We start from the raw sequence: 144179 nt of genomic DNA, 5'->3' as shown, positions 1-144179 counted from the left end.
TTCCACTCTGGTTTTCACCAGAGTGGAAAGGCTGGAAGGGTTGCCGCCGCTGTCGCTCCTGGAGGAATTTCTCTAGGCGTCGTCCTAGAAGTAGTCCTCGAGGTTGTCCCAGAAGTCGTCCTTAAGGTTGTCCTCAAGGTCATCCTAGAAGTCATCCTTGAGGTCGTCCAATGGGTCGACCTCAAGGAACAACCTTGAGGTTGTTCACCGTAGTACAGCTTCGCTGGTCTTTCTTCTTCACCAGGGTGGAAACGCCTAAAAGTTTTTTTTATTATCCGAAACAGGTGAAAATGATGCCTGGACATTACCTTCAAAATTCGAAACTTGGGAACTCAATATTTGTGAAGTAAAAAAAACAATTTCCAAAAGTCGAGTCTGAAGTTCCCGCGCGATCCACGCCAGTGTAGAGACGTCAAAGATTGCGTCGTCCTGCAACTGCAGTTTCTCTCGCGTCTCCGAGCTGTCCCGACCCTGTGTCATGTTTGCCCCCGTCCCGTTGGTCAACCGCTCTTCTCTGTGTGTGCCGCCTATCGCTGTGAGCAGGTGACGCTTGACTTCCGTGTTGCAAGTTCTTTTAGGGCCCTTTCAGCGATCTCAAGTTCTTTGAAACGGTACGAGAGACCAAAGAGAATGCGCAATGGACTTGTGTGAGGGGCCATGTTGTGCTGGTTGTGCATGAAAGGCTGCCCCGGCGAAGTCATAAACGAAACTACTGTACACAGATCACAAACCCAGCTGTTTTGACTGTTCGACGATTTTCTTTTCGAAATCTGAGAAGTCACCGGGCATTTAAAAAAGAGAACTTTGCTTTATTCCCTAACTCACCGATCATTCTCAGTGCTACGTGCACAGAGTGTCACCACACCGCCATGTTGTCCAAAAAAGGATAAAAAGCTAGGAGGCAACATCACTCTGCACTCCGATTTTCGGTATTTTAGAAAGAAGGGCTGTAGTGCATTTGCATTTGTGTTAAGAACATGTTTTACAAATGCCGTTATTAAATATGATAGGAATGTTGTCTACAAAGCTCCTGTATTTCATAATCGATTACATCACAAATAAAAAGAAGCGAGGAGAAAGGAAAAACAGCAAAGATTCTTTTGCGTTGTAGTATTTTTTTTTTATGCCTGTGACTACAACTTGCATCGTTTCAGAAAAAAAAAAAAAACCTTTGGGGTGTCAGTTAATTAATTTAAACTTTTTTAGACGAGTCTGGTAAACCCGGGGACCAGATCAACGTGTCGTGTGTGCAATGCATCAGAAACCACTTGAGGCTCCCCTGACCTAACATGAAAAAAAGCACAATGCATGCACAACACTTTTTGTAATCCCCAGGTTGTTCAGAACGATCGAGATGCAATTTTTTTCTTATTATTCGCGACTCCAGCAAAACGGACGCCGCCAAGCGGGAAAGTTGGGAACCAGCCGGTCCAGGTCGCTCTGCGCCTCTTCGCGTCCCTGGTGGCTTTCGCAGACACGTGTTGTCGGCGCGGTAGCGAGCAATGTAAATTAACGAAAATCCAATTTTTTCTTCTTTTTTTTTCTTTTTACGGTTTCATGAGTGTTTATTAGTGTGGTGAAGCCTCAGTAGTTTGCTTCCTTCCATCACGTGTTTGAAAGCCCGTTTACTCCACAACCCACGGTCGCATGCTTTCGATTTCTTGGGTGGAAAGGAATCACGGAAAAACGTTTTGATTTCTTGTCTGTCTTGAATCACATTCCAAGTGACGACTACCTGGTAATTGATAAGTGTTTTTTACAAGGATGTAGAACAGTGGACTAAGGACGACAGACGAGGTGTTTCACTGGAGGGGAACTCCAATGTTGCAGTCAATTGAATGGGAAGGTTCGATAGCTGCTTTTCTTAAGTTTGGTTGGGCTCGATTAGCTTCAAGTTTAAGCCACCCACGCCGGCCGGTGCGTTGGCTATTTATCTTGGCTGCTTTTTGCCGAAAAAGCCTCTGGACCACACTGAAGGAGTTGGGCGAATTTCGCAATTACTTTATTTAGGAAAACCTGCTTGGTGCATATGATTAGGGTGTGCATTTTCCGGTTTTAACCGAAAAACACCGATAAACATCCGTCGGTGACGAAAATATAAAATCGGTTAAAACCGAAAAACACCGGTGGTTGGATATTTTTGCCCTGGTTAAAACCGAAAAACACCGGTCATTGCTAGTTTCCGACCTAGCGAAACCCTTTCCCCGTAGAGGTTCGTGAAACGTGTTATCTCGTGGATCCTGCATTCTTCCAGTGTTTATACGTGGCTTGCAGGTGGCGTCAGTCCGCTCCCCTTTCTGGGGGTCAAAAGCGTCTGGTGAACGCAGTGGAAGCTAAGCTCTCAAACGCCTTTCCCCCATTGTGTCTCCCATGGCCCCTTTTGGGGAAAAATTAACGCAGTGGAGGGTAAACTCTCACGTGCCTTTTTCTCATATTGTCTGGCCAAGTGATGTCGGTGCAAGCCATGTATTCAGAGGTTGCTGTGGTTCCTGGAAGAGAATGCCAACGTCCGTGTCGTACAAGAGCGTGCGTTTTCATAATTGCGGGTTGCGAACCGCAAGGAACGTGCTGCCATGATGGCAGCACGTTCCTTGCGTGTAGATGCAAGCATGAAAGTATGCTTGCATCTACTATAATATCCAAGTGTGAGAAATAGTTGCTTCCTAGAGAAGAAGTGTATGAACTATGTGAATAAAATTGGAACTCTGTTGGTGATCAATCGCTTTTTTTCACCGATAATCACCGATTTTAGCCTCGTCATGAGACGTTCCACCGAAATACACCTGTGTTTTGAAAATAAATAAACACCGAAAAACGTCCGCCGATTTTTCTCACAAATAAACACCGGAAAGTAAACACCCTACATATGATTAATGAGGAAATTATCTGCTTTCAAAAGGTGGGGGACGCGTCTCGCAAAGTTAGTAGCTGCCACGGCATTAGGATCTGCGCGCCTCCAATATTTATATTATACCCCCTTCGAAGCCACAGCAATATACGTCTACGTTGCTCAGGTTGGCCAACCACAAAAAAAAACAAAAAACATTTTATTTGTTCAGGATTTGAAGTCAAGTTCAATGCAGAGAGGTTCTGAGTGAATCTCTGATGAAGACTCTCCTCAGTGTGTCCGCAATCGCCTCCGTGCTACCGGCTAGAACCATTTGGCGAAGTTTAAGCATAGTATCTCCCTGTCTGTCAAATATACTTTTATTCAGCAGGTCACCTGATAGCTAGTCAACTAAGTTCATATTTCAGTCCGAAGAATATGCTAATATCGCTTTAGTGGGACATAGTATGTAATAAAATACATAACCCACTCGTCAAAATGACTTCTCGATTGCTACTAAAACCTGAATTGAAATACGAGTATCAGCTGCTTAGTGAAGTGCCAGTGGGTTAACATGCTCCTTGGCCCAAGAAGTGCGTGCTTAATTTTCGTAATTTTCCTGCAGCCTGTGTCGTTGACCGAGCAGGCGACTGGAGCTGTTTCTTAAACGCGGATACGCACAAAAGCTCGATTTCACGGACAGATAAGTCGCAAGGTCGAGGCATGCGAGTTAGCTAAAAATTACTCTCGGTGGAACAATTCTGTAGCCATAGCCGCTGTCCTTACATGATCAAAACTAATTAAGAGTCTATTACCGTTTCTCCGGAGCCCATAGTTTCGGTTTTGAACGAAGTCTCCGAAACGAAAGTTTGACATGAAAAGAACAAAAAAACACCAGCAAAACAAAACTATGCTCGGCAAGTTTATGTGCACCGGCTACACTTTAACCGCCTCAGTTCAAATGCCCATAAAATGGGGCATTAAACAAAAATATGTTAAATTGAGTGCGCCACCCGTTCAGGCGGCCCGGCCGAGCCGACGCGACCTGGACCCAGCCGCCATGTTTGTTTGGTGGTGGCGCCCCCTATAGGTCGCTGGAGTCGCGAATTCTGACATGTATGAATGTCTGTGTTTAAAGTTGCTAGTATTCTGCGATGTTTGCATGTAAGGCATCAACTTAAGTGGTTAAAATTTTGTTAGATGCTGAATGAGCAACTTAATGAAGTTAGTAACATGAAACAACATGCCAATGTCATGTTTTCACTAGCTGTGCTGTGCAGCAAACTGTCTCAACTCTTATTTTATCGCCTTGTAATACCTACCAGGCCTGCCGTTCCATTTGGTGTGAACTCTGTCGACACTGCAAAATGACCTAATAGTAGCTGCATGGTTTGAGTGAAAGGAGCAAAGTGGATTGTGTGAGTTGACTGAAGCACCTTGTTCCTGCAGTGCCTTTGATGAAGAAGTGAAGGCCAAGATGGGAGTCCTGGAGTGTGTCAACCACAAGTTGCTCGACCCATTTCAAGTGCTCTACGAGAAAGAAGGTGGGGGGGGGGGGTGGAACTGACCACTTGTTTTCTTACATGTTTTATATGGGCATTATAAGTTTAGAGGCTCGACCTAAAATCACCTGGAAAAATCGGTAGATGCATGTATGAGCTCAGTCTTTCACCACCGGTTTATTTTAGTACTGGGCTTCGTCTTGTGAAATTTCTACTTATCGCCTGTGAAAAAATAGATTAACTCTTGCCACTTTTAACAGCAGATGCTGGCACAGACGACTGAGTTAACTGACGTTAATGCTTGTGGTGCCATTCTCCGATAGGCTCAACAAGCAGAAGACCACTCGGTTGAAAGCGGACGCTGCCGTCATGTGCAGGCTGCAACCTCTGTTAACTCGATTTTTGCCGTCCATCATTGAACAAAACTGGTAGTCTCATTTTTCGCAGGAAGGGAGCTACGTTTTGATATTTCAAAAGTAAAATGCGTCTCTACTATACAGCTTTGGTGAAAGTTTGAGCTCATTATGTGCGGGCACCGATTTTTCCAGCTGATATTACAGTGAACCCCTCAATTCACAACACCGTGTGTTGTGATACCTTACAAGGCGGCTGTTTACCATTCACTTTTTAGACTTCAGCACTTTGACAGTTTCTCTTATTCCCGTCTCCCTTTTGTTCGGCATTTCTGCGCTGTTGTGATGAGTGGGCCTTGCTTGCCTCCCTGTCTTCGCAGGAGAATTCGTGGCGCAGTTCAAGTACACGGTGCTGCTGATGCCGTCGGGGTCGCATCGCATCACGGGTGGCGTGTTGGACTTGGATGTGTTTGAGTCGGAGTACAAGGTGGAGGACGAGACACTCAGTGTGAGCCTTCTGTTCATTTGCTTAGTTTAAAGTACAAAATTTTCTAGATTTAGCAACGTGTTCTGATGTCAAAGGCCCGCCTATCGACTTCAATTAGCCCGCAAATGCCAGTCACTAAGGTTTACAGAAGGACCCTAACAAATGACTGCGTAGTCGGAGATAAGCTGTCCTGTTGCCGCACAGCACTGCACTGGTCCAGCATTTCATATCCAAATATTGCACAAGGCAACTCTCCTTCCTGCTGACGGCATAGCAGCAGCTCATGCACAAACGGTGCTCATTGCACCCGCACGTGCACTGCTGTGCCTCTCTCACAAGCGTTATCCGCTAGCTGCATTTTTACAAAAGGTGCTAATCGCTGCTCGTGTTATAAAAAGGTTTCATTACAAGCTAACTGTTGCGCATTTAGTATGAGCTCGTTGGGGGAGGAAAACACGGCGACCATTTTTTAACAAACGTCGTGTTTTGACTGACTAAAATAGGCTCTCTTCAGAGCAAACAGTTCCTCTCCCATTTCCCCCCACATACCATCCCTCCTTCACGAGGGAGGTGGTCTCGGCGTCCTTGGGCATCCCTAGTCCAGCCCGTGAAACACGCAAAAGACACAGCAAGTGGAGCCACCATAACCAAGGTCGCATTACAGGTAGCGATGGGTAGACGGTCTCAATTTCCAACACTAGCCAAATGTTGCACGCAACAAGTTGAAGAAGCTTCCAGGTCATCGGAGCTCAGGTGCAAATGCCTGGCAAAGAAGTTTGCAGTGTAGGGAAACAGGCACAATATACCCTGCTCCCACCATTTTGGTCACTCTAGGCAAAGGATTGGCATTTTGTGCCTCATTAGTATTTGTCAGAATTTTCTGTCAATGACAGTTTCCAGTTGACGAAATTTTGGCCAAAGTGTCCACAGTATGACGGATGTGGCACCACAACAAAGAATCAAATGGCGTAAATTATTTTTTAGTTTGTCGCTGAGGCATGCCAGAAGCCTCAAAGATTAGGCATCAAAATTTACTTATAATCCATTGAAAGCAGTGCTTGGTTATCTGTATGCTCTGGAGGAAAGCAGACTTGCGGGTCTCATTCATTAATGATGGGGCATCATATGCCAATAACTGGCCGTGGCAGAATATTCTAAAAACTCCGAGACAAAAAAATTCACTAAAGAGCGGCGGCTTTTTATACAACAATTTTTGGGACAGATGCGTCGTCATTTTGACACAGTGTTTCGTATACTGTCATACCTTGAATGTAGCCCAGATTTAATGTATTCGGCCAAGGTGGTAAATTTACGTTCCCTGTCGACGCATGCAATGTGCAGGAGTAATTCTTGCAACGAAAATGCACAATATACTGTAAACTACGCTGTCTAACAGCCAGGCATTAGTGTTCCATTAGAGCTCCCTCGATTCCGAGACGTGTTGCGCGAGCGAAGCACGCGGCCCAGAGGGGATTGTCCTTCGAGCTCTTGCCCCGTGCGTGCCCAGGCCCTGCTGAACCGCTCGGTTATTGCCAAGTCGGCCAAGAAGAAAAAGAAGAAGGCGGAGAAAGCCGTGCTGAATGCGGGCGACGGTGTGGGAGAGTCTCCGGCCGAGGCGGATCAGCTGGCGGCCGAGGACTGAGGAGCACGGTGCCAGCCCAGGAACCCCTTGGCCCAAGTAGGTGCCACCGCCCGCCCGGCTGCGGAGGAGCCACCAGCGTCTAGTAGAGCCTCTTGTTTCACCTTTTTGCCAGTCACCGATTTGCCTGAAAATAGACTCAACAGATCAATGGACACATCTGAACTTGAAGCCCAAATTACGAGTCGCAGTAATCCTTGTGTCCGAAATTCTATTTAATTTAAAATTTGGGTGAGATGCCAAGAGCCTCTATCAGCAACACTGGGAATGCAATGTCAAATGTCACAATATGGGGGCAGTACAGCTTGTTCCGGATGGTTACAAGAAGTCTGATGGTGTCAAATGATTGTTGGGAAAGCTCACACCAGCAATACTAAACAAAAGTGCAAGATACTGTTTCTTAGACTGCTCGTGCGACAGCAGCACCACTCGATAGCCCATGTTGGTTCTAGAAGACCTTTCTTTGGAGCCGACGTAATGTGGCAAAGCCCCCGTAACAAAGACAAGCTAACTCAGTTAAAAGAAATAAAAGATGGAGTTCTTTAAATATTGATGTGCAATTTTGCCACATTTAGGGAAATCGGCCGTGTTTCTGAATTACTAATGCAACTACAATAATGGTTTAGCATATCTTTTTTATACAGGGTGTTTCAGAAAACGCAGGCCAAATCACTCCTGCGAAAACTACTCATCGCAACGAAAAAAGGCTTGTGGCATTTTGGTTCGGGATAATTAAGTTGTTAATTAGTTTTGCATAATTCACTTTTTTAATATTGTATTTAAGGGCATAGTTTAAATTTCTCAGCATTATCGAAAAATACTATATCAACAAATTGCAGAACGATAGAAGGCACGCGAAATATTTTACGGGTTTTGAAGTTTCGGTTTGCTATCAGAGCGCATCTCAGCCCCGGCGGCACCGCGCCCCGTGGAAAGATGGTGTAACCAGCCTCTGCTGCGTCGCGCGATGACGGCGCAGCAGAGGTTGGTTGCACTATCTCTCCCCGGGGCGCGGTGCCGCCCCGTGGAGAGATAGTGCAACCAACCTCTGCCCGTAAATTTTGTGCGGTTTTTCAGAAACCCGTAAAATGCTTCGCGTGCCTTCTATCTTTCTGCAATTTTATTGATATAGTATTTTTCGATAATGCTGAGCAATTTCCTAATTTAAACTATGCCCTTAAACACAATATTAAAAAAGTTAATATGCAAAAATAATTTACAACTTAATTATCCCAAACTTTAATCATTTTCCTAAATGCCCAGGACCAAAACGCCACAAGCCTTTTTTTTTGTTGCGATGAGCAGTTTTTGCAGGAGCGATTCCGCCTGCATTCTCTGAAACACCCTGTATATTCATAAAATGCATTTAGAGATGCTCATTTTAATATAGTTTGCACCATTTTATATAAAGTAGTTGTTGGTAAATAATTTGTAATGTGTCTCTAAAACATGTTTCTTTGACATGTTTTGTAGCTTTGTTTGCACAAAAAAAATACATTTTATTGCAATTTTTAATATTCTGCGTATCTGTCGTAAAACTTTTATCAAATAAGTAGGAAATATTATTCTGTGTATGCTTTGGTGTAAAATTGATGGCGGTGCAAAGTACCATCGTGAAACCTTGGCGATCTCCACGCCTCAAGCGTAGAAATTTCACATTTAGAAAATTTTATGCAGTGTTCGTGCATATAAATATATAGGGTGACCCAAGTCACCAGGCTCGATCAAAAATGGACTGTAAAAATTGACGCCTGCATGTAGCAATCTAAACTTTTCATCAAAGATGTATTTCACAGCTCGGTTTTTTCTTGTAAAATTGCAAAGTGTAGCTCTCTTTCTGTAAAAGATAGGGCCAAGAAACTTGCCAGGGTCTACGGCGGGCGGCGACGCAGACTACCAAGTCATGTAGCAGGGCGTGCTTGGCGTTCATATTGATACATGGCGCTACCTCCTTATCACAGTGGCTCTCGACCACCGTCTTTTATTAAAATGAACATAATCTTTTTGAAATTTACCTTTGGTTAAAAAATAAATGCAAACAATAAAAGCAAAACTTAAAGTAAAAAAAAACGCGTCTGCATAACGGCGGCGCTTTTGCTGTTAACGGATTTCGTCTGCGTGTCGTCTGCTTTCTTTCGCTGGTCAGCTGCACTTTTGGTTGCTGCTCCCGACGCCATATATCAATACGGACGCCAAACACACCCCGCTACTGGACTTGGTTGTCTAAGTTGCCGCCTGCCGTAGACCGCGGCCAATTTCTTGGTCCTATATTTTACAGAAAGAGCAGTGCTACGTAATTTTACAAGAAAAAACCGACCTGTAAAATACACCTTTTACCAAAAGTTTAGATTGCTATGTGCAGGCATTGATTTTTACAGTCCATTTTAGATTGAGCCAGGTTACTTAGATCACCCTATATATATTATAAATATTTTTACATAAATATAAAAAGTATGACCTGGATCATCATTGTATGATCTAACGTGAAAACCCTGCTCTACGTCTGAACACTTGATATTTTCCCCCATTGAGAGTAACATGGGCACTGGTGTCCAATAAATCAGAAGGTGAGCTCTGCGTCAGCGTTTGGCTGGCGGTCGGTCTGTCGACTTCCGTTGCTGGCACCTAACCGTGCCAGCCATGTATCACATTCTGCCTTAAAGGACACATGCAAAGGAAAAAAACATTTTTTTTTAAACGGCTTAGATGGAAAAAGGACACCATAAAACGATTTTACAACGAAGAAAAAAAATTTGTAGAGCTATATTTACGGCGCAAAACGAATTTGTAGTTGGCGCCCGCGGGCACCGCGGAAAAGTGGTCTGTATTTATCACGTGACTGGTCTTTATTTATCACGTGGTGCTTGCGTTCTTTCGGAAGCTTCCTATGGCCTCTAACAGTAACTTATTCATCTTTGTTTGAAGTAAAACAAAAAACTAAGATGAATAAGTAACTTTTAGAGCCCAAAGGAAACTCCTGAAAAAGCGCAAGCAGACGTGATAGACCTGTGCGCCGGTCAGACGACGGCGGCGGCGCCCCGAAGCAGACGAACTTGTGCGGCGGCGGCGACGGCGGCGTGGAGAAACGCGTTGAAGCGGCATTCGCACAACGCTCAGCGTGCGGCGGCGACGCAGCGCGGCGGCGCGCGGGCCTACCACGTGACCAGTGGCGGCTCCCGCGAGCGCCAACTACAAATTCGTATAGCGCCGTGAATATAGCTCTAAAAATTTTTTTTCTTCGTTGTAAAATCGTTTTATGACATCCTTTTTCCATCTAAGCTGTCTAAAAAAAAATTTTTTTTCCTTTGCATGTGTCCTTTAAAAAGGAAAGACAGGTGGGTTGGTAGAATAGGGCCAGAAGTCAAGAACTCCAGAAGTACATCTGGGAGAAGATGCAATGCTTTGTTCCATCTCGTGCACCATGGTATACTAGTGTTGCTCAAATATTTATAATTTTTGAATGGTTGTTCCAAGTAATACGCTATTTAATATTTGCTTCGAGATGAACAAATGTTCGTACTGCTCAAAATGTTGATCGTGGCAGAAGAACCCCACTGAGTGAGCTTCTCACCGAGCACCCGTGCACTGCAGGGAAGCAATACCTGCACAGCTTGCGGGCTCCGCTGGTATTGCTTCCCCGCAATACACAAGTGCTCAGTGAGAAGCGCACTCAATGGGGCTAACCCGCCGCAAATATGCGAAATATATATGTTATGCAGCAATGTCTTGTCAACCCGCGTTCATCGTTCATGCTTTTTTTGTTTGTGAAATTTGAAATTGGTAAAAAGTTGCATGCAGCAAGCAGATTTATAAATTACCTTGATTGAAATAACTATGGCCAATTTGTCGATGACATGCCACATTTCATAAATATAGTGATATTAAAATTAACTGGGCTTAGAGGGGCAGGTGGAAGGCTGGGAACAACCTTCACAAGCTCAGGGGAACCTTTATTTAAACATGGTACATGGTAATGAAAGGCTGGGGAATAGGGACGATTGGCCCCATCCCCCATTGACAGAACCAGCTTGTGCCCTCCCTCACGAGTTGGAGACACTCTGGTGGTCGTGTTTAGAATAATTTTGTGCCGAATTTCGAACTCATTATCACTGTTCTGTTCAACCTTTTTAAATGGCTACCACCCCGTTTTGTTGCTCACGCTGCCGTAGGGTGTCGCACGGTCGTTACAGACGGTCCGAAAAACACAATTTTTAAACGTGGTTTTTAAAACGTCGACGCAATACTTCGACATAATACTTGGTAATCGACGTCTTCACGGTATAACGAACGGAAAAAAAACAAAATTTTAAATCTGACAGATACTTTTTTATGACCTTTTTAATGATTGTGGAGCACTCGGTGGCAGCGTTTGGCCCCATACCACACTCTGGCCGAACTTTCATGATCCCAGCGTATTTGGTACCGTCGTAAACTTTGATATACCAGTTGTTCCGCAGAACAGATGAAGATAACTGAGAAGTTTTCGGGGCTTCCCCTTTGCAGGTGGAGTGGATGAGCACGGGCACCCCGGGCGACCAGCCTTCCCTTCATCCTTTTAGTTTTGTCTCGACGGTGTTTTATAAGAAAAGCAAGGCGCAAGGACCATCACCATGTCGTGGGCAGGCTGCCGTCGTCCCAGTACCCCGGCCTCGTCACGTTCCGGCCAGCGGCCACACCCGGACGAAATAAAGCGACGTCTCTCGAGATTCCTTCCTGCGCACTCGACCGTCTCGCCCTTTACACGGTTTCGCCACTTCGAGGCTCATTGGCATTGTTGCTCGACGGCACGAAGGTGGGGAATTGCAGCCATTCCGAAAACGCGGCAAATGAAGTCGGAAAGGTCGGTGCCATGGAGGTAGGAAACTTCCGAAGACGACATGACGCCACCAGAGGTGAAGCCAAAAGTGCGGAGGGACACACCCCCACGACCACCAAAACCAAAAGACCCAAGGGTGACCGAAACAGCTGTTGAGCCGGTTCTCCTTTTTGTCCAATGGCGTCTCTTGGTTTTGGTTGGGGGGGCGTGTGTCTCTCCTAACTTCCGGCTTCACCCCTGGTGGCATCATGTCGCTTCCAGAAGCTTCCTACCTTTACGGTTAATGCCATGCTCCGTCCCAGTGAGTCGTTAGGTGCGTCAGAGGATGCAGCGCCGTAAGAGTCACCGGTGGGGGAGAGAGGAAAGCCGCTTTTGTGCATATTTTGAACGAACGGCTAATCTAGAAGGAGTAAAGCAACGTCTGGGACACGGCAAGGACAGTACGGGTAAGCGGAGGACTTGCTCCTTCCCCTCTTTTTTTCAACTCCTCGGGGTGCTCCTTTGCACCTCCACCCGCGGCAAGAACTGTCATGTACTTCGCCTATGTCGGTCCGATTGGCTCGAGGGGGCCACGGCGTTCACTTCTTGCGAAGTTATGGTGAAACAAAGTATAGCAAGCTCGCACGCTCCCCATCTTCGACGACGCTTCAATGTTTCATGCACCTCAAGCGTGCGCATGCAGCCAAGGTGCGGCGGAAGGCATGGAGCATCTGCCAAAGGCTGGCCGTTCAAAAGATGCGCTTTGCTATCCTCATTCTGCGAGTAACTAGAGCACGAAAATATCATTCTGAGACCGGTTTCCAAGCCGTGAGGCACTGCCCCTCGGCGGTTGGCAGGCAGCTGAGGAGGTCATGGAGGTCTTTAAAGTGTTTGTGCACTCGGAATTTCAGTGGAAATTAGGGGGACCAATATCGCAGTCTGGTAAAGGCAAAATGGAATGTGCAGCGTGCTACCAAACGAGGTGTCTGATTTCGTGGTTGGGCGACCCAGGAGATTCCTGGCGCTCCGTCACTCGCCTCGTGACCCGCGCAGAATTTCATGGATTTGCCCGTTGCTATGGAGGTGCAACGTTAGCGTAACCTAAGCTGGGGATTTTCGGGGCCAAGCCGCTTAGCAGCTAGACCCGCTAAAAAGCTTGAAACTAAATTAGGGTTCCACGTTTTCAGAGTTTATTTTTTTGTAAAATTCAAAGCATGTTGCAAATTTATTTTTTATTATATTTTAAGGCACGAACATGCCTTGTATGTCCCATTACAAGAAAAGGCGTCGGCGGTGTGTCCGAAAGATGGCCAACAATACGTCGTCAACTAAGCATCGCTCAAGGTCAAAGTGGACGCGCCTTGGAAATAAAACGCAAAGAAAAGCACAGCAATGCAGATGCTTTGTCACGGCAGCCGTGAGGCTGGCGGGGACACCGCGCCTGCTTAGGGGGGGAGCATGATGCAACTGTCAAAGCGCAATGCAAATACTTGTCACAAAAGTCATAAGACCGGTGGGGGCGCCACGCCTGTACAAAAAAGATGCGGTGCGCTGCTTGTAGGAATACTTTTGCATTCCTACAGATAAGCAGTCTTAAATGTCTTCTGCATGTTTTTTTTTTTTTTTTTTTTTTTTTAGAGCACAGCTTTTAGGCGCCCGTTTCCGGCTTGAGCGGCGTCGCCGTCGGCGTTATCAAGGTCACGTGGTCCCCTCCCCAAGGTCACGCCTCCCCGAGGTCACGTGACCCTCCCCCCTCCCCGAAGTCACGTGACAACTCCCCCTCCCCCCCTCCCGGAGCATATCAAAGAATGGGGAGGAGAAGGAGGGGTTTACCCTCCCCTCAGTACCCTTCACTCCTCCTCCTCAAGGGCTGTGCTCCAATTTGGCGTTACAGGGAGTTGTAAACGGCTTTCACTTTTTTTTCTGATGTAGGATTGATTGGAGCTTATTTTTGTAGATTCCAAATTCCCCAAAATTTGGTTTAATTTGTGTTCTCAATTTTTCAGAATTCTGGTTAAATATAAATGATATCTAGACACAAACATACGCAAATTATTAAGAGCACGCTTGTATTGAATGATATTTCTTTAGCTAGATTTGGCATTGCAGGCACCCTTGCAATTGGCAAGGGTGCTTTCATCCTACGACAGAACTTGCAGACATGAGATAGTGCAGTAAATGTTGATACTTTAAAATCTCTTGATGCAGTCGCATGGAAGCTCATTTTCTTCCCATTCTATTCCATCACTCCACCTCACAGCTGTGCAGAATGGACTGGTCCCCCACACCCTCCTATGAAATCTACAGGTTCATAACTTTCCCTGTTAGAAAAACAAACCCTTTCCTTCCTGTAAGAAACAAGATTAGTATGGTCCAAACTGGAATGAAGGCTGTGGGGACATGAAGCTACAATGACCCGTGAGCAAAACTTGACGAGATAAACGCTAAGCCTCCTTTTGTCGATTTTAAAAGTGGAGCAACTTCTCTGGACCTTTTAAGTCTTTCTTCTTTGCCATCAGGACAACAAAGTTCAGGGTTTTATGAATAAATCCGAAATGACTAAACATTTTACCAGCAAGCATTTTCTGGATTTATTCAAAAACATAAAATTCATGTTTTCAAATAACAAATAGTAATCGATAAAAACTGGAAATATGCTTTCCATATTCATATACAGGCTGTTTCACGAAAAGTGGACAAATTCGATATTGTTACTCGTCGCAACGAAAAAAGGCTTGTGTTGTTTTGGTCCTGGGCCAGGGGCCTATTTAGGAAAATTGTTGAAGTCTGAGATAATTAGATTGTTAATTTCTTTTTTTAATATTGAGTTTAAGTGCATGGTTTCAATTAGAATCTTGCTGAGTATTATCGAAAAACACGAAATAAACATATTGTAGACAAAAGAAAGCATGCGAAGCATTTTTATGGCTTTCTGAAAAACAACAAAAATTAGACGGGTTTTTAAGTTTCAGTTTGCAATTGGAGCGCATCTCGGCCCTGACGGCACTGCGCCCCGTGAAGAAATAGTGCAACCAGCCTCTGCTGCGCTGTCCTCGCACAACGCAGCAGAGGCTGGTTGCACTATTTCTCCACGGGGCGCGGTGCTGTTGGGGCAGAGATGCGCTCCGATTACAAACCGAAACTTAAAAACCCGTCGATTTTGTGCGGTTTTTTAGAAAACTTTAAAATGCCCCGCGTGCCTTTTATTGTCCTGCAATTTGTTGATTTAGTGTTTTTCGATGATATTGAGCAATTTGGCTATTGAAACAATGCCCTTAAACACAATATTAAAAAAGGTAATTATACAAAAATGATTAACAATCTAATTATCCGGACTTTAATCATTTTCTTAAATAGGCCCCTGGCCCAGGACCAAAACGAAACAAGCCTTCTTTCGTTGCGATGAGTAGTTTCCATTCTACCGCAAGGCCAGGACTCTCTGGAATCGGCTAAAGCACAACACGTGTTGATCAGTTTCAGTTTCGCAGCGGAGAGCAGTTCATCAACATCGTGCCACAGCTCTGTCTTATTAAAGCAGCAAATTCTGTCGGAGAACCTGAGCCAGTGTGATTATTCTTAATCTTTTAAAGGGCGAGGTCTGTGCCATTATTCTAACCAATAAATGTGCTCTTCAACTAATTTTATCTCTGAAATACAGGACTCTAGTATAACTGTAATATTTGTTTATTTTGCAGTGCCTGCTCTGACATTTTACACCAGAGAGAACTGATAAAAAAAAATTGTAAAGCCCTTCCACTTCACGTGAAGATGGAGGATCAGCAAAGCTTTTATTTATACGACGTCTAGGACAGTGCCTAGAGGACTGCCTCGAGGACAATTTCTAGGACGACCTCTTGGACGACTTTGAGGATGATGCCTAGAGATGATAACAAGGGATCAGGACATCACTATTTAATAATGCCACGGAAGGCTGACTCACGCTGGTTACCCCCTCTTTATTTTTATTTATTTGTACTTGCCATGACCAATGGGCAGTTTTCTGTCAACAGCTGCGGGCACATTTTTTCCCAGATCCTAGCGCATAACAGCTTCGCTGTAAAATCAGTGATGACTAGCTTGTTTCAAGCCTTTGTGACCATATCTCTGGCCATGACGCTGTTGGAGTGTGCTCTTCTACTAAACTTAAACCAAAAACTTAAGAGTGTTCTGGCCCGGTTAAGCCTCGAGTGAGTGTCCTCTCCCCGAAGCAAAATAAAATTGCCTGAAGCGTGCGCTGCACCCCTGCCCGCCTCCGTCTCGGCCACACGCTCCCAGTGGGTCTTTCATATTGCAGGAGACTGTACATTTGACAGTGATAATGAGGAATGCTTGTGTTCTTTTTGCCTCATCCTTTCTTGCCTAATTCTTTAAAATCAAGATGGACAGCTCCAAAGAGCACCCAAGAATATTAGGCACCACCATTTGATTTACTGTGGTTGTTTGGTATTGTTCACTTGGCACACATGGCAGGGTCAAACATACTTGACCAGGCACCTTTTCATGTCCTTCCACCATAACGTTCTCAGTTTTCAATAGGTTCCCCAAACTCCATCGTGCCCAGATTCCGGGCTATCGAGGTAGAGTTGCAAGATTGTGGGTAAGCAGGCTCAAGCACATCCAATTGTTTATTTCAAAGCGCCAATTAGTGCCACTAAATAAGCTACGCTTCAGAGTAACGACACTTGGCCATATTGTGTCTTAAAATCATGGTTGCCAGTTATCTGAAGCTTTATTTGAAATCACAGTAAATGTTTTTCCGCCCTCCACAAATGTTTAAACCGTTCGCAACAGAGCAAAGCAATATTACACGAGCTTTCTAACACCGAATCTAATGCTGAGGAAGTCACACTTTTGAATCGTGACGATCGGCAGTTGCGTCTGCTCTGCATACGAGCCAAAATGGCGGTGCCCACAACAATGTCAGGGGACGGAGTGCCGATACTCTAAGCGCAGCTTATTTAGTGGCTCTAGCGCCAATGTCTTAAGTGTCTTCCCAAATATCTAGATGAGTGATGCCTTCCTCGAGGGTTTCTTTGATATGTGAAGTCTTGATGGGGCATGTGCATTTGGAAGTTCCTTCCCCGTCATTGGGTCACGTCAAATGTATATTGTACATTAATGATCCACCCGGCGAGGCACCCCTATAATGACTACTACACTATTTTTTTTTTGTAGAGAGTATAGGTTTTTTGTGTTAATAAAATTTGTAGGAGCAGTATCCAAGGGCATTCGGATGGTAATGCAGGAGTTCTGTTATTCACTCGTGGTAGAGAATGGCACCAGAGTTATACAGTGCGGCATGCATATGGAATTAAAACGGCAAGTTGTGGTCTGGAACAACACCAGGATTAATTCTGGGAGATGGCCTTGACCTACTTTGTATGCTCATTCACATTCATTGAACTACAGTGCAATCCACTTATAACGATACCACATAGAACAATATATCGCTTATAACAATGTGCCACTTATAATGATCGGTTTCTAGAGGACCATGCATTTTTGCGTGGGGTGTCCAAAACTCCAGATACACCTCTAATCGGCTGTAACAATAGCATTTTCAGGTTTTCTTATTGTTGTTATAAGTGGATTGCACTGTAGACAAATAACGCTTTGACCCTTTATGGATATATGTTGTGAAATAACGACATACCCCTGACGTGCACTTGATCCTTCATCTATGCTCCCAGCGCTGACTGTCGCAAATTCACAACACATTTTCCGAAGTGCCACAGTCAGTATGTTTGTGCCATCTGTCGGCGGCCGGGTGTACTTCACGCAGTAAACAACCTTAGCCGGTGGACAACAGATTTCACAGCACATGGTCCTCCTATTCCCAGCTTGGCTTCTACTAAATTAACTGGTAAGTTGTTGTTTTAAAATTGTTCCTAGTTTGTATGTGGTTCGAACTAACTGTAGAAACCACATGTGTCCTTAATATTGAGGCCCTCGACATAATAAGGAAGGTGCTCGCTTTGTCTCGAATTTGCAACACTCAGCATTCAGTGATTTGCATGTTGCATTTTGGCTCATCTCAAAGAAATATTTCTAGCTTGTCACTTATATTTAATAATAATTTTTATATTTTGTAGGTCATGGAAGCTCGCTTCTATGGGAAGAAGACAATGCCGTGCAGGACACGTATACCTACCGAAGATAGAAGCGATGACGGTTGTCTAGGCGACGAGTACGCGGACTACAATCCTCCCAGCAAACTCCCCTCCCGATCATGACACGAGTGAAAAAGAAGAATTAGTTCCAGCTCCCTCTAAAAGAGTGAATCTGTCTGTGCAATGGTCAAAAACGTCGGCCTTTTTCGGTAAGGACGTCTTTCAATGGAAAGGCCCTGCGCCTAAGAGGGAGGCAGTCAGATTCTCAATTGAATACTTCCAGGGATTTTTCGACGACCACGTGCTTACTTTATTCCTGCAGCAGAGTAATCTGTCACCAAGCAGAAAAACCCAAAGAAGACTCTTGCCTTGTCTGCGGCTCTGGCTTGTCCGCAGTTGAACTTGAGCAGTTTTAGGCTGTACACTCTACATGTCGGTGTTCCGGCTACCAAGATCTCGTTTGTATGGTCAGCTGAATGCCGATTGCCCTAGTTGTTGCCGGCATCATGGCACAGGACAGGGGGGAGATCAAATTCTCGCTGCACTTCAATGACAACCTCAGCATGCCACCAGCCGACACCCTGAAGGGCAGGCTGCTCAAGGTGCGCCAGCTGCTGGAGTCGCTGCTCCAAAAATTCGAGCAGATTCCCCTGGAACAATGTCCCTTTCTGGACGAGCAGATGATTCCCTTTGAAGGACACTCCAGTATCAAACGATACCTCCCCAAGAAGCCTCCCAAGTGGGGCTACGATATATTTATACTTTGTGACACCAGGAGTGTACACTCTTTTGATGTGTACTTAGAACAGGTGCCAGGGTTTCCCGACATCGGAACCAGTGGCAACATTGTCATAGAGCTGACTCAGTGTGTGCAGCCTCAACTTAACTATCTTCTGTTCCGTGATAATTAGTTCACATCCCTGAAGCTTCTTGTGATTTTGGCACAACGTGGCATGAATGGTATGCCCTTGGTAATGTGAGTGCGAATCGACCACAGGGTTGTAATATGGCCTCGGGTACAGATCTCCGGAAGGGGGGATGGGGAAGTTCAGGAGAGTATGAGGCAGTGGTGGACAGCCAGAAGGTGGCTGTTGTCAAGTGGTATGACAACTGTTCAGTGACAATGGCAAGTATCTTTGCCGGTGCACAACCCGTCTTCAATGTCAAGAGGTGGGATAGGTGTGAAAAGAAGTCTGTCCAGGTTGAGTGCCCTAGTGCAGTTGTGACACACAACAAGTATATGGGAGGGGTTGATCTCCTTGATGCACTGATCGCTTACTACTGTGTTCAGGTGAGGTAAAAAAAAATTACCTCAAGCTTTTTTTTTTTTACTTTTTGGACATGGTGATTGTGGTAAGCTGGCTCCTCTACTGACGAGACTGTCAGTCACTTGGCATACCTAAAGATAAGCAGAAAGACCTGCCAAAATTCTGGCTTGCAATTGCGAAAGCCATCTGCATGCAAGGAAAGGATCTCTCAAACAAAGGGGGACAACCCTCGACTTCTCTTCAAGCTCAACTCGAAATAAAGAAGTGACAAGCATCCACAAGCCACATTCTGCACAGATAGCACAGGACACTAGCCAGTTGTGGAGAGCACAAAGTAGCGATGTAATAAAGCCGGCTGCAAGGGGCACACCAACCAGTGGCAAATTCAGAGGGGGGGGGGGGGGGGGGGGGGGCGGCGGCGACGGGCGGGGCGGGATGTCCTGACACCCCTCTTGGTTTCTGCATATGTAATGATTTAGGCTGTTGAAACGGGGGAGTGAGGGGGGGGGGGGGGGGGGGGTTGAAACATATGATACACTGGCCAACACCTAACCCCCCCCCCTTGGAAATTCCTGCATCCACCCCTCCGACGCCAACACAATGTGCAGCAAATGCAAGGCAGATCTTTGCCTGAACAAAAACTCCAACTGCTTCTTTGAACTCTATCAGCCATAAAGTAGAAGCCTTGATGCTTTCTGCACTGTGCTTGTTAGTTTTTAGCACACAATGAGCAAAATTCGGTTTCACCCCTTTCGATACTTTTTACAGCACATGTAATTTCGCGAAAAAAATCAATTTTATGCACATGACGTTCATAAAATGAGGGACGTTTTGGCCTTTTGTCGCGAATTTGCGACATGGTAGCTCTTTTAGCTAAACGGGATATCCCATACAATTCACAATGCTTCTATATTTTCGGGGACACTTTAAGTACCACATTTCTGCAAAAACATTTTTTAGCCGACTGAAAAAAACTTTTGGTGTTAAAGGGGCCCTGCAATCATATATAAGCGTCTACCTTTTTTGCGGTTTCCACATCTCTTGGGGTTCGGGCAAGCCAGCGGGCACAGAGGGAATAACTAAATATCAGTGCATCATATTTTAATCGGACAACGCGGAAACCTCCACCTACGGGGGCGACCCGCGGTGCCGAAAGCGCACGATATGTGACATCTTTGGTCCTGGCCTTGCTACTGGTCAGAGCCGCTAAAGGCTTTTTTTTAGTCGAAATACAAAATATAAGTGGCGCAGACCGTTTCAATGTAGTTTTTGTTCAGTATTTTAGATCGGAAAAGAAACGAATGCAGTTTATAGAGTACGGAAACAAGAAATGACCCGTTGACGTACCCGTCACCAAGCGGTGGAAAAGGCGGCGCATACTGGAAAAGTCCCGGATCTATGAGGCGGCGCTGCGGTCGGAGGATTCGACCGGTTCCGAGCGTTCCGAAGGCCTTCGGAGCAGGTTTGGCGGTGTGGCGGTATGGCAGTGCGAAGTGGCTCCAGCTTTGAACTGATCTTTACCCCGTGTTTGCTGTCGTTTGTGGCCACTGAAGTGCCATGCCGAATTAGTGTTTAATCGTGCAGAAATGTAACGCGAGCCGCCCTGGCCGCTCGCTTCATACAGCTTATCCGGAACGTGCTTTAGTGGCGCCCTCTTGAGTTGTCGACACAAAGTGCAGCAGCTGTGAGAGCTCGCTGAGCTCACTACCCCTCCTTTAGTTCACGCCCACTCAAGCAGCCAAGGACGTCGTGAATGAGGTTACTTTTTTTTATTGTTTTTGTAATTTTAATTTGCCTATAACTTTTAAAATAAATCGGAATTCGAGAAAAGAAAAGTTTCATTAAAAAGCAAGCTAAAAGCAAGTATAGGCAAACTAAAAACAAGTAAGAAAGTCCTTGCCGGCCCCTTTCAAGGGTTAAGGCGGTTAAGCATTTTCTGTTAGCATAATTTTTTTATGAAAGCCCGGAACTGTCCAGTCAGTTCCAAAACAATGTACAGAGTAGAAGTCGCACGGTTTTAGCAATTGTGAGATTGAGAACTTGAGACTCATGGTCGGCATGCGGCTCCCTTTTCCGAGAACAGATAATGATGTGATCCACCTACATGTTACCAAATTGACCCGTGAAGTCTTCTAGAACACTGTTTTCGAACCGGGTTTCAAAATATTTTTTTTTCCATCAAAATGACAGCCTGTTATTCTGGCACACATCAAAAGGTGTTATGAAGGCTGTGAAACGTTTTCTTTCTTCTTTTATAGAACCCTACCAGCCACCCTTGCAAAGGTCTATTTTTAAAAACCACGAGCATCCTCCAGTTTCTATGATTATGTCTTTCACATGTGACGATAGGAGGGAGAAATGGGGGCAAAGTCAGAATGTTCCAATCTTCGGTGCAATTGTGATTAGAGATTGAATGTTGACTGTGTAAGGTCAGGCGATTAACATAGCTTGAAGTTCGTGTCTTAGCCACAGCTTCTTTTCATGTAACATGCTGTATGATTTCTTTTGGACCACCTTGATGCCAAAGGAGTTCAAAAGAAACTTTGACAGTTGCGACTGCTGGTAGATAATGTTCAATACATATCGCCTCTAGGTATAGACTTTAGATATTCCTTCGGTCAAAAAACCATCAATTTTTTGTTGTCTCGGTGAAAAGTAATTTCATCCTTCAAGATATGATCGATAAGAGATGCTTCATGTCTGATCGTGCACCTGTATGACCCATTGGGATCCGGACAAAATGGTCCCAGACAATATGGGCCTGGACTAAATGTTCCCAGTCAAAATGGCCCCAAACAAAAAGGTTCCAGGTAATTTTCGCGGCATAGATCGCTTGCTCTTCGGAGGCGAGTCAATTGTTTGCACTTGATGCAAATTGAACATTGAAGCTTTACTACATACTTAAGTTATAAAACTTTAACCGTTTTAAAGATTATGTATTGAATTTAGAGTACACTCCATGCCAAAGCTTAGCCAAGGTTTAGTTGACCCTATAATACACACATAGCATTTTGACCCCCCCCCTCCCCTCTCCATACCCCAAGTCATGGACATCCCAGCCACCACAGACCCTTCGAAAAAAAATTCCTGGCTATGCCACTGCCCCAATAAAATGTCGAGGTGACTATACTCGTTTTCACCTAAAAAAAAAAGTAAGTTTTTCACATTGTTCATGCACCGTCGCGCAAAGTCTTACAAGGAAGAAGCAATGCTTTTGGCACTTGAGGCATGTATGGCTCGATAGGATAACATATATCTACTCTAAAATGCACTCAAGATATATCCCAACTCTCCAGACAAATGCTCCGCGACGAGCCGGTCTTTTCTTACTAAGATTGTTGAGGTGAAATTGAGCATAATATAGGCAAACACATTAATTATTTATGTGCAATCATGCCACCATCATATAAAAGTTTGCTATCTCCATTAATACAATGCAAAAATTGCATCACTTATGAGGGAAATACACTGGCTTGTTCCAGTGGTGTTGTAACAGAGGAGCGGCAGGGATACAGCCCCCTACACAATCAAACAAAAACTTGCCCGACATTGTACTGGTGCTTGCAATGGTCTCTAGCTTGTCCCAGTCTTTATTCCTGAAGACCAGCAAGTGCTACGAGGTAACAAAGTTCACTTTTTAGTCATTTGTGGGGCCTCCTTCAAATGTCCGTGTCTTCCGACTCTTTTCGTTTTGCAAGAGTTCACAAGTTCACATACTTTCGTATAAAAGTATAGAGTAAAATTATCTTGCTCTATTGCATATGGGTTCAGTTGACCAATATCAAATATTTGCATGCAGGGAGGCCTTAAGTTCATGAATCAATCCCTTATAGATTCAGCCTATGTCATACTATCCATCAAACGGTTGGTCAAATTTATTATTTCTCAATGGTTTCTAATACTTGACTACTTTTGTAATTCACTTGACAATAAAACCCGCTTACTATACTTAAAATTTTGATGCCTTGGTGCTATTCTTTGGTATTGCAGAAGACCACATACAAAAATCCAGAGCTTCAAATGCCAGAGTAGTGCAGCTCGTGACATCATGTGCCTATTTCAGACGTGGATAAATTAACCTACTAGTAGTACTATGCGGTATGAATTTTATAATAAAAATGTTTTCAAAACATTTCACTCATAAAACGCTTCTAATCATGCTGATTTAATAAGATCAATTTGAAACAAAAATGACAGCACAATAGTTAAAATTTTCTGTGAAACATTCAGACTGGCTGTTTCAGAGAAACTGTGCATGCAAAAATACTAAAAAATACTAAATGTTAGCAAAAAAAAAAAAAATTTGTTTCACTTTCAAAATTAAACACAGTACTACTGATATGACAGCCATGTGTGCACATACGTAATTTTGGATAAATCATTTTAGAAAGCTCTCTGCTCTAGCTACCTTAATATATTATATCCCGAGAGATGACCGATCCAGCCGATTTCTAGTAATTGCAGAGTCCTGACTTTGGAAGAAATTATGTTACTTAGCCACGGCTGGAGATAAGCAAACATTGCTGACTGGGAAGAACAGTCGTTTTTGGTTCATCACCCCTTACTGCAATCGCAAGTTTTGCTGGTCACAAAATCTAAAACATTTTCTTTACTTTTTCTTTATTGCACTTCATAACTTAGCCCACTTTTTATTTTCCCCCGATTTGAATTCGATTTTGGGTGGGCTATCCCTCGGGGTATTTCAGTAAGGCTAGAACAATCAAGCTAGTCTGCATGATGAAGCTGCTTCCATGATTACCTGCTGTTCTTTGTCACTACATATGTGCATGCACTGGAAAAAACAATCATGTTCATGTAAATTTCCCAGCCCTAGTAGGAGATAGTTCCTATTACATGAGTGTGTTGGGAAATTTCCTGCCACTGATAAATATCTTGCACCGGAACAATTTTATATTCAAAACCTGTATAACAAAACTGTTTTCCTCTTAGCTGGGAACACTTCTCCACTTGAAAGGACCTCCTTGTAGCGAAAATGCCAATTTTTGTTGCTGAATAGAAACTGGAATTTAGGTAATGTTGGCCACGCCTGCTAAAATGCTTCACTTTATCAACCACAGGCATCAATTCTACAGTGAAAAAGACAGGCTTTAAATTTTTAAAAACTCTGGCCACAAAGTTATGGTTTAATGCAAAATGAAAACTATGAACTCTGCGTGAGAGGGCAACATCCTTTAACTGTTTAACCAAGCCACACATGCTGCGCAACTGATGTCCAGCATGCGCATATTGTGCGCACATTCGATTGACAATGTTGGTCTTGCACAGTGGTGGCACAACACCCAATGATGCCAAGCCACGGTGTTGAAGTGATAATTTTTAAGACCTTTAATTAAAATTGTGGCATCATTTTGATGTCAATTTTATTTGTGATCATGTCATGTCACACTGATGTCAAATTAAATGTATCTGCATACATAATATTGGGGGATCGTGCATTTAAACAAAGATGCGCACACACTGCACGCCATCACTGGATGATGCTATACCTCAATTTGGCTATCGAAATGGCACAGCAAAAGACCTACAAACGTTATGTAGGCATATATATATAATATAGTATATACACACACACAAAAATTGTGGCAATACGGCCAATAAATGAAAAGTAATCGTAGCACAAGATTGACTACTTAAATTACGGCTGCATTCATTCACCAAGCAGAGCGTCTGAAAACTCTATAAAACACGATATAATCCTGAAACTGATTGCATTTGCACCTGCACTGAAAACCTATAACTCAAATGAAAAAAAAAAAAAAAAAAAAAAAAAAAAAAGATTGCTTGGCAGCATGAGAGCATAATAGTGTATACTGAATAACAAACTAAAACTGCCATCAACCATTCAAAACCTAGACCCACTCGCAACAAGTGGGTGAGTATGTTCTTATTTAGGATCAAATTTGTTGACGATAATGCTCGGAGCGACCCTTACCAGTTCTGCTCTACGACAAAAAATGAGCAGTCCCGCGTGATTCCACAGTGCAGTCGCAGCGATAGCCACGACGAGACATGTCGAAATCATTGGGCATCAGTGTCGCATTCACGCATCGTGCATACTTGACGGCAAAGTTTCTTGACGACGTCATCGTTGTGGATTGCCGACTTGCCCTAAATTGTAACTTTCGATTCTGGAGAATGGTAGATGAATGTTTGTGCTTAGCAGCAGTACGAGATTCTTTGCCCTTCTCAATTAAATCGGAATTTACTCGGAGATCAGTTAACTGTTAGAAATAAAAGCTTTGGCTAGGTGGCGCAAGTCGCAGCTCAATACACGGGTTCAGCCACATCCATCCATCCGGTGATGACCTTTGGGGAAAGGAGAGGGGGCACAGGTTTTGTTTTCTAGGTGGTACGGAGTCAGTTGGCGTAATGTAATGTCACAGGCGGAGTAATACGACGTGACAAGTGACGTAATGCATGGAGATAGAAAGAAGAGGAGGAGACATACCGGCTCGAGCCAGCCAAACAAAAAATCCTGAGTGAAGCCGGAAGTAGAGGTTGCGGTTGGTGGGAACTCCTCATAGGGTGACCGGAGCAGCTGTTGGCGCCAAATCAGCTGTTGTTTCCGTCCAATAGCGTCGTTTGGTTTCCTTCGCTTTTGGTCTTCGTTGGGGGTGTGTCCCTCCAAACCAAAAGTCTGCCCCGGCTTCGCCTCTGGTGGCGTCGTGTGCCTCCAGAGGCCTCCTACCTCCATGGCGCAACGCAACGATAGATGGAGGGATGGATGGTTAGGGCTGAACTCTTTTGATTGGACAGCAACTAGCACCACCCAGCCGAAGCCTATGTTTCAACAGTTAACTCCGATTAAAATTGGAATTAACTACAAATAAAGAAATTTATATCGCAACGTCACAGCAACTGTGGCCGTCTAGCGGCACTGCACGGGAATCATACACACGTGTGTGCTCATCAAATGCCGATAAAGCAGATTGTTACAGTAGTGGCGTAGCTCAGTGGTAACGCGTCCGCTTCACACACAGCAGGCCCAGGACGGAATCCCGAGCACGCCGCAGTGACGTCAATCTTTTTCGAGCATTTGGCAATGTCGGTTGCAGACGTCATTTCCAGTGGTGGGAAGAGCCCGTAACAGCCATCACCGTAAAACATGCTTACCGCGGGTGGGTGCTCTTTTTGTATCTGTTTCTTTGAAAACATGGCACAGTCGGGCACATGCAGCCCCAAACGAGAGAAGAGCATTCGACAGGTTCAGAACACAAATGTGACCTTACGCTTGCGAAAGAAAAAGCCTAAAGTGCGTGGTTGTTCCTTCTGCATGGGGCTCCATTGCAGCCAGTCGCACGAGGACAAATGTAAACACACAGAGAGTGCTGCTGGCAGCGTCTCCGAGACGGCCCACAGTGGGGCATGTAAAAAAACAATGTATATGGAGTATTCCACAGTGCTATATACACGTCATGAACTTTGCTCCGGTGAGTGTGGCAAACTCGAGTCCTTTAGCCTGAAGCTTGTCCAAGTCAAAGTAGACTGGAGGGGTGGCAGTGGGCTTCTCCCAAACTGCTGCTGTGTCGACCGTTTTTGCTTTAGCAATGTCCGTTGTGGGTGGCACTGTTCGTGGTTGGGTCCTTAGAGGTGAGCTTTATCCACAGTTCAACACGAGCACCTAGGGCACTCCAGAGACACAGGTCTGTTCCTGGGGGTCCTAGCACTCAAACTCCGATGCTGTTATTGCATTCAGGTCCTTCATCAGCCCTTCTAAGTTGGCCATTTCTTGGGTGAGTTCTTCGTTGTTGAAGGGAGACTGAAAACAAAGCGACAATTGAAATGACTGTTAGGCACTATTTCGGTATTTTAAAGACTAGCAAATTGAGCATGCTTTCCATTTTGAGTACAGTAATACCTCGTTAACTCGAAGTCATAAAAATCGTGAAAAAATTAGAGATAAGCAAAGTACCGAAACTTTTACCTCCGATCCTGCGATGTGCTAAATAAAGCTTCTAACAATCGCGGCAGCAGCACAGGTTCTATTAAAGAAAGGAAAAATAGAACCTGTTTGGGCTGTGCCATGTTCACGGTCAATCGAGTCACGAGCCAACGTCGGAAAATTCACAACTGACGACCGAATTGAACACTTGACTCTTGCTCGTATGGCGCCCCTAGATGATCAAAACACCCAGAAAAAAAAAATGGAGGAACAAGGGACAAGCAATAAAGAGCAGCAACACTCTTGAAACAAACTAGACACCTCCGACATTTCTGCGAAACACAAGACTGAGGAGACGACGACCAGACCCGGAAGGGAAGGGAAACGGAAAGACCCAGAAGCAAAGAGAAAACGAAAGACTGAGTGCCACAAAACTATCAAGGGAGAGGCGGCACCGAACGCCATTGGCTTGTCCAAGTGGGGTAGAGGAAAAAAAGATATTATTAAGAAAACAAAAGTTTTTGAGGCGCATGTCTCATCACGTCTCCGCGTACCGCACCCGCGGTTCTTTTTTTTTTTTTTTCTAGAGCTTGCTTATATATTTTTTTTTTTGGCCTGAAAACTTTTTTTTTTTTTTTTTGGCATGCACATTTTTTTAGCCAGTTCTTGTCGTTTATTGTGGTTTTCTTTTTTTTTTTGCGATTTTCGCTGACGGGATTTCGAGATATTTAAAGTCCATCCTGAAAACCTTTCAAGACAAACAAGGACAAAATGCATTGTGCCTATGGCAGCTCATTCCATGTCAAGGAAATTTTATGAGTTAACCACTATTTCAAGATAACGAGGTATTACTGCATCACATCCTCCCGTCGCTGCAGTTAATGTGGTGTTATTCTTCAGTCAAGCCCCAAATATAGGTGACACAAAACTGAAGCAGAATAGCATATTAGATTGCCCTACAACTAGCCCACTCAGAGGATGATAACTGAACGACAGCATTTCAACACTGCTCACACTGTCCTCTTGAATTTCTTCAATTATTGTAGGCACATGCTACATGCACAGAAACAAAATTTAAAATCGTACTTCTGAAAAAAAAAAGAAAAAAAGAAACTGAACAAAAGATGCTGCTTGACATAGGTACAGGGCGTTTTTTAGACTGAAAATATTAAGAAAAAGCAGACACCTGAAATAAATAAACAATGCGGAGCGCAAGTTCGTCTGATTCTTGTACAGGGGTGTGATGATGTCAGAACGACGAGCTCTTATTGGTCGACTGGAAAAAAATTGTAGCGCCCTTCCACTTCACGTGAAGATGGAGGAACAGTGAAGCTGTTATTTTTATACGATGTCTAGGATAATGCCCAGAGGACGACGTGTAGAAGACCTCCAGGACGACTTCTAGGATGATGCCTAGAGGATAACATCCAGGATGACTTCAAGGACAACCTCAAAGACGACTTCTAGGACAACCTTGAGAATGACGCCTAGAGGACGACCTCAAAAAGGACTTCTAGGACAACCTCAAGGATGACTTCTAGGATGACCTTGAGGACTGCTCCTAGAATGATCTCGAGGACGTCTAGGCTGATTTCAAGAATGACTTCTAGGACAACTTCGAGGACGACCTCTCGGAGGACTTCTAGGACAACCTCAAGGTTTTTCCCAGATCCTAGGGCACAACAGCTTCGCTGTAAAATTGTGGGTAGATTGCAAGGCATCTAGCATTGAGGCCTACCCACTATCAGTGATGTGATTGGCCTAAGCCATTTTGGCGCACGTTCCGGAGCAACCAAAACAGTGTTTTGGAGCAGCAAATGTGGCATTTGGAGCAACCAAAACAGTGCTTTGGAGCAGCAAAAAGCGGCTTTTGGAGAAGCCAAGACAGTGTTTTGGAGCAGCAAAAGTGGATTTTAGAGCAGATATTCTTAGGAAAAAATAAATAAATATTTGTTTTAAGTGCTGTACAAACAAAGGGCACTTTGTGTTGTGTTGTGTTCTGATGTGACGTGTTGTGATGGAACTCGCTGCTTCCGTTTTTACTGCTCAGACATCCCACAAGTGTACAGTGCTGTAGGCACTGCCAAGCAATTTCAATTATGTTCGCATGCATGTGAGGCAAACTTCGGCAGGCTTGCTGTTGGGCATGCTTCGACGCGCGAGCGCAGAAAACAGCTGTCTGATCGAAACGGAAACCATGCCCCTCAGTTCCGTCGCTAACTTATCCCCAAAATTGTACACAAAATGTAACTTTCGAGCATGCGACAAAAACAGTCCAGTGGCGCGTGCTTGCAGGCCAGCAAACAAAGTACAAGGTAAAATAAAGAACCTGAGTGCATCGATGCAAGACATTGCGAGCCAGCCTCAAAACGTTCTTGGAGTGCTTTGTGCAACGACTGAACTCGAGACAAACACAAGCGCGCTATGCGGGGTCAGCGTGCAGACAATGCCTTCTTTGCTTCAGCTCACTTCCCTTCACCAACTTTCTTTCACGGCAGATTTTTCACGTACCGAGGTCCCTCTCGAAAGAAGGCCCACCGAGAGGAATCTAGATAATCAATACTTTGACACAACAGTCTTTGAATTAAAGATGGATTTTTGTAGTAACGTATAATTTAAACAAGAACAGGAATGTTGATGAACATGCGGTGGTCCTTACGTTACAGTTTAGAAAGTACCATATCTGCAGTGATGTGGGGACGGCAACATTCCACGTCGCGCGACCACGGTGACTGAAAGGTAGTGACCAAATATAGTTTTCCCATGGCCGTTGCTTCAGCTAACAAAGTAACTCCTGCCATGCCGAAACGTGGTTTCGTTTCACAGCATGACAGCATGGCTGGTACCCGGCACGCTAGCGTCAGAGTGTCTGCACACTCCGACGCTAGCGTGCGTCGGAGTGTGCAGCATCTTATATTTTTAGCGTCTATCGCTAAAAATATAAAAAAAAAAGAGACGAGAGACGAGACCCACAAGACCAGAGCGCGAGACGCGAGACGCCGGGAAAACCATGCAAGACCGAGTGGACAATTGATGCACGGTACTTTGTGTCAGGCGGCCGTTTGTGCCACATAACACACGCCTGCTCAATTACAGTACTCAGTTTAGTTTCTGTTCTGAAAGGCGACCTAAATTGGTCCTTTGGCGCAGGCTTGGCGCAGATTACCCATATTTCGGCGAAATGTAGCAGGGTTAGCCCCTTGGCGCAGTTTGGCGCAATTGGCGCAGCAATCACATCACTGCACTATCCTTTCAATCAAAGCCAGTCTGAGCTCAATGTTGCTTTCACGTAACTGCGACTCCCGCACAAGAAGCAGGCGACTGGCTCTCCGTATTCCTTTGGAAGAACGCCGTAGGCCGTAGCAGACATTGGGCTAATTATCTCAAGTTCAACGGAGACGCACGAGCCCTGTCCACAAAAAGGCCGCACTAGTGTGTTATGTGCTTAGGAATACGTGCCACTTACGGCAAGGTCTTCCTCTTTCTTGGGAGTGTGAGCAGTGGAGGAGTCCTTGGAGACGTTGCGTGGCGAAGCGACCGCTCGTGACTTGAGCGCGGACTGTCGCCCAGGGCTCTGCTTGTTCGACGACCCGGCCCCCGCAGAAGTAGATGTCGCAACAGATGCCTTCTTGTGGGGACTGGACACTTGCTGAGGCCTCACTACTGTGCCAGCCGCAGACAAAAAAAAATGAAAAGAGACGAAAAGTTCTCGTTACGAGCGTTTGCCAACTAAATTCAGATGGCCAGTTGTGTTCGCGACTGTCCTCTCCATTCTATCTGTCACATTGTTATTTGTTTGGTAGAAAGAATGACTGAAAAGTGGTACAACCATGTCTCATTACTATGGGCCCCTGTTAATAAGGACACCCTACAAGAAAGAAAATGTTTTGGGACCGATCCTGTCCTTGTTAAAGGGCAACTCCGCTTTATTTTTGATATTTAGAAAACTATGTAGCCCTCTTCAGTATCATATAGGAAGACCCCATGTCAAATATTACGACCTAATTCCGTTTATGTATTTAATAAACTGGTCAGCAAACCTTCAAGTGAGCCAAATCGCCGAAATCTGCCAACTCTAGCGTGCGGCACGAGGCGCAATCATCAGCGAAGTCCCACGGAGTTGGAGCAGCCGACATTGAGCCACTACGTCAGAGGCATGACTACGTCATTCTCACGTTTTGTTTGTTTTTACTTCTCGGAGCGAAATTGAACAATGACGTCATGAGTTTCTCCTCCCGGTGTTGGCTGACCGGGCGTCCATGTGATCACCGTAACGTGGATGCGCTAGTTTGCTCTGCCCTGCGCGCTTATCGGTCTGTTCTGCGCGTGTCCGATTGATGTCTGGTTGTAGTAAACCGTGCTTCCCTGTTCATGCTCTCGAATCAGCGCTTTAAAAAGTTTTGCACTACAATTGCTCTTTGGCACCAGTTCGTATAAGCTTGAGGTACCTGGTGCCCACATAATTTTGCAGCAAGCCTGTGTTTCCATCCTCATCTATGCGCATAAAACTCGCGTCCGCCTCTTCCGTTTTTGTTTTTTTTCTTTTATAATTTATCTGGGTCCGTATCGGAGCTGATGACTTATTGGAACCAGGGTGGACAAAAATAATGATTAAAAAAGAAAAATCTGATTTATGTGATGTATATCAAATGTTTTATTATTTAAATTGCTGATAAGCTGCTCTAACATTTTCTGCTCCTAATCTGCTCCAAACTGTAGACTTTTGTGCTTCGAAGTTGCTCCAAAATGCATTAAACTGCTGCTCCAAAGCGAGAATTTTGTGCTCCTAAGCTGCTCCAAAATCCAGATTTTTCTGCTCCGAAAATTGCTCCAAAACCTGTTTCACCTGTCTCACCCCTGGATGGAAACGATGTGAATCCTACAAGCATTCCATCAACTTCGGTGTCTACACGTCAGTGGGACTCAGATAAGAAGTCCTGATTTAGAGTAAGATATGACACCTGGAAGTCGAGGAAATATTTCTGTCTTATTTTAATGCAAATTGCCTGTTTAAAATAAGATTTTGCGGTACATTCCTTGAAGAAAAAAATAAGTAGGCAAGGAGTTAACGCATACCATGTGTACACTTGATGGCTGTTCCTTGAATGAAGCGATACTACCACTAGTTGGGCCTATAAACCTGGCAATCGTCCAGAGCTTTACATACTCTTGAGCTCCTCTCCCTCAGTGCACGCACAAATGCTCAAGCTCCCCCTCTAATCACATGACCTTCCCATTAACCAATCAGCGTCGAGCACCTCGCTCCTCCTCTCCCACCTGTCAACCAATCAGTGTCAAGCCTCACAGCCACACTTTTATCTGGGCTTCACGAAATGCCAACGAATGTTTCATGTCAAAATATCCGACTCCAAAGTAAAAAATGTTTTAGGTGCAATCTTGACACCATAATCTAAAACTTAGCGAGGGGGAAAAAAAATTCTGAGGATACCTAAGCACTTCTCATGAGTTGTGAATGTGAAAGTATGAATGTTGTTCTTCCACTCCCTTAGCTCATCTGCGGTGTACTGGCGTGGAACACCACGTTTCGCTACTCCAGAGGCCGAGGCTGCCGACGATATACCGTAATATCCCGAGTCATCGCCCATCCCCGAGCCATTGCCCACCTCATTTTTTGGGCCCATATCGATTTCCGAAAAAACATCGAGTCATCGCCCACCCCTTCAAATACCCCAGCGCGGACTCTGCGATCCGCGAACACTCATCCTACCCGAAGGACGCGGCCGCGGACCTTACAGTTGGAGGACGTCCGTGACAAAGTAAAACGAAGGAGGGAAAGACACTTCTTTTTGTTTACGCATTTCCTCCGTGAGCGACCCCAAGGTGGTCGTGTATCCGTGCGAAAAGAAAACGATGGAGATAACAAAATAAGAGTTTGTTAATGTAACCGCGGAGTGTAAGGTCAAAGTCTGTCTCCGCCGAAGTAAGGTCACCGCGAACCCGCTGCTTCTTCCCGCCCGTCGCGACCGCGGTTGTGCAATATTTTAGGCTAAGCCAACGCGTAAATAAAGCTTTGCTGGAATGCCCTACACAAGACGTTTGCAGAGCGTCCCAACCGTGCATTGATAGCCCGGTGTGCACAGACGCACGTCTGTACGCACTAAACAAGAAAGTTGCGCAAGAGCTTGCAATGGACGTTTTGTAGAAACATCGGTTCGAGAGTAAATGTTTCCAGTACCCTCTCTCTCTTCCTTCTGGCCGAGCAGAGAGGGAAGATGGTTTCGTTGTGTCGACTTCGGTGCGGGAGATTACGCACGATGGGTACAAAGGCGAGTTTGGGGGAGCCGTATTTAGGTCACAGCGCCTCAATGGGTAAACAGGATGTAGCTAACGTTTTGGGTGTGGAACGGGTGGGAGAGGCCTTGCGCGCGCGTTGTTTTCTAGCCGCTTAGCCTCGAACCCAGTTGCGTGTCTAGGTGGCAGCACATATTCGCCAAGAGGTCCACTGACAAGGCGCCCGACTTGGCCTGACGCCAAAGTATTTGCCAACGCGACCGCCGGCTTTCCAGCTTTCCCTGCATTGCTCTTGGTCGCTTCTTTGGTCCGCTCGTTCGCTCGCTCGTTGCGCCTGGTCGGTTTTTCTATTTTCTTGTAGACTTTTCTTTCTTTCTTTTTTTTTTCACTAACTAGGAGAACATAGTGGTGACATTCTTTCACGGAACAAACGTTCGCGCTATATGCAGATCGGCGGTGTTTCTAGCGCGTATGCAAGCAACGGATTTCGCTATAGTAAAATATTCTTTCGTGAGCATTTTTTTCTATAAAACAATAAAACTAAATGGAGTTTTGAGTTTGATGTATCTCTTGTGCATCAGCGCTAGGTACGCAGAAAAAAATAGGCGGATTTTTCCGCTTTTTTTCAAGTGTTTGTGCTCACCCACTGAGACATGGCCCACCCCACTTTTTTAATGAATTTCAGGTGCTAGGGGGGTGGGCGATGAATCGGGATATTACGGTAGATGCCTCAAGCGCCGCCATGTTCCTCGGCGAGCAGAAGCGGCCGCAGCCCTGCCCCTCCTTGCCCTCTCTCCCCTTCCTTCCTTCCCCCTTTCCCCCTTCCCTTGGCGATGCCTCTGACACGAGAGAGGCAGCCGAGCGTGTGGCATCCTCGGCGCCGCGGCAGTTTCTGCTCCTCTCGGCAGGGGCCGCAACGCCATGGAGAGGGAATTCCCATTGGCTGCCGTGCGTACGTCAACAACAATGCGCGGCAGCCAGAGTTCCCCCCATCGTTGTTGATGCGCGGCAGCCATGGGAATTTATTTATCAATTTGCTGCTACAGACTACAGGCTTCGCTCCATGGGACAGGGAAATTTAGATGCCGTTTGGCACGGCTTCAAAAGATGATAATGTTGATTCGCTCCATGGGGTAGAGTTAATGCTTTCGCATTAAAAAGTATTTTTTGGAGGTGTGGGGTCAGAGATGTTCGGAGGCAACTCACTCATGTGCTTGGGTTGGGGCGTGGAAGGGGCGCTCTGAGGGGGAGGGGCCGGCACGCTGAAGCTTTTGAGGGGGTTCCCGGAGTGAGCTCTCTTGGTGAGCGTGCCGGACTCTGCGGGGCCTGGCACGGAGCCCCCGGGTCCCGGGCCAGGGGGCACGGGGGGTCCCCCTACCAGGGCATTGCTGTAGGCCGGCAGCTGGCCCATGGCACCCCCCCCGTGGCACATGCCCGGGTTCAGGATGGGCTCATACGTCGGGTTCAGGCCCCCCGGCTTCTGGGGGCTGGCCATCATTCCGTCGTGACCTTGGAGGAGGGGAGATAAAATAGTAGTTTGATCGAGAAGATGGAACAACGAAATGCTGAGCGTCTTATTTCAACAAACTACAAAAATAAGTGTTTTACGCTGTGATGCCAATATGCTGTGTGTGGCTATAGTCACCAAAAGAATGGCAGGGTGTGTCTTTCAAATGCCCGGCCTCCGGTGGGCGCTCCGTGCCTTTCGCCACACTTTGGTCAGCTGTGTGCGTGTGCTCAAGGTGCACGAGACGCCGAAGCGTTGTTGAAGGTAGGACGCTTGTGCCGGGGGCGACTACGGGTGGCGAAACTTTTTTTTAAAATGTGTTAAATTGAAGGATTAAGTCGAGAATTAGAACCCGCTTGAAACTAGATTTTACAGAATCTGCTGTACACTTTATTGCCTTAGATAAGGGATCGGCTAAAGGGATACGGGCAATTTGAACCTTAAAGGACAAGCCAATTATTTGGAACTGTTGTTTCTATTTGTAGCCGCAGCCATGATGTGCATGGCTTCACATGGATTCGAATGTGCACAACAAGTGCGCTCCACGAGCCGAGTGCTTGCGGATGCAATAACGGCGACAAAGGTGAGACAGTATTTTAAGCGTTCCAAATGCGGAACCACGCTGGAGGCAACAAGGCGCAGAAGTGGAAGACATCAAGCGACGGGCCCGAGCTCTCCTGACTTCCCCCTGGCCTGGCCTTCGGCGCCAACCGAGCCCCACTCCTCCGCCGAGGGCTGGTGCGCATGTTCCCGGGAGCCTCTCAAGCATATGCCACCCCAGACGCCGACGCTGCCGTACCTTAATGCGGGCCCTCATCCCATCGTCACCATCACCACAGCACCCAGAGCGCCCCCCCCAAGATAATGAAGCAGCGGGTGCCTCTGCTCTGTCGTCGCAACCCTGCAATGTACACAGCGTGTGCGATCAGCAAGAGGTGCATGTATAGACGTGCGCACGCATACACGCTGGTCTGCGTGTCTGGCGTGTGTGATAAAAGATTTAATCAGCCGCTGCGCAGTGATTTTATCACACACGCCGAACATGCGGACTGGCATGTGCGCATGCGCCCATCTGGACACACGCTACTTGCTGATAGCGCATGCCACGCGCGTGGCAAGGTTGCGATGACCATAGCAAGCAGTCTCAGCAAACTATCAAGTCATTCTATGATTGCCTTCGAAATTGTGTAGTGTTATGCAATGCTCTTGCCTGTTCAGACACTTAGCTTTTGTACCATTTCCAAGTGCCTGTTGCTTTGCAATCTGAATGTTTTAAAAGAGTTTTTGTATGTGTGTGCAAATGGCCTCGTCTATACAGGAATTATGACCCCAAAGTATTCACCCTAAAAGCAAACCTTTAATCATTACACTAGCTATGCACATCACATGTTCGCCACCGAGAAGAAACCCATTTTCAAGCTGCATTTTGTTAGTACCATACTTTGTGCAACTCCTTTAAAAAAATTACATGCACATTCATTCAACCAACCGCGATGAAATGTGGTAGCTTCATGAGAACATTGTTAGTGAAAACAATTAGGGAAGGAAATGGTACGGTGACGAAATGATTGTAATATACCGAACACACATCAAGGACGACGTTGAGGATGACCTCCAGGATAACATCAAGGACGACGTAAGAATGGCATCCAGGAAGACCTCTAGGATGACTTCAAGAATGATGTCTGGGACGACCTCAAGGAAAACTTCAAGGACGGCGTCGAGGATGACGTCGAGGATGGCGTCTAAAACAACAAGAGCTGCACTCGTGTATGAGCTGCACCCCTAAATTTAAAGCAAAATATCTCGAAAAAAAAATTTTTTTAATCTATTTGTGTAAGAGCTGCTCCCCTTCCTTTTGACACGGGGTGCCAGCGTAGCCTGCCGTGCTGGCCGAGCTGCCGTGTTTTAACATGTCTCCGCGACATGGAGCCCCTTCGCAACAACCAAAACCACGAGATAGCACCGCTGTTTGCGGAAGTATTTCTTGGCGAAGTTTAGTCTCCACCAGTTTGTAACTTGAGTGCAATGGGCAAGCGCTTCGACCACAACAGGGCTGGGTTTAAACTGAAAGTTGGGGGTTTCACCCTGAAGCACAGCAAGTGTGCAGCAGGACGACAGTATGACATTGACGAGAAGTAGTATGTGCGGCGCTGGTGCGACCAAAAGGATGCTTTCACCAGCGCAAACAAAACAAGCCTCGCATTCTGCGGCAAGTCCTGCAAGTTCCCCGAGCTGGAGAATGAGCTCTTCAGCTATGTGAAAGAAGTGCGCAATAATGGGTATGCTCTCTCGACGGACAATGAAAGCACCGGAACTGGCGCATGCAAAGGACGTGCCTTCAGGAGATTTCAAAGCGAGCGCCGGATGGAACCAAAGATTTATGAAGCAAAAAGATCTTTCCATTCAACGAAGGATGACGATGGATGTGCCAGCTGCTTCTCAAAAAATACGAGGACAAGCTCCTCAGCTTTCAAAAATATGTTCTCGTGCTGCGGAAGGAACATCCAATACATGCTGTCCCAAGCTGGGAATGCCAATCAGACTTGCCGGAGAACTGTGCAGTAAATGCCAAGGGCGAAAAGAGAGTGCTCGTGCGTACCTCGGGAGCGAAACGCCAGCGTTACACTGTCATGCTCAGTATCACCGCGGATGGGTGGAAACTGCCGCCGTACGTGATGTCTAAAAGGAAACGGGTTCCTGCCGAGGAGTTTCCCCATGGAATCATTGTCTGTGCACAGGAAAAGGGCTGGATGAATGAGGAACTGGTAGTGGACTGGCTGAAAACCGTTTAAGGAAATCGCCCCAAGGCTATGCTAGAGAAGAAGACCCTACTTCTGCTGGTGCTGGATAGCTTTCGCGGCCATCTGACTGAAAAAGTGAGGGCGGAGCTATGCGAAAAGCACACAAACTTGGCCGTCATACCGGGTGGGCTTACAGGCATGCTGCAGTCCCTTGATGCTAGTATCAATCGGCCCTTCACAGTGGAGTTCCGTCGATACTACACCAAATGGATGGCCAGCGAGAACCATCAGAAAACGTCCACTGAACGGCTCAAGAGAGCATCTTTGTCGACTGTGGCTGGGTGAATTGTGACCGCATGGGACGCCATCTCGCTTGACATCTTTGCAAAGAGCTTCAAGGTGACCGGAATCTCGAACAACCTCGATGGCACCGAGGATGACGTCGTGTGGCAGTGCGTCTTTGAAGTGTCAGACTCCAGCACCGAGGACAGCACAAGTGACGAGGAGTGAGGCCCAATAAAAGATGTTTGGAACTAGCGCATCCGACCGGAAGTATGTCCATTTTTACATGCACATATATATCAATATTTTTTTTCATTTGTGTATGGGCCGCACCTTAAAAGTGGGCCTTCAATTTTAAAAAAAATTTGCAGCCCTTATTTGAGTTTTCACGGTATAACATCACATCCATTGTGCTTCACGCCTTAGTTCCCATGGCCGAAACCCCGCGGCTGCAACACAAAATATTTCCATTTCTTTCTTCACTATTATGCCACAAATTAACAATATTTCGAAAGAATGAGGCAGTTTCTCCATTCTTTTTAGTAAGACAGGCAATGTAAAAATTTAAAACTGCAAATTCTTTCGAAGTTAAAATTGTTGCATCGTCCCTTTAATATTCATCAGCTCGTTCGTGCCTTCACATTCAGTTACTTTACATGTTGTCCGCCACCATTGTTTTAAACAGTTTCCAGGGCAAAATCACCGATATCTGTATGAACTCTTGAAACGTCAACTGGACCAAGAGAGTGCAAAAACCCAAGTGTGTCACTGAAAAAAATTAGCATTCCTGTGTGAATCTACAGTACAGTCACAGCAATATCTGTGACAGCTTATCTGACCCTAACGTATCCCTTATGCAGAACTTGTGCTCGTGCTTGTGAGAACAAAGTTTCTTGCCTTGGCTTCGTTCTCACGAGCACACACCTTACAATTCTCCCGGTTACGACGGCAAGCTGTTGCTTAAAATGCTCTTTGGTCTGATGAGCCTTGGTGTTCCCTTGCTGCAGCGGCAAGTCTGGCTTTGTCTTCTGCTTCTTCTTTCCACAAACGGCACATTATCTTGAGGAGCCATAGCCAATGTCCGCTCGGAAAGTTATGCACTCATTTCATAGACTCTGTAACAAATGCAGCATGAGACTCGGGTGGTGCGATGTGACATTACCGCAAATGCGGCCATCTAGAGTGCACTGTGCGAGACCCATATTTGCAGGTGTCCTCAACACGTGCAATCATTAGGCGATGCACTGCAGAAACCGGCGCAGCTCTGTGGTAGCACACTCGCTTCACACTTAAAGGGACACTGACAGGGTATTTATGCTCGCCAAGGTTTTTAGTTGTACGTGACATATGAGAGCTCCACTACCCAGAACAGAATTTGCGGCTCGAAATTCGGTTTCTTTCCGCCCGAAAACCGCCGATCAAGAACTGGCCGGTTCGAGTCTCGCTCACTCTCTTTTTCGCGGTCACGGGCCGTTTTCTAAGGTATCGATGCGACCACCAAATTTAATCAAAGTCGTGGGTCACTGAAGGCACACACTCAATATTAAAAATAGAAAAAAAAATATGAAACCCATTTTTGTGGCTTTTAAAAGCTGTAAATACGTTGATTGAAAAAAAAAGTTCCACAGACAACCGGAAGCATTCTGTGCGTTCGTCGTTTCGCGTATCGTGGGACTCGCAGGGACGGCGATGGCACCGGACGACGGGCGTGGGACCTCTATTTCAGAACTGTTGTTCGCGGTACCGGCGAATTCTGTCTACCGTTAAAAGACAAATTTGGGACTGATCAAAAGAATTGGTATTCATCCCGTACGACACGCCAGGCCACCAAGCCGATTTGCACGAAGACGTCGCCGAGCCGTCGCTCCCTTCTCGTGGCTGAAGACATCGCTCGCGCAAACGTCAAGCACGACGTGTCTACTTCGAGTTGAATATGCACGCGTACGATTTCTTTACTAGGAGCGAATGTTCCCAAAGCGTGGTGCTTCCCGACTTCGACTCGGGAGTGCTTTTGCTAGAGAAAAATCGGCAGCAAACTTTCCAACTTACAGTTTACCGGCTGAATTATTACTAAGGAAAGAGATCCACCAGAAGAGAGATGACATGATTATGTTGTTAGCTTTGTGCAGCATTTGGAGATCACGTATGGCTGTTCGACATGCTGACCTCGATGCAAAAGAAGTGCGGATATATTTCTTCAACCTTGTAAAACAAGTACAGAGTGTGCATTTGAACTGTGAACCTGAACCGGAGTGGACTAGTATTTTAAAATCACTCCTCGAAATGCGTGAATTTTAATACGCTGTGCAAAAGAGCTGTGCAGTGCTGTTAGAACGACATGAATGTTGCTGTAACTACCATGCAATAAAGAAAAAAAAAAAAATGCCCCAGGAGCTCAGTGGGAAAGACGTCCGCTTCTCACGCGGCAGGACCGGGCTCGATCCCCCGTGAGACTTCATTTTTTTTTTTTCAAACATTTTCCAATATTTACATATCTTTTTCTTTTTTTTCACAATCATCACTGAAGAAACAAACAAAAAAATAACAAACAAATGTTGTGGACGATACTTTGCTGAATTAAATGGTATGGGATTTCCGTTTTGACACCTGCGAACTCAATGTAATCACTTTCCATAAAATGCAAGGAGCATATAAATCAGGTAGCGTCCGCTTTCCGATGTGCCCGTAAATGTTCTACAGGAATTGCAGCCAGCCATTAGTCCCGATCCCGTTGATCTTTCGGAAACTCTGTCGCACAATGCCACTTTTTTTCGGATGCAGGACATGTGAGCCACCTCTTCACGCAACATCTTGGGTGTATTCTTTTCGGAGCCGATCATGAAAATTCACCACGGGCACTCACTACTCATCTCCGACTCCTGAATGTGCAAAACAACTCATCTTGGAGTACAGAACAACGAGCGGAACAAACATAACTGCAAAAGAATCGCACGGCGAGCAGTTCCCGTACGCCGCATGTCGTGTCGTCTGCTAGGGAGAGGAGAAAAAAAAACAAAAAACCGCACGGTCGGGTGTAGCCACGTGACTTCCGCCACTCACTCTCTTCTCTCCACTTCTCCGACCTCCGTCGGGTTTCGGTTTCGGTTTCGAGCAGTTGCGTCTTTTGGCTTTATTAAAAAAAATACGCTACTCTGTTGCAAAATATTAATTGGGTAGTCCTCCGACACCATAATAAAGCACCTGGCAAAAAATAAAAAAAAATTTTTGGGGGGTGTCAGTGTCCCTTTAACAAACTCAGAACTGAATCCTGACAGCGGCAGCGGTTTTTGGGGATTTTCAAGCATGGGGTAATAGTGATGACGAAAGCCCTACAATGCTGTATATTGTCCTACATCATTTCGAGTGGAAAGAAGAGCCCATAACAGCCATTGCTAAAAAAAAAAAGACAGGTGCAGTTTTTGTGTGCATGCATATAATTTCCAGCTCATTTACCTGGGTGCAGTGAGTCAATGGTCACGTGGGCTCTGGGGATATTGTACTGCGTCCTGGGATAAATGGGCCGCCCCATGTTGACCGAACTCCCTTCTAAACCGGGGTTCATGTTGCCATTGGAAACGGCCGCCGGTCCCATGGCTGAAACAAAGAAGCCGGCAAGGTTGGAGCAAGCCGATGACCTGAATTGCGGCAGTAACACCGATTGCACAGTAAACGCAGTGTGGGTTGTGCAGAACACTGTCTCACGAGGCGAGTACTCACATGCTTTACTGGAATCAGGCAGTGACTTGCGAGAGTCAAGGGGCAACATCACAGGCTTAGACCGAGACGACCTTGGCAACAAGGGCCTATCTGTTTTGCCGCTGTCATCGCTGCTTAACTGGTCTGTGTGTAGGGCAAAAGAAACAAAGGGAGAACCGAAAGAAATGCTCATGCATCGACACAAAACATAACTTTGGTGAACAAACACGTGAGACGGAAACGGGAGTGTGCAACGTCAAAGGATAGGCTCACGTATGTGCGGGAACAAAATGGCAATCCAAGGTGAGCAGGAATGTGAATAAAACAAAGCATGCGGAAGTGCGACGTCCAGAGCTCATGGTGAGAGGCAGTCAATGGTGAATGTTTAACCTGGCAAAATATGCAAATACAAGCTGAGGTAGACATTCAGATTGAATCATCCATAGACTTGAGCATCCAGTATTGGTGCTAGATGTGTTCAGGAGAAAATAATACAAGCAGGTGATATACATCTGCACCAAAAACACTCGATAAAAAGTGGTAAATGTCGGCCCTCATCATAAATCAAGGCAGGGGGTAGCAGCAAAGGATGCAAGTTGGCACTTGAGCAGAAAACAATGGGGAATCCTGTATGCTGAGCATGCACCTGCTCTTGCGTCCTGTCTGCTACCTTTAAGTATTAGATTTGGCCAGAGAGCAACATAAACAGTGTTTTCATCTTCTGAATAGTGTGAACAAGGAAAAAGATTGGAGCCGCAGCAGCTTTCCCTCGCGGGAATCAGCTGCACAGTGCACTCTGACCATCGCCACATACTGGGGGCAGTTGGTGCAGCATGGCCTTTCATTCCTGCTCACAAAATAAAAAGTGAAACATACTCTGTGCACCTAGAAGATATATGTAGCATATAAAACTCACAAGTTTGTTTAAAAAATTACCATCAATGGCATAGCCGAAGCAGTTGCTTGATAAGGGAAAACAGTACTTATATACTTTCTCAGTGGTCAGTGATATCCTCACATTAAAGTTAGAATTAAAATTCTCAAAATGTTTCACTTCATTGCATTCATTGTGTAAAGCTAGCATGATTTAACAAGACCATTCATGAAAGAAAAGACTCCCATTTATTTTATTTTCTGCCGTGCAGCAGTGTCTACAAAAAAGACACTCCTCTCAGGCATGAAACCATTGCAACCACTCTGTCACAGTTACCTCCTATACTTTGTATAGTAGTCTACATACAGCAACCACATTGTAACCCTGAAAGCAAAATGGCACGTCCACTCCTGACTTTTCCCATCTTTGACAAGAGGTGCACAGACAAAGGTAGGCATGCATATCATATATGGTGCGGGCAGAAGGCCATAATGAACATAAATAGCGCGAAGAACAGACAAGGACGTGAAGACGGGACTAGAGCTTTGCACGGGGCTGGGCACGGCCAAAAACCCGGCGGCCTGCGGGCCGGGATTGGGCCAGGTGACAAGGATTGTTTCCAGGTCAGGGCCGGGCCCAGGTAGGCGAGCACGGATTGTTTCTGGGTTTCTGGGCAATAGTGTAGCACACTTTCTACAACGTTGAGAAGAAAATGCTAACGCATTGATCGTACAGATTTAAAAGAAACGAAAAAGCCAAAGTGCAAAATCGCTGCGACTGCACTAAAAAAATTTTAGAAATAAAAAAAGCTGTATTGGACTAAGAAAGCCCACAAGAATAGATAGAAAAGAATCCTGGAGAATCCATCAGCATAGTGGTGCAACTGCCAACAGGCAAGAAAACGAGGGCAATCCGCCTACAAGGGACAGTACAACTGTCTTTCTCAAATTTCCTCTTTAAACCCTTAGAGAAAAAAAAAAAAGCCCTCTGGCTACCAAAGACAATCTACATTTTCTATATTTCTGTAAGCTTTCGAAGGTTCACCACGTGACAACGATATGACAGCGTTTTTCATGCAACTTAGTAAACAAATCAAATGAACCAGCACCTTTCCAGGGCAGCTTTCAATTTAAGAGGGCCAGGCCCGGGCCAGGTCCAATCAGGCAGGCATCCCATCGGGCCGGGTCCGGGTCAAGTAGACTAAGAGTCGGCGGGCCTCAAAATGTAGGCCCGTGCAGTGTTCTAGACAGGACTACTGCTAACACACAACTGTATTTTTTGAGAGGATGAAAATGGCAGGGGGGAATTACAGTTGCATTGCCCAGAGAGCTCCCTACCTTCGATGGGACTCGGCAATTAAAAACAGTGCATAGACATGGACAAGAACGAGAAGGACAGCACTGGCTTAAAACTGAAGTTTATTTGTGCAAACATTGAGTGTAAATACTGCAATGCCAAACAAACAAACCAAGAGAAAAAACATTAAAAAACTGTCTGCAGAAACCACTATTGTTGGTTGTCTATGAATTGCGATAGCATTCGTCATGTTTATTTTCGTTTTGTTACGAGGCCATGGATGACGTCAAGGACGGCGCCTAGGACGGCGCCTAGGACGACTTTGAGGACAACGTCGAGGACGACATCCTAGAGGACGACATTAAAAGTGCACTAAAGAAGTTTCCGAGATCGTCTGTTCTTGGTGATAGCTTCTTTCTACGGGACCTTAGCATTCCAGAAATCGAAAGGTTACACTCGTGCGGCGTCTATTTCCTTAATAAATATGTGATCAAAGTTTTGCCACGCTCCTTTCTGAGCGGAAAAATCTGGAGCACGAAATTCAGCGAAGGCGCCGGCGGCGTGACGAAGGGCACACGTCAGCCAATTGCAAGCGGAGGCGCCGGCAGCGTAGGGGCCGCCGACGCCTCTGCTGAATTCTGTGCTCTAGAATTTTCTACCCAAAAAGTGGCGTGGCACAAACTTCTATCACATTTTTAGTAGGAAAATAGACATCGCACAAGAATAATTTTTGGATTTCTAGGATGCTGGGAGCCCATAAGATAAGTTATCCTCAAGAACAGACAATCTCAGAAACGTCTTTAGTGCACCTTTAAGAACAACGTCCAGGATGACCTCTAGGTCAACCTTATTTTTATTCAATTATTTGACGATATGACAATAACCGATTGACACTGCACTGATCGTGCGTCATACGGTGAGCTGATATTGAAATGACACTGCATTGATTTAGCGTCAATAATTTGTTTATGAATAAGTGATTTTAAAGGCATGATATTTTTTCCGCCAAATTTGGAGGGGAAACTGAATTGGCACCATACCGTGTTTGCACGATTCTAATGCGCCCCCGATTCTTACACGCAGGCAAATTTAGCTCCCAGATATTGAAAAATTTAATTGCTGCCGATTCTACCGCGCAGGTAAAATAATGGACTTTGAACACATACATCATAGAACCGATTTTATGAAACGCACGCCAATACACAAAAATAAATACCGCGCACAAGTCACCGTTGTTGGAATCTGGCAATAATTCTTCGCTGTCCACAGACTGCAGAAGATGATCCTTGCTTTCGTCTAAAGCATCTGAGGTGCCGTGCTTCTTGCGCTTGTACAAGTGTGCGACCATCGCCTATTAGAGGGACGTCTTCCAAACAACACTTCGCGAGCTCGTCGGGTTGCTGGGATTGCGAGGCCACACAGTGTCGCTCCGCTGTTATTGTTTCCCGCCAGCGTGATGACGTTTCGTTCAAATAAAGCCTTCTAGTGGAATTTATTTCGTTTTTCCATCTTGAAACGGCAGACACGAGTCCGTAAAGGCGAAAGAATGCGCGATACGGATACCAAAATGCCGAATGTAAAGAACCGGTCACAAAAACAGTTGGGCTAGCTGCCTTATACCGAGTATTGCATTTTTCTTTTGAGTTTTGGTTTTCGGTTTCGATTGTAACACGCATCTAATTTTAGGCACCAATTTTGGTGAAAAAAAGTGCGCGTTAGAATCGTGAAAACACGACAGGCCACATAATGTCAATTTTTTTGCTAAATTTAGCGGGGAACTAAATTGGTGCATATCTCACGTGACGTAAATTCTTCTGCTCAATTTTGCGGGGAACCGAAATTTGTCTGTACGTTTCGTGACGTTATATCACGCGATATCAATTTTACCGACAAATTTAGCGGGGAGACTGAATTGGTGCATAGGTCACGTGACGTCCATTTTTCCGCTAAATTTAGCAGAGAAACTGAATTGGTCCATAGGTCATGTGAAATCTATTTTTCCGCTAAGCAAGGAACCTGAATTTGTCTGTAGGTCCCATGACGTAAGGTCACGTGACTTCAATTTTCCCGCTAAATTTAGTGGGGAAACTGTAACTGAACTTGTTTGTAGGTCTCGTAACGTCAGGTCACGTGACATCAATTTTTCTGCTAAAATTAGCAGGGAAACTGAATTGGAGCACAGGACATGTGAGGTAAATTTTTCCGCTAAATTTTAGCACAGGAGGCCAAAAAGGTCCATGAAATCTGGGGCAAGGGGGGAGGGGGGTGGGTGGTAAAGAATGCGAGTGCATTTAAAAAGGCTTGAGGTACACCTAAGCACTTCTTAATAGTTGTGAATGTGAAAGCATGCAAGCCGCTCGTCCACTCCCTTATTTCGTCTGCTGCGTACTTTCCGTCGCCGGTCAGCGCATGTGCCCTTCTGGGAGTGCTGGCCTTGGATGCTCCGTGTTAATGGTGCGTCGATGGACACGCGGTTGCTGAAACTGATGCGCAGTGGCCAATGGGAGCCTCATCGATACGCGCCAGCAAATAGTATTGAAGCCAAAAATCCATCAGCTTTACTCCGCTCCTTTGGGATTGGGGAATTTAGGTGCCGTTGGCTAGCTTATTGCATGGTTTCATAGTTGGAAGCTGGCTTCACTTGAAGAAAGGATTTAAGGTGCCGTTTGGCACGGCTCACTCTATAAGACAGTTAATGCTTTCACATTAAAAAGAGTGCCACGTGCTCCTTAATTAAGCCACAGTCACACACTGCTCCAGTGCATCTAAAGAGCAATATTCTTTATATGGCAGAAATAGTGATGGTACGCTGACACAGTTTGGCCCTAATCTCCCAATCTCTTGCGCTTCTGTAATTTCTCAAGTGAGTTTGTTATGGTGCTTTTTAATTGCTCCACACTTGCCAAAGTTGGGAGAGCACTGACAGTTATGGCAATGCAAGCCCAGATGTCCTGACACAACCTTAAACATGCTGTACTTACGTTCTCTTAAGTGATCACTTAGGCATCACCCCGTCTGCCCGACGTACCTCCAATCGCACGACAGCGGAACGGAGTACATAATCCCCTGTATGCAAGTTACAAATCGGTCATGGTGTTTCTTTGTGCATCCCTGTTCTTCTTTAGCAATGGAATTGACCTTCATACACAGCCTAGGCAGCTCTGCCGGAGCTGAGAAATTGACATCACCCACATTTTTTTCTCTTGGCTTGTTTGTCTGTTTGGCGTTGCAGTATTTATACTCAATATTAGCACAAATAGACTTCAGTTGTGAATCAGCGCTGTTGTTCATCCGCCTTCTCATTCTCGTTTGCGTCTTAGCATCATTTTTATCTTTTAACCATGAAACACCAACTAGCCCAAATGTCAGGCTTCAACGTCTCATGAGCCTCGAGCATGCGCACGTAGCCAAAGAACGGTAAAAGGCAACAAGTGTCTGCTGAGGGCCCGGCGTTCGAGAGATATGCCCTGCCATTCTCACCTTGTCAGTTACCATAGTTGTCCCATCTTTGTGTCCTAGTCTGTCCTTCATGCTATTCCACTTAGCCGACTAGCCCACCTTAATATATTAGTAGAGGAGGGCCACATCCTGCACGGGCACCCTCTGTGCCCCCGACTCACCCATGTAACCGCCCGAGTTCTTCTTCTTCTCCAAGGTACCCACGATGTGGTCCTCGGACAGGTCCTGGGAGTTCCTCGAGATGGGGGTCACAGTCATGGCTGCCTCCGGGTTGCTGCTTTTGTCCATGGCCTTGAGTTCCATCTGATCGTGGTGGATCCAAAGGTCGGGTGGCTTCAGGTCCTTGGTCGCTCCTTTGCCCTTGGCGATGCCCTTACTGCTGGCATACCTGCAACGTGCATACTCCATGTGAGGAAACTGGCCCGTCACGTACCCCAGCAACCAGGCTGCAAAGTGAATATCTCCAAACCAAGTCTGGGGGGCAAGCCAAATTGAAAACAAATTTTACCGGTCATTTATAGGACATAATTAGGCTAGAGACTTTCCGGTTTAAACCGAAAACATATATGATAAACACCTGTTGATGTCCAAAATGCAAAATCAGGTCAGATTGAAAAACACAAATTTCTTGAAATGCTTGGTTCAGCTAGGACTGTTCCTGTCGAAAAAATCCCTTTATAGGCTAGAATTTTTAGTTTTTCATGCAATTCTTACCGATGATCATTTGTTTTTAACGTCCGTCTAAAGCAGATTACCGAAATACACCCATACCTTAAAAATAAACACAGAAAACCATTCACCCATTTCCCTTACCGTAAAATTCCATAAGGATGCCCTCCCCTGAAAGATCGCCCATCCTGTTTTTCTGGCTAAATATCCGCAACATAAAAATTCCGAAACATTGCCCACCCCTTCGATTCCAGTTGGATGTTATGTGATGTCCGACGGGAATCGCATCAACCGTGTGATCTGCGGTACCGGTATGTCTGGCAAGCGAGTTCATATCAGGTTCCCGAGTATTTGTCCACGATCTGCGAGCGTGATATCGACTCCCGTAACAAGCGACCTGTAAAATAGCAGCATCCGTGATGTGTGGCATTTGTTTCCGTGACATGCGAGTTTGTAGCGGATTCTTGCGTTTTTTTCTACGATCTGCGAACGCGATATCAGTTCCCGTGACAGTAGCTTGTTCCCGGATGTTCATTGCACCATGAAACTTGAATCTGCTGCGTCCTTAATATCCGTTCCCGAGAGATGCGAGTTCTTAACAGGTTTCCGTGGGTCCTTTGCACTGTGAAACGCGAATCTGCTGCGTCCGCATCCTGCAGTATCCTTTCCCGTGACGCAGGAGTTTGTAGCGAATTCCCACGTATTTATCGCACCATAAAACGCGAATTTGCCGTGTCCGCAATCTGCGGTATCAGCTCCCGCGTCACGTGGCTTGTAGCAAGAAAGGGTACTTTGTGGACCCTAACCAATTTCTTCAATGTGCCCGAAGCCAGCTCAGCTCCTTGTTCACGGGTGAGTGTGTGTGAACCCAAAGGTAGCAATCTGTTGTTGTTTTCTTCTTCTTTCTCTCAATATTGTTTTCTTCTGTTTTTCTGTGTGGCGCATTGTAGCCCGTGTATATAGCTGCTTGGCAGTGTTCTGGTGTATCGGTTCAGATTTGTAGCAGGTATCCCAGCGTTTATCAATAACGTTTAAGAAAGTTTTGCTCTCGGTCTTCCCCAAAGATAGGCCACCCCATATTTTTTCACCTTTTATCTCTTAATTTTGGGTGGGCGTTCTCGAAATTTTACGGTATATACATGCACACCACAAACTCTATGGCCTAAACATAACCTCAGGGACACAGAAAACACAAATTATGCCTCTAAGATTAGCCAAAGAATGATAGTTTTCAATTCACTCTCTCGACATTGTTTCCTACCTATTGGGATTGCCAGAAAAATCTTACATTACTTACAATCAAATACAGTGGAATCTCGTTAATTCAAACTCGAGGGGGACCGAAAATTTGTTTGAATAAAGCAAAGTTTGAATTACCGGGAATTCCCTCCCGTATAGACGCTTGGGATGGGACCTGCATGCTAGTTTGAATTATCCGCAAGTTTGAATTATCCACATTTTCTAAGCAATATAATAGTTGTTTTCTTAAATAAGCTAATCTTCCATTATGCCTTTCTGAAATGTTTTTATTTTTTCAAAGCTATGATGCCTGTTGAGGTCTACTTTACCCAACACTGCATGTGACTGATAAAAAACAGATTAAATGAAAGATCAGTCAGTAAAGCACCATTTAAGAAGCTGTTTCAATTAGTTACAGAACATAAATTAAAGTACACAAGCGGTGGCGGGTCGGCAGGCCACAATTGAAAGTCAAAGATAGCGTCACACAGCTGCACAGACTTGGTGCAAAATCTTTTTACGCGGAGGAATGCAACCACGTGAATGAAAACGGAAGTACACAAGAGGAGGTGGGTCGGCAAGCCACAGCAAAGTTCGAGATTGTGCGGTGACGCCGCACACAGCCACTCTGAATTCGCTCCATCTCTTTCCGTGTGCAATATTTGTGTTGATAGAGGGCACAACAAGCTAGCAATAAATTAAGAATAAATTGTTGTTGTTTTTTAGGCGGAGGGAGCAAGTCTCACTTTTACCAGTTAAAACGGGCAGAAATAACTAACAAAAGGAATACTGGCAAACTGATGAACCGGAAAATCAAGGGGGAAAATAACATGAGCCAGATATCGCCGATAGCTGAGGTCAGCCATAAATCCATGTCCGAATCCATAGGACCTCTGCTAGTGAGTGTGGTCCGTCGCGTTTGTGCTCACAATGATGCACGTGGCACTGCAAATTGTAGTCCTTCACGAAATCTGTCGCAGCATTTGCGCTACGACCACTTCGCCAACTCCACAATCCAGACATCATGATAAGCAAAGGACAGATTGCGCTGCCGCGTGCAAGTAACTTTCCAGTGCTTCATATAAAAAAAAAAAAAAGGAACTTAGGTTGGCTTTTTGGATTCGCCAAGCTCAAAACCATACCGTGGAGTCCAAAAACAAAACAGGAAACTCGATTGCAAGTTGACACTAATCAACGAGTTCTGCGTTATTCGTAGTTTTCGAAGTATTCGGAGAACTCGAATATTTCGAACAGCAAAAGTGCGAAGTGAATGGAATCGAATAGCAAGTATTATTCGCGAAGTATTCGAATATTCGCACACCCCTACCTAATAGGTTAATTGAGACATCTGCAAGATAACCGCCGTATGACTGTTCAATAAATAAATATCTGTAGCGGCCTGGTCCCGTCGGTACGACACTTTAAATAGTCTCCCGACACTCCATAAACTGCAGTTTTTTTCCACAGGCTAACTTCAAAAAGACCGTATAACATATTCCAATATGAAAGCTCAAAATTGTCCACTCTGAAAGTGGGAATCTCTGATCCAAAACCCGTTTTTCCTTGCTACAGGAGCTGCTCTAAATCACCACGTGCCAGTTCCACTAGTGAGAACAAGTGGACAAGGTTAAAGGAAAAGATGTATAATAATTACATGCCAATATCCCAACTGAAACATAAAATAAAGTGACAAAAATGTGGCAACTTGAGCACTATATACTAACGCAGTAAGATGAAGTGGCACACGCTACAAAAACAACACCAAGAAATGGCCCCACTCAGCGTGAATTTTCTCGTCCGTTATGGAGCTGGCACGAGTTCATGATTCATCCCATAAAATGGGTGAAAAATTTTTCTCACCCTTTACTGTTAACCGGTCCTATGTAGCCTTGACGACGACGGCACATCATGTAGCAGATGATGACTAGTATTAGAAGGATCACTGTAAACCCAGAGGTTATGGCAATGTACAGGGTATTGTTTGTGAAGCTTCCACCTGGAACAGAATGGAACACAAAATTTGTAACAACACTGATTTAGAAAGAATAGCCCTTCTAGAGAGGTCTTACCATTCCTTCAGTTACATCTATACTCGTTTTCACCTCAAGAACCGTAGTAAAAAAAGTATGGTTTCTCGCAGGGTATTACTAATTTCCCTCTTCATGGTGAGAATTAAGACATATGTAGGTGCATTTTAGATCAGATATATGTTATCTTATCAAGACGTACACGTTTCAAACGCCAAAAGCATCGCTTCTGCTTCCGGCAAACAAATATTGTAGGAATTACTTCGTGCGGCGTAGGAACACGGAGCAAAACTTCCTTTTTTCTTGTGGTGAAAACGGGTATAGATGAGGTACTTAAAAACAGGTGCTTCTAAAAGTTGCAATGTACGACAGTGAAATGTAACAATCTCTATTTAGGACAAACAATTGCTGCAGCCAACACTTTGGGAACTAGTGTCATCAAATTCTCTAAAGTGTTTAAACTGTATAAGAGGTTGCTTAAAATAAAAATAATTGCACCTGCAATTGTTCTTAAGCAGATTGTTTTAACTGAATTCTAAAGAAAGGAGGACAATATCTTTGTGTGTTAAAGTTGTCATAGCAGTTGCGGTGGCATCTCATTCCAAGTCCCAAATTTTATGCAAACATTTTCACTTCATAATTGTAGAAGATGTAATACTGTGACCAAATTATCACTGAGTCACTATATGTGCAGACTGCAAAACAGCACACTATAATATTTTATGTGAATTGTATTGAGAAAGCATATTGCATTTCACTGTGGTATATGGAACCAGTAAGTATAAACTCCTGAGTCACTAAACCAAACTTGATTTGTGATTACAAAGTAGAGCACCAGTGAATAAGAATAAATTATGTGAGCACTTATAAATAACAGTCGCTATTGGTTTTTCTGCTCCATACAATTATTTCTAAAACCCAGAACAGACTGTTCCTCAGTACTCCAACAACAACAGCTCTTTATCTACTAAAATGGAAAATCAGAACACAAAAAAAAAATGGTATGAATAATAATAGCAGACACATGATTAATCTTGAGAAAGGTAATCCAAAATGGCAATGAAACTGAAGCTAAAATGGTAATTTAATTTTTAACTGCTTTCTGAAAAAGTGGGAAGACGACTATTACAGAAATATAGCAATCGGAGAAGCAGCTACATAGATAACAAGAACATGACACCTGTGCACTTTTGCATTTTATTCAAAGAGATTATTATCAAATGCCAATGTTCTCTTAGGCAACCACCTGTGCGTTGTTGTTTTGCACTCCGCACATTAGTAAATTAGTGATCATATGGTCGCAGTATTACATCTTCTACAATTATTTCTTTTTATTATCCACATATATTTAGCACACAATGTCTATTCTGTTTTAGGCAACCCAAACTATCTCACCATTGCTCGATCCTCCAGAGGCAAGTTCTAAACCTATATTTCAGCAACAAAGCAACAAAACATAAATCAGGATCAAAATTAAAACGAATATTCAAACATACATGCACACACTATAATATTTGCAGCATGCAAGAACAAACCTTAAAAACTCAATAGAATTCTTAATCCTCGTGCTTTTATCAAAAGATAAATATTTCACTCATCAGCACTTACTAAAAGAATAAACAAACATTGGGGATGCAATAGTCTTGTAACATCAGAGTTTACCAGTATAAAACGTGCGATGGGAATCATATAATGCATATATTAATTTGAAGGCCTTCAGATATTTCTAATTGTCTATCAATTCAGGATACAGGCTACTCAAAAACAATATAGCATACCTAGGAAAATGTTGCTCCATATTTTGTATTAATGCAATTAGGCTGTATTTCTTTAGAGATACATAATACCTAGCAATGCTATGTTATGTTCTGTCAATTTCCATGCATCTATCAGTGCCTGTCCATTTTATCCTTTCCATCAGGAGAAGCTATGTCCCATTAACCGCTCGCAACTTACTTTTAATGACATGTCCACTAATTATGGGGATACTTTTGTTAATTACAAGCATTTTAAGCATGAAGTTTAGTCACCCTTGTACACACAGCTACCATATCGTTTTTAAACCTTTTCTTTAAGATTGTATGCATGGATGTAAGCATGTTTCTATGAACGTATAACTGTGAGCATGCTATATTTTGTACTTGAGTGTCTCATACAAAGACTTTGGTCATTTTGAGGCATGAGGAAGCAAATAAATACATAAAGAAAGAAATAAGATAGCTTCACAGTTTTTTAATAATAATAATAATGTAAACAGTTTTTCTCTTAACAAAAATTAAGGTCACTATAGATTACCATTAACATTATCACCCTAGGTAAGCTTTACAGGCACTTGTGGCACAGGCCACATGCCTTCATCTGGTGCCTGCACTCACAGGTGACCTAGTAATACCAACCTAACAACCAAGCTCTCTACAATATAACTTCACAAACATAAACAAATCACCACAAATTAAATTTTAACATGCCAATGATGCAAAATAAGGCCATACAATCAACACATAAAGTCTAAAATAGTCATACTAAAAATATGTAAAAATGAAAAAAAAAAAACATTGCACACATAGTATAGGTTTGTGCTCATTGGTAATACAGTGAGATGAGAAAACAGCAAAAGGAACACATGTTAGACTAGACAAGAGAGGCGATATACATGCAATTAAGCTTCAAGCTTACGGGGAAATAAAATGAATCATGTGCCCACACGCCCTCAAGCCCCATCTCCCTTCCCTGTAAATTAGAAGTTTTCCCAATGCTCCTACATTCAACTTTGAGCAAATTCCTATTCCTAAAGCTGCTGCGAATATCTTCCAATCAGAAGCGAGGACGTCCCAGGTATTTTAAGGTAGCGAGTCATATTGCCAGCTCTTGTCCCCTTACAAGGTACTTCCTCACGCCGTTTCCTCATCCTAAATAAAGGTTCGTTCACACACTTTCCGAGCGCATTACAACCTCTTGTGGTCTCTTATGACGAAAAAACACACTAGCGCCACCTATCGGGCAGTCGTGGAACGCTTGCGATTTCCATATATATAAGGGGTGGCCAAGCTGCGGATCTTTGCATGTTAAAGTGCAGCTCGCGGCTCCCTCCCCTCCCCTACCCTACCCTACCCCTACCCCTACACCCTCCCCTCCCCTACCCTACCCCTACCCCTACACCCCCCCCCCCCCCACACACACACATGCACACACACACACACGCACACACACACACACACACACACACACACACACACACACACACACACACACGCACACACTCCCCCACCTCCGTCCCCATCACACGAGCACTTCCCCAAAAATATAAATGGAAGGCGTTTTAAATTGAAAGACAGATTGCAGTTTGGTAGTCTTGTGCTACTGCTATGGCTTACATACAGTTGGACTGCTTTTGACTTAAATAGATTGAAAGTATAGTTTGAGTTTCGTGTATTGCTCTGAACAAAAGTTTCCCCCCCCCCCCCCCCGGTGGCTCTTCAAAGTTTCGTGGTTTTGTTAGCGGCTCTTAGGCCAGGTCAGCTTGGCCACCCCTGATATATGGTATTATTTTCTTTTCTTTCCACATCATTCTTTCACTATTGTTTAAAAATACTTTTGCCAACATTATAGACAACAATTCCTCGTAGATAGCATGCATGTCTCATCTCACAAATACCAGGAAACCTTCGCTTCAGGGAAATGCAGTTCCAGGGCCAGCTCATAGATGGCACCGGCATAGTTCTCTCATTGTAAGAAATTGCAAAAGGTCGTAAAGAACTCGGTCGTAAGCAGTCGTAATTGCGTGAAGCAGCCTTTAGTCTCTAGAGCTTTTCCAGGCAAAGCGCCGCAACGGATAGGAAACGATTAAGTCAAGCGACCCAACCGTAGACCTACTTTTCCCCGTGAGATACATGACCTCCTGGGAGAGGGGTCCATAGCCCATCTTGTTCCTGGCCTGGATCTTGAAGTAGTAGGTGGTGTCCGGGGTGAGGCCTTTGATGACTGTGGTCATCCTGTCCCCCACTACGCCCTCTACCGCCCAGTCCCGGTCCTGCTGGCTGTTGTCCGTCGTGTAGTAAATCATGTAGCCTGCGAACCGAGAGGTAATGAGTAACTGGGACCCTATTTGCAGAGATGTTTGTGCAGACTGAAACTGAAATCAACTGCAGAGGGGCAATTTGACCAGTGGAGTATTACTGAAAATTTAGATTCCTCCTAATTAACTGCAAAGCCAGCGAGGGATATACAGTAGACTCGCGATAATTCAAATTCAGATATTTCGTACCTCTAAATAATTTTAACAAATTTTAAATCTTCTGTTGTCCTGCTACGTTTTTAATGTATTTGTAAGCCGCTTTATTTCAAACGGCGTTTTTGTGTAATTCATGCTTTTTGTTCTCGCGACCCCATTGGGTGTGTTTCTTACCGAGCACTGGTGCACTGCAGAGATGCGACACCCAAGGAGCTTGCTTCCGCGGATGCTGTTTCTCCGCAGTGCAACAATGCTCGGTGAGAAGCGCCCTCAACGGGGCCGAAGTTAGGCACCATGAGCTATGAAAACGGGCACCACGCGAAAATTTCCACAGCAACTTGCGCAGACGCTGTGACATGGCAGCATGGCATAGGTCTATGCCACAGCGTCCGTACAAGTTGCTATAAAAACAGCCACGCGGTGTCCCTTTTCATTACTCCTGTGCCCCCAGTTCATATATTAGACAACTTATTGGTCTGATGAACAAACTTTATTTTGTCTTGAGTTGTCATGCGCTGTCTAAACAGTCCACGGTAAACAACATTTTTGAGGGATAGATAAACTTACGTCATACATTTCACAAATGTCCCTTGTGTGGTAACAAGCTTATGATCAGTAGGCTTATGCAGAAGAAATCATCAAACATCTGCTTTGTACGCATGTGTAGCCATTCATAGAGCAAATCATAATTTTATCTTGCATCATATTTAGATGAATTTCTGATAATTCAAACTTCCGATAATTCAAACAAAATTCGTGGCTTCCTGGAGTTTGAATTAATGAGAGCGTACCTTAACACTTCGAGAAAGCATAATATTGAGAAATTGCAGCTCTCTTTGCAGCTAGCCTATGGTCTGCAGAATTAACCTTGTTTTTCTAGGAAACAAAAGTTCATCCCTCTTTCTGAATGAATTTACAAGCTACTACCATAAAATCCTGAGCAATTGTCCACTAATATTTAGAGATAATCATGTAAAACTGGGGGATGGTCAACAATACAGCACAGCCCACTTATAACAAATACAGAAATAGCGAAATAACAGATATAACGAGCGGATTGCAATTTTTCGTCACCTTTAGTGTACCTGCAACGCGATATGAGCCCGCCTTTAACAAAAAAAACTTTGGGAGGCCCGCCACGAATACAGAGAAAAAGAAGCTACAAAAAGGGACTCAGATTAAATGCAGAAAAAGCTATTTACGATATATTTCTAAAAACTACGGACAAAAACAAGTAGCCGCATACCGATAATGCAACTAAAGTGCCCGAAACATTTCATTCGATCGAGAGAAAATTGCGCTACTCGGCAAATTTGCCTTGTCCACAGTATGCATGACGCGCACTGCTGCGCACGCCATGCAGGGCATTTCGAGTTTTCGAGTTCTCCGAGTTTCCGTTCCACGTTTTCCTGTCTTTCGGGCTCGGGCCCACCATCTTGACTACAATGTAGGCAAGATGGTGGGTTGGAACGCTTTCAATCTTGTCGATCTTGCTACATTACTTAGTCCCCTAGTCTTGCGATGTGGGCACGTCTCGGCACATCCGCGACCACATTCCTCTTCTGCTCCTCGCTGTCCACAGACTCCTGTCAAATCGCTCACTGCATCTTCCGAACTTGACGTCACCTCGCGTGTTTCTCTCTCTGGCTACAAACCTACGCGAAAGTTTCTCTCGGCAAGACACGGACCTCCCACCACGCACAAGGAGTATGGAACTCTCCCCGACTGAATCTATCGCTGCCGACCTTGACTGTCCCTGGATTTTGTGAATGATGTCGTATTTCAAACTACCAGGACGCGGAGGCAGCTACCGAAAGCGATGAGGATGACGAAGACTACGTGAAAGAGCCAGTGTCCGCCGGAATGACCCTCTCCCCGGTGGATACCCTCCGAGAGTACTTTGCTAGTGCCAAGTGGGTCCGGACTCGGACAAAGCCTTTTCCTGCACTTTGACGAAATTCAGCAGGTAATCGTGAAGGCTGAAGGCATCTCTCAAACGCTGCGTACAGTCAAGGGTCGACGGCTACTTTGGAGTGCATTAAGGTCTCATGCTACAGCAGCTGATCGATTTTCTTTTTTTTCTTTTTTTAAGTCCACGTCCACATATAGCAAACTGATTTTAGACTCCCGTGGCGTTCGTTATAGGTGGGCTGTACTGTATGCAAAGATACATCCTTTGTGTACTTTCCGAATGTTACAAATTGAGAGGTGGGTGCTTATTGTGGAATGGGCGGACGATCGGTAGTTTGTGGCAGTACAATGTTGATAGTGCAGAAACAGGTAAGACGATCTGGTGTTTGTAAAAGATGCATACTGAGATTGAATAGTCTACTGCCCAGTACATTTAACTGTGCTCTAATTTTACCTTTCTTGTCAGAAAATATAGTGGGTAGTATAAAAAGACTATGATATAACGCCAACAATGCTAATGATGGCCCATGGTCATCTAGAAGAGCACTGTATATAACTATTCCATGAAACTAACATTTTTGATGGGAGGAAACCCGTAGCTGCATGCTCCCCCTTCAAAACATAGCGCAAATAAATGTGAAAACTGCAAATGTCAAAGCCGCCGTCAGGCCACAAAGAACTAAAAAAAAGTTGGGGCTCCAATTCCACGCTGTGAAAGTGGTTGGTCAGCGAAGATGTCGTATCACCTGCAGCAATTGCCTACTGCACTATACCAAATGCCGTCGCTGGTCGCAGCACGCCCCCACTGGTCGTATTGCCGTTTCTTTTCCCTTTGCCGCTCCTAGTATTCACGCCGCTCCTAAGGAGTCCTAACTATGCATGGACTGTTCATTGCGGTGCTGCAGCAACAATGAAATCAGTTGCTATACTCCGTTTCATCTTACGTTTAAGCGCAGCGGATGTTACGAGCCATCGGAGCCAATCAGAGGCCGTGTGAGTGTCACAAGACCATAGAGCGACACGCGGAAAGCGTATCACGGGCCACGTCCACAGAACAGGATTGGCTAAGACAGCTCGTAGCATCCACTGCGTCTGAACGTAAGGTGAAACGACGTATAGGCGGGTTCTTCTTTTATATATGAAAGGCTAGTGACATCACACCCCATGTCGCAAGCTGCCGTTGCAGCGGCAGCTTGGGCAACAGTAATCTTCACCAAAACATGCGGTGAGTGCTACATGCTTCGCATTGCTTTCAGGAGCTCCTTATCATTCACTATACTGTTAGGATGCTTGTTTTGTGCTTTTTATTTATTGAAACGAATGTTGTGCTGTATGTTGTATGTGTGGTGTTTGTACTTTTCGCTTCAATCTTCTGAAGTCTTTTTTTTCCATGAGAACGCCGACACGAAGCGGGGAGAAGGAACGTGCTTCAGATTGTTCGCAGCTGCCGTTATCATCCATTATGCGGTTTGCACTTCACACGAGGGCTTCGAATGACGTCAACCCCTTTCAAAACAGCTGCAAGCCTAATCTTTACCAGAACGCGTGCAAGGGTGTTCCTATTATTCAGACGCGCCTTATCATCCATCAAGTGATTTTGATGCTTGTTTTGCGGTTTTCTTCATTGAAACGGAAACTGAGCTGTATGCTGCATGCCTGATTTCAAAGGAGATAAGCTCTTTTGCCTTCAATTGTTTGCCGGGAGCTTTTGCTTACAACGCCAACGACACGGAAATTTCCTTGGCTGGTAGAGGTATACAGCTTCACTGTAAAAGGATGTGCTGCACAACTTACCAGTGATCATTCCATTCTGCTGCTTGGGAGGTTGCCAGTGAAGGTTGATCATCATTGGAGAGTCATCGCTGGGCACAATTGTCAGATCCCTTGGAGGAGAAGAGGGTGCTGCAACCAACGACCAAGTGTGGTCAGCATTGCAAGCCGGAAACATCATGTCAGGTTGTTTCAACTTAAAACGAATTAAGCTCCAATTCAAGTGAATATTCACTTGGTAGTCCTCCAAGTTTTCTACAACACCAGCCAAAACAAAAACAAAAAAATTGTAGAGCCCTTCCACTTCCCATGAAGATGGAGGACCAGCAAAGCTGTTACTTTTACGACGTCTAGGACAATGCCTAGAGGACGACATCTAGGATTACGCCTAGAGGACGACGTCTAGGAAGACGTCTAGGACGACCTCGAGGACGGCGCCTAGAGGACGACGCCTAGGATGACCTCTCGGACGACCTCAAGGATGACTTCTAGGGCGACCTCAAGGACGACTTCTAGGGCGACCTTGAGGACGATGCCTAAGACGACCTAAAACGCGACTTCAAAGACGACCTTCAGGGCAACGCCTAGGACGATTTCGAGGACGACGCCTAGAGGACGACGCCTAGGATGACCTCTCGGACGACCTCAAGGACGACTTTTAAGACGACCTCGAGGACGGCACCTAGAGGACGACGCCTAGGATGACCTCTCGGATGACTTCAAAAACAACAACTAGGGCGACCTTGAGGACGATGCCTGGAGGGTGACGCCTAGCACGACCTTGAGGACGATGCATAGATATGGTAAGGGATCAGGATCGACTTACTGTCTAATAATGCCAAGGAAGGCTGACTCACGCAGGTTGCCCCCTTTTTATTTTTATTTATTCATACTTGTCACGACCAATGGGGAGTTTTCTGTCAATATCTGCGGACACATTTTTTAGGGGCGAAGTTCCTTAGGTGCTAGCCATGTCCGTATGTCCGTCCTCCGTCAGGTGCACGTGCTCCTGCTCATAAGCTCACGTGCTCACGAGCACGTGAGCACGTGCTCCCGTGCTCGTGTAGGGAAAAAAAAAAAAAAAAAGCATCTCCACGTGGTGAATGATGTTGATTGGGGCTAAGCTCTGGTAGTGCTTGTCTGCGTAGACGGTGAGCCGCAGCATGCCGAGCCTTTCATTCGTTTTCATCCATGTCAGAAAGAGAATGTGTGGTACGGAACGTGGTTATATACGCATTTGAGCATTTGACCGCAGCGTGACATGGATGAAAACAAACGAAAGGCTCAGCATGCTGCGGCTCAGCGTCTGCGCAGACAAGCACCGACCAGAGCTTCGCCCCAATCAACATCAGTCACCACGTGGAGATGCGGTTGTTTTTTTTCCCAGATCCTAGCACATAACAGCTTCGCGGTAAAAAACTGATGGTTAAACTAGGAATATTGGGACAACTTTTGAAAGCACAATAATCAAGGTGACATAGAGACATATCCAAAGCGGTAGAAATTTGACATGTACAACTGCTGTCACATTAACTGCTTGGAGAGAGGCTAGATCCATTGACGTGAATTCATGCAGTCAAACTCATTTTCTGGAAGTTCAAGCAACAGTAGTGACAGATGTGGTATTCTCACAACTCTAACTGCTAGTGTATTGTGACTTTAAACTTTTTTTGTCAACAGCAATCCACTAGATCAGGGGTTCTCAAACTTTTCAACCTCGAAGGACACCCATTTCTCTCAAATGATAGCCGAGGAAACCCTCCCAGCGTCAGCACTGATCCAGTAAAACGGTGCAAAAGCCAACAGACCTTGTAAACAATAATGTACATAGTAGGAGGTGTCTGGCACTTCGCTATGCAGCACTCGATGGCTGAGATCCTCTAAAATGATGCTTAAACTGGAAGAGCATTTCAGTCAGGTGCAGAGACAGCAAAAGAAATTTGGGAGCTGAGGGACCCCTGAGGGTGCTTTGAGAAATCCGGGCATTCCTCAGAGCACCCTCGAGGAATTCACCGAGCTCCTAAATTTCCTCCACCATCCCTGCCCCTAAGTAAAGTGTTCTTCTAGTTTAAGCACTACCGTATTTATTTGAATATAAGGCGAGGTTTTTTTCCAAAATCCGTAGTCCCGAAGTCATACCCCGCCTTATATTCGAAGCTCAGTATAGCAATATGACGATTTTTTTTTCTTTTTCTTGGGTCCTCCAACTGCCCCCTCGCCTTATAATCGTGACCGCCTTATATTCGAATAAATACGGTATTTTAGAAGATCTGAGCCCTTCATTTATGCATAACTACTGCGTGGCAGATGCTCCCTATTACTATGTGCATTATTGTTTACAAGGTCTGTAGGCTTCTGTACTGCTCCACGGCACCAAAGCGGAGACTGGGAGAAGTTCCTAGGCTATCGGTAAAAGAACATGCATTGCTTAATTGAGACAGAAAGGGAGTACATTTCAATCTTTTTCCTCCTGCATTTTTTTTTAGCTGTAGTCTGTTTGCAGTGTGGTGTAAGAAAGAGAACAGGTGACCGACCGCTCTCCTGGGTGGTGTTGAGCACGTCCATGCTGTAGGTGCTCTCCCTGCGGCCCTTGACCACCTTGACGGCAAACTCGTACTGGGTGTTGGGCCGCAGGTCGTCGATCATGCAGTTCAGGTTGGTCGAGTTGAAGTACTTGTACTTCGGCGAGCCCTGGCTCTTGTAGCGCACTGTGTACAACCGGCTGTCTGTGATCACCTGGCTGCTCGACAGCGTGCTGTCGCTCCAGAACAGCACCACCGTCGTTGGCGACAGCACGATGGCCTTCAGCCCCACAGGGGGCAGCATGGGCAGCAACGGCTCAGGAGCTATGGGGAGAGGGACAGAAACGACCCCAGTTTCGTTGTTCACAATTGATTAGATTCCCCTGACTATTCCTATTTTCTACCATAAACAACACTAAGAAAAATTTCTTTTTGAACATGAAGCTGTTGGCAACGTGCGCGTACAAACAGCGTAGCTGCGGTCGACCTTCCACGATTGGTCAGACGCTCGCTGTGACATCTTTAGTAGAAATAATTCTGACTTTAATCGTCAGAAATAAGAGTGGTGTGGTTTTATACACACCATTAGTGGTGTAAAAAAAGGGAAGCCCCCCCCCCTTCCTTTACATGCAGCCGACCCTATACAGTGTAGACCGCATACAACGTATGTCGCGGGAGTCGCGAAAATCAGCACTATAAGCGGTACCGCGCTATAACCAAAACATCAATTTTTCAGGCCAAAATACATGCCATGAGACAACTTACCTTTGTAAATCAATTTTTTTTTTATGTTAGATGAAAAATAAAGCTTAGTTTGAGGAAAGTCTTTATTTCACCAGACTAGTACTGCTAGTACACTTCTCTCTCAAGTGTGTCACACATTTTGAAAGAAATGAGCGACTTTTGCCTGGCGCAGCCTTCTAGCGGCGCCGCGGGTTGCGGACGGACGTTGCGAGCGTTCAGGATTGCTACCCCCAATGACTTTTCTCCGGTGATGAAAACGCGTGAAAATTCGCATCCTTTCTATGGTACGCGCCAGTAATACCTTCAACTTGAGCACAGGCATGAAATGCTCCAAATAAAAAATCCGGGCGATGTTCGAAAACACAAATGCTTAGAAAGCACCACTGTGGTCAAAGTAAACAAAACACGACGACACGGGCGTTTCTGCAGTCTTGAGAGTGCCGCCACGACATCGCCGCACGAGTATGTGGATCTTCCCTTCTGGTACATATGTGCTGGGTTATCATAGCAACACACAACGAAAATTCACATTCAAGGATAGCGCTGTTACGCGGAACGAAGAGATCCAATGAGATCCACCACGCCGTCTACGTCGACGATCACAACCAATGTCATGTTTCCGGATAGAAGAAGCAAGAAGCTGCCCCGCGACCAGCATGCAACGCGCGCGAACACTTCTCCTCGACCTGCGATTGGTCTGCCGTTGCGGTTGTTTCCTACGCCGCGGAGGGACGCACGCACGTGAACGACACATGCGTGCGTCCCTCTGTCGCTATGGCAACTGAAGCTTCTTTCTTCCTCTTCTCCCCGCTCCTTCAAGCAACCTACTTGCCCCGCGAGTGCCGCTTGCGGCTCGCGCCGTTATCTTGGTCATCTAGTGCCGCACAGGGAAGCTTGCTCGCTGCGTCGGTCGGCGCAGTCGGCTCGGCGGGCTGTTTTAGAAACCGCACTATAACCGGTATTTCCCTTCGCGCGCCTGCATTTTAAGCGGTATGTAATTACATGAAGTTCTATGGGAGGTGAACCGGTGGTTTAAAAAAGCCGCGTTATACCCGGTCCTGCACTATAAGCGGTTACATTGTAAGTGGTCTATACTGTACCGTACACATGCATAACATCGCCAACTCCCACTCCCCAAGTCATAGAAATCTCAGCCATCCTGGCTGAGATTCCTCTGATAATCCCAATTGAGTCGTGGCGATATCTTCAGCAACCTCCGCACTAATAATACGGTGTCACTGTATATTCTAGAATGTACAGCCCCCTGAAACTTAGAGGGCAATAGCACTAGCTAAATTTCATGTAGGAACTTCAGACAACGAACGAACTTGCATTAGATCACAGTCACAACTGGGGAGGATGCACGTTTCTGAGTGAGTGCCGAAGAGAAAAATATTGGCTTCCTAATTTGAGTAAAGCAAACTGAGCTATTTTTCTCCAAACATCTGCACAAATTTCAAAATTAAGGGTAATTTTCCACACTTGGGTTGCAGCTCCCACTTATGGGTAAGCGAACTGTCTTCGCACTCACTTGATTCAATCGTTGTCTTGACAGTTTCATAGATTGGCTGGCCATCACCAATTTGATTGAATGCCCGCACGCTGATGACATACTCATTTGAAGGCTCTGAAATTGAGAGGAAGCAAGGTAAGCGTGACAAACGAGACATTCTCAGCTGGTGCACAACAATGCCGAAGAGAAATTTTACATAATGTCTGCCTCTGCGACACTCGCATCCGAACAAAGACATCCGAGTTTGCAGAGTACAGCAGAGTTATGATTATGTCCTCCAAGATAAATACCAGAGTAACAGGTCATATATTTTCCTATGTTATTTCTCGTTGAAAGTCAATAATGTTAGAAATTTGACAAAGAACATGCAGGTGAGCTGGTGAACTTTCAACATATTGAAAACCCGAGACCAAGGAACAAAAAAGAGATGACACATACACAGGCCTGTGTTTGTGTCGTCACATTCTTGTTCCTTGGTTTCAGGCATTCAAGCTGCTCGTTCCAAGATTATATGTTTAAATGAATTCCTTGAGGTTGATGCAAAAATCAATGACTATCAGGTAATGCAGGGGTTCTCAAACTGGGTTCCGGGGAACACAGGGGTTCCATGAGCATAGGTTCCGCGAATACCCAAATTGCGACCCCCCCCCCCCCCCATGCCGCAGGCTGCGCGGCAGGACCATGTAAAGCGCCTTCATCTCACTTTGTACTGACATTGCGATTGATATGGTGGGGATATATGAGAAGCAACACAAGCGAAATTGCCTACAATTGTGCATCTGTTGCTTCTCGGTCGGCAAATATGGAGGGGGGGGGGGGAGGGTTCCGCGGCAGTCTTTGAGGATTCCTGGGGTTCCGTGAGACCAAAAAGTTTGAGAACCCCTGATGTAAAAGAATGTAAAGGGATGCCGACACTTTATTTACGAGCCAGAGCATACATATATCATATAAAAAACTAATTAGCCATATAGTAATATTGTGGTCAAAAGTAAAAAATGGCAGACCTTCTGCAGAGCAATGTCATTTAGATGTGACAATGCATCTGCAACACCTCAAATGACTGGGCAGTCAGGCACCGTTTGAAGGAACTGGCGATGAAACGTTACTCACGCAAGTTTTCGATGGTGTAGTAACGCTGCTTCCCATTGAGGACCTTGGTGTAAACATCGGGCAGCCCAATGCCCCATCCAATCGTGTAGCCCCGAATCATGATGTCCAGATTCCGGGGAGGACCCCAGCTGACAAAGATGCTGGTCGAGGTCGGTTTGGCACGCAGCGAGCTTGGCTGGTCTGGCACTCGAGACTCTGCGGCAGGGAAGGGAACCCTTAGTAGCAATACCGTTTTCTTAGCTCCTCAAGTACAAGGGAAGGCATATTGACACATTTCCAACAGATTGTATGAGGAAGGTTAAATTACCATATTTTTGGGACTACCGTAACATCCTGAGAGATAGCCCACCCATAATTGAAAGCAAATCGGATGAAAATAAGGCGGAAACTAACTTTCGATGTGCAATCAAAACAAGTTGAAAAAATGCTAGTTTTAGATTCTGTGACCTGCGAAACTTGTAACTGCAGGGAGGGGCAATGAATCAAAGACGACTGTCCTTCCCAGTCAGCAATGTTCACTTATCTCCCGTCATGGCCAAGTAACACCATTTTTTCCGAGGTCACCATTGGCCAGGACCCGGCAATTACTGGGAGTAGGCTCCCTTTCGATGATATTAATTGGGGGTGGGTTATCTTTCGGGAGTGGGACACCTTTTGGGATATTATTATACAATTTAAATGTTGAAGTTTCTTGCAGTGTGTTTGTTTTTTGTTTGATTGTTTGATACAAGACACAATGAATTGTTTTTATGACAGTGTATGCTATTGATAATTTATGCTTGATACAAGTTTTCCTGTTAGCTAATAATGCAGGCATTTGTCAAGGTGTGTGTTGTTGTGTCGTATGAGGATATTTTATGTACATATCAGGCACAAGGTGCAGACTATCAAAGGAAAAACTTCCCTTTAATGTAAAACATTCTTTGGATAGTTGTTCAGCATTTTGTGGAACCTGATAAGTAAAGCCTGATAAGCGTGGCCACAAAGCTTGATGCTGGTTGGTAGCAGAGGGGTAGGCAAGGAGTGAGGTATGCAAGGAAGAGCTCGACCAACTGTGCGCACTGAGGAAAGAAGCTCAAGAGTATGGAAGGCTCTGGAAGATCGCCATGTTTATCAGCCCGATTAGCGGTAGTATCGCTTCATTCTATCAAGTGTATATGTGGTACGCGCTAAGCTATCTCTGATGAAGAGCGCCGTGAATGTAGGTGTCTGCAGTCTGGAAATTCAAAGTATCGCTAAAGGTCTGTGATGCTAGAAAGTTTCACGTATGCAACATAATTGCCTAGCAATTTGCCATACATTGTTTTCAGCCAAAATTTCCCCCTGCAGACTATACACCGGGTGTGGACTATAGTTTGGAAACTATGGCATCCTGAGACAGTAGGGCTTTTCAGTCAGTTTTGCAAAGTGTGGCACTCTTAGCATCCTTAAAGTGCATTGCTAGCAGACCATTTATGCTCCATGCAAAGCATAAAGAATTAAATAAAAATTTTGGTACAAAATACAAAATGAACATAACTTTTTCTGCATCTAAGCTACACTACGAATTTCATATTTAAAATGTTGAACAATCTGCTTCGTTATCTCAGAAGCGTGTCGGTGGGAGCAGAGGTGGTACTTTGCTGAGATAACGACGAGCTGCCCGTCACGGCCACATCACTCTTATATGGTTTATTGTGAGCAGTACTTGAGGTGCTGCACTTGTATTCAGTTTCAAAATCAAGCAACAGCTGACTGATGAATTTCTCAAAGCCCGCTGCCTTTTTGCAAGTCTTTTCGATCAGTTTAGTCTCTAATGACGACTCTCTTAGAAAACTAAAATTCCACCATGATCCATAAAACTATGTACTAGTAATTTGAAGGTTATAAAAACATATGATGGTTACTTCTGTGCAAAATGTCCACCGAGCCCGATAAATATACGGTGAAGAAGGTAGCCAAGTAAAGGGCACCTTTTCTTTTTAAAAAGCTTTTATTGATTTAAGATATACACCCTGTACTGCTCTGTACATCCTGTAGTGGTAGGATGCACCAGAACATACAGCAGTAAGAACCAGAAAATCCCACTGTAGATACCTGGTCCAAGAACATGGCTTTTCAATTCTTGGTTGCCACAGAAAAACCGTGCAAAGATGGAAAGGACTGTCTACAGAATGTAGTCAGCAAATCTCAAAGGCCGGGAGGAACGAGCATTATTTGAGCCTCACCATCCAGGTCATTCTGGTAGGTCTCCACAGTCATCCAGTCCGTGGCCGGACCCGTGCCGTTTACCGAGAGGGCCGCAATCTTGACGCTGTACTGCGCCCCTTTTTCAAGACCTGCAGCATGAAAGAAACAGAACATGACACCCACAGCAAGCTTCCACTATGTTTTCTCGTTACCCAGTAGTAGTAAGAGTAATTACATCTATAGGTGGGAAAGAAGTGACTTTTCCCAATTAATAAATGGAAAAAGTATCCCCCACTGCTAGCATCACTTCAATAAAATCTACTCCACCACTGCCACATTTATTCCTGCTCTGGAAAACAATGCTTTTTCCTTATTTGTTTTCACATTTACCTCAGATTAAAAGATGAATGTTTTGTTCTTTCCATAAAATTCATTTTCATAATTCTATTCTAAACAACAAATTATTAATATGCCTTTTATGTCGTCTTTATTGTCATCAGAAGTTTGGCATTCTAAGTTCTATCACAACAACATTTCATTCCTTGTACATTTCTGGGCTGGAAACAATTTCCCAGATGAGCTGAAATCATCACCACAGATGCTGAGTCCTTTCAGACTGTCCTTTAAGGGACACTGACACCCCAAAGGTCATATTTGATCTTGTCAAAAACGAAACAAATTGTAGTCATGGACATGCAGAAAAATACCAGAATGCGAAAAAAAAATTTCCTACATGCGCACACATTTTTTTTTTATTTTTGTTGCTTTTCTCTTTTACTCCTCACCTTCTTGCTTCTTTTTATTTGTGATGTAATCGACTATGAAGTTTAGAGGCTTTGTATGCAACATATCTATAATACAGTAAACTTTTGTTAGTTCGATCGCGGTTAATTCGACTTTTCATTTAATTCAATTGCGTTCAAAAGTCCCAGCAAGCGCCCATACATTTTAATGGGAGGAAAAGTTTAATATTTCGAACTCGGGAAGACTCCACATCGGATAATTCGTCCTGAGCGAATGTGCGCGGGCTCATATTGCGCAGCAGCACGGCAGAAAAACCGCCAACGTAAGGGGAAACACGGACCCTTCGCTGCAAAGCCGAATGTGCGCAAATATGCGCCCGCTCCTCTTTGCCGTTGAGATAGACTGTAGCGAATGGCACGAGCCAGCACAACCAGTCTGGCGTGGAGTAGCGCGGAGAACATAGCACGTGGTCGGGCGCAAAGACAGCGCGCGCTCCCAAAGTGCTTGTCTGTAGCATCGTGTGTGGTCCATCTTGCGCACCAGAAAGCGCAGGTTTTCTTTTCCTTTTTGTTTGCTATTTTTCTCGGTCGCCGACGGACTGACTGCCCAGCGCCAAAATCAACTCGTAAAGCTTTCTTTTTTTTTTTTTTGTGCGCGATTTTTTGGGGACGTGACGTTTAGTTACACTGCTCTCCGGAGCATGTTTTGGACATGTGTTTTTAGCGCAGACAGCAGCAGACCGTCCGTGAGTCCTTTGGACCACAAAAGAAAGTTTAATTTCAACCGTTTTTCTGCCCTTTTTTTAATTCAATCATTCGGATAATTCGACCATATTTCAAGGTCCCGTCGAGGTCAAATCAACGGAAGTTCACTGTATTTAATAACGTCATTCGTTAAACAAGTTTTTTAATGCAATTGCGAACACACTACGGCTTTTATTTTCGAAATACCAAAAATCAAAGTCCGGAGCGATGTCACCTCCTGGCTTTTTATCTTCCATCGGAAAACATAACGGTGCTCGACGCATGTAGCACTGAGGATGGTCAGTGGGTCGGGAAATCAGGCGCTTCGAAAAGGAAATCATTGAACGATTCAAAACAATTAGGTTTGGTGTCTGTGTACCTCAGTTTTGGTTGTGACTCCCCACGGCGGCCTTTCACGCAGAACCAGTGTGATGTGGCCCTTCACGTCGTTCACTAAAGTCCACTGTGCAATCTCTTCAACCTCACACCATTTAAAAAAATTTGAGATCGCCGAAAGACCCTTGAAAGAACTTCAAACTCGAGAGTGAAGTGTAGTCTGCTCACAACGATAGGCAACACGCACCTGGCGGTTGATCGTGGGACACAGCAGACACGACACGGAGGCGAGAAAGAAATTCGAGTTGCAGGATGACTCGGACGACTCAACCTTTGACGTCACTGCACTAGCGCGGATAGTGCAGGAACTTCAAATTCGGCTTTTGGAAATTGTTTTTTTACTTCACAAATACCGAGTTCCCAAGATTCGAATTTTGAGAGGAATGTCCACGCATCATTTCCAATCGTTTCGTATAATTAAAAAAAAAATGATTATAACCTGTCAGGGCCTCTTTAATAGTGAATTCCTGGTAGAACTAATGAAACCTAACACCTACTTCATATTTTTTGTGTTGTTAGCTTCATTATTACGAATATTACATATATTCATGTTGTTTCCTCTGGTGCTGTGGGGAGGCAGAGGCTTATCAAGGAACATCCAATTTTTTTTTCTTCTTTCTATGCTTCCCTTTTTTAAATGAAGAAAAATTTTTAATATATTCTTGCTTCTGGATACATGTTTTCTTATGTTTATAACTTTGACTCATCATGTTGCCCCTCTGCAATGAATACGAATCCTTGAGGAAATAATACATAAAATATAAATGTGATGCACAAGAATGAGACATGAACAATGACAGAGCATGCAACAACATTAAGCAATACCTGTAGTATGCTTACCAGACAGAGCAAAAAGCCTTCTGTTTCCGTCAGTTGTGAAGGTGTCCCCTCTCCGACTTCCTTTCAATTTGTACCTAATCTTGTACCCAGTAATTATTCCATTCTGCGATTCCTTGGGAGGTGGCTCCCACCTAATTATTATGCTCTGAAAATAAAATTTAGAGCTATGAGAACTTTGTATACAAAAAAAAAAAAACAGACAGATATGACAAGATGTCAAAAGGTATGATGGCCCAGGTATTAAGGGTCTCTCTATATGTTAGCCATCTCTAAATTGTACAGTCATGAAAGAATGGCCACACCAAGTGAAGAGGAGATAAAGTGGAGAGGAAACAAAGTGGGAAATCTTTTGGAGGGCAGTAGAAAAAATGATAAAACTCGGTCATCAATGTACAGGCACTTGCTACAAAATCATGCGATGCATTGTAGATCATGGAGAAGGGAGACTTGCGCTTCGTGATGCTGTTCCTCATTTTATCAACTGAAGCCCAAAAAAATTAAAAGAGGCCATTTAAGACTGCTTACGTAAGGAAAGCGGAAGCATTCCGACATGCATCGCATTCCTACAGGCAGCGCGCTACATCTTCCTATTGCACACGGCGCTCCGGCGGTGACATCAAACTCCCCCACTGCGCAGGCACGGCGAACCCAGCCAGCTCCACGCCTTCCATGACGATGCATCTGCGTTGCTGTGCTTTTCTTTGCATTTTATTTCTGAGGCGCATCCGCTTTGACCTTGAGCACCCCGCCGACTTCCGTGACAAAGCATCTGCATTGCTGTGCTTTTGGCCAATGGGAATTTAACTGCCGTTTCTCTGCTACAGACGATTAAAGACAATGCCGGCTTCGCTCCATGAAACAGTTAATATTTTTGCATTAATAATTTTCAATGTACCCGAAAAAAAAAAAAAATGCAACTGCTTTGTGAGTAGCTCCGGCAGCATCGGCTTGGTGGTATTGCAACCAACCTTAGCCAGCACACTACTGCCATTGGCTAGCTTATACAAGCTGATGCCCAATTGAATAGTGAATGCAATTACGTGTGTCTGCTCATCGAAATAAGCAAAGCTGTCATTTCTTTATTTCTACTTTTTCAAATTTCTGATTCCCTCATTGAACACAACACAAGTTCTCACTTTTGTTTTAGTACTGTTACGAAGGAATATGAAGGCATGAATCATAAGCTCATCTTGTGCTGTTCTTGGCACATGCTTGACTGCCGTGTGCACCAAGCGGCCGTGCAGCGCACATCTTTTATTTTTACCAAGCCATATTGGCAAAAATGATGCTATCCATTGTACATTCATACCTGTGCAACATTTGTGCTTCGATTGGTGTCATGGCATCGCCCTTCACCTTTCACTAACCTATGCGGTATGGGGTACCTTGTTTTTTAGCTGGTAATAGTATATAGCGCTTAAAATCGAAAGAATAAAACACGGAGGAGCACAGGACAACCAACATTTGTAAAGATTCCCAGTGGGCATTGCAATACTTGATGTAGTGGGCCCCCTTAGGAAATGGCATTTGTTCGGAAGTTTAAGGTAGGCAAATTACTGTCCATCAACATGGAGTTTACACAAACAACAAAAGAGCAAACACTTACTGTAGAACTTGCTGCTTCCAGGGTGACATTTTGTGGAATTTCTGAGGGAGCTGCAAGAACATCACGTTGAAGGTTAGCCCTAAACAGACCATTGCATATGCGCAACAATTGTTGATCACAGCGATGGCATTAACCAGAATCTCCCGCAACATGTCCAACTTGATTGCCGGAAGCATTTGGTTAATAAAAAATTACGGCTTTGAAAATTTCACATATGGACGTTCTACTTGTAGATGTCTGGCAAATACAAATATTAAAGCAGCGTGAAAAAAAAAAGACGCGTATCTGAATCATCTTAGAATGTAGGCACATTCTGTAAATTACTTCATTTTTGCAAAAGTCTATTTTCACAAACTTTCTATATTAACAAAATGTTGAAAAAGCTTGTCACATGAATGCGGCAGACCATGGTAACGAACACATGGCATTCCACCCCAATCACAAAATCTTGTACCTGCTAAATATTTTTGAAAGGTGCTCTTAGCAAAATTTATTAAAATATCAAACCCAAACAAAGTTGTTTACAGCAGTGATAACAACAAAAGTGGGGGGAAAAGTAGTGAGAAATCAATGTGTAATTTGTAAAGGTTTAGTGCATTATTATATTCTGACATGATATATTAGATTATTAGAGTACAAATTTACTAGACCATAGAATCCCAAACTCGGACCTCAGCTCCCAAATTTTCTCGGCAGCCCCTGCCCAAAAATAAAGAGTTCTTCTATGTATTTTTCAGGGGTAATTTTAAAATATGCTATTAGCTTTCATCTAGATGTACTAGATTCTGACTTATCGATAAATCTGTTATTTTAAGTAGGCCTACCTTACAGGTCATTGGCATAAAATTTTTCAGAATATATCAAGAAATTTTACAGGTTTGCATTCACCAAGACATGCTTTGTGCAGTGATACTATTCTTGTTGCTTTTTATGTTATACAATAATTTTAATTAATTAGTCTTCAAAAGTTGTTGCAAATTGGTCACAAATATTTTTAGCAATATAATATTATTTATTTCTTATTTATTTACTAATATTACTGGCTCCGCTCAAGGAGCCTTAGGAGGAGTGGGCACACCATACAACAAAATTTACAGTCATAAATAGAAACAGAAACAGAAAAAGGAAAAACTCAGCTAAGTAAAATTTTCACAGAAGTAATGAAATTTTCAACAGGTGTTAAGATGACAACATTGTTTGGTAGCTCATTCCAATCTTGAATTGCCTGAGGAAAGAAAGAATATCTAAAACAGTCATTCTTAAACCTATATTGTTTTCACGCTCTAGTATGGTTTAGGCGTCCTGTCGATAATGGTTCTAAGTAGCCAGAGCTTTCGATTTGAATAAGGCCGTTAAGAACATTATACAGTACTTTTAATCTATCAAGTTTTGCTCTTATTTGCAATGGCAGAAGCTCCACCCTGAGAAGCAATTCTGTAGATGAGGTTCCTGTACGAAAATTATTAAAAATAAATCGAGCAGCTATTTTCTGAATACTTTCAAGCCTGAGAATACCATTTTGTGTTTAAAGGTGCCACATTGAGCTGTCGTATTCTAACAGAGGTCTAACAAAACTTTTATGGGCAATAAGTTTAGTATCTGAATCAGCAAATTTTAATTTCCTTCTCAACACAAACAAAATCCCCCTCGCTTTATTAACAGTTGCTTTCAAGTGCTGGTTCCAGATGAGTTTACTACTAAAAACAAGTCCTAAATCCTTGACTCATCTGAAAGGTTGTCCTTCAAGTAATTAAATTGGATTGGCTCTTTTTTAGACAAGACTGTCATGACGGCTGTCATATCATAGTTTAGCTTCATTTGCCACATTTTAGACCAATTCAATATTGCCCCCAAAGCTTCCTGTTGTCGTCGTGGTTCCTTAATTTTGTTATTACAATACAATCATCTGCAAATTAACGTTCTAAGTGGGACATTCATGTTCAATTATATGTCGTTAATGAAAACCAAAAGCAAAAGTGGCTCAAGCACGGAGCCCTGGGGGTACTCCTGAAGTAGTCGATAGCTTATCGGAGTCAATTTTATTATAGTGAACATATTGGCTTCTGTCTCTTAAATAAGCAGTTATCCAATTTAAAATTTGCGAGTTTTTGAAAATGTTGGAAAGCTTTGCCAGCAATTTTGAACGAACTACCCTGTCAAACGCCTTAGAAAAGTCTAAGTAAATTATATCAGTCTGTCCCCTTCCATTAATTGTCTCCTGTCCCCTTCCATTAATTGTCTCACCTAAGTCATGTCTAAATTTAATGAGCTGGGTTGTGGTCGACATTGGCTTTCTAAAACCGTGCCGAGTTTTATAAATGAGATTATGTTTTTTTCTAGGTGACATAAAATATGCGTAATAACTTTTCCCTCTAACGATTTACATGTTGCACTAGTTAAAGAAATAGGCCTGAAATTTGATGCTGTATTCAGGTCACCGTCCTTACGTAGAACAATTTTTGCTGTTCTCTAAGCCCAATATAAAAACTTTTCAGCCTTTCCACTCTGGTGAAGAAGGAAGATCAGCAAAGCTGTACTATGCTGGGAATGAAGTAATGGCCGGCCGCAAGTCGGCAAGCCAGAGTGGAAAGGCTGGAAAGGTTGCCACCGTCGCTTATAGATGGTGGCAGCTATCCAGAGTTTTGTGTCATCATTCGTCTGCTGGCGGACACGATACTGGGGAAACTAGCCCTTAACAGTTCTGCTGTAATAAATTACACTTAAAATAGCATCACCGCACAAAGATTGTCATGGTAAATGTAAATCAATAAAAATTTAGGATCTAGTGTGTTGATTTTTACGCTAAAAGTAGGGCAAAAGCGGTGAGGATATATTAGATCAGTGGTTCTCAACCATTGATGTTTCGCAGGCTCCTTGTCAATCAGCAAGATGATGGGGGGAACCCCTTCGTGGTAAGGGGAACTGAAAAGGTTAATTATGATAATGATGTAATAAATAGATATAACTAAATGCTAGTGTGAAGTAGCCTTCTCTCTTTGACATAGCACAAGAAACCCCATAAAAAATTGGAATGTTTTCTCAATCTAAAAAAAAGATAACTTTTAGTTGTGTTTTCTCATGGATTCCTAGAATATCTTTGTGAACCCCAAAGGGTCCGCGAACCTCCATTTGAGAACCACTGTATTAGATTATTAAAGTACAAAACATAACAAAATATATTACAGAGTGCGAAACATTACAAACACAAACAAAAGATAATAAAAGTACAAAACAAAAAGCAGTATTTTAGAAAATGAGTCGTCCACTGATGCATAACCATGAGTCAAACACTATTGTAGGAATTGCTGACAAAGCTTGTAGGCTTCTGCACTTCTACATCAATGCCGAGATCGGGAGGAGCTCCTCGGCAATATTGATCAAGAATGACTGGCATTTTTTCAGAGAGAAATGCTTGAGAACATTGTTCTAAACGATAAGACAACCTTTTAACAAACACGTCCTGCCCACCAACTTCTCCGTACGGCATATGGCCAGCCAACCATAATGAATTGCCAACGGGGGCCAGAAAACAAGCAGGCACAGAACACATTTAGACTCAAAACGTTAGTCAAATAGAAATAAAAAAAATGTTTCCTTTACCATGAAGTTCCGGCACCTTTTCTAACCCTTTATTTTCTCTTACAGCGGCCACTAATTGCTCCAAAAGATTGTTGTACGTACGCAGAGTTTCAGTTCCCTTACAATAAAGGTTCCGGAGGACAGAAGGCTCACCGTCGGAGAAAGTGCGTGCCAGGGTCTCCTCGGAGCTGATGCCAGAGCCATTCTGGTTGACGGCCGTGATCCAGATGTTGTACTCGGTGTACTTCTTGAGGTTCTTGAGGTGGTACCAGGTTTCCGCGGTGGTCACCCTGCGCTCCTCCTCCTCCGTGGTGCCTGCCTCCTGGTAGGAGAGCTGGTAGTGCTGGGCTGTCTCCTTGCTGCGGCCCTCAGGGGCCTCCCAGAACACCCGGATGGCCGTTGGGGATGTCGGCACCGCCTTCAGGTTGTGGGGTGGCCCCGGGATGCTCACTGGGAAACGGGCCAGTCAGGGTCACTCCTGGGCTCTCGTTCCACATTTATTTATTTATTCACAATACCTTGAAGGTCCATTTTTGGACATTACACATCGAAAGGGAGACGTTATATGTCAGACGCACCATAGCTTGCTGTGTAGAGGGTGCAGAAGGATGAAGAACAGTACAGTAGATCAGGGGTTCTCAAACTTTTTGGTCTCACGGAACCCCAGGAAGCCTCAGAAACTGCCGCGGAACACTCCCCCCCCCCCCCCCCCTCCATATTTGCCGACCAAGAAGCAACAGATGCACAATTTTAGGCAATTTTGCTTGTGTTGCTTCCCATATATTCCCACCATATGAATCGCGATGTCAGTATAAAGTGAGATCAAGGCGCTTTGCATGGTCCTGCCGCGTAGCCTGCAGCGTGGGGGGGGGGGGTTGCAAAATGGGTGTTCGCGGAACGCATGAGACCAGCTCGTGGAACCCCTGTGTTCCCCGAAATCCAGTTTGAGAACCCCTGCAGTAGATCATTAGTAGTTTTAGTATTACAGTGTAACCCACTTATAACGATAAGGAGAAGACCCGAAATTTCAATCGTTATAACCGATTATCGTTGTATCTGGACTAGAAACTGATCATTTCCAGTCTAGAAACTCTAGAAACTGATCGTTATAGGCGGTACAATGTTATATGTGGTATCGCTGTAAGTGGTTTGCACTGCAATTACAGATACTGCTTGTAGAAGTGGTACGCGCGTAAGAATCAAGAATAAAAAAATGCCATCGCACAAGTTCGAAAGTCATGGCAGTGCTCCGTAGCACTGTTATGTAGACAAAATATGTTCACTGTGAAAAGAAAAAGAAGAGAGAGAGAGAGAAATGTGGATGACCAAAGGATGAAGTACATATCAGCATTTAGAAAAGCAAAAGAATCTCGGCTAGTTGCGTCATCTCTGAAAGGTTAATAAGTTGACTTGAAAGGATTTCACCTGTCGGAACGACAAATCCAACTCGGTCAGATTGAATGGCAAAAGCATTGTAACTTTCCATTTCTTATACTGTAAGTAGTTCAATTTTCGCAGAGTGACAGTTGGGTAAATTTAACCCAGTCCTGAGGTATTGTGCAAACACAGTGGATATTCGCAGAGTATCATACAGAATTCAGTATGTATTTTACCTTAAACATCCATATACTAAAAATTCATATAGAATATTAAAGGAGCTGTGCAACAATTTTGGCGTTGAAAGAATTGGCATCTTCTATTTTTTAAATTGTTCACCTTGTCACAAAAGACAGAAAACATACCTCCTTCCATCGAAATGTTGCAATTCCACCACGTAACCGCGAGGCAAAAGTTAGAATATTCCCCAACCTGCAGCCGCGAGAAAAACGTGGCATGATGTCAACGGGGGTGTTGTAGAAAGATAGCAAGTTGTGCGAATACCTGCTCGATAAAAGGTAACTTTTCTATAAATCTTGCCGTTCCAACATAAATATAAATGCGTCAAAAACCTGGTATCATCGACAAAACTTTTATTATACGGAGATTTAGTGGCGCCATCTATCCTAGGTCCACAAAACCGTCAGCTCTATCTGCTACCGCGAACAGCCGCCAGAAGCCGGAGGGGGAGGGGGACAGGGCCGGACGGGTATGGCCAGACCCGGATGAGACTTTCCTCCTTTCACCACAGCACCCGCCAGCACGTGGTCACGCGGTCGCGAGCGGATGAATTCTCGCTGCTCACCGATGGCTCTAGAGAGAGACCTTCACCGGAACCCCGCGCCGCCCCCATTGATGTCACAGCGCACTTGACTCGGAAGATGATGAAAAAGTTGAGAAGCGCCGAAAACCTCAATCTTTGCCCATTTTTAAAATAAAAACTAGGACATGCAGGCAAAAGTGTTTTTTTGTTCTTTACTTCAGAAAGGTCGAAACACCAAGTCCCAAATTATTTAAGCAAAGCACTGAAACTGTAGCACAGCTCCTTCAAGAAAGAATATAACCAGGCATGGTTTTTCAAACATGCTATATAGCTGAAGTAGGTAACGATGACACTTCTTTTGTCCCCAACTTTCGGCGCTTCCTTCCAGTCATGAACAACCAACTAGCCCATTTTAACATTCTGATGCTATATAGTTATATTATATGACATTACGAAGCAAGAAGAATTAATTACCCTGCAGTTCTGCTTCTTGGATCATTTATTAATTTATTGTGCAACTAAAGTAACTGCCTTTGCATTGAGGATTGTTAGCATGCACCGTTAAACTAGCAAGAAGGAACGTGCACAGTACCTTCCGGGCTTGTTTCCACTTCCAGTTCTGGGGAACTGTTTCCCGGACCCTGTTCGTTGTAGGCGACAACTCGAAAAAAATACTTGGTGGCTGGCCTCAGTCCCGGGATGATGATCTCTTCCAAGCTTTGCCTCGTCGTGTTGAGCACACGCTCACTGAAAGGAAATGAGGTGTAATATATGAAGACTTCTGAAATCCTTCATGCAACTACTAACTGCAAACAATAAATAGCTAGAAAGCAAAAACAGAACCATAAAAATGTGAAATCAATGTATGTGCTGTCTGGTGCAAGAAACCATTTCTAGTAGACTATTTTCTGTGGAACTATGGTACTAATACTTAATGCGTACAATGAGATATATGCAGATTAGTGTCTCACACCTGAGATATGAAATAAAAATAAATCAATATTTTCCAAGCATGCTTTAGCTATCAAACTCAAAAGAAATATGTCAGTAGCTTTAACAGTAAAGGCTCGTTCACACTCTTGCGACCTCGTAAAACTGGGTTCCTTAAAACCTCTTACAACGCGAGGACACACTGGCGCTATCTATTGGGTAGCAGTGTAAACTTGGCAGTCCGGCATAATTTCTTTTCCTCTCGCGCATTCTCTTTTCTTTCTTGGCTCAAGAAAACTTTTGTCAACATTATAAAAGAGCCTTTCTCATAGGTATTACGCACATTTGATCTCGGAAATACCGCAAAACCTTCGCTCTTGTGAAATGCAGTTCCAGGGTCACCGCACAGATGGCGCCAGCGTGCCAGTGTGTTCTCTCGCCCTAAGAAATTTTAAGAGGTTTTAACAAGTCTCGTCTCTCTCAGTCGTACTCGGTTGCAAGAGTGTGAACGGGCCTTGACTCCATCAGACTGACCTTATCCCACGAGCCAATTCATTAGTAACTGCCACTTCCAGATGAACTAAACACATCCACAAAGCACCTTGCAGGCAACTCTCCATCATCACCTCTCCAATTGCTTCTCTTTCCTCCTCTTTTTACCTATCTTTGATCAACCACCTGTCAGGTAGCTGTTTACAGCCCAACCACTTGTCAAGAATAAAGCGTACTGTCAATGGCTTAATTTTTGTAGAAATATAATTTCTGCAACTCTAGCAAAAAAAAAAAGAATTGTGAGAAATTTATTACACACGAGAATTACCCCATGGTTACAAATACATAGCATGCCACTCGCAATTGCGAAATATTTTGTCTGCAAAATGTTCCCCGAATCCACACTTTGGAAAATTTGTGAAACGTTGTGCAAGCTAAAGTGGTTTGCAGTATTCAATTCATTGCACATTTATGATCGCAATGTACAGAGCTAACCACTGACCATCCTGAAAAAGGAATATGTGTGATGAGAAGATAAAGAGACAACAGGAACCGAACAACATATGCATATCTTTCAACTAGCAGTAGCCTTTAGTACATTTCCAAAAGTGTATCAATGGGAACCAAACTCAGATATTGGAAAGGGGTGGGGAAGAAAACACCAGAGAAAAAGTATATGATTCTCCTTTTACCCTTCTCCCTTTTGACACCTGGGCTAGGGAATGAAAAATGTGCAAATGCTGACTCATTTGCTTCATATATGTATTTTGCAGCAATAGCTGTCAGTGCCCCTTCTCAGCAAAGAATGCTCATCATGTACGAATGCAAAACCCCTACTCTACAGCAAAAGTACTGCTCTCCATCTCCCCGTCATTCCTCACACATGGTAAGCCTCTCTCTCGCTCCCCTCTCCCTTTCCCTCTGTAGGCCACTGCTGTTCTTACTCCTGCACCGCTTTCCCCTTGTAACCTTTTAGCTCCTCCTCCTCACCCCTTGGCAGCCGTTGTTGAGAAATACCCACATGGTCTCGCTGTGCGAACGCACTCCCTTGCCTCCCCACTCCACCCAGGTTTCATCCTCATGCACCCTCCGTGCCTCTACAGGCTCTGTGTCCTTCTTCAACACATGCAACATCTCGCACAATCGTTCCACCAAAGCATACATTTCACGTAGTACATCTCCTACATCAATTCCACTGAAAGCAAAGAACCCATTGCAAACATTGTACAGCACACTGGCTGAAGGCAAATCTCCTTCAACGTGCCTTTCTGCAATGCAGCAACTATCGCTGTCAATCGCAGCACACTTTGTGTGGTTGTTTGCAATTTTTCATAAAACCATTACTGCCACCAACATCCCTTTCAGTACATGATGGAAGCAGTTCATAAAGGAAGGATGCTATGGTGCCTCCAAATGAAAAGAAATTCTCTGCACACTCAATTAGGTATAATTTCATTCAGACACAAATATAAACCGAGAGGAACCAGCATCATTATGTGTGAAACGCGAAGAGAAATGAACCTTCCAGGGCTGCACCGCCACCCTACAGCATGACGACCATCCTCATCGATCAAGGTTCAAGGACCACCACTGACCGGCTGGAGCCTTCCTCCTTGTAGTAGACGGAGTAGGCGAGGATGCTTCCGTCCACTTTCTCGGGCACCGTCCACGAGAGCGTGGCAAAGCGAGTGGACACGAGCCGTGCCATGACCTCCCGAGGGGCGGAGGGGACGTTCTTGCCCCTGTGCAGCTCCCCTGAGTATTCCAGGTAGGGAGTAGTAAAGGAAGCACGGGTGCCAGGGTGGGGAGAGTCTGGGTTAGCATCGCCAGGGATCGGTCAAAGCAGAGGGCGACAGGTAGTTTGCATTTAGTGGCACAGAGATGGGGTTAATTTTTGAGAGAATGCAATTTGGTCAGTCAATGAGAGAAGTGAAAGAGTAGGTGAAGTTCAGAAAAGGTGAAGAATGGGGCGTTGCGCCGCACGCAGGAAGTTTAGTTTTGTTATCGATAGAGAGAGAAGGAGCAGTGACAAAGGGGGAAAAAAAAAAGGAATGCACAATTAATATTTAAGTAACTCTCAAGAAAAGTTACATGCAGTTATAACCACAGACAACTAAAAAACCCAGGGCATGGCTTATTATGCCCTCGCTTCTCGTTTCATAATTCATTCTTTGCCATTCTTATTCGACTAATGCCCCAAGTTCATTGGCTACAAAGCGATAATGAGATGCTCGAAACCCAGCCTGCCCTATGTTTATTAAGCTGCCAGTGGTTAAAGGATCAGCTTATTTTAAATTTGTGTCAGTTTTGGAGCGAAGGTATACCTGGGTCGAGAACCACGAGTTGGGCCGATGTCTGGACATTACCGGCCGGGTTGGAGCCGAAGCACTGGTACATTCCTCGGTCGGAGTCCACGAGACCCAGTATCCTCAAGCTGTTGCCGTTGACGATTTGGAAGTATTCACTCTGGATGATGGCTTCCCCGTTACGGAACCACTGCACCGAGGGCTCCGGCTTTCCGTACACCTCGCACTCAAACTCAACGTCTTCCTTCTCGTATGCAAACTTGTTCTTCGGTTTCTTTCTGAACCTTGGAGGAACTGGAAGGTGAGGAGAAGAAAAAGAAGTTTGCAATTTCATTCGCGGAACCAAGGTGATTTTGCTTATAACGGGCTTGAAACTAAACCAACCAGGTTTGTCATTATGAAATTTCTGGCAAAAAATATATGGTTAACAAATTAAACCTGCCACAGCTCGCACCATTCATCGAATTAAGACAGTGCCCACATGAAGGTTCTCAGTTTTTTTCCAAATCTGGCAACAAAAACATTCTTTTAAATGGTGAGGTGTGTATTATATATCTAAAGCTCTCTATACAAAGGTGCCAAAACTTTAAATAGAAACAATCTAAAAAGCTTTCCGGTAAAATCATATTTGTAAGGTATTTATAAAATTTATTTTCAAATAAGTTAACAAACTGAATAGAGAGCAATAAGGACGTTTAAACCATGTTTGTAGTTTCACGGAAGAAAATATTAAAACGGACCACGTAAAACACGACACACCCAAAAGGGTAGGAGAAAGTGCTCTCTTTTAGTATATAATGTAGAATACCGTGCATCCGCCCGTTCCACACTAAGCGCCCATTCCCAAATTTGTAAGATGTGAGAAAATATAAACATTACATTGATATGTAAAGGCCCGTTCACACTCTTGCGACCGAGTACGACTGAGAAAGACGAGATCTCTTAAAACTTCTTAAATGTTTTTAAAATGAGAGAACACATTGGCATTGTGGCGCCATCTATGCGGTGACCCTGGAACTACATTTCACAAGAGCGAAGGTTTTGCGGGATTTCCGAGGTCAAATGTGCGTAATACCCATAGAAAGGCTCGTTTATAACATTGACAAAAGTTTTTCGAGCGAAGAAAGGATAATGCGCGAGAAATAAAAAAAATATGCCCGACCGCCGAGTTTACAGTGCTTCCCAATAGATGGTGCCAGTGTATTCTCTGGTTTAAGAAGTTTTAAGAAACCCAGGTTTAAAAGGTCGCAAGAGTGTGAACGGGCCTTAAAAGTGATCACCAGACAAGCGCCCATCCCCCATTTTTTTGTGATTATCTCTAAATTTTGAGTGGGCACTTTCCCGGTATTTTACGGTAGCTATAGTCACTGACGAGGTGATAATGGCGGAGAGAAGGTTCAGTTGGGGGTCCTGCCTGCAATGTGAGCTCCTACCTTCAACAACGCTCCAAAGTCTCGTGCACCTCCAGCACGTGTAAATAGCCAGCGCACGACGGAAGACATGGAGCGCGCGTTGAAGGCCTGGTGCTCCAAAGACACGCCTTGCCGTTCTCATTTTGCCGGTGACTACAGCTGTGCTACAAATATATTGCTCTTGCTGGTCGGTGGGTTACACTTTTAAGCTCATCCTGGGCAATGCCATAACAACTGCCCCGAATACGGACAGCTCTGAAACGTATTCAAGACGAAGATCCTGCACAACTGCAAGATTGCTAGTGCCACATTCTCAAGAACCATTTTATTATGTGACTAAGTATGCCGTATGTGGACACACTGAAATAGAGCAACAGTTAAAATGTCCGGAGTGCAGTGTCCTGTATAAGTTAAGAAATTTATAGGAAAAAGACTTCCATTGTTCTCCAACGTTGACATACCTTGAATTTCAATGGTGGCACTGGCATCCACAGAGTCTTCGTGATTTTCTGCTCTGCACATGTAGGTTCCTTCGTCCGCTTCCTGGATATTTTCAATTTGCAGACTTCCTACTCCGACTTTTCTAAACCTGCTATCAAGAAGCCTACACAAATGCAAAAAAACAACCCAACATTAGTCAAGCAATACATTTCAAATACTCATAGGCAAATTTCTTTAGAGTATCCTGCGCCCTGTTTCCTCTGTACGTTTCATTTCCATTATCCGTCTTCACCCGAGTCATCTTGAACGCCTTTTAACACTGTTCTGTCTTTTCTATATACTCTCGAATATTGAAGTTTTGTAACCATGTAAGGACACCCAGAGGGACCAATAAAGGAGAGTTTGATTCAATCCCATTCATAAACTAAGTTTGATATTAATCACTACTGAAACAATAAACAGGGTTTAACTTACAAAACTTGAAAGTATAAAAACAGCGAGGACGAGGTATTTATTAACCAACACGATCGTTTTCAATTGTAATTGTGGGTTTAACTTATTTGTTACACAAACAAAGCATCCTTACTTCATGAGCTGGCAAATGCAAAGGATGCCAGTTGTGCACGGTACTTCTAGTAAGGTAATTGAAACAAGACTTACGACATGTCGATGGTTACACCATCCTTGAGCCACGTCAGGTTCGGACGAGGGTTTCCATTTGCAGCACAGTCGAGAGTCATGTTTGTTCCTTTCACGACTACTATATTCCGTGGGGCTGCCACAAAAATTGGAGCAGATATCTTATTGGCATCATCTACAAAGAGGAGAAAAACTGGAGTTGTTTACATGAACCTCATACTAGCTACTGTAGAAACACCAGGTTATGAGTGTTTTGGAAAAACAATCTTGGACCATAACTCTAACTCTAATAAAAAGAAAAATGGGGATCTGGTCATTAGAATTACCTGACATACGGGACAAAGATAAAATATCCTGCAAAGAAAAAAGTTCCTGCAGCTCCAACCTCAAAGTGCCGTGTCAAGGTAGAGAGGAAAGCACGAGTGACAGCAAGAGCCTGGGAGAGACACTTCATTTAGTAACTTGTGCAGGAGTTTGAATATAGGACTTATTTACAAAGCACTTTACTATTTTTAACGAGGTTTCATAGAGCACACGAGTCTAATGTGTACATTAATAAATCACATAATTGAAATGTTGAAATGAGAAAATTATGAAAAACAAACTGCCAGCATTGGGATCCAGTGGTTAGAGCTCTTTAGCAGTAGTAAAGAGGCTGTGGGCTCTCAATTACCGTTTATAAATTACTATCAATAAATCATTCATCCACACATCTTAAAGGTAGCATACTTTCAGAAACCTAAGCTCACCAAAAAATTATTTAAGAGCCAAACCCAAAAAACTTCCATCAAACGAAGAAAATGCTTTTGTTAGTGTTTTGGACTTGCCCATTCTGAGCCACCCGCATGTACAGACTGGTTAAAGGCAAAGACTAAGGAGGTATGCATTTGTACAATGCAGCTGTGATGTGCAGAAAACCCAGTACAATAGCTCGTAATTATACCATGTCATCCTGGCATCTCTAGCCACACAGCTTGGCGACATATGGCATCCCCAGTTCCCTCACTCAAGCATACCTTCTCTCTTCAATCCAGCCTACTTTTCCGAGGTAGAATTCTCAGCAATGCACATGCTCCATTCAAAACCGCAACCAATTCTGCACATTCCCTCAGAACCATTCATCCCCCAGTTGCAAGACAGTTGCAACTGAAATTTGGAAGACACGCTTCAATGGTCACCGACAGCCTAAGAAACGCACGGCTCAACGAGTCCCGAGCATCTTATTACCACTCCGCAGCCAATGAGATTGCGGTATTCACTGATAGGAATGTCAGAGAATGAATCACGAAGCAAGAAATGTGAGCATAATAGTTGCTACATCCCGCGTTTGTCAAGCAGTCGGTGACCATGGAAACAGGAGCCACCATAGAACTGGACAAATATGCTTGCGCAGAGAGTGCACATGAAGAGAGAACCTCTGACCCCTCACCGTAGGACAAGCTGACGAAGAGGTTCCCCGCAGAGCTGATCCGGTTCTTGTCGGCATTGTAGGCGGTGCACTGGTAGGCCCCCTCATCGGTGGTCTGCACCCCGTCAATCTCGAGGGCCCCGCTGGGCAGCACCAGCATCCGGGAGGGGTCCAGCTGCAGGGGCTGCTGGTCCTTGAGCCACACCACGCTGGCCGAAGGGACCGCAAAGGCCGAGCAGGGGAAGTATGCCGTCTGCCCCGGGAACAGCCGCATGTCCCTCGGCTGCTCTTCAAACCTTGGCAGAGCTGTGCCAGAGTGACAGGGAAGCAATAAGGCCCGCTTCAGACAGGACAATTTCTACCAGAAACTTGATGTAGTAACACCAGCAACATGGGCTGCCCGCGTTCACACGCAGCAGCCAAATTGCTACGATTTGCCATCGCCAATCACTAAATTTGATTTTTCTTGCACTATTTAGAAGTGCAGTTACGCTCTATATTAAACATGTTTTGATATCTTTAAATGACGTTGAGAATACTTTCTGAAATGGTTCATTTCCAAAAACGATTAATTTCAAACCAAAACCAAGTCTTTAGTCATCATCACCACCATGGTCACATGAAAATATTGCATCCCTAATTGGTTCCTGCCGTTTCAAACGTCTCCAAGTTGTCCGAGTTGCTCGTCCGTTTTGAGCCAGACGCGATCCGAGCAATTCGTGTCGCAGCACCAGGGTCTAGGGAAAGTCAGGGAACAACTCGCCAGCAACACCAAAGTTGCTGGGAAAGTTGCCCCGTCTGAAGCCTTCAGACGGGACAAGTTTCACACTCCATTCTCAACGCTCCAACTCTCAACATTCTATTCATTGACTTGAAACTCTTCCTTTCGTTGCCAGCGACTTTTTCTAGAATATGAAATGAGCTCAGCACTTCAAAATTTAGAAATATTAACCCCAAAGGAATTTACATACTCACCCTATGATGAGAATGTAAATTAACAAAATAAAAAATTCCACTAATGAAACTTGGACTATTTGTGATCAAAATTTCATAGCATTATGCAAATATTTTAATTTTAGAATAGCAATTTCGAATAATACGCTATTCGATATTAGCTTCGACCTGCACTGCAATGTTAGTTGTTTTTTCTCGAGGTGTTGATCGCAGCAGTTTAGCCTCGTTGAGTGCTCTTCTTACCAAGCACCAGTGCATTGCGGAGAAGCAACACCTGCGAAAATGAGCTCCACGGGTGTTGCTTCTTCGCGGTGCACCGGCGCTCGGAAAGAAGCGGACTCAAGTAGGCTAACTCGTCGTGAACGACGCTTCAAAAAGTAAGAATACCATAGTCGCAGGCTTCCCCCGGTATTATTAAACAATGACAACTTCGAGGACGTTGATAACTACATTGCAGTAAATTTTTCAATATCGAACAGGTATTATGCAAAAGTATATGATAGGCAGAGATGCCCTGACAACCTGCATTCATTATTCCTTATTGTCTTCTTTTTTTTCGAATTCGAAATTGAAGAAAGGATATATACATTTAGCAATAAGATGCATAAATCCCCTCGATTAGGTATACAGTGCAACCCAGTTGTAACGATACAGCATGTAATGATGTACAGTATGGACCACTTACAGCGTAACTGCTTATAGTGCAAAACCAGGTATAATGCGGCTTTTTTAAACCACCAGTTCACCTCCCATAGAACTCCACGTAATTACATACCGCTTAAAATACAGGCACGCGAAGGGAAATAATGGTTATAGTGCGGTTTCTAGAACAGCCCGCCGACCGCGCCGACTGACCGGCGCAGCGAGCACGCTTCCCTGTGCGACACTAGATACAAGATAACGGTGCTAGCCGCAAGCGGCACTCGCGGGTCAAGGAGGTTGCCCGAAGAAGCGGGAAGAAGCGAAGAGGGAGGCTTCAGTTGGCTTAGCGACGGAGGGACGCATGCACGTGTGGTTCACGTGCGTGCGTGGTGCGTCCCTCCACTGCTTTGGTTGGAAACAACCACAACGACAGACCAATCACAGGTCGAGGAGAAGTGTTCACGCGCGTTAGATGCCTGTCGCGGGCCGGCTTCTTCTATTCGCGAACATGGCATTGGTTGTGATTGTCGACGTAGACGGCGTGGGGGAAGCTCATCGTTCCGCGTAAAAGCGCTATCCTTGACTGTGAATTTTCGTTGTGTGTCGCTATGACAACCCAGCACATACTAGAAGGGAAGATCCACCTACTCGTGCGGCGATGTCGTGGCGGTACTCTCAAGACGGCAGAAACGCCCGTGTCGTTCTGTTTGTTTACTTTGACTACAGTTGTGCCTTTACTGGCGCGTACCGTATAAAGGATGCGAATTTTCACGCGTTTTCATCACCGGAGAAAGTGATTAGGGTTAGCAATCCTGAACGCTCGCAACGTCCGTCCAACATCCGTCCGCAACCTGCGACGCCGTTTAAAGGCTGCGCCAAGCAAAAGTCGCTCATTTCTTTCAAAATATGTGACACACTTGAGAGAGAAGTGCACTAGTCTGGTGAAATAAAGGCTTTCCTCAAACTAAGCTTTATTTTTCATCTAACGTAAAATAAATTTTTTTACAAAGGTAAGTTGTCTCATGGCATGTATTTTGGCCTGAAAAATTTATGTTTTGGTTATAATGCGGTACCGCTTATAGTGCGGATTTTCGCGACTCCCCCGACATACGTTATATGCGGTACCGCTTATAACAATCAGTTTCTAAAGTTTCTAGACTGGAAATGATCAGTTTCTAGCCCAGATACAACAATAATCGGTTATGACGAGGAAATTCGGGGTTTCCACATTATCGTTACAAGAGGTTTACACTGTAGTGAGCAATTCTATAGGTTTAACTTTATATTAAATCTGTCATCTACTTGCCATAGGATAGTTGTGTATAGCAACATTTAAAAATCCCTTCCAATTAGGTATAGCTAGGCATCTGTATAGGTTTAATTTTATGTCAAATTCGTCATTTACTTTCCGCCCCAATGTAGGCATTGGCCTTTTGAGGCCACGGTATATAAGTATCATTAAATTAAAATTAACCTTGCATAGAAGTGGAAAATGGAAGCTTTGGAACAACCTTCAAAAGGTCCGGTAGTTTTTTGCTTAATTTTTGTGCAAAAGTAGGTAGTAAAAGGTTTGGAGAAACTTCAATATTCAATGCAAAAATATTCGGCCAAAACAGCTATTCTCTTAAAATTCTCTTCAGACTCAAATTCCACTATTCACACATGTCGAGAACTTCATTAGCGAATTCTTTTTTGGGGAGTTTGTAGCTTTTTTTAAGAGAAGTGATGCAATACAGGTAAACTGAGCAAACAAGCAAACAAAAATAAATGCTAGGGAGGCCCAGGGCAATGACCAACATTTCAGAAACTCAGCAACTAAGCCTCTTCAACAAAGTATAGACCTTAGACTTTTGCAGAGCTTCCTTTCTTTCAACTTTCTAGCAATGTCATATGGTTACAGTAAAACCTTGTTAATTCAACCCCCGCTAATTCGGAAATTCGGATAATTTGAACTGCCGATCCGGTCCCGTCAAACGTATGTATTAGTCAATGGCAGCAAACGCTCATTAATTCGGAGGGAACGCGGCGCACTATGGTAAATTCGAACAATTCGGCAGGTGGCGCTAGCTACCGTCTGTTCCAAAGGGTATGACCGCTATCCATCCGAAGTGCGCAAGTGATTTTTCCGGTTTTCCCATGGTTCTTTGCTCTTTCGGTTCTCCGTGTTTTGCACCAGTTTTGCTCTGGATCGCCGTGCTTCAGCGCGTTACTCTCCTGGCGCGGAAGCGGCAGAAGCATTGCTGCAACGGAAAAAGGTAGCACAAGTTCCATAAAACAAAACTTTTTTCAAGCCCCTTCTTCTCTTAAACTAACCTTATACAAGTCCTTAGTTCGTCCTAAATTAGAATATGCGTCATCCATATGGGACCCTGGTCACCAAGGCCTTATCAGCAGATTAGAAGCTACACAAAACCGAGCCGTTCGTTTCATCTTATCTAACTATCCTCGTACAGCCAGTGTAACATCAATGAAATTAACTTTGTCACTTCCCAGTTTGTCGTCTCGGCGCAAAACAGCTCGTTTATGCCTGCCTGTTTCACAAAATTTATCATCACATCCCATCTCTCCGTTTGAAACTAATGCTCGAGCCCTCTTACCGTTCATCCCGTCTCGACCATATTCACAAGGTAGGCATACCTAATTTTAACACCTTCAAATTCAGCACCTCGTTCATACCTCGCACATCGACTGACTGGAACCACCTTCCCGCTTCTATTGCAGATATTAATGATATTTCACTCTTTAAGCAATCACTTATTAACAGCACCCTTGGTTGATTAATTACGTTTATTTATTGTTTGCTCACTCCCCTCTAAAATGTACTCTGTACCTTGAGGGTAAATAAATAAATAAATAAATAAATAAAAGTGACAGACGACCGGAATGGCAAAATCGTGACACGCGGGGCTATTCTTCCCGAGCGTGCCAATAGCGAGAGTGACAGTCACGTTTTATGCCTCAACGCGGGGACCCTAAAGCCCGCCATTTTAACAAATATCCTATCCCTCAATTTTTCGTCGGCCACCTCCGCATTGAAAAATGCAACATGACTGGCACTCTCGCTATCGGCGTTCGGTAAAAATAGCGCCGGGTGTCGCGATTTCACTGCTCCGGTTACTGGTCAGTTGTGCTACTCGTTTTCCGTTGCAGCTGTACTAGGCTAAGAATTTAGCGACGAAAGTGGAAATACTGAGGGCCTTGGAGGGCGGCGTCTCTCGACAAGCGATGGAAAGTTGCGACGTCAAGAGAAGCACTTTGGCCACGTACGTAAAAATTGTGGTCGATATCCTACGGGCTTTCGAAAGCGAGAAGTTCAACGCGAAAAGAAAGCGGCCTTGGAAGGTGGTGCACCCGATACTAGAAGGCATTGCTGTGCTACATTGTCAGCGCAAAGGATGCGTAGCTCCGACAGTGCGAGTGCGGTGGAGCACTCAACCGCGCTAAGGAAAGTTGCTGTCTCTGCCCAAGTGCCGTCCAGAAAGCAGGCGGTAATAACAGATTTCTTCTCAAAATAAAGGTATGTCACAGGGAAATGTTTTCGCGCAACTTTCTTTGTCCTTTCGATATTTCGACTTTCGGATAATTCGGACATTTTTGCCGGTCCCATGAGATCCGAATTAACGAGATTTTACTGTATTGAGAAAATGTGACCTGTGCATTCAAAACCAGCATGCAGTTTATGCAAAAAAAATTTTTTGTCTCTGTCGTTTCCCAAAAGGCATTCAAATCCATAGCATTTATAGAGACTCTCCACACTACTTCTTTTGCGAGCACAGTAAGAAGGCCATCGAAGGGCATACTGCAAGAGTTTTATAAATACTATATCAACCGGTCCCAAGGACCTGGCCAGAATCATACTCTGATATGCATAGCATTAACTGCAGTTGATTCACTTTTGATTGAGAGTGGCCACATGGCACGTTTAAACAACTGGCTTAAGTCTCTTTTTTTTTTAAATAACAACTTTATACAGCATAAAAAAAAATTATGACTGACCAGCCACTTGGAGCTTTGCAGAGCGACTCAGGATGGTGCCAACATTTGGAATGGTGGCCAAGCACTGGTAGACTCCCTCGTCGGGTCTCTCTGTTCTTGTGTGGTGCACACTCCGCAAGAAGAGGGAGCCATTGGAGAGGATCGACCTGCAAAGAGGGTGGTGCAGCAAGCAAATGTGCTTTTACAAATCAACACATCACCAATCAACCTGAAAGGAGATTTGATTACATTTAAACAATACAATGATTTTTATCCCAATCATACTTTGTTCATAACTTTCCATGTTTGTTTCTAAGGAAGATCTTAACAGTGATAGTCGGAGTGTAGAGTATGTTAAACTCAGGCACTTACATACTTGGTTTAGCATGAACAAAGGTTCTCGGGCCCCCCTCATGCTTTTTACAAACTTGATAAGACATCCTAACAGCGTGACACCGGCCTTGATAGCTACCTTAGTGATTTTAAGGTAAGCTCCCAGACTAGGGATCTCCAATCAGTGTGTTCAGATCTAAGCTGAGGCACATGCAACCTGATAGGGTCTTGCAATGTGGGAGTTGTGTTACTAAACTTTGGATCACTGAGGGGTCTCTTGGTGATCCAAATTTATGCTTACTTTGGGGCTAAAGCATCTCAGTCTTGGGATTCTAGTTTATAGGTTGCCAAGTAAATCTCTCGCTAATTGCTCCTATGCACCAAAAAAACTTACCTCAATTAAAAAAAGGAAGTATTTATTTAAATATGGTCTATATTCACATCACTTGGAATATTACAATAGTATATCAAGCAAACCATGCAAGTAGAAGGTGTAAGGAGGTACTTTAAAAGGAATCTCCCAGAAATTTCAGAATGATGGCAAACATATCGCAAGCAGACTTAGAAAAACCTAGGAGACAAGGCTTTTAGCGAAATGTCAGATGCTATTGTGAGGCCTATAGGGGTGTTCTATCTTAAGCAGTAGTTTCAATAATTTCAGCATAGAAAAAGAAAAAAGTAGCCTTTTTCATATGTAAACTTCCTAAGATAAAAAAAAAACTGAAGTGGTTAAACAAAAAGGCCAGAAAGAGCTTTCTTCAAAAATATTAGAATATAGCAAACTAACTTGTAAAAATCTGAGAAGTGAATTTCAAATGATCTTCAAAGAAAATGTCTAGTATATCTGAGCTCAACGCAACAAAGTAACTCAAAGTTTCAAAAAATATCTTGGCAATTATGATTGGACAAATATTCAAACCTTCGAATAGCAGTTTCAAATAAGATGCTAATCGATATTCGCTTTGAGATAAACTGCAATATTTGTACTTTTCTAAGTATTGATCGCGGCAGGTTAGCCCTGTCAAGTGCGCCTCTTGTTGAGTACTAGTGTACAGCAGGAAAGCAACACACACGGTTCCGCGAATGTTGTTTCTCCACAGTACACCGGTGTGCAGTAAGAGGCACACTCAAACAGGTTCAACACTTCGAAAAGTACAAATATCGCAGTGGTGTGCATAGGAGCAAAAACACACCTTCAAAGCGGGACGGTGTACGCACATCCCCTAGTGTTTTTCAAAAAAAATTTAAACTTAGTGAATGTGGATGTGCACAATGAAGTAAAATTTTCAAAATTGATACATGTCTATTATGCAAGATTATATGTTAGGCAGAGATGCCCTGGCAACCTGTATTCATCATTCATTATTTTTTTTATATATATATCTTCGAGATTGAAGAAAGGATATTTGCATATAGCAAGAATATATAGAAATCCCCTTGATTAGGAACAGCAGGCAATTTTATAGGCTTAATTTTATGTCAAGTTCGTCGTTTACTTGCCATCATAATGTAGCAGGGTAGAGAATAACAATCAAGATGATTTAAATCATGATTTGAATCAAACCTGCTTTACTACTATGATTTAAATCAGGGGTCTCCAAACCCCGTCCCGCTGATGGCCGCGGCCCTTTGAGTGCGACGCCCGGCCTGCAACCAGCTGCTACCACGCAAATAATAAACGCCCCCAGAAAAAAAAAAACTGGTTTATACAAAAATTTTAGAAAGAATGAGAAAAAATGGCATCAAAATGTTGGTTCTTTCTGCATATTATTCATTACACATTTTTATCCCAAGCATTAGTATTCAGAGTCCCTTGGTTCATGTCTGTGCAACTATTTAAAATTATTTTGCTTGCTCACATATATTGTGCTTAAGACTCCTCATCACAACTATTCCAAATGGCCATTATCAGAACTACCCTTCTCATTAGTCTTCTGCCCCTCTGTGAAAATGCCAAGTTCCTGTGCACTTTGATTTAGGCATGGTGAGTTTTCTATGCTTATGTCTTCATTAGTGATATATGGAATTTAAAAGAATGCCATTCACTCGCTTCACCAATTTCAATTTCTGCTTAGTTAAAATCTTTGCATTTAAATAATTATTTAGGTGTATTTATTCAGGATTCCTAATTTATTTTTAAATATTTATTCTCCAGCCCTTGAGAGGGTGACAGATCCAAAATCCGGCCCCTTAGCCGAAAAGTTTGGAGAACCCTAACCTTTCCTGCAAAAATAATCCCCTCCCCCCCTTTTTTGTGTGTGTTTTTTCATTTATCGTTAGCTTATTATTTGGTGCTTTCTATATGCATTTGTTCCTGTATTTAAATAAAGGAATCCTCAAGCAAGAAACATTTATATCAGGCTAAACAGTGGTATTCCAAGCAAATCAGAATGTTGAGCTTTCTTTCTGCCATTCACTTCATTTGTTAGTTACGTAACCACTAGAAAAGTAATGTCCTATAGCAATGAAGTTAGAACGCAAAAAAAAAGCAAATAAAGCTTTTTCACTAGCCTAAAAATATCAAGCTGTTTTTTTTTTTTTACTTTAGGCTCAATAACTAAATCAAAAATAGTTAATTAAACTGTACTTTAAATTTAAATTAATTCTTTTTTCCATTGTTTTTAGTAATCAGACCGATTGACGAATCAATCTGTCATGTTTTAAAAATCTAGTGATTAAAAAACACTACTATGTGCGTACAATAATTTAAATAAAATTATTCTGGCTTAAAACGAATAACTCTGATTTAAATAAAATAAATCTTTATTTAAATCAAATGAATTTTCTTTTTTAGTCTTGCATGTAGTTGCTGGTCTTTTTGAGGCCATAGTCTATACTAAATATACAGGGTGATTCAAGGAGAGACCAGGCTCTTTAAATCGACTGCAAAATTCGGTTTCTTAACCTATCGCGCTACGACTTTGTGCAGCGTTGGGCACAGATGGTGCTTTTTTTTTTTTGTAAAATTTGCAAAGAGCGAACTTCCCTGAGGAAAAAGTAAAGAAAGAAAAAGGCTTAGCTCCTATGGAAACGCAGCGACGCCACCGGTCTTCAAACAACACGGCGCCGTTTCGCACGGGAGACATGGCAGACGATCTTTTCGACTCAAAAGCGGCGCGCGTTCCACAGGCGGCGACAGTCGCAGAAACAAAAACAGGCGCGGTAACACAAGGAACTGCAGTTCCTCGTCTGCTAAAGACGCCGGCTCTCGGCGTCGTATGCTCGTTCGTTGGCGGCAGTTGGCGTCGCGACCGCTTGCGCCCTTTACTTTTTCCTCAGGTAAATTCGCTCTTTGCAAATTTTACAAAAAAAGAAAAAGCATAATCTCTGGGCAACGCTGCACAAAGTCGTAGCGCGACAGGTTAAGAAACCGAATAATTTTGCAGTCGATTTAAAGAGCTTGGCGTCTCCTTGAATCACCTTGTAGATAGATTCAAATTAAATTTTCTTAAAAATGGAGTGGAAGATTGGGAACGACCTTCACGTGTTGGGTTTTCGTTTGAGAATGGTCGAGCAGTAGTGAAAGGCTCGCCAAACCACCATTCGCTTTGAACTCGAAATCTACTATTCACTCAAGCGTATTAGCAATATATATTATATACAAGATTAGGACAAAATAAACTGAACATACAACTTGCACCTTATTAGTTGTAGACCATTACAATCACCGGCGGGGTGGGAATGGCAGGGATGTCTTTCAGCCACGTCCAGAGGGAGTTCTCTAAAACTTTCCATCTCGCGGGAAGCCGAGCGTCTCTTTCGGAGGTCAGCCATCCCAAAGAGGCACTGTTCTTATCCTATGAGTGTACAGGTACATACCCTCGTAAGCAATTGCAAATGAAAAGCACCCAAAGCATGCTGCGGGCATTTGTTTTTTCCAATGCAACCTGGCAATGAGGTTGAGCTGGGTAAACAAGATAGAGAAAAATTAACGGAGATCTAGTTCCTGAATGGAGAAAAACACTGCAAGCACGAATATAGATACCCTAGGTTTTTAGACTCTCACCTTCTTGGATCGCCATCGAGCTGGAGTAGCGAGCCTTCCCGCTTCCATTCAATGGTGGGCTCGGGGTCCCCGGCTGCCGAACAGTTGAGCATCGCAGGGCTGTCCTTGATGGCCACCATGTCCGAAGGCTCCTCCAGAAAGCGGAAGTCCGGGAAGAACACGTTATCACCTGCACAAATGCGGAAGACATCTGATCAGAACATGCTACATTCATCAACATGCACATGTATTTACGCTGTGCGACACAATATCTTCTACCAAGATATGCCTCTTGATAAAGCAGTTCAATCGCTGCATTCGGCAAAAAATAAACGTGCCCCTTTCGACGGGAACCACGTACCAGCGCATGCTCCACTAAGCAGGCTTCACGGCGCAACAGCCAAGCTGTTTGCGTGTTTTGCACAGAAGACTTACCGCAACGACACTCAGTGTTACGCAACATTAACAACGCGAATAAAATAAAATTTTGAAAAAATACAGTGCTGGGGCTGTAGCCAAAACGTGTCATGAATCCGGCAAAAAGCAAACGTTTTAGTTGCTCGAATCAAACTGGAAGCTCACAAAGATCAACGACCTTATTCAGAGACCACACACAATTCCATATCGCGAGTTGATTCGCGGATTCTTTAAAAGAGTTTGTTAGGAAATCCTATAAAGTGCCCGTCTGACAGTAGCCGAACTTCATTTCATCATATGTCAGAGGACATGCAATTAAAAACCAAAACACACGCAAAAAAAAAAAAAACATTTATTTTAAGCGCAAGTATTGGTTTACCAATCAGAACGCGTACAGAAACACGACGAGCGACACGACGTCGCATTTTTGACGCTGCTTGATTGGTCCCATCTGCTCGTGGCGTTGGCTGCGCCAACACCGCCTAAAATAATCAAAAACCGTGCACTAGCAATCGAGGTCATCGCAGGGAGACGGAGCGCAGACGCAGACGGGACACGGGTACTACTGCGTCAGCATTCGGTTGGGCCTCGCGTCCAATCAACGCGTCGGGATCGGGACTAATGGCGCCGTCCGAGTGTGGTGACGTCACGTGGAGGTAGAGAAGTCTGTTCACAGGCTTTGACTATTCCAGGCGGTCCGGCAGGTACACACGCTGTATACACAGCACAATAAAATAAAAACATTTTTTTTTAAGTTGTTTTTTTTAATATGTGGTTGACGGGACTGCCAAAGCTCGGCATTCTCGGCGCTGGTGCCACTCCCAAGGCGTCACTGCACGGTGCCGCCGGCGGCTGACGAGTCGACAAGCCGCTGACATGCGGGAAAAGCCAGGATACACAAATAGCGGGACCCTTCGAAGGGTGTTCCGAGGAACGGCAACTGACGTCCGCGCTTGGGGCCGCGGGAGACGGCGACTGACAGCGCGACACGGACAGCGGGGAACCGATTCGTCATTACACAAAGTAGCAGCGACGGGCGAGGTACCGCGCACGTGCTGGCAGCAGCGAGGGCCCAGGAAAAAAGTGATTTAGTCATGCCGTGGTTTTCGCTGTTTATTTTTATTTTCAAAATCGGGGGGAAAGGGCGGGGGGAGGGGGTACAATGTTTTGTGTAAATTGGTTATAACTTAACCAATATACAAAAAAAAAAAAAAAAAATTTATGGAAAACAAGTAAACACCTCTCAAAAATAATCCCTGGAGATGGGGAACAAGAGGGACAAAGGACAAACACAAATCTCCTAACACAGCTAGGTGACTGGTGCGCGACCGAATGAAATACGCCGGGTCCGGGTGTCAAACCCGGGACCTCTCCGTTACAGGTGGAGCGCTCTACCAACTGAGCTAACCAAGGGTTAGACGTCAGTAGAGCAAACGGTACTAATAATAAATAGTAGTTATAATGTCGTTTTATATACTTGCATATATATCACACTAAAAATATATATAAACACTCTCTTTTGAATACTTTGCGATTGAGAGTGATTCAAAAATGCCACACACGACAATCGTCAAAACCTCGTCGTTCTTTCCCGCTTCTTTGAGATTTTTTTTTCTCAGAAACTAAACATGTCAGGAGATTAATATAAAAAGGATTGTTCTTCTTGGAACATGCGCCACAAAATATAAAAATTTTAAGCGAAAAAAAAAAAAAACGATTGCACCTCGTTGCTTAAATCCAAATGAAACCGCGCAAATATAATTACGTAAAAGGTTTGGCAACGGCTCATATTTTTTTATCTTTAGAGGTAGAAATGTCTTCTTTTTAAACGCAATACTTAATATGACGAAACCATATATGTCAAAGAAATTTTATTGCATATATAAAAACACAAAAAAACATTTCATATAAAAATTTAAAAACATTTTGAAATGACGTTGAAGTTTGTGTTTTTAGCATTTCTTCTCGAGTTGAAAGTGTTGTTTCTTCCATATAAACTATGCCAAGATTAACAATAGTATAATTTTTAAATTCGCTTAGATACAAGGTTGCATTCGTTATGACTACATCAAAAGGTAGTTCCATTCAAACTTGGCCGATTATTGTCAAAGGCGCAAGATTCAAGAATTTATATATATATATATATATATATATATATATATATATATATATATATATATATATATATATATATATATATATATATATATATATATATATAACACTTGTAGAACTGTAAGTCTTAAAGCAGTAAAAAAAGTTATAAATGTTGTGGGAAAAAAATAATTAAAAAATTTCGAGACTCCAAATGATGTCACTCGGGGAAACTGCAAAAAAGGCAAAATGCCGAGAAAACAATGTTCCGTAGTTCTAATTCGCGGTTTTGTTACAAACACAAATTTTCCACCAACATATTTTTTAAAGAATTTTTTGGAATTCGTTGTTTCTTCTCTCACAATTTGAGATGAAATCACTCCTAGAAAAATCCCACTTTGTGCGAATAAAAAGGAGAGGATGAAACTGACAGACACACGCGAAAATCGAAGTATTTAGCCTCAGGGTTGAAGAGAAGCCAGCGCAGCAAACAGCTTCCGGTCAAATGAGGATAAATCCTGCGGACGAAAGTACGCCTCCTCTCGGGCTCGAGTAAAGTCAATCAGAACCACTCGCCCAAATGGGGTCATGGTTGTGGAATTGTCTCGTTCTCGGCGATACCGAACGACCATTTGATCTCTACCATCCAGGAAGTCGGATGAGTTGCAGCAGAAAGCCTCAAGGTTTCGCCAATCTACGGTACATACGCCGGCCTGGCCTCGAGCGAACCGGCGGTTCATCGACCCGACAAGACGGAAATTCTGCGTCCCAAAAGAAACCGCGGTCCTGCCGGCAAAGTTTATCTCGTCTGATTCCGTCTTTTCATTGAAACCTATAAATCGAAGATTTATAGGTTTATAGGATCGTTCGCGCAGAGCATAGTAAACACACAGTCTCCAAGAATATAAAAGACCCATCCGACGAGGTAATTTCAGGCGACTGTGTTGGATTCGGTGAGGAAATAAGTGAAAAATTGTTGTTTTCTTTCTAAACACAAAGTGCCTCTGGCCAAAGTGTTCCCGCCACGTAAACTGCTTCGGCGAATGAGTCTTCCACATTGTGGGAGACTGTGCGCACGTGTCCTCTCCTACCTACAGTATATAGTCCTGCCCCAATAAATCAAACCGACAAGAGACTCATGCCCTCAAGAAATTAGGGGCCATCCAAAGACGATGGAACGACAAAGGCGGTCCGGCAAAGTGGACAAAGACCACCGGGAGCGCCGTCACTCACATCTGAAGGTCAAAGAGGAGGAGCATAAAAGACCGCTGGTTACGATCGGCCCGAAAGAACTACCAAAATAGCAATCCACAGACGTCGCGGGCGATTCAACCGGCCGTCAATGGGCGGTCTCGATCGAACCTAACAGGTCGTTATCTTCGCAATGCAGGAACAACAGAAAGCCGCCACACCCGACGAGCATGGCCGCCGGCACCGAGTCAGTTTCGACGGTTTCCGCTCTCTTCCCGGAGGTAGTGCAACAAAGGACGGGCCGTGTGGGACCCCCTCAAGCCCGTCGTAATCCGAAATTGGAGTACGCCGCCGGCGTACAAAGGACCAGGGAGACCGCGAGAGGGGAGGTCCTTTCGCTGAGGGCGGGAGACGGAGCTGTTGGGTCGGAGCGAAGAATGACGGAGTCGGCACAATTTCCAGCAAGGGCCCCCAGCCGCACAACACACCGCGGGCCCGCTCACTTCATTGGAGACGCCATTCTTGTCCCGCGGGGGAACACGGCACGCCGAAGGAAACAAGTTCACAAAGACATCGGAGGGAGTGCGCCTCGGTCGGAAGGGGGGGAGACAATGCCCGAATTAAGACGAATAAACAGGACCCGATGGTTTCCCTTTTACGCTCTCTTCCTCGTTGCGACAACTGCGGGACGAAGGAAGGAACAACCGTAGACAAAGATGAAGAAGGCCTTCGGGGGAGGCTTTCTCCAAGATAGCTTCGGGGATCCGTCACGCTCACGCTCGGAGCGGTACGACGCGTGCGTGGCCAACGCAGAACCCGCGACGTTTTCGACGACCAACAGCGACGGACCCGCAAAAGGAAAGACGACGGGGCTGCCCGCCCGAGGGGAGGGTGCCGTCTTATTTATAAAGGCGCATTCCACGGATTGCACGACGCCGCCTCATCTCTCCTCACTGGTCGAAAGAACAGTTGCCCCAGCTCGCTCCTTCCTTCGCCACCTCGCGCGGACAAGATGGCTGCCGTCAAAAGGACGCTGTGAGCCATCGAAGTCAATCCAATGCATCGTGAGTGTCACGTGACCTTCGGGAGGGGCGCATCGACGTGCGTGGTCACGTGACATGTTCACAGTATCATAGACTCGCTGTGGGACGGCTCGTAGCCTCCCCACTGCAGTTCATCGTAAGGTGAAATAGAAGTGTTTCTTTTAAAAAAATCGCCGCCGGGAAAGCTGCACTAATGTGGTCTGTGCAGGTATACGGGGGAGATAATATAGGGGGATAAGCGTCACGATAAGCCGGTGAATTAATTAAATATGAAAATTACATTTCTAATGAGCCATCCGGGTTTTCGCATTGCTAGCCTTCCAGTGGTATCTTTAGCGCAACCTCGTACTGCCCACGTGCTGTAGGTCTGCAATTGACTGATTTAGTGGCGTTCGATGACGCTGAGCGAGTTTTTGATTGAAACCACGTGTTTATTTTCGTAATTTAAAGGTTCGTGAAGACATTTTAGTTGACTATTCAACTTATCGTGACAATTAGCCTTCTATAATATGTACCCCTGGCCGAATAACTCACCTAGTGCAGCTTTCGGAGCTTTTATTAAAAAAAAAAGACATTTAAGATTGCCCATATGTAGGGATGTGAAAGCATTTCTACACGCAGCGCATTCCTACAAGCAGTGCACCAGGTCTTCCTTTTTCGCACGGCGCTCCGGTGGTGACACGGTGACATCACGCTCCCTTCACTGCGCAGGGGCGGCACCCCCGCCGGCTTCACGACGGCCTCCGTGACGAAGCATCTTCGTTGCTGTGCTTTTCTTTGTGTGTGTGTGTGTGTGTGTGTGTGTGTGTGTGTGTGTGTGTGTGTGTGTGTGTGTGTGTGTGTGTGTGTGTGTGTGTGTGTGTGTGTGTGTGTGTGTTTGTGTTTGTGTTTTCTGAGGTGCGTCCGCTTTGCAACCAATGGGAATTTATGTGCCGTTTCGCTCAGCCAATGAGAATTTAGGTGCCGTTTCGCTCAGCCAATGGGTATTTAGGTGCCATTTTTCGCTGCTACAGACATCAGATAACGCCGGCTTCGCTCCATGGGACAGTTAATGCTTGCGCATTAAAAATCTGGAACCCTTAAAAATGACCACTATCGAACCATTATTGAGTAGAGCACTCTGCCAGAGGAAGTTGTTAATTCTTGTAGCCCTGAATTGTTAGAAGCACAGTTCAATGAATTGTTTAATTAAAAGACCTCTAAACACGCAAAAAAAGAATATATATATATATATATTTCTTTTTTATGTTAGGCGTTAAAATGTTGTATCAGGACATCACCAATTTTTTTTTTTTTTTCACTTTAGAGTTGCGTAGTTGTTTTATATAAAAAAAATGGAAATACGAAGCCCAATTCAAAGAGCCCGCCAGTGCCCTGTGACGTAACAGTGTACCGCAGGATGTCGGGGCGGTCAGAAGGGAGGTATCGCCGGAAGTCACGTGAGTTCTATCACTCCTCGTGCTTACCGGGAAGGGGGGGGGGGGGGGGGGGGGTAAGTGGAGGACGGTATTTTCGCGACTCAAGAAATAAGTATTAAGGGAAATTCACCAACGCGCACACCCCGAAATCCTGTGCTGTCCGAAAGCGTATTATACACCTGAAAATTGTACGCGGCAATTAAACTAAGATAAGTTTCACTCACAGTGATATACTTTTGTTTATTTGTAATTGTAAATATTTTATTAAAAGTATCTAAGTTCAAAACATAAAGATCGACTGCACCAGACCCCAATGCATCAAACGGAAATAAAAAAAAAAAAACAGTAAATATTTTTCGCAGGGCTGGGCGTCGATTAAAAGTTTTAACCCGATTAATCAACACCCTTTAATCGATTAATTAATCGATTAATCGGTCTCGTTTATTTCATTGCAAAATATTAAAAAAAGTCCTTTTTTTTGCTGAATCTGTGATAAACGGTGCAATGTACAACTTAGATTATGAATTAATCTCGATATGTAGTTAAGAAGAGTATCAGAGACCTTTCGCTAAATATTACTTTTGCCGCGTGAGGCAAAGATGTTCGTTGATATTCTCTAGAAAGAGCGGCTTCCTTTCATTGTTCACAATAATCTCTACTGCGCTAAACAGACACTCGAACTACGTTGAAATGGCCGGGGACATGCGTAACCTCTGTACTTAATCGGATGCTATAAAAATATCGCCTTTGTACAGTTTACCTTGTTCTAAAATTTGACCTAAAGGTCACCCTTCGTACAGGCGTATTCGTCCACGTCTGCGTTATGGAAGTGTTTAATTTTGAGTTTTTTTTTTGGTTCGTATAAATTTTACCGATTAACCAGTTAAAAATTTTAATCGCGATTAAAGCATTAATCGATTAATCGGTAGGTTAATTGATGATTTGCCCAGCCCTAATTTTTCGGCTTATTGTTTCCTGTCGATACTTTTATATTAACATGCTCCTACACAAAAATAAAACCTTTTGCTGTTGTTTTTCTGACCGTCGTGAGTTGCAGGTTTTGTGCCTTCTGTAACCGTCTTCACAAAAAAAAAAAAAAAAAAGCTTTCTACAACAATTCTTTTGCATGATACAGTATGATTTGCCACTAATTACAATAGTTTATTTTTCAGCTTTTGGCGAGCAATTTTCGCTTGCAATATTTTGCCATCAAGGAGAGGCACAACGGCGCATGTGCGTCAATCACCTGCAAAAACGACGGTTGCATCCCGCAGTGCTTGGCAAGAAAATGACACACCATCGAGATTCACACATTTATCAGCGACCTCCGCGGTTCCCCGTTGCCCGTTGTTCGGAAGCGCCATAATTTGCGCAGTGAATGTTACGACAATGTGAAGTGCGGGACATTTTGAAGATTTTGGAATTTCTTGCGGGACGCGGGACACGAGCCCTCAATGCGGGGCAGTCCCGCGAGTCGCGGGACGGGTGGTCACCCTATCTGCGAGCAATCGAAGCAGACAAGGTTTCTTTTATTTGCTTTTCATCGCCTAATGTTGCTGTAAAGGTAGAAGAAGAGGAGTCAGTGAACCTAGTAAACAAGTTCTGCTCATGCTCTAAGACAAAACCCGTACTTTATGCTCGACGTTTACTTGTACTTGGTACACTCACCAGTTTGTATTCTCTAGACGGCAGGCATCTTCAGCCTGGACAGTATCCGATGATTCGACGACCTCGGTGTATGAACCTTCAGCAATCCGATCGGGCGTGTTGCCTTTCTGTACATATTTGCTTTATCTTTCGACTTTGCCTTAGCATTGTGGAAGCCACGAGAGGGAGATTAGAGTTCTCCCCCTCCGATGGAAACAAATACGACTTTCGGGGATTAGCTTCCCCCCCGTTGGATACAAAGGCTGCTTTCAGGGGCTCGGTTCCCTCTTCGATGAATACAAAGGTCGCTTTCTTAAAAAGTGGGATCGGAGACAAGTGGGAATCCATTGAAGCGGAACAAGGAGCGTTTCCAGTAAACTCTTCTTTCGACTGCGGAGAGATTTGAAACGGGCGCATCACACTTGTGGGAGGAGCTTCTCCTACCTTCTTGACATGTAACCGACTATTCGCGTCTCCAGCTCGACGCTCGCCCTCCCGCGGCGGAAACGGGAAGCGCTCTAGTGAGGGTCCCCCGATTCTCCTGCTCAGCGGGCACGGCGGAACTGCACGCGATCATGGCTGGCGAAATGTCATTTCCAAATGCAAACAACACTCTTTACTGTCCCAACGCAGCGCTGCATCATATACTGGAGAGTTTTAGTATTGCGCATAGAATGCGCATAGAAGCAAACACAAGCGGTGTGCGTTTGCGTTAGAGTTGCATGCCCCACGTTGTGCGTGCGCCTCGTCACCTTGCACCATCCAAGACCGCAATTTCGGGCTCCGCGCACGCGCAGTGTGGAACACGCAAAACTGACGCAAACGCACAGCGCTTGCGTTCGCTCGTATACGCAATACCACAACTTACTACTGTTTTACCGGCTTCGCAGACGTGCAAGCAGGTAGGCGTTCCTTCGCCTCACTGGAAAGGCTGAGATCGGCAAAACGACGGAGCGTAAAAATGAAAGTAACCGAATGTTATGAAAAGATTAATAAATAAAAATTAAGAAAAAATAAGCTTTTTTTTACTTTTGGGCATTTGGTTTGGAAGGATATTGGCGGCGACTTTAGACGTTTTGCCGATTGTCAAAAGTCGCGAATTTGATAGCAACATATACTTTACCTAGAATTAATGTAATTTTACATGGATGTCTCACATTAGCTCAAATGTTTTCATTGATTTTAGACTACCTTTTTATTACTTGGTAATTCAAAATGCTGCAATTGGCACCAGTTAAAATAATTAGCTCACTTTTGATTGTCATATTTCTTGAGTTCGAAATTAGATCATAAGCAACAAATTATATTAGAGCTTGAAAAATTACGTATTGAATATCTGAATATTATTATTATTATAATAATACAAATCGCGGCAAAGTATGTCTCCGATTAACGCCCCATAATAGTCTTTCCAAAAAGGTAGAACTTTTTTTAGCGTATGAAAAGCTTTAACACCGTTATCAAGATAGACAAACAGTCAAACACTGGATGTAATATAAAGTCATATGCGTCGCGCGTTGCTATAAAACACACACACACACACACTTCAGGCGTCTGACTTGAATTCCGTCGTAGGGTTGTTGCAGTGACAACGGCATTCATTAATTCATACGCTTTGCGGACATATTGTAAAAATTGGAATTCTGTTATTCTTGTGCCAGGAATGACGTTAAACCAATTAATCATCTAAATACCGAAAAGACCCATTAAAAGGCCCGCAGTTTATTATTTTCCATGACAATTGTCTGAGCGAGAAAGGGGAGCGAGAACGCACAAATATCGGCACTGATTTTTCAACAAGAACTACAACTACAAATATCAGCCTGGATCGAATATGTATGTCACATAATAAAGTTACCGCGAACAACTTCTCTAACTAAATAATTACGATGTGAGACACATCTTGAGTTAAGAAAGAATCCGAAATTAAGTCCTATATCGAGAAATAAAATCCAAAATAGAGGTTAGTTTCGGTTTCACTCCAGAATTAAAACGCGCATCCTTCCGTAAATATTACGCTAAACACCGTTCTTTTTCTTAGGATAAAGAAGTGACCTGCGCTTACAACACCCTAGGTTCCTCGTATCAGCAGAAATAATTTCTGTCGCTCAGTGAAGCCAGCACATTATACAGGCTCAACAGCGGCACGCATCTCCGACCCTCACTATAACCGCCATTTCGGAAAATGAGTGGCGCCACCTATAGTTAGTTGGAGTCGCGGTATAGCAATCCTAATTTCTGCGAGCGTTCTAATTTTTTTTTTTTTCAAAACTCGATAGTTTGTTTTGTGCTCAGTATTGCTCTGTACCATCGGACTGATGGCATGCACTCGTACTGGCTTGTACTCGCAACGCTTTCATCATTGACCTCCATCACGTTGATCCACTGACTCTTCGTCCTCAAGTTTTACAGCACGCAAACTAACCAACGGTGCAGCGATAGCAAGCTAGTGGAACTGAAACTTCGTTTTCTACAATCGCACGTGGTAAAAACCAGAATAAAAAATAAAATAAAGTCTTAGGTACGGTTGTGGAGAGCACGAAGAGTGAAACTCACGCGACTTCCGGCGAACCCACTTCTAGTGACGTAGGTCGATGTCTCCCCTCTGACCGCCCCGACACCTTGCGGTACGTTGTTACGTCACAAGGCACTGGCGGGCACTTTGAATTTTTTTGGCGTGTCAGAGGCCCTTTAGGTTTTGCATGTGGAAATGCATATCTTCAGCATGCGTGAGATGCTACATCCTACCTGCGCTCGCTTCACGCGGCGAGTGCATGATTGAGTTCCTTATTTTTTTGTGTGTGTTGGTCTTTTTTCCCTCCCGTGTAGACCGACAGGTCCACAGTATTTCAAATAAATAAATAAGTCCAGGCGGCAAACTAACAGACGAGAGTGCAGGTATAGTAGGAGGACCTTGCTTGAGCGTTGAATTACGGGATCCGAGTCGAGCGTCGTAATGAAACGACGACGCCCGCGAGCAGGGAGGTCGTTACACGCGGCGACCCGAGGCACGAAGCGAGGGCGGGCCGCGGAATCACGAGCACGCGAGCGCTCTGGAAATCGCCGTGGAGTGATGGTGTTCTGCGCGCGCGTCGTTTGCTTGCCTGCACCCTGCGGAGGCGAATTCCTCCGCAACCCGAGCTCGCTGTTCGCGTACCGCACGGGGTACCACGAGGCCTGACAGATGCGTTTTGCGGTTTAGTGCGCATGGGAGAGACGGAAGAAGATTAACAAGCGTATGTTACAGTCGTCGGCACATAAAAAGAAACTTCCCAGACTGCGAACCGTGGCTGCTACTATATCCTTAAGCCGTACGAACTTCGCCGGGAGAGTGCACACACGCCCCTCCCCTACCTTCATACCCCCCCCCCCTTTTTTTTTTTTTTTTGAAGCTTGCGGTTTTGCGTCGACAACGATTAAAGAGACTACTGTCAATCAAACAACCAATGGCAATGGGTAGCGTGCTGAGGTCCCAGCAAGCTCTATATACGCGATGACAGTCCATGTTCAGCGGCTGCTTAACACCGTATAATTATACAACCTGAGCTTTGAGTTCAAGGTAGACATGCGTATTTTTAGCTCAAAGCACATAAGACCAAAAATTATGTTTTTGTTTGCTCGAGTTGGTGTGTTTGTTTGCTTGATAGTCTGGTCACGCATGCTCCTCCGGACGTCCATGGAGACATTACCTCGGGGTCCCTGTTGTGCAGTTCATATTCTTCCCATAAGCTTCCGAACAAGTCTAACCTCTGTGGCGGCGTCGGCACTTCAAGATCACGATTTCTGAACGTCTTCTCGCGACCCTCGTGAAGGTCACGACGCCCGGTTTGCGCACTTCTCTTATAGAAAGGATTTTACCGACTGCCAGTTTCCATTCCTGATTGGTGCAGGATGATCCAGTAATGGAGGCAGAGACAGCAGATCAGTCGAGGTATACACCCTCGTAGCTAAGTAACACCGTAGCACCCAACACACAACAAAGCTCCGCATAAGACGACGCTTCAGGGATGTTTGAAATAGATATAAACACTTTCTTTTTTAATTGGAGCGTGATGAGCACGCAGCAGCGTCTTTTGTAATCGTAGCCTGACCCAGCGTGCAATGACTGGAGTCTCAACTTTCCGATCTGGGAGCTCCAAGGACCGGTTTCCGAGTTCACGCCTACCACGTCCACGATACGTGTACAGCCACCATTACAGCTCATCGTTAAGCAAAGTCAATATGCATGGCCTCGAGATACTTTTGCACTTCTGAGGTTCAGATAAACTGGATTTCCTGCTCTTCCTGCCTTAGCGTGGCTCGGCCGTGGGTAGGACGATGCCCATTTGGTTTCGGAGCAAGTAAAACCTGCGCGGTGGAGTGGTGCTACGCATTGTCATTAGGGAGTTTTCGCAAACAGTTTCTCCATACTCCGCTACACTCTCCGGAACGAAGGCTCCACTACTATGCATGCGCGGCGCTCCAGAGTCCCGAATCTCGTAGCGCTTTGCGGAGAACGTTGCGGGACAGCGGAAACGACCTACGAAAACTCCCTATGAAGCGCTGACACGACCACGACGAAGCTTAGCGGGGTAAAACTGTCCAAAGTGAGACTCGTGACAAGATTCAGACGACACGTTTTAACATGAAAGTGCGTGCACACGTTCTCCGACTGTCAAAGCCTAAGACCGCAAAACAAAATGAGATGTCAGGTCAAAATATCCAACGAGACAAAACGTCTACCCAGTCGAAATGTCCATCCAGCTCAACACGTCCGACAGAACGAAAGGTCTATAGACTATAGAGACGAAACATCCAATATTGAAAAATTTCTCTCGTTGGCCATTCTGACTTGAGTTCTTCGTGGAAGCCAGTGGCCCGTTGTCCCCGCCGTCACTCGGAAAAACGCGAACCAGTGGGCGCACTTGGCAACAGACAGAAGCGGAGGCGGACGGAAGAAGCATCTCCCTCAGCGTGGCTCTCCTCGGGGGACGCGAGATCCCGGAGACCGATAAGGAGGAGCGCGTTCCTCGGGGAGCCCCGCTGTCGGAACCGCTTCCTGTCGTACGGGGGGAGGGCTCCCTCCTTCCGCCCCGGAGCAGGGTCGGCAACGGAACGCACCGGGCCGGTGGGAAATTTGGGCACGGGTCGTCGGTGGACGTCGACGAAACGCGAGGGAAGATTGCACTCGGAGGGAAGGGAGCGCGACAACAATGGAAGGGACGCGACATATCCCGTCTTCCGATTCGTTACCTTGAGGGGTGGGACAAAGAAACAAAATGGCAGTAGCCTTGTTTTGGCGTTGACGTTAGTTTAGCTTGTTATAACGCGCAACGAAAGAAATAAACGGGCCTAAATTGTTGTTGTTGCGCTGATTCGCGAAGAAATAGTTAAACATTTCGCGCAGCGGTTATATATATAACAAGGGTTCCCTGTTTTCGGATAAATCCGAAAAACACCCGCCGGTAAAATTTTGGCCCATTCGGATTTATTCGATAAACTCGGAATTCCAATGTGGAGTGGGGACGGCGAGTGATACACTCGCCGTCCCCCACTCCGCCGGCAATCTTCGGTTGCTAGGGCTGTGGCACCATTCTGCGGCGACGTTGAGAACACTATAGTATAAATCTGTGCTCAAATGAGCATTAAAAAGGAAACAAGCGAAACAACGCCGCCTCAGAGGAGACCGCAAAACGCAGTTTCGCTAAGTTTAATCGTATGCTGCCCTGTCCTTCTATTCAGGTTGTCACGTAACATTACCTGTTTCATTTTGCGATGATGATATTGGCATCAATATAGTTACCATCATCTATTATTATTTGTATATTCGTGAGAGTGAGCAGATTATAAACAGAAGGAACCGGGATGAGCCTTGTCCCGTCGCACACGGTATGAAGCCAGCTTCCCACGGCAGCTCAAACGCGCTGAGGTGAAGCCACCCACAAATCGGTGCGCACCCACACAGAGCAATAACGCACTAGCACTCGAGGACCCGTTTCGCAGTTTCCAAAATAAGGGCAACAAAACCCGTTTCGGCGACTGGCTGATGACTTTTATGTTAAGAATAAAGTCCGAATTATGCGGAATGCGGACTTGAGAGGCTGTTATAGCGCTGCGTACGATCACGTAACGCGGATTGTCTCGCGTCGTGACGTCAAGTGACATTAGGGAGTTTTCGTAGATCGTTTTCGCCGTCCCGCAAGGCCCTCCGCAACCCGCTACGATAGCGGGAACTCCACAGTCAAGGCTATCGGCGCGCAGGCGCAGTAGCGACTTCTTCGTTGCGGAACGCTTAGTGGAGGGGGCAGCGCGGTCTACGAAAACTCCCTATTAAGTGATGCCACGTAATCCCGCAACCTAGAGTGAAACAAACCACGTGTCCTACAGTGCAGGGCCGGCTAGTTTCGCGGCACAACTGTACCGCGATAGTACATCATCATCCTGCCACACGACAGAATCGACTGACATCGACTGACATTACGGAGCTTGAAAGCCAACCCTTTGGGTCCCCCAAAACGGCTTGAGGCGTCGCACTGCGCATGTGCACAACCTTTGGGCTTGCGCAGTGCGACGCGTGTGTTTACGTTATTATGTTTGCGTTACTGCTCTTCGTGGCGTTCTAGAGTCAGAAACAAACCAATAAGAACAATATGCTAAAAAAAAAAAAAAAAAAATGCCCCGGCGATGTGTAAGCGCATTTCCTGGAGCACTTCCAGCGACCAGGATCCGGCAGTGGCAGCAGACAAATAGCCGTCGTAGCGGACTGTGTGTGTGTGTGTGTGTGGGGGGGGGGGGGGGGGGGGGGGTCAACGGAGCCCTAGGCTCGCGCACTTGGCCCCCGGTCGGAGGAGCCCTTCCGGTGCTCCGCGTCCGCGCCGCCGGCGATTGCCCCGGGGAAGGCGACCGGACACGCGGGCCCGTGTCCGCGCCACGAGAGGCCACCTCCGGTGACGTCCATTAGCTGCCGCGACGACGGGACAGGGCCGCCGTTATTCGGGCGCCGGCTGCTGCTCTTCGCGGTTCATTTCCTGCTTTCGCCGTTGCTCCACGAGCAGCGAGGAAGACATCGGAGAGGCTAGACCGGGTTCACAACCCCAGATTGCTGCTGCTTCCTCCCCCTCTTTCTTTCTCTCTGGGATTCTCTGTTGGCGGAAAAAGGGGAGTCGGCGGAGCACGAGGGACGCGGAAACAAACGTATCGAAAGGAAAAACACTAAAGTGTGTGTCTGTGGACACTGACGTGGCTTTAGGAACGGAGCCCGAGAATGCGAAGCCGAAGAAACGAATCAAAGCGGATTACCTTCGCGCAAACCGTGCTGCTTTTATAGCTATACTCCGAGGGGTATCTGAGAGGTCCGCCAAACACACACGGTATGTCTCGGCAGAGCTGGCGCCCACGAGAGCCCCAAAGAAATATGGAACAATAACAATATCACCACCAGAAAAAAAAAAGGTTCATAAAATTTTTAAAAAGTAAGTCTACGGTCACTCCATAGCACCTTCCCCCTCTTCCCAAATGGTTTGTGTGCGTACGTGTGCGTGTGTGCGAGGGGGGAGTGGGGGGGGGGGGGGGGCGGGGGCCAAGGGGGGGCGGGGGGTACCCAGTGGCGGCAGCAGCCCGCGTTGCTATTTGCGCCATTACGTATTTTGTCTTTCGGGTTATTAGAGTCCAAAAGCGATCCACGAGTCAACGCGAGAGTCGTAAGAGAACGTCTGTGCACCACCCGCTTCCCGAAGAAAAATTATATAGAAAAGTTATAAGACGTCGCTAACCCTGAATCCCTAAACTGGGCTTGGAATTCCATGTCCGCATTAGTGAACTATTCCGAAGTAAGAAAGTATTTTAATTCCGCAATGTTCAATCTGATTCAGCCGACAAGCTAGTTGCGTTACCTTGTCCGATATTCCGTACTAATATCCAGCCTAATAAGCGGAAATTAAAGGCGCGCGAAGGACAAAAAGAAGAAGAAAAAAAAACAAACAACGTATCGTCAATGGAACTCGAGCAAAAGAAGCAGATCGATGTGAATTTTCTTTCGCCGACAACGACTTTTCATCGCGAGACCAAGCGAAAGGCGAACAGCGTATTTCCAGACTCGAAAGTAATTATGCGTATGGAGCCGCTCCCGAGCTTTTAATTACTTCTGAAAGCGCATTCGTTCCGTTATCGCGAGTATGTATCCTGAATGGGAATCAACGCCAGAAAGTAATAGCATTCATTTCGGGAATTCGGCGCCAGCAGCTTGTCTCTGCCGCAAATCATGCCGATTAGTGCCCGGCGCGAGTGAATTAGATGCAGGCATTATTCGACATGCGCTCGCTGGCAGATCACGACACCAAAACAAAAGATAATGTCCGTCATAATAACCACGTTCGCAGTTTATGTGCGAAACTTTTCAGAACGAAGGGGCATTTAAAAGATGTGGGTCCACGTAGTTTCGGTATGCTGGCACCATCTCCCATCAGTTTCTCCATCTCTTTGTCTCTCTCTCTCTCTCATAACACTCTTTGTGATTAATTCTTGGCGCAATGCAGAAAACTTCCATTTCCCAACTTCTCCGGACACGCACGCTCCTCTATTCGAGAAAAAGCTGATGCGTTTGAAGACACGAGCCGTCCGTCTTTCAAAGCGCAACAGTCATTTGTTTATACGGTTCAATAACATAACCCAGAGCCCTGCGAGCGTGCAAGCCTTGCCCTGTTCAGTTTCACGGTAAACAAAACAAAAACGAAACAAGGAAGCTTTCTAAAGTCGTTAATGGCTCGGTAGTTCGCGATGAATCTACGAGTAAACAACACGCGTTCGGGGTGTGAACTACAAACATCGGTTGGGATCGGAGTGGATCTCGCGGCAAAAGTGTGATCGACCCTCGGCACGGCGAGTCTTCATCCCGTTGTTTACGCTTTTTTTTTTTTTTTTAATTAGAGTGCTCGTAAGTGGAAACAGATTTGCGGGGAGAAAAAAATAAACACATCAGAAGTGCGTTCACGCCTTGCTACTATCCCCTTTCGCTATTATGTGCACAGGGAATACTACGATAGTACTTCTAGAAAATATGATCAGCACTTCCGCGATGTTTTGGGAATGATTTAGTCAGCTCCAAATCACGTGGGACGGAAAATAAATTAAAAAAAAATATTGACGATTTCAGTTTCAGCTAATCTAGCTGGGTTAGCCAGCTGACGGTTAAATTATACCTTTCTCTTTTTTTCTTTGACACGCATACTTGATGTCACATCAATGCAGATCTCCTTTTCATTACTAGAAATTTGACAAACTTTGTATGTTTTTGCGTGCAACATGGACGCTTTACTCCCTCTAGTCTTGCACATGTTTACGTGAAAAGTACCCAATTAAAGCTAAAATTACTACTAGCTCTGAAAAGGGCCTTTTATTCTGTACTGGGCTAAGATCAAAAGTACAAAAACATTGAAAGTATGTTTTCTTTTTTTAACCATAAAGATTGGTTATTTGGCTTCACTTTGTACGCATTGTTTACGCCTAAGAAATAATCAAGACATGCAGCTCAAAAATTCGGCTCTTCAATTTCTTTCTTTCTAAAAATAATATTTTTAGTTTTGAACCGTGGAAATACTACAGAGGTGGGAGAGGGAATTAAAAGCACCATTGTCCGGGGAAGGCTGCAGCTCCTATCTGTTACAAGTGATTTTGGGTACTTGTATACCGCTCAACGTATACAAAACTGAAATTTCGAGCACCCACAAATCCGTAATAAATAAATACATAAATAATAATAATAATAAAAAAGATCCAACGAGGAAGTGTCGAGTCCGCAAAGACAAGAAGAGAGACCAGGCGTTTCGTCTTTGTTCGGTCCCAGGCTGGCATCGGCAGTTTTACGGACGCGCAGTAGTTCCGCTCGGCCCAAAAGGAAAGCCTCAACGCGGGTTGTCAAAGCCACACAAAGACCCGAGCGGTTCGGATTACAAATGGGCCGCCACGCGAGAGCGAATGGCCGAGACAGCCCAACGTGCAATAGCTGCTAAAAAAGAAAAAAAATTAACACCGTTAATATTATTCCGGCAAAAAAAAAAAAAAAGTACAAACCGCTTTTAATACTCAGGAGGCGTGCGCGCCTCGAAGTCATCCATCCTCTCCGGATACAATGCCACTTTCATCGACGCTTTTGCTTTCCCGCTGTTCCGTTCCTTGGCTTCCTCTGCTTAGCAATATACACCGAAATTGCAACGGCGAGGTGATAAATAAAAATAGTAACTTTCTTTCGCTGCGGGAAAAAAAAAAAAAAAAAAAAAAAACAAGAGCGAAGAAAGTGAGGAAATTTTCTCCGCCAGAAAATACGAATCGCATATCCCATCTCGATGCGGAGGTCCTGCTGGCAGTCACGGACGGAAGCAACGGAAGGGAATGAAAGAATAAATAAATATTGCGCGAAACAAAAATCAGACGAGGAAGGAGCAGGGTCGCGGAACAATGCCGAAATCAGGAAACCCTGGAAAAAGCGTGCGTTCGCGGAAAGGAATCCATGAATCCCGGATTCGAATTTCGTGGCTGGGGGAGGTACATACGCTCGCGTTGCGCAAGAAATGGGAGCACCGCCCCGCGCTCAACTTTGGCGAGAACAAAATGTGAACTGGCCTGGGCACGGGATGGCTTGGGACGGGAAGAACTTCCGTGAGGACGGCCAATATACTCCGTCCTCCGCTAAGCTGGCAGTGCGGCGGAAGTCACGTGCTCGTTGCATCAGTCGTACGTCTATATCTATTGCCACATGATCAGACTCCCGCCGATGCGCGAACAAACACAAACACGTCACTGAAAAAAAAAAAAAGGTAACTAAATTCTATTCAATAGTCGCTCAAGAAGTAGCAAAGTACATACGTTACTGGGATTCAGAAGGGACCGTGTTCCCCCGATGCTGAAGCGAAATTTGGATTTGAGAAACCAACGCAGAAGCGCTAGGCGGGACGCTACAAACCCGAAAGCATCACCCATATATGCATATCGCCAACGGATGGTCGTATTTTCATGAAAGAAGAGCGCACTTGAACAAGGCCGAAAAGGCCCGTGACGTCGCGATTCTCGTTTCCTTCTCTTCTCGCTTTGGGTCCGCGAGGACGCGAAGGGGAAAGGAAGCAAGGCCATTTCCCCCCTCCTCAACTATTCTGCAGGAAACGCGACGTCCCGATTCTCACTCAATCGCATCCTTATTTTACAAAAATTCGGCCATCCGTTCGAGATATTTCTTTATGAGTGGTGTTTTGGGGGTTCGTCGCGTTCCGTTGAACACTCCTGCTTCTTTATTTTGTGATGTACAAATTTCGGTTCAGCATCCCTTTAAAAGGTAAGCGAATTACTTTCTCGCTGCTCCGAATGTCTCGTTTTTCTCTAGCAGTAGCAATGTTTAGACATGGACAAACTGAATTCCCACATCGTGCAAAATATAGATTGGAAGAATAAATTGGGGATTAGTGTTGCTGCGGTTGTAATGATCTGTTATGCATGTGAATAAAAACATAAAGGTGAAAAAAAAAACAAAAAAAAAACGTGCGTACTTGTTTTGATGCACAGCTGGTTGCTAAAGGAATCATTTCTTTACGTTCCTTGGATCGAACGTTTTTCGTTAGGTGAAAACCAAATGGGGTGACCTGTAACGGTTCGATAATTTTACCTCACGAAATAGTTTCCAGCTGTTCGTTTCCTACGGGAACCAAACTTAGAGGCAAAATTGATCCGGGTTCCTCGTTTGCGATTTTGCGAAAACCGATCTAGAAACGAAAGCAGAGATGTTTGTTCGCGCAAACATAGTCGTAAATTGTGTCCGCTACGTCGCGCAATATAACCGGCTTGAATCAACGAAAATGTACTGTATAGAACAATGGCAAAACTTGAGAAGACCCCACCCGTCGAGCTTCTTGGATTCAAAAAGAACCCCCCCCCCCCCCCCCCCCCCCGCCTTCCCCTCCCCCCTTGTATGATAAATTTAGAAAAGTGTTAGCTAGAGTTCCTGTATATACTCCCCAGCTAGAATTCCTGTATAGCCTATAACAAAAACTCTAGTGTTAGCGAACGAAGTGCGACAAGAGGTAGCCCCGAGTACCGAATACGAGAAACGACACGCAGGTATGAGCGGAAGTAATTTCGAAGCTCACCAATGAAACGCTCAACGACGTACGGGCCGCGGCGACCGACGTGCGCGCAGCTGAAGAGGATGGACCCGCGGTCGAGACAACTCCAGAGACGGCTATACGAGAAATGCGTCCATATTTGCCTCCCGCACCTAATGAATTGGTGCCGTCGGCGGAATGGACGATCAAAAACGGTCCAAGGCGAAACGAAGCGTGTCGGTGCAAACGGACGACGAGTCCGCTTCGGCGGCACGCCATAAATAATACATTCGAAGGCCAAAGCTCCTCAAATTCAGCCAGAGTATATATACACGCACCGTCGACTCGGTTCTCCCGGACTCGAAGAATCACTACGCGGGGAGGTAAAAATTAGGCTCTCGTGGAGAGCTATCTGGCCGCCTTTCGACACAGTATACGTCGGCTGGTTCCGGGCGTCAATTATTCAGGTGGAACGCGAGCGCCCGCCGCACCGTGCTCCCCGGAGAGACGCGGCAACGGAGCTTCTGCCTGTGCCGGACACGCGAAACGCGCGCCTTTGAAATCGACTTGCGCTCGGGGGCTCGCTGGTTAATACATGAACGCGCTCGCCCCTGACAACGTACCTGCGGGGCCTACGCTCAGCGATAAAATATGCACAAAAAAAAAAAAAAAAAGTGCGCGGAGAAGTTGCAGGAGGCCGTCTGGCTCGTATTCTCTGACATAAGCGAAGTGCCTCGGAGGGGCGTAGCCGTTTGAGGTTAGCACGTAGCGCACGCCGTGGCTATGATTTCTAAATGCGAGAGAATATACTGTGCACGGTGATTGGTAACACATACCTTTTTTTTTACGATTTTTATTTTTTGTTGTGCGTAACGCGCGAAAGTGTATAGTGGCTGTGCGCGTAGACTAGGCGGCAAAGAATATAATCCGTTTTCAGATTAAGTTTGACCGCAGCCAAGACTATACGATCCAACGGAGTCAATCAAGCGCACGATCACGCCTAGCTCATTCCCTTTGCGTGATTGGCCATTGCGTTTACTTTTCCTCATAGCACATATACAGCCAATCATTGCGTCGCGTATAAATAACATAGCGAAGGTAACCGGATGGAGAACACGATACTCCACATTCAATCTTCACAGACGGTACGCATGAAGACGTTATCTCTGTTGTGTGAACAGCTGGAATCATGCAGTCGATTGAGGTGATTGGCAATCTGCGTGCTCCGCGGAAAAGAGAACCCTCAGGTTTTCTTCATAAGAAGTGCGGCTATTACTCGAGTAAATACGGTATTGCGCCGAGGTTGCTCAGGTCTGAGCAGAATCGCCCGAGCAGAAGATATCGTATGATCGTTTTCCGTTTTCAGAGCATGCACCTGTATCGAAGAAAGAGTTTGGTCTTAAATGTGCGATTGGTACCACATTAGCGCGGGAGTACTCCGTTGACGCATAAACATTTACATAGAGGTCCGATTGTGAATCAAATATGAGATATTCAAATCTGACTGCGAATCAAATGAAAAAATTACACCATCTTTCCGAGGGTAACCATGGTGTGATGCGGAGCATCGCGGATCGTTATTAACGGTGTTATTAGCGGTGTTAGTAACGTTGTTGAACTTCACGGTCCTGAACCTCGGGTTCTGCTGCTCGACGTTCACGAACCAACGCGGCTTCCCGTTCTCGAACGTCGGGTTCCGCCGCTCGCTTCGTACGTTTACGTTGAACTTCACGGTCCCGAACCTCAGGTTCTGCTGCTCGACGTTCTCGAACCGCCGCTGCTTCACGTTGTCGTAGTTCAGCATCCGCCGCTCGACGTTGACGAATGGACGCCGCTTCTCGTTGCCGTAGTTCAGGGTCTGCCGCTCGTTTCAAGCGTTTGCACTCAGCGTCGCGTGCCCTTCGCTGCGCAGCTTTGTCTTCAGTGGACGTAGCGTTGCTGTTAGTTTGTGGGGTGGTGCTGACGCTTGCTTGCGCCAACCCACTAACTGACGGGACTGTTGCTTCCATCACACTTCATCGGAAGAACGGAGTGAAGTGGAGTCAATAGCGGGTGAACTGAACGCGCGCCACGCGCGCAGCGCGCCCCTACCGCTGCTTATATTCACACTTGAAGGAGAGGAGACTAGAGGAGGCGAGTTGCGCATGCGCGCGCGGTGTGAGTAGAAGCGAACGCACACGAAGTGCACGCAGTTGGTAGAGAGAGAGAGCGGAGAGAGTAACGCGCATCTGTTGGAGAGAGGGAAGGAGGAGAGTTGCGCATGCGCGGTGTGAGTGTGGACTACGACGCCGCGGGACATAGACCCGAGCAAGAGATGCTCCGCATCTAAAAAAAATGGCTGGAAATTTATTCGACAAAATATACCTATGAGAAGGCATATTTCGATCACGCGAGAAACATTTCACGTACATGTGACAAGAAAAGCCTCGATAAGCCGGATAAGGTAAGGTGGCGACCAAAGCAATGATTACCTTATGTAACTGAGTAGTTCGAGGTTTCCCCTGCCGGAACTTTTCTTTAAAATCTGGGGTCGAACGAACATCACAACCGAAGAACGCCGACCCTAAATTAGTGAGCAATGTTTGAAGAACATCGAACCAACCGAGATGCTCCGACAGGTCAACCGTTTCTCCTAGCGCACCGGTGCAAGGCAGTGAAGCTTACCGCGCGCTCACCGGCGCGAAACGGTGAAATTTGACGAAAACTTGACGTCCGGGCATAGTGCGAACCAGTTACGCGAAAAATCGGACAATCCTCAGGACATCACTCGCAATTCGCGAATATTAAAAAAATAATTGCCATCAGTTAAAGTTGTTGTTGTTGTTGTTCCTCCCGGTGGTGTCGGAGGCAGGTTCCGCTTCGATGGTCTGGAGCGTGGTGGCACGAACGTCGCTGAGTGACCGGTCGACTCACTGCTTGAATAGAACTGTGTGCATCTATTTACACTCTAGTTACAAGTACCAACTTGGGAGAGCATCCTGCCTCGTCTAAAGTCTCGACCCCCGTCCCCAATTTCTCTCCATCAAATCCAAAGTCCGAATCCCTCAAAATCCTCTCGGCGCTCCTTTTGTAGGCCCGTAGGGGCCTCCTTTCCCCTCAGGAACCGGACGGATCTCTTCAAATTCCGCCACTCACACGTGGTACACTGTTCTCCAATGGTCGACGAGCTGTCATTTTGGCGTCCCAACCGAAAACCCAAACTCCTTGTAGAGTTGTTCTCTGCAATTTTCCCAGCCTGACTGGCGCCAACCGCTAAATTATTGCATCGGGCAAAAAGGACAATTTTACACTAAGCGGCAAAACCCTCTGCATACACGCACATTCGGTTATAAGCCACAAGCATCTTCCAGCGCGGGCTCTTTCGGACCCGGTCCGAGCAGACTCCCGAAACCCGAGACGCTTCTTAACGACCGCGGGGGGACCGCTCCCGCATCGCGGCCGCTCTGGCCCCGCCGACCCAAACGTAGAAAGCTAAAAAAAACAAAACAATGCCGACTGAACTCTGGAAAGATAAGCTTTCCTATCAAAAGAAAACACCTAAATTAATAAGCATGATTTCTATATATTTAACTCCATCGTACCTTACCTCCAAAGTCCTAGAATGCACGAAATGAGGTAGGGAGCGATCGTTTATATTTGTTTACAAGAAAATAAGCAATCGTTTCGGGTAGTGAAAAAAAAAAAATAAAACCCTTTATTTGTGGCGATTGGTGTAAAGGTAACGTGACGTCAGTCTCCCCCCTGAATTTATCGGGAAATGTGCCAGGACGTCTAGACCTCGCAGCCATCGACGTGCTCCCCTTCCTTTCTTCTCCCGCTTTTCTGGCATAATGAACGTGTCTCTCACTACTATTACTACAACGGGGGAATTGGATCGTTGCTTACGTCACTTGACGTCAGGTCACGTGACGCTAATTTCCCCGTCAAATGTAGCGAGGGTTGGACGGACAATATATCGGGTCTGGGGACAGAACAAAGTATTTCATGCTTTTTAAAACTCGGAGACTTGGAACGGTTAGAGTGCGACCGAATCGAATAGCAAACCGTATTCGCGAAGGAATTTTCTTCGGTCTTCCTCGCCCGTCGGAAAGCGCGGTCGATCGACTACGAGGCGCCCGCAATGTCCAACTGCAAGCCCCACGCAGCAGGCTGAATTCAGGGGCGGCAGCAGCAGAGCCGCAGCGGTGAATACGGCGGGCGGGACCGCCGACGCGCCCATCGGTCACCCCGCCGCGCCGGCGCACCGACGACACCCCGGGACACGGCGACGGCTTTTAATATCGCCGCCCCGCAAGGCATCATCCATCCCCGAGGACCCTGTTCATGAAGACCGATGGACGCGCTCCGCTGGACGTACGCACGCCGCGCCGCTGAAAACAAAACGCCAACCCGTGATGTGGATGAGGGGCCCGGCGCTGCTTACCATGTACGTTTTCATTTGTTTCGTCTTTCTTTTTTTAACGAGGTGAGAATATACCTGAGACGGCTGGGCTATACGGGCGGGAAGTCTGCGGAGGCTCGTGGAGCGAGGAACTAAACGAAGACGTCGTCTGCGGATGTCAGTTCCTTCCTCGAGGCACTCGATTATCTCCCGCGTTAAACTTTGAGAAATGGGAAAAGCAGGGAGCGTGTTGGAGATGGTAATGGTAAAGTTGAAAGTATATATATATAAAAAAAAAAAAAACGTATCCACTAAAGCTAAAAAAAAAAAAAAAAAAAAAAAACAGAAAGCCGCGGCCCTAAAATGTGTTGTATTCTTCGGTTTTATACCGAAAGGCTTAGAGGTGCTCGGTCTACCCCTTTGAGAGAACGTCTATCCAACAGTTAGAGATATTGATTGAGACCCCATGTCGTCCATTGAAGTACACATATGTATCTCTATTTCCTTGTCCTAAAACTTTAATCGTCAAGAAAAAAAAAGGAAAAAGGCGTCAGTTTATTCTATCCGTTCAATCAGCGTAAAAGTTACGCCCCCCCCCCCCCCCCCCCCCCTTAAAGAAAGAGAGAAGAAAGAAAACGTGACGGTTGAAAATTCTGAGTTCGAGCTCTCGCACGTTCCCCGTGCAAGAGCGTGAGAGGACAACAATGAAGCTGTAAAGCTGTACATCTTGTTCTACGCCCATACATAACACTCAGCAGGACCACCAGCAGAGACGCATGCTTCCGATATAGCCCACGCTCTAGACGTCTGACATCGAGCCGGCGCACATACACGGTCTTTATCTATGTTTCGACACACGCCCGTCGGTGCACGACTGATTCTCTCCTGCCGTGCGCGGTTCCATGATGCGTTCCTTGTCCTCTCCAAGAATCCATTACCATCTCAGCGAATCGTACCAGCGTCTAAATAACATACACACCACTGCGCCTGGTATACAGCCCAGCCAAACGGTCGCAGGTAACAGAACCGCGAAGGAGGCCAGCAGCACGCATTCGAGGCAGCGGCGGCCAAAATCGTTCGAAAGGCGCAGAACGAGAGCGAAACGGGAAGCCTCGTTCGCGCCATATATACTTGGGGCCCTGCGAGAGACAGGCCCGCTTCCAATGGGCTTCATCAACCGCAACAAATGGGACGGACACCGGAAAACAATAATAACCGCTAAACGAGCCGCAAGAGGAAATCTCGGCTGGAAACCACTCCTCTTTCCCTCGACGTAAATAGATATACTAAGCGTGCGGCGAGGGCCCCGGAGCAAATTGATGATCTTCCAGGCAGCAACCCTACCCCGTTTTCCTTCGCCGCGCTTTGGTGGCGTCGCTCCACCTCCATCCCCTACTCTTTTCTTTTTTTTTTTTTATACCGCATGTTGCGGGAGACGACTGCCGCACCTGAAAGAGCGTATTCTCCCCCGCGAGCTTATTAATCGGAGGTGAAAAACAAGGAACGCTACCTGGAACAAAGCAAGATGATTTGGAGGGGCGCAAAGGGGAACAGAGCATCGTCTTCCTTCACTTTCCCTCTCTTTTTCCCGCACTGCGACAAGCTCCCGAGGCCATGTTGGCGTCGTCGTCGTCTACAGAGGTAATGGCCGACGCATCCGCGACTAGCCGCGAGCTAGACTGCGTCGGTACCTTCGGTTGAAAAACGGCGCGATGGCGACCCTGCGGTTGACAGTGGAATTACTTTCAGCCAGCTAGCTTCTTGTTATTGTTGTTATTACTATTATTACCGCTTCTTTCTGTCGTGAACACAAACATGCGCACTAGCGACCACGCGTGACTTCACGCCGCCACATGGGACGGGCGTGACAGCGGAATAACTCGCTGCGAGGCATTAGAAGTTTATTTTCCATTCTTCGCAAGAGCGTTAAACGATGCGCAGTCACATGTATTTCTTCATCCCCGCTGTTCCCCAGTAATTATGGCTTTTTGCAAGCAATGAAAACTCCCGATTTTTTGCGGCTCTTTTTCACTTCCTTGATTAGGTTAGGGATTTCGGCTATTCTGGTATAACATCGCGCCTTGACGTTTCCGCCAAAACGGGAAACTGGGATCGGCACTGCTCCTCTACACACCTTCGGATCTTCGAAAGAAGAGGTCGATCTACGCTTTCTGTGTATCTATTTCGTTGCTTCGTCCGTCGGAAAGAAAGGGCAGCCACGTCAATCAGACAAACTGAAAATTCCGCCGGATGGTGGCCTGCCCACCACCGTTCCTTCAGACGACCTGACTAAGGAAAGAACTGCGCACGTTTCAAGGAGTCATTGGAATCAAGTCGTGCGCCGAACAATTCAAGATTGGCTCAGGTAAGACCCGAATGCCACGCTCGTCTGAAACTGAAAGATTAACTGCGGTACACAAGCCCCTGAGGCTTACAGCGGCTCGTTATTGTAATTTTTTTTTTTGTTGTTGTTGTTGAAATGCATATGTTACAACTAAAAATTCTCTTCTCTTCTACTCTATTCTTTTGTCGGACAAAAAAAAAAAAAAAGAACATCGCACAAAAAGTGATTGATCATACTTCCCTTATTCTGTCACTCACGCGCACGCATGAAAGGAGCGCTCAAGGGAGTGCGCAATGTGACCCGTTCCTTTCCCTTTTGCTCAGCGGATGCCGTCGGTTGTTTTTCATAAGTCACCATCCTCAATCCCACCCTTTCCCCATCCGCTTCCTCGCCGATGTCGTATGGTAAGCGACGATGTCGCATCACTGATAACATAACAAAGACATGTTCATTCATTCATTCGTAAGTTACTGACAGCAACAAAACTTTGGGAGCAGTAGCCTTTCGAGTGACAGGCATAAAGTGCGTGAGTAAATTTCCGTTCAGTACAACTTTGCTTCTAATGAGCATGCAACTCTGCTCAGTTTGAGGTTTCTAAAAGATCACTTCAACGACACTTTTCTTTTTAGTGGAGAAAACTGCAGTTAAAAATGTATTTCGTACACTACAGAACGAAGTTGTGATAAATGCACGGATGCGTCACAATGGATATAAGCATCTTGACACATCACTGGAACCTGGCGTCCAAAGTAAAGAACTATATACTGTTATCACCTTTCCGAAAACCGCTCCTAGGCCGCCGCTATGTTGCTGATGTTGATGTGGCTGGTGCGACTCTCGCGCCCTCTATCAGCTAGAAATGTTTTCTCTTGGACTGTAAAGACCCGCTCAGCGCGGTTCTCTACCTACGTTCTTGCGCTTTTGTATTCGATGTTTTCTCGCCCCTCTTGAAAGTTTCCACTTAATTTTTTTTTTTTTTTTTTTATGCGTGCTGTGTACCCTTTTTGTGTTATCATCCATTGTGAGAAATAAGGCTGGTAAGTGCCTGCCATTCAAGCTGTTCTGCTTGACATCCACTGGAAACTAAGGAGGTGAAGGACGTCGAACGGCCCTCGACGCAATTTTACGAACATTGTTCTCCCCCCCTTCCAGAGATAATCCGCGCAGAATCATCAGTCATCTCCAAAAATAGTTGTCCGGGTTAGGGTGGGAAACGGGAAACGGGTCAGTCGCGTTCGTTCCTTTGACTTTGTGCTGTTCTGAAGAAAAGAAGCTCTCCACGAAACGTGCCCCAAAACAAAGTCATCTTGAATTCCGTGCGACCGTCAAGATGTGACTGTCGTCCACTGTGGCTGTGTTATTTGAGATCTTTCTCAAATAAATTCTTTTCGGATAACGCTGCATCGTGTGGTACGTACAATATATAGTTCGAATGTTAACATTTTCTAAATTATATGTCCGTGTCCTGTCCATCGGTAAACACGTTATTTGTGAGCGTGAAAAGTGCATAAGTTTGGGCTTTCTTCTGATGTAATTTATTATTGACAGCTAAGCGCTCTGTTTGTCATGCGGCAAATCGCGCGGAGCCGTCAAAACTTATCGTAAAAACACAAAAACTAGAACTATACATTCAAGTCGCATTCCTTCAGTCGCGCGCGTACTCAACAAAAATAGTTCATAGGTTTTTTATTGCTTTTTTCTTCTTCTCTCAAATGTGGTGGAATGCTTTCTCAATGACCTCGAGAAAATATATGCACCATGAAACACAAAATACAGCGGGAAAAGACGAGAATTTATCCGCCAGCAATGTTTGAAACTGCGCCTGCGCAGGCTGCGCCTATCGAAATCACATACCACTCGGTTAGGGTTGGCAGGGACGCCGGTGAGAGTCCAGCCTCAAACCCAGTGACTGGGCTCGAAAACGGTTTGCTGCCCTTAACGTTACTAGAACACTCAGTTGGGAAACTCGCCGTCGAAACCTGGGTCCCGGGCGTCCACCGAGACCGAGCCAAATACGACAAGAGCGCCACTCTTTATCATATGTCTGTACTGTGGTCACCTTGAGCTTTTAGAAAGCATGTTTTTGCGTAAAAACAAACAAAAAAGACTCTTTTTGTATGAAATTTATTGGAGTTTAGTACAAAATGAAGGGCGCGTGAAGTGTTTGTAATCTTTAGTTTGCAAGGTTTTCCGGAAAAATTAATATTGTTTTTATACAACCATGCCTCAGCGGTGCTTTCAGGTAGCGCGTCCCGACCTAGGTGCATTCTAAATTCTAACTTCGGCAGTGGGAAGACGGGGGTGGCACCCCTGTAACCTCTTCCGCTGTATTTGTTTCGGCGCCAAAATGGCCGATTAAAGCCGAAATAGAAGTGACGTGCAGTTCCTCGAGTGGCCGCTGCGGGAGAAATGGCGGCGTTGTGTTCGCCACTAGCTCGGTTCTGGAGGACAGATCGGGGCCACTTTTTCAGAGCAGTCTCTATGGCAGCTTCCCAACTGTGTGGTCCTAGTAACGTTGGCTGACCCTAAGGTCGAGTGGTTCTTGGAAAGGTGACAACTCGACGTCTGCATCTTGAGAACGCCCGGTTGCGTTACTAATTAGACTGGGACGAGCTGCGCGAACCTCGGTTGCCATGGCAACCGTCTCGTCATAAGCAATCATAAGCGGTCGTAACAGAGTCGGTCGGATTCAAACGTGAACGCCTGAACCAGCCGTGACGCGCACGCGACGACCACCCCGAAAATCCACACTCCTGAAGTGCACTCTGTGGCCACTCCTGGTCGAGCACATCAAGGCAGTGCTGGACGGGCAGATCCTCTCATTCGATAATCTACCGGTGGCACCGGACTTGGTGCAATAAAGATGTTTATATATGTATATGGCTGTGTTCATCTCGACTCAAGCACCGGTATAGGGTCAAATATTTAATTCTGACAAAAAAAAAAAAAAAAAACAGAAAGAAAGAATTTATATGTTTTGGGAGCATTTACGGAATGAAAGGTTAAACGAACGGCAAGCTTGGCGTATTTTTTTTTTTTTTCAAGTTATTGCAGTGATTATTGAACCGGAAGGGTCGAAAAGCGACGTTTCTTCCATCCTGAAGGGGATCACGTATATTTGACCGCTCGGTATTCTGTCATTTCTCAAACTACTGCGCTTGAGCTCTTCGGCGACACTCTCAAAAGAGGTTGTGTTACGCTTAATGTATTGAAGAAAAAAAAAAACTGCATTTTAGAATACTTCGAAAAAAAAAAGAAAGTCGAAAGTAGGTTTTCGAAATAACTGAAATTGAAACTTTTATGATTTTTGGCGAAGTTTGGCGAGTCTGACGTGTGATATATCTAAGATACCTTTTTGTGACTCTGACATCACAGAAAGCCCAAGCTTTTTTTTTTTTTTTTACTGCATGCAAAATCAATAGTATATGTACAAAATTAAAAACACAAAATACATTTGAAGAAGCGAATGTTTCAAAAACCCAATAAAATCGTAATCAACATTGTAAAAAAAATTGTTTTCTTTATTTTATTAGTAAAAGGGTATGATAGATGTCGATCACAAAATATAAACATTATATTTTTTCGTTTGTTTAAGTCACTGGAAATAAAGCTCTAATCTTGTTTAATGCGCGTTGTAAAACGCAAACTTTGTTGCCGAGAAAAATAACTTTTACTCCAGATTACGCACGATGATACATATTTTTTAGCTTATGTGTTAAGGTGAATATTGATGTTAGGTAATTACACGTGTCGATGTCACAATATTGACCAGAATAGCATCCATGCAAGGATACAGTCACAACGCACAACTGATAAGATTCAAGTTCTAATTATTAGCTTTTAAAATAATTAAAATGTGTCGGAAACGTGTCTTTTTAATGATTTTTGGCATATCTTTCTACTAATAAAAAAATTAGGTAAATAAAATATAGAATGTCTGAGAAAATCTTTTTTCAAATTCACTAGGTTTTCGAAACATGCGCTCATTTATGCGTATATAACTGATTTTAGTTTAGGTATATAATATTGAACTTCTATGCAATGAAAAGACACCGTTAAATTTGAGCTTTCGGGTGATACCCAGGTCATTAAATTATATTCAATATGTCATAAACTTAGCCAAAACGCATCAAGGTCGTATTTTTTTTTTTTTTTTTTTACCTTTAAAATATTTGTGTCCGTAGATGAAGTCTACTTTAAGAGCGTCCCAGAAGAGTCTTAGTGCAATAGTTTGAAAAGTGACAAAATTGCAAGGAATCAAACATGCAGCCACCGACAAATCGGAGAAACGTCAGTTTTCGCCTTGCCCGCTCCAATAGTTAATAATTTGGAAAACAAAATAAAAATCGGCAAGGTTTTCCGTTTGCTCTCTTTCATTAAAAAAATGTTCTAAAACATGTTTTTATTAGAGTTAAAAATTGAATATTAAAACCACGTTTGAATAGGAATGAAGAAGAAGGAAAAACACATCTATACATATGTGTATATTTACGCTGAAGTATATTAGCCCATTCGTAAAAGAACGAAGAAGGCGGCGAAGATGTGGAGTATATAAGGAGAGAGAGACATCCGAGGGAGCTAACGCTGTATTCCGAGAAACTATGCGACGCGCCCCGTCACTGCTGCGACAAGAAAAGGAGAATCGAGGCTAAGAGGAAAGAAACTCACGGTGGCAATCTATACCCTCGCCTCGGGGCGCCGCTGCCGAGTAGCACAATTTAATCCCGTCACGTTCGAGAAAACCACATCACGAAACAACAACGGCCGGGTGGAGAGGCGCCGGAAAGACACCGTTCCACAGAGAAGCAACAAGAGGTAAACACAGGCAACAGATTAATCGAAGCCCATGGAACTTTGACGTCACCACAATGACCTCAAGCGAAGACTCGGATTGGATACGAGCGCTGCGAAAGCGCTCGGCTGGACCTCGTGTCCAATCAAAGCGTCGAAGGACGCTCGTCGTCGGGCTCGGGTGTAACTGCAGAGTTGGCGCCATACGATGACATTTCATGGAGTAGAGGGAGAATGTTCGCATGCTTCGATTATTCTATGTAGTCGCTGACAGAGCGAGAACGGTAAACCGTGTCACAGCCTCCTATATATTGACAAAGCTGGGCAGATCGCCACGAGAAGCGGGCGCCGAAATGGAAAAGGTGGAGCGGCAGGCAACGGATGAGAGGAGAGCCACGTGACTGGTGCCCCGCGGCGGCGAAGCGCCGAAACACACTTTTCCCGAGCGAACAAGCTTGTCTCAAGTCCTCGTAGCTGCAAAAGCTGTGCGCTGACGTCCAACTTAATTCCGCGAGACATGGCTCTTTGATGCTCTGTGCTACCAGATCCTCACTCTCCGAATCTGCGACCGGGCACTCTATGGCTCCGTCGTCGAACTGCCAGGCTTTGTGAGGCTATGGGCGTGTGTTTCGAACGCCCGGCCTCCAGCACGCGCTTAGCGCCTTCCGCCGTTCCTTGGCTGCGCGCATGCGCTCGAGGTGCACAAGACGCCGTTGCCGAAGGCAGGAAGCTCGAAACGGAGCATTTGTTAGCTTTTGAGTAGCGACCCAGTCCTGTGTAGGAGAAGGAAAAAATTGCGCTTTATACCACCGAGAATGTGTGCATATCCGGGGCGTCCCAGCAGCCCGATTTATTTGGGCCGCGGATCTTACTTACACTGTGCTGACTCACTAAACATTTCAAGTCCGCTAAAACTTTACATTAACGTCTCAGGATGCCGTATCGAGGGGAAGCTTCTGTGGCAATGACGTCGAAGGGGACGGCAAGCGCGAGACGCTGTATTTCTTTCTGGAAGGCGCTCGCAGACGGTGCTTGCTCTCTGAAAGCAAAAAACGGGCTTCCAACGCACTTTAAACCGAGAACACGAGATCCATGAAGTGGGTCGACACATCATCCTGTTACTCATTATAGCCCATCCTTTCTGCACAGCTGCTCGTTGAAGACGACAGGTTCACTGACGTAGAAGAGTCAAAAACAAGAGCGACCAGCGAGCGATGCACGCCAGCCATGAATCCTCGGGAGCAGCACCATCCGCTCGCCTCTTCCATGACGTATGGCACACCGTCGAGGCGTAGCAGGAAAGGCAATCGAAAGACATTTACGTGCCGTTACAGCCTCGCGCTATACTCCGCTTCAGCTTCCGATGGACCGCAGAGGACCCTACGTGCCATCCTACCCAATCCAGCGCTGTGAACGCATCACGTGACTCGTGAGCCGCTGCGCCCCTCCCCGAGGTCACGTCACGGTCACACTGCACTGGATTGGCTCCCGTGGCTCGCAGGTCTGCCCTAATGTGAGACGGAGTGCAGAGTTCATCAGCCGGAAGCTGTTTTTCCTCTGGAAGATGAAAGCCTGCCTCCCCCCTTTTTTGGTGTTTCTTTTTCGATTGAATTTTGGGGCGCAGCGAGAGCAGCGAGAGGGGGGCAACTGCAGCGGCGAAAGCGGCGCGCGGCATCCCGCGTTGCGCGGCCGCCGCCCCCCCACACACATGTGGCGCGCTGACGGACGCTTCCGCATCGCCCAGAGAAGGAAAGGAGAGACGCCCGGAGACGGCTGCTGGCAACAAAGGGTGCGCATTGAAGAGCACGCCCGAAAGGGGACCGCCGAATGCTACCACGCTTCCATCCAGTCGTCGCGAACTGGATGAGGAGGAACTCGCGCAAAAAGTCGGTCAGCCTGACGGCTAGCCTTTTCTTTTCTCTCTCTCTCTCTTTTTCTAAGGGGAAAAAAAAAGGGGGGGGGGGCACTTCTGGCTGTCGCATGCCGTGGTCCAGTTAAGGTGCCTGGAAGTCTGGAAATGAATGAAGTGAATAGATCTGACGGAGGAAAAGCAACATATGAGCGCCGCTGTCGATCGAGGTTACTGTATGTGAGAGCATCAGCCTTCCTAGTCGGTTCCTACTTTTTAAAGCACTTTATAGATGCATAGAACCGACGTCCTATGCCCCTTTCACCCCTAAGGTCGTCCTCTCTTCTTGCCCCTCCATTCCCTTCCTTCACTCTCTTTCTCTAAAGCACGTAGATGCTGAATGAGAAGAATGCGGCGCGAATGTATCACACACAAATTTGTGCCTCTCCGAGTCCGACACGCGCGCCCGGACAAATGGGTCAGGACATTGTTGTTCTCAGTTAGCGAGGTCGTCTCTCTGCCCCTCGCGAATGCTTCTTATCAAAATTAAGCTGCATAAGTAAGGGCAGGAGAAAGAAATGTACGAAAACTTGTGGTTTTCACACGACGTGCGGTACACGACAAAATTAGCGCGAACATACCATCGGTGCTTGTTCGCATTTTTCGTAGAGAAGGTACTGATGAGTCCCAAATTGGGCCCCCTTAGATTAAAGGGGCGGTGCAACGATATTCAATGGGAATGTTCTTCACTTTACACAAGCTTACTGGCACTAGTGGGACTCAAGGATATTCGCACGCAACGCCACTGACCAAGAAACTCCTTTGTTGCTCTGTAAGTTCGAGGACAAAACCGAGTGTTTTCGTTCAATCTCTCCTTCGAAAAACCTGATGACGTAGCTGGGCGTTAGCAGTACCGCCCAGTGACGATATTTGAATACGGCTCATAGATTGGACCCGAGCATGGCGTGGACACTCGATTTGGGCTCGTGATAATCGATAACTCGAGAAACATTCGGGTAGTGTCCTGTGTCCAATCGCTGCAATGACGACAACAGCCGAACCATAACAATGTCTTGAACTCGGCGCGTGTCCTGTGCCTTGCCAACCCCAGCGCATGGCTATGATCAACATTGGCGGCATATAATCGGCTCCAGATCACGGGGCCGCTTGTTATGGTTTCGAGTTGAGGGGGTGAACTCTGCTCGTTTTTCTTTATTTTTTTTTTTTTTTTGCGACTTCGATTGCGTGTGGTGAAAACGAACGGGTATTTCACAGATCATTAACGCCAGGGATTCGTTCTAAGCGGTATTTGCGCAAAATAAAAATATCATTGCATCGCCCCTTTAACCAGCCCCTTAAGAGCACATTGAAAAACAAATTTTGATGACAGCCCTTCAGTTCTAATAGATAAACAATATAAACCGCCGATCACTCGTTCGTGCGAACCGTGTCGCACTTTGTACACGCGAGGTGAGATAAAAAAAAAAAAAAAAAAAGTGTGTACTCGATCGCGTTCAACTTGTACAACCCCAAGATTCAGGGACACAAGTGCGCCGCCACTATTTACGCCATCTCTCGCCGCCGTAGCGCCGGCACCCCTAACTCAATGGACCGGAGTAATCTTCATTTATAGGAAGTAAACTAATTACTCAATTGCTTTGCAAGTTTGAGTATTTGTTTTCTTCGTTACTTTTAATCTGCACGTTAAATTTTCTAATCACGGGTTTATAACAATTTTGACCAAAATCCAACCAAACGTTCACTCATTGGGTCCTATGGTGGACCACCGAAAAAAACATGAGTCTTTTCAACATTCGATGCAAACCCCAAGATAACGGCACCATCAATTTAATTGCATTGCGCACACGTATATCCAAACTCTCTAGCTCCACGGCAACCCTTTTTTTTTTCTTCAAATTAATTGAGTATAAAGTGGCCCGCGGGGCTTTCAATCCTAAAAAGCCCCAGTTGGTGAGGTTACTCGAGGATTCCGTGACGTTTCCCCTTTTTAAATACATACTTTAGCCTCATATTCAATATTTAACAGAATGGCAACTACAACGAATAAATCTTTAAATTATAAACACGGAGTGGGCCACACTGAGTTTACTCGCAACAAATGATGAAATACAAAAAAATAAAGACGGCATTTTTGTTTGTGTTCTAGGAGCTTCTTAGAGGATTGCCACACAAACGCAAAGTTTCTCCTAACATTCTCAGGCTGATTAGGAAACACCCACCCGACCTGGCCTCTTCCTACACTTACATGCATCAGAACCCCGACCGAGTATATTCCACAAATAAACCGCTTGAGTATACGGCCGGAAAGCGATTACGTTATTCCCATCCATATACAGCATGTACCCCCAAATATGTATTTTTTTTTTTTATTTGAAAGAAATAATTACGCATTGCCGAACGCTCAGCCTCGGCCAAAAAATGCAGCGCTAGAGGTAGGAATCAGGTGCCAAAGTTTCAGAACTATCCGTTATTTCACTCAAGTTATTAATAATTTCCTAAAATTTTCCAATATAAAAATTAGGCCCGTTCTTGGTAACCGAAGCGATTCAGATCCACGTATCCGTCAGCGATCCATCCCATTCATTTTTCAATTCACATTCATGCTCCGTCGGCCATCATTTTTCCACTAAAATTTCAGAAAGTCACTTATATTAAAAAGAAAACGGTTAGCTTCGAAACTTTGGCATCTCGTTAAGACCACCACCGCTTTATTTTTTTTTTATTTTTTTTAATTTTTTGCAATAAATTTGTCACGGCTTTTTTTTTTTTTTTTGCTGGGGGGGGGGGGGGGGGGGGGGCATTTTGTAGTTGCGTCAATCAACCGGTGAGATGTAGGTATATATGGGCGGTTTCATTTAAATTCTGGCAACGATGTGCAGTCGTATTTTTTTATTTTGCCTCAAATTTTTATATTTCGTGGCGCATGTTCCAAAAAGAACAATTTTCTTTATTTTAATGTCCTGACATGTTTAGTTTCTGAGAGAAAGAAATCTCAACGAAGCGGGAAAGAACGACGAGGTTCTGACGATTGTCGTGTGTGGCGTTTTTGAATCACTCTCTATCTCAAAGTATTCAAAAAAGCGAATCTATATTTGTATTTTAGTGTGATGTATATGCAAGTAGGTAAGACGACATTACAACTACTATTTATTACTCGTTGCTTCAATCTTTGTAAACATCCCCAAACATGCCTCCGCGAATAACTGTGACCTAAATTGCGTTATCTTTTTTTTTTCTTTTTTTCTTTTTTTTTTTGCTTTTGAGTCGATTATGTTTAGTATTGTTTTTAAAATAATACGTGTAGAACCTTTCATTGCCTTCCAAATTATGCAAAATTTGTGCCTTAATCATGTACGAGTACTGAGAAATAAATTATGAAACAAAGTTTTCACTTCTCGTTCAATATCAGCACGCTGTATAAAATAATAATAATAATAATAATAATAATAATAATAATAATAATAATAATTTCAATTTTATTGGGTCGCGTTCTCTTCACACCCTTCTTTTACCCAGAATATATGCTGTTAGAGGTATTTGCACTGGTTTTGAGTTTTAAGCCTCTAAATATCCTGAAAAAGAGCAAATGCCGATGGTGGGTTTTGGCGATTGCCGTGGCATTTTTGAACCGCTCTCAATTTCAAAGTATTCAAAAGAGACCTTCTATAGTTTTTATTGTTATATATATGCAAGTCGGTAAAACGACATTCCAACTACTATTTATTATTTGTCGATCCCAACTTCGTGAAAATCCCCAAACATGCCTCCGCGAACAATTGTGGCCTAAACTGCGAATGTTTTGTTTTTAGTCGCTTATGTTAAGTTTTGGTTTTAAAATAATGCCACGTGTAGAACCTTTCTTCGCCTTCCAAATTATACAAAGTTTGTGTCTTAATCACGTACGAGTACTGAGAAATAAATTATGAAACAGAGGTTTTCACTTTTTGTTCAATTTCAGCACCCTGTATAAAAAGAAAAAAAAAAAAAAAAAACAAGTTTTATTATTTTTTTTTATTTTTTTTTTTTTTCACGTCGCGTTTTTTTTTTCACATTCTTTTGTTAGCCATGAAATATTCCGTTAGAAGTATATTGACTTGTTCTGAGTTTTAAGCCTCTAAATCTGCTAAAAAAGAGCAAATGCTGATGGTGGGTTTATGGGTTATATATAGCTGTATACTTTATTCTTTATAATAATAATCTAAGAGACGTTTAACAAATAATCATATAAAACAGATTGATGTCGTTAGGCATATAATAACAAGTTTGCAATTCCAAACGTCTAAACACTATAAAATCACAACAGCCGAAAGCGGGTTTTCAGACAATTTCCACCGTCGCCATGATTGAAAAGGCCTCAAAAGCCCTATGCGCTACATAATGTATACTGCGTTAGAAATATCCAAGAATAATATTGTAAAACGTTTTGAGTAAAATAGACTTCCTATTGGAAACCTAAATTTTGAAATGCGAAATTTTATATTTTTAGTTCGAAATTCATGTTGATAACAGAACAGAATCATTTTTTTAGCCTATTTAGAGGCTTAAAAACTCAAAACCAGTGCGTATAGCTCTAACAAAAAGTATTCCGGGTAAAAGGAAAGAGAACGCAACGCAAGAAAAGAAAAAGAAATATTTTTTTTCTTTAATATATATTGGCCTCGAGATCGACCTAGAGGTGGCGCTACGGTCGCGCTATCATCATCATCAAAGCGGGGATAGGAGAACGGCCGCCCCATAGGCTCTCCACGTTCGCAGGCGAGACGGCGTAGATTCTTGCGTTTATTTTGTCGCATACTATCGGTGGGAAAACAATTCTAGCGGAAAAGGATGCGGTACTCTTCGGTGCTTCAGTGAAGATCGAATCGTGTTGCCAGCGTGCGGCCTAAATTTATATAATCGCTTCTGAGGGCGCGTCGTCTGCTCTAGGCGGACGTTGGAAAGCATGGATCACCACGAATGATGCCTGTCTCTGGCTGAACTGGAGTATTTATGTTAAATATTTGTTTCTTTTAAAATTGATGTATCGGTTCATCAACGTGGCAATACAAAAAAAAAACAATAAATTCCAACCCAGATAACATAATACTGGTACTGTGGGCTGTGAAATCGCAGCTTCTATGCTTTTTTTTAACTTCTAGCTTTTGCAGTAATATAAATATTTAAAATGAAGATAAGTTAGCGCTGTATTGGAAATTACCATGCTATTGAGTTCCTCTGCCCTTTTACTGTGCCATAGTGTGGGTACGTTTTTTGGAGTCTGAACAAATCTACTGCGTTGCGATGAGGAGAGAGTGTCTCTTCTAGTTAAAATCTGCAAACTGCACGGTTGGCAGGACATCTGAAACAAGTGAAACAAACTGTTCTAATACATCTGCCGTGACTGTCATAAACGGGTATAACCGAGCAACGCAGCAATGTTGCTGTTATTAAATGCTTTTCTCGGTAGTGTGGGTTCACCCGCTTCAATTTTCTTGGTGAGGGACGCGGATGTCAAGAGGCTAATACTATAAATTTCTGGCTAAATAATCTTGTATTGAAACACAGTAGACTCTGCAACCCCAACAAACGACGCGCACCACCACACAGACAGCATCGGCCGCAGTAATACTCTTTTACTGATGAGGGCTAGCGACCTTCAATAGACTTTCCGATCACCCTCCGCCCTCACCTAACGTGGCAGTTCATCGATTAACTTTCAGTTTATTCAAGTAATGCTTTAATTGCAATTCTTTTTCTGCCGGTTAATTGGAGTCTTGTGGCGGAGAAAGTCAACAAGGAGTAAAAAATGCCTGCTTTAATATTTTTGACGTCTTTATTTATTTTGTGACACTGGCTTGCACGGTAAACCACTTCAGCGTGCTTGTCATTTCACCGAGGGTGATTATACTGTTCAAATAGTAACTTTAAAAATACTTCATTTTAAAAGGCCTTCCCGTGCTCATATTTATGTAGGACTCACAACGTGAAGATTAGAATGGGAATGCAATATGCCACTTATGACATAGTAAAACCAGTAAAAAATGTGTAGTTTTAACGTTTTTCACGCAATATGACCGGCGAAAAATCAACATACGGATTTATTGATTGATTAGTCTAATAAAGGGATAGCGATCAGTCGGGTTAATTTTCTAATCAAACCACAAACCCACTCAACATTCAATGCTTTATGACAGCCACGGTTTGTGCGAGATAACAAAAATACGTGGGACCAGCGATTGTATACAAACCAACACACTAAGATTATGGAAGCGTCCGACTTAATAATAATCGCTGTGCTGAATTTCTACGCATGGGAAACGATACAACACAACCTTTAGTAAGAAGAAACGACAATAAAAACAAAACATTTAATAAGGAATGTCAAGCTCAGCCTGAAACGGGCTTGCGTCGTCGAGATCCATGCTTCTGAGCCTGCGCCCGTAGCAGACAACGCACGGCGGTATTCCCGCTTTCGCGGGATTCCAATTTCGGCCGCACGGTGGAGACACGGTTCGATCTCGAGGCGAATAGCGTGCTGAAATTGAACGAAAAGTGAAAACCTTCCCTGTTTCATAATTTATTTCTCAGTACTCGTACATGATAAAGACACATTTTACTTAATTTGGAAGGCAATAAAAGGTTCTACACGTGGTATTATTTTAACAGCGATACTAAACATAGCCGACTCAAAAAAAAAAAAAAAAAGTCCGGAATTTTAGGTCACAATTGTTCGCGGAGGCATGTTTGGGGATTTTTACGAAGATTGAAGCAACGAATAATAAATAGTAGTTGTAATGTCGTTTCACCTACTTTTATATATATTACACTAAAACATATAGACACTCTCTTTTGAGTACTTTGACATAGAGAGTGATGCAAAAACGCCACACACGACAATCGTCAAAACCTCGTCGTTCTTTCCCACTTCTTTGAGATTATTTTTTCTTCTCAGAAACTAAACGTGTCAGGACATTAAAATGAAAAGGATTGTTCTTCTTGGAACATGCGCCACAAAATATAAAAATTTGAAGCAAAATAAAAAAAAAACACGACTGCACCTCGTTGCCTGAATCCAAATGAAACCGCCCAATGCATTTTTGCGGAGCCGCGCCTACACTTGAGAACGAGGCAGTGGACAGTTAAACGGACGCCCCTCCAGTCCTCCCATGTCGGGACCAACAGGCCAGACGGGGAAGCGAGCAACGAGCCACCAGAGCTCTCTGGATTGGTGTGCTTTTAGAAATCTCTTTATCCGCCCCCAGCGCGAACTTTCTTTTTTTGATAATGCTTCGTCGCAAGCGCAGCCAAAGCACGGCGGAAGGCAGGGGGTCCGTGCTGTAGGCGGAGCTCCTGAATTCTTAGCCCGTCAATGACTACAGAAACGTACGCAAAAAGGCATGGGCAAAAAGCACACATAAAAACAATGCAAATTCGAAGAAAGCATATACATTAATTCAAACTTTTTTTCTCTTTTTTTTTTTAAGTATACGCCATTTTGTCATGATTTCCAAGTGCACGAAGTATCGGGGCGTTGTTATAAAATAATTAAACGCTACTTCAATACTTCTTAATTAGTGAGGAAGAAGCCAAACCACCTAAAGCCCACAAATAAGAACTCGGCAAGAGAATTGCCGTCGGGAAAACATGAGTACCGGAAGATCGCATTGTAAGATCAGAGCTTGTTTCCCGTAGGAGGACGCAATCCGCGAAGCTTCGCCGACTCGCAACTTCCACAAAATCACCCGGATCAGGAACAGTTGTTGCCTAACGCGCGATGAGATACGTACAGCAATCATAGCATCGAGCCCTCGTTGCTTGAGAAACAGCACGTAATGAAAAAGAAACAGCGCTCAAGTATCAGGACAAAGAAAAGAAACACGCAAGACGATGCCTGGCGCTGACTTGTAATTCAAAATTTTAATACGAAAAGAAAAACTACAGTAGATAAAAACACGCACGCAAACACGACGAACTGTCCGATAAACATCGGACATCTGCTGGCTGGTTACTGTGCAAGCCTGTTCCTGCGTGCGTGTTTTTATCTATAGGTTACATCTTCTTCTCGTATTAAAGTCTTCAGTTGCGAGTCTTGCGTGTTCCTGTTATCTTCTTTTTTTTTCATTTAATTGCTACGTTTTCATTATTTAGTCCAGTTTTCTACTACAACTTACAACCTTGAGCATGTAAAGCTCGAATCCTCGTTCACTGTGTTCACTGTGCAATCCCCGAAGATCCCACCCAGCCTGCGATTCTAGCACACCATATCTGCAAGTGCCAATCCGCTTTTCGCAAAGTTTGATTAATCAGGTTTCGTAAAAACTCTTTTTTTTTCTTTTAGGTTTCGTAAAAACTCTTTTTTTTTTCTTTTAGGTTTCGTAAAAACTCATTTTTTTTTTAATAAGTGCATACAAGAAGATATAAGTGAGGAAAGCAAAGTAAAAGCGACGGAGAAAGTCATTCCCTCGGCGTGGTCGTTCCTATTAATAGAATTACGCTCACGAACAAGCAGTTAACCACACGGATTATCGGGTACTAGGGGTGTTCCCTTACACCTGCCATGCTTCCTGGAAGCTCGCTATTTTTTTGTTGTTGTTTCGTTTTTGTTTTGTGTGTGTTTCTTTTTATAACTGATAATTATAAAATGTAATTATGTAGTAAACGAAACGATAGAAGACAGATCTTCCCTTCAAATCGTGTATTAATCCTGTTAATCACCCGAGTAATAATAACGGATCGCTTTACGGTACTTATAAGCCACGCAATTAAAACGGACACGCGAGCTTCGTGCCCTACTTCCGAGCACTCCCAGGGCGTAGTCGGGGACGCCCGATGAACAACGAGAGAAAATGCTTCGTATCGCAAACACTTCGGCACTCCGAGCGTAAGAAACCGGGCCTCAGATAAGCGCAGATAGCAGACCGACAACTCTCGGGTTCTCGTACACTTTATTATTGCCACCAGACAAAAGGAGATTCAAGAGCACGCGCTTACTGGATATCGCAGCGGATATTGTATCTCCGACCACCGAGGCCTAGTGGAGGGTGCGCTTCTGGCGCTTGGGGACTTCCTAAAAAAGATACGGTCTTGCCAGGCGTAAAACCTCCCTCCTCTTGATGGGAGATAGACACGTCTAAAGCGAAAATGCAGAACAGTTAGAACCTCCGAGTGTGGGTATTTCGTAGTCCAAAGGGAATATGGCCTACGGTTTAAGCGATATGTCTGTTTTTTTTTTTTTTGTTTTTTTTTATAAGGATAGTATGGTTTGTATGCCATATGCCTGCTCCTTCCTTTTATATATGTGTACTATACACTAATATACCATTTGAAGCAAAGCTAATCCTCACACAAAACATATTTTCCTGACACCCGCTTAGCCCTTTTTTTTATGATTTTATCTAACGGGTAACTTTGGCGTGCCCCTTCAAAAACAGGACAAACAGCCAAACGCACTAAACCGTCTCATATTACAAATTCATTGAGATTTCTATTTAGGCTGCAACAGATAATTATCTTTGTTTGCATTATCGTAACCATTTCGTACTTTTTTCCGAGTCTAAATGCATGCAAAATATCCTAAGGAGTATGGTCTACTTTTAAATCAGGTAAAAAAAAAAAAGAAAAAAAAAAGAAGAAGAAGAAGAAGAAGAAGAAGAGAAGGTTCTGAACGGTATGGCGCTTTTATCTCAAGCAGTTTCGGAAAACATTCGGTGACCAACACTCGCTAGAAGGCAACGTAGGAAATCTACTGATCGTGAATTTTATTTTCAAGGTCCATCAATACCGACAAATACAGTATAACTTTTCGCTAACTGGATTTCTTCATGGAGACTTAAAAACAAGAACAAGAAATCCAGTTAGATTTCCTGTTCCATAATCCAGTTAACGAAAAGTTAGTTGTTTTTTTTTTCTTGAAACTATCATAAGTATAATAAGGAGAAGTGCGACAGGTTCAGAAATAAGTAGGAAGTAACAGGAGAATCTGAAGAGGGTTGAAAATATGCCAATTGAAGGTGGGCGACGTAAATTTCCAGGTTAAAAGCCGAGATGAGATATGACAATGCATAATAAGAAAATAACAAACAAAAATTGATAAGCTAAAAAAAAAAATAAAAAAATACATGCCGAAACCCGGGATCGAACCAGGGACCTTTAGATCTTCAGTCTAACGCTCTCCCAACTGAGCTATTTCGGCACACAGGTCTCGAGCTCTCGAATGCTCCAGCGACATATCGTATGTCGCTCGAGACTCGAGTTTTCTGATTCACATGTCGGGCTCAATCGCGACTTTCGTCTGCGGACCGTGTATCACGTGACCGGCACGTCACCGCTTCCTGCAATCCGCGCCTCGTTCGCGGACGCGAAGACTGAAAAAAATTGGTTTGCTCTTTATGTTTATACAGCCTTGATGGAGATGCGCCTCAACGGGTAATCGGTCTCTTAGCTGTAGATGAGAAATTTAGCCAGTGCGGTACAACCGCTAACCTGGGGTTTTTAACGTGCATCACGCAGTAGTGATCACACGAACGCGTGCCGGTACGAAACTCATCCAGATCGAAACGGGCGGGGATCGAACCCAGGAGGTTCCCAGCGCAAGCTTTCGCTCCACACTCCGAGCTGAGACGCGTTAGCCCACTCGGCCACTTCCTCCCTTCGCGAAGACTGATAAATTCGAGCGCCTTTTCACTCGCGGATCTTTGGCGCGAGATTGAGTTGAAAAGCGTTTAGTCTGGCAACAATACAAGGTTCTTTATTACTTTTTTATTATTATATTTTTCTTCTTTTTGTGTGTGTGTGTGCACGAGAGCGAAGTGCTTTAAGGCATCTCCAAACGCCGCTCCGTGAGCCCAGAACTTCGTCGCTTCCACACCGAAGCCTTCTCAAGCAAAACCATGCCTGTGACACTGTCATGCCTTGGGTTAGGAAAGCTATAAGGCGCTTCACGGGAAGCCTATCACAGTGTTTTGTCTCGATCTGTACGTAACAGCGGCGTACGATTCTTTATCGCGGTAGCAAACGTCGATTTCTCTCTTGGACAACGACGCCACGGAGCGATCTTGGAGTTTCGCGGCACTCTGAGGTGGCGAACAGGTTCGGTCCGTCCTCGCTGGCGTCTGCTCGTCGTCTCCCTCGTGTGGATGCACCTGGGAGACGGACGAATCACGGACACGTCGTCACGTGATCAATCCGTCCGCGGATCAGTTTGTCGTGTGAATCGGCTAAATGAGGCTAGAAGCTCCGCCTCCAGCGCGAGCTCGCTGGCTTCCGCAGTGCTTTGGTTGTGTGTGCCTGCGCGTTCACACTTGTGTTAGCAACGGTAGAAAGCTCGTGCTGAAGGCGGAGCTTCTAGTCTCAGTTTAAAGTATGAACGCTGTACGTCTTTGAAAAAAGGCTGCGTCATTCGAAAAGTTGACCAAATTAGGAAGAAAGACTAAGCCAACAACTGTAATCGAATTGCAAAAACAAATCCAACTTATTTCAAGTAATTAAAAAATATATATCAGTTTTGCATGCAATCCACCATAAAGCTGCATCTAGGTGTTCAATTTGTTTAACCCCTTGAATCAATTAAAAGCCTTTCAAACTTTTTTTAAAATAATATAATAATGCGAAAGGCAAGAAAAATACGCAAGGCCAGAATTATTTTGTCTCCCTTCTCTGTGTCAGCTCATTCAAACGTGAAAACAATAAATAGCAATGGTCGTTGTTTCTTTTTTGTTTATTTGACACACACAAAAAAAATTGAAGCTATTTAAGAAACAAATATAATTTTTTAAGTTTGGATTGCGGTAACATTTTCGTTCCGTATTTTCAAAAATTTGCGCAATTAAACCAAATCGATCAATTATATTATTGGGCTCCACCCACTCGCTCCGGGCAGCGTAGTTGGGCCTAAAATATGGCGATCAACAAATGTAAAAACGCGGGTGAAGCGATTTTTTTCTTCATACATTACATTACATTACATTACATTACAGACTTCGTGGTTGATTAACAAAACCATGAAATGTACCGGAGTTCGAGTTTTACGAATTGAACACCATGCAGTGGGACAATAAGCACATTATAACAAAGGGAACACGATCCAGACACATTATTTCAGTTTACCGTATTTCACATTTCCTTTCATTACCAAATGGAAGATTCTCATACGTATCTACGACGACCTCTTAAATATTAAAAATCAATCCAACGCACTTCTAACTCCATAGGCGCGCAGAAGGAGAAAGACAAAACGCTACCACGGCGCTGCATACCTTCCTAACTCCCTGTCAGGCTGCCTCCTATGAAATCCTAAAAGAATACTTCGATGTTTCGTAATGATCATTCGAAACCACAGAAGAAGTATATGTCTAACCCCGCTGGCTTCTAGTTAGTAACGGTCGCACTACGTTTCGTTCGGAGCTGATAAGAGGTCACGCCGCAAACCGCTCGACTTGGGGCGCTACTCCCCAGAATAACTTACACGGTACAATCAAGAGGCTGCGCTGCCACCACTCCCCGCAGCACCGGCGCTCAGAGAGCCGGCTCTTTCGAGCGCTTCCCACGAGCCACCATTTGTCACGAGATCGGCAACGCCTCGAAGGCGCCCTGTTGACGTCTCCGGATTAGCGCCCTCTTCACCGCGCAGTGCCGCCCCCCTCGCGTAACAACACTCGAACGAAAAAAAAGAAAGAATACTGGCAGCAGCGACGAGATTACTGCGTCAATTCGAAGCGGCGAACATCGCGGGAGAGCAATAAAAACGGATCGAGCGAGTTGAGGGGAGTGAAAAGCCATTTCGACGCCTCCCACGATCGCCCCACTAGAGCAAAACGTGCAGTCGGCCGGTCCGAGGTGCCTGGTGAGGCCTGGATGCGAAAAATCCGGTCGCAGCCGCGTGCAGTGGCTCCCAACGTGGTCGGCGACGTCTTCCAAGATGTGTGGCGACCGCGAGGGCAGTGCGGTGGGAAAGTATACCGGTGTATCTCGGTACACCAAATCTGTCTCCCACCGCGAACACGCTATCTCCATGCGCTCTCTCTCGGCCTGGCCGTACAAACCGAGCAGCTTCGCGACACGGACCGGCTCCGGATTTTGTTGGACAGCTCTAGAGGGCGCCCCTCTGGCTCCCCCGCGTAGTTTACGTTGGACCGCGGCGGCCGCCAGGAGCCATCGCTGCCATGCAATCCAGCGGTGTGAACGTATACCACGTGACCACGCACCCCGCGCGTCACTGTGCGTCCTTACCGAAGGTCACGTGACACTGGCGAAGCATCGTGGCGTCCACTTTGGTCCATCGTAGAGGGAAACGGAGGATAGCTCGCTCGGGTCGCAGGTGCGAAATGGAAATTTCCAGTTGCGTCAAGAGAAAATTGGCTTCTCGTTGTTGTGTTTTCTGGTAGGGGGTTTCCGTCAAGGTTTGACGACTTATCGTAGGTTTGTATGGGAGGGAGAGATACCTGACTTAGCGAATGGGCCATCATTCTTCTTTGAAAGATGTTCGACAGGCGGCACTGATCCTCGTAGCACGACTCGATCGTACAGCACGAATGCCGCCGCGTCTGTTGATGCGCGTTATGCGAAGTCCTGCCAAAGACACGACAGAAACTTAACCAAGATAACGGAGTTTTGCGCAATGCCTCCGTGACACAAACACCCACGCAAAAAAAAAAAAAAAAAAAAAAAAAAAAATTCGCTTCCCAGCCTTGCGCTCGCGCCTTTTACAAAGTCTGCAAGAATGGCATCCCGCAACTTTCGTCCCGTGCTCAAAAATACGCGTGCAACCGCAGGTACTTGCCTTCCCTCTCCCTTCTTCGTTATGACCTCTGCTCTCGCCTACAGTCACTGACAGAATGAGAGCGGCAGGATGCCTCTTTTGAATATCCGGCCTCAGGCACGCGCTCGATGCCTTCCGTCGTGCTTCAGCCGCGCATGCACTCTCGAAGCTCACGAGACGCCGAAGCGTTGTCGAAGGTAGGAAGCTCGCGCTGCAGGCGAGAAGGACCGCCCTGCCGTTCTCATCCTGCCAGTGACTAGAGGAGAAATCGGGAGTTTGTTTTGCAAATCGTGGAATTCCTAGGCCTATCTCCCGAGCAAATGCGGGTTCATTCCACCTTTTTAGGAAATCACCGGTTTGAGATTTTTGGGCAGAGAACACGCGTCCACATTAAGAGTGCTCTCACGAGATCTCGCTTGAAAGCATGCCATGGTCGCTCGTGAATCCATAGAACGCAAACGTATGTTTTCATACCAGAAATTCTGGAACCATGATTTCTAAAGAGGTGCCAGAGAATAGTGCGAAAAATAACAAACGCACAAAAAGAAGTATTTGTGCAAGGTTTGTTACGTTTTTGATACTGTAGTCGTCGCTATTTGTGAATCTAAAAGGTCCAGCTAGTGACGCCCTCTTAGTGTGAAGGCGGGCGTGCGTGTTCTTTAGAAGTAAAGGGAGTTTTTCACGAGCAGCCGTCGGTGTCGGGTGTCTTTTACTGAGCAGCCTCACAGGGTTTGAGAGGCAGGCTCCGAACCCTACTACCAAAACGGGAAAGCCGGATACATGAGCAGACCGGTCCGAGGATCTCGGGGAGCTAATGTCCACCCCTCCCAGCGGCTATTTTTTTTTTTTTATGCTATTTAGACTTTAACTGGCTCATTCGGAAAGTAGCTCACTGAGATGGGGTTCAGGTACGTCCAAATGCATACCTTTACGAAAATATGTGGTGCCCCCAGCGTCTGCTTTACGCACTCTGACGTTCAGATGTACGGAACGCGAAATTATCCAAGAAGCGAAGGCGAAGTTGGTTTAACAGTTGGTGATTTCAGAACGCGGAGATGGCGGAAGGAAAGCGAGAACAAAGTGACGACCTTTTCCGGTCGCTTAAAGGGCTACTCCACCGATTTTGTCATTGTCTCCGATTTGCTTGAAATTTTGCTAAACTAACCAACAAACATCGCGAAAATAGTATCCCAAATATTAGGTCAAAATATTGTTTTTTCGCAAAGTTATTGAATTTACAGTTTTGGTCCTCACCGTGTTTTTCAAGCTCGAAGTCTCTACTGGCAACAGTGAAAAAGTGACGTCAGTGGAAGGCAGGGGTTCACTCTTTGGGCTGTAAATTTTGTTTTAAACTGATTCGAAGCAGTTTCATGGTGTCAAATGAATGCTTGGGAAGCTCGCTGCAGTACCCGCGCTCCAGCACGGAGCAAATGATCGGCATATTCTATTTTTTGGCTGCTTGCTCGACTGGCAAGCCTGCCTGCCGCTGACGTCACGGCCCTGAAAAGCGCGCGTATATTTGAATGTTGGTTTTTGCATCATTTTCATTTGCCGATTTCGCAATAACTATTATGAATTTCGCGATTCTAAATAGCATACCGGAGAGAGTAACGGCCGGGGAGTCAGAAAATATAGTTAGTTGAGGTAGCTCAAAAAATCGGTGGAGTACCCCTTTAATGTCTGCGTGTGCCACGATAAGAAAGAACGAATTGTGCCGCTACCAGGATATACGAAGCGTTCGAGCCGGCACGAGCATACATCCCAACAGCCCCACAATTCCCCTCGTCGCACAGACTTCTGGGATTTTCAGGACTGGTCTGTTGGAACAAGACCGCAAAGTAGTCGTTGAATAAGACAGAGAGCGAACAACGACGCGCTTTGGTGGGCTGCAAGCAATCCGTAAACCGGTCGAGAGCGGAGAGATCATTCACCAAGGGCCGGCTACGGTAAATGCTGCATGGTAGCGTCCGGAATGCTCACTCTCGTTTCACCGTTTTTTGACCCTACCTACACGTAAAAGTAATCACGTACAGCTTTCAACCACCTAAAAAAAAAAAATAATTTGTTGTGCACATATTTTCAGATCGAAAAACGATAGAAAGAATTTCCAAGTTGCGTGTTTTGTTCCCTGTGCGTTTTGTTTTCAACTCAACCTGCAATGCATCCTCCCGCTCTCTGTAATCATATTCTGGAAACTCTTGCAGCGACGTCTGAAACGAACAGCAAAGAGACTGAACGCTACCGTGGTCCGGTCGTTTCTCAAAAAATTTTCAACGAGACACAAAAAAATATCAAAATAAAACTATAAGGTGTTTTCCTTTTTTACCGGCGTGTTAGCAGAGCCAGAAACCAGTTACACCGCGAACTCCCACCCGCATGTTCCTCATCGCCGTACCCAAAGTGTGCAACGTATATTTATATAACATACGTTGCACACTTTTTTTTCTTCTTTCACATTACCCGAAAAACACTAATGGATTCGCAGAACCGCGCGAGAGTAAGCATTTTCGGACTGACAACGTTCCATTTCTTTGGCGTTATCTGGGCAGTGGTTCTTTTTCCTTCGCCTCTTCCGGTTACAAAGCGCAGACCCCCGAAAGACCGACAACTCATAAAAAAAGGGGAAAAAAATGTAAGGGCACACAGAACGAGAAGATGGCTGCGCCGAGCTCTTTTGGGAGCAACCTGTAATTTCCTCCGCGCGCTAGTGCCAACTCGA

General features: G+C 44.8%; 2 protein-coding genes and 1 non-coding gene across 3 annotated transcripts in view; 1 reads left to right on the top strand and 2 right to left on the bottom strand.

The window, feature by feature from the left end:
- LOC8041990 (proliferation-associated protein 2G4) overlaps window positions 1-11525 on the top strand; it is a 39090-nt gene extending 27565 nt beyond the window's left edge. Inside the window, exons 11-14 of the mRNA XM_029980642.4 lie at window positions 4277-4371; window positions 5063-5190; window positions 6677-6847; window positions 11312-11525. Of these exons, the coding sequence (XP_029836502.1) occupies window positions 4277-4371; window positions 5063-5190; window positions 6677-6811 (358 nt within the window). The 3' untranslated portion in view covers window positions 6812-6847; window positions 11312-11525. The remainder of the gene's footprint in view (window positions 1-4276; window positions 4372-5062; window positions 5191-6676; window positions 6848-11311) is intronic.
- A 12810-nt stretch (window positions 11526-24335) lies between these two features.
- Window positions 24336-94650, bottom strand: LOC8041994 (neogenin). Its single transcript, XM_040223324.3, has 25 exons — window positions 94486-94650; window positions 90168-90313; window positions 84597-84881; window positions 83189-83342; window positions 82549-82691; window positions 80694-80969; window positions 79965-80181; window positions 77540-77694; window positions 74961-75257; window positions 71229-71278; window positions 69623-69767; window positions 66938-67048; window positions 64731-64925; window positions 63639-63734; window positions 61376-61687; window positions 58866-58973; window positions 54803-54997; window positions 52325-52357; window positions 50763-50898; window positions 47156-47382; window positions 41387-41509; window positions 41123-41263; window positions 34343-34645; window positions 30351-30544; window positions 24336-26761 (listed from the first exon to the last, which is right to left on the bottom strand). The coding sequence occupies exons 1-25, from the start codon at window positions 94602-94604 to the stop codon at window positions 26663-26665; spliced, it is 4260 nt and encodes a 1419-aa protein (XP_040079258.1). The 5' UTR covers window positions 94605-94650; the 3' UTR covers window positions 24336-26662.
- A 43173-nt stretch (window positions 94651-137823) lies between these two features.
- On the bottom strand, window positions 137824-137896 carry Trnaf-gaa. Its single transcript has one exon. It is a non-coding gene; the product is annotated as a tRNA-Phe (tRNA).
- Window positions 137897-144179: the final 6283 nt, after the last annotated feature.

The sequence above is a fragment of the Ixodes scapularis genome, unplaced genomic scaffold, assembly GCF_016920785.2.
Source record: "Ixodes scapularis isolate PalLabHiFi unplaced genomic scaffold, ASM1692078v2 PGA_scaffold0__279_contigs__length_252992795, whole genome shotgun sequence".
Classification (NCBI taxonomy): domain Eukaryota; kingdom Metazoa; phylum Arthropoda; class Arachnida; order Ixodida; family Ixodidae; genus Ixodes; species Ixodes scapularis.
This window is presented reverse-complemented; position numbering and strand designations above follow the sequence as displayed.

What these genes read in the sequence shown, in the direction of transcription:
- LOC8041994 (XM_040223324.3), bottom strand. Translation starts at nt 94,604, where the DNA reads ATGGTGGCCATCAAGGACAGCCCTGCGATGCTCAACTGTTCGGCAGCC. An exon ending in GGTGTAACCATCGACATGTC is followed by an intron (nt 82,692 to 83,188) that starts GTAAGTCTTGTT and finishes GCATTTGTGTAG; the next exon opens with GCTTCTTGATAGCAGGTTTA. An exon ending in AAGGCTTTTTGCTCTGTCTG is followed by an intron (nt 67,049 to 69,622) that starts GTAAGCATACTA and finishes TTCATGCTGCAG; the next exon opens with GTCTTGAAAAAGGGGCGCAG.